Raw genomic sequence first — 144,179 nt, 5'->3', positions numbered from 1 at the left:
TCGACACAATATCCCACTCGGGTATTGTAGAAAAACTTACCAGCTTAAATGTAAACCCATATGTCACAAGATGGGTTGCAAACTGGCTTAAGGACAGAACCCACAGGGTTAGAGTTGCTGGCGCTATGTCAGACTCCAAGCCGGTCACAAGTGGTGTCCCACAGGGCTCAGTCCTTGGCCCCCTATTGTTTGGCATCTACTTTTCAGAAGTACAGGCCAACATGGGAGGACTTTGGCTGACAAAGTTTGCAGACGACTGCAAACTGGGCGCCATAGTGGAAAGTGCATCGGACACGGATATCCTTCAGAAGGGACTCACGGAAACAGATAGCTGGTGCCAGAGCCATGGCCTGAAGTTAAACGCCAAAAATGTATAGTCATACCCTTCGGGAAAAACAAGGTAACCCCAAGCTACCATATAGGTGGCAATCCACTAAGCACAGAAGAGGTTATCAGGGACCTGGGGGCCCAGGTTGACAGTGGCCTTTCTTTTGACACTCACGTTGCTAAAGTGGTTAGAAAGACCTTCTACATTGCCCACCTGATCATGAAGGGATTCACATCCAGATCTAGTGAGGTCATTGTTCCCTGTACTCTTCACTTATCAGACCAATGATCGAGTACAATGCCCCATTCGGGATGTATCTCACCCGACATCTGCAGCAATTGGAGAGACCCCAAAAGTTCCTCACCAAAAGGATAAAGGGACTCCAAAATCTGTCATATGCTGCCAGATTGAAGAAACTCCAGCTCTATTCAGTTGCATACCGTCTGCTCAGAGGTGACATGTGCCTGACATACAAGGCCATGTCCAACCCGGAATTAATGGACATGCTCCACCTCAAAAAATCCAAATCCACCAAAACCACTAGAGCAAGCAACTTAAACCTTAGCACGAATATAAATAGGACGTGCTGGAGGGATAGATTTATCACTCAGAGACTCCCTATGCTGTGGAATAAAATCCCGGTCCATGTGAGGCAGAGCACCTCGCTGGCTCTGTTCAAGAGAAATCTTGACCTGTGGATAGGAGATCGTAGGTTTATCCCGAGAATCATCTCTGTGTCACTGCTGGACACAGGCACAACAAACTAATGGGCACATTATTTTTTCATATAAGGGGTGGCATAAGCCACAAAAATTTGGGCTAGGCTTATAAATGCCTTAGGGCAGATAGCCTAGTATAAACCTATGAACCTATGAACCTGCAAAGTGAAGGATTTAGTGCAGGAAATCGAACAGGTTATATCACAGCATGATGGAACAATGAGCCCCCAAAGTAAGGGGAAACAGGAGGAGCAGGAGACATCTGAAGAAGAAATATGGACATGGCAAGAAAAAGACTTAATATGGCGCAATATTTATGCAAAGGATAAAGCAAAACCAGTCAAGATAAAAAAAGAGCAGCACTGAATATATTTGGAGAAATACTGGCAAAGACATCTGCACATGGAAAACTTTACAATACAAAAAAATAGAACAGAGTAAAAGTAGAAAAGATTACTAATGGAGAAGTTATGGAATACCTGTGAAGTGAACGATTTTGTGTAGAAATAACAGCACAGCAGGATACAGCAATAGATGCCCAAATTAAGGAGAACTCATTGGAGCAGGAAACATCTGATCAGTTGCTATATGAAGATACTTTGGAGCCTTCTGCAGGAAGCCAGTACAAATGTTCAGTTGGAAACTGTGGCAACTCTGACAGTCAATGCTGTGGAGTTATAGTCCTTTGAGTTCCCATATGAAAGAGCAATGGATAACAGGATGAAACTGAAGATAATGTAGCACAAGATGATGCGCTGGAACTTTCTATAGAATGCCTGCACAAAATGGAGAACACAAATGTGCCCTCAGTTTAGAAGAAAATGATCCAAGAGAAGAGTTAGAGTTGGCTAATTTAATAGAGATGGACAGACATATTAAGATCCATGAAAGAAACAGACTACAGAAAGTCAATAAAACCTAAAAAGTTAGAAGCTTGATAAAACAAATGAACGCAGTAATTAGGACTGTCCATAGAGATTCATGTGATATAACAAAAGTAAATAGGATACATTACTGTGCAGCTAAATTAATAACAGAGTCTTACCACAAAAACACAAGGTAAGAAGGGAAAGGAAGGGGAGAAATTGAATGCCATCATGGAAGTATTGTATAGAGAAAACTATAAAGAATTAAGACAAGAAGTGTCACTGTTAAGAGTATAAAAGAGGGAACAGATAAACAAAAAATATTCGGAAAGAGACATGATAAAAGCAATGTGCAGTATCAGAACAAATAAACTAAAAATGTCATCACAGGCAGAAAAAACTTGGAAGGTATGTAGATACAAATAAAAGTAAAGGTACAAAATAACGTATTGATGATCCAAGAGAGTTTTAAAGAGGATTTGGAAACAAGGCAAAAAGAATTGAACCACCACAAAAAAGATACATTTTAGAGAAATATCTGTGAAGATTTAAACATTTGTTGACCAGGAAAGAGCATATTTTCAGCGGAGGCCTGGGGAAAAATGCTCAAGACACGTCTTTGGAATGTGGGAGGAAACCCACACAAATGCAGAGAGGATATGCAGATTCCTCACAGAAGGCACCCCAGCCAAGAATCAAACCGAAGAACCTCTTGTTGTGAGGCAACAACATTAACCTTTACACCACTGTGCTGCCCGAGATCTTGTGGAATATAAAGATGCTAAAAGGACAGAAGTAGTAAAAGAAAGAATGAGAAGTTCAACTGTATAGAATATGAAATGGAATGAAGTACAGGCAGTCTTCGAGTTAGACATCCAACTTGCAGACGACCCACAGATAAGAATGGGCTGCAGCAATGTCGGAAATAACATGAAAAATAAAAAAATTTTAAAGTTGCCCAAATCTAAACCTTAAAATGAAGAATTCTGTTGCACTTTTCTTTCCCCCCATTTTCCCCATTCATGAAACTGCTTACATCTTGTTAGAGCAGTTACTTCCACCTTCACGGAGAACCAGAGATCCGACTGGTTAAGAGATCACTGTGTTGGTGATCTGATTAGTCAGGACTGCTGGCTTGTACAGTACACAGTATTGAAGCAGTTACTGTACTGCACAGTAAAATGGGCAAATAACATTGTGGCTCATTAGGGTCTAGGTGACAGTAGGAGGTCTGGCAGAGATCTGAAAGTTCAGGAAAGAGGGAAAAACATTCGTGGGTGATGCCTGTAGTACAGAAATGTGAAGTGAAGCTTAAAAAGAGGCAAGTTTAACATTTTTAATGAAATGTTCTACTGTACTGTATTGTATTACAGTACAGTAGAACGTTCCATGTACAGGTTTCAACTTGCATACAAATTTGACTTAAGGACAGACAAATAGATCTTGTCCTTAACCAGAGGACTGCCAGTAACGGCTAGAGACTGAAAAAGCTGCTAATTGGAAAACCTCAGGCCCAGATGCAGTACCCAACTTCTGACTAAAAAATATTAACATCTTTATATGAAGATTTAACCATGCGTAAGAACTATTTATATGCACACCCCGAACAGACAGTAGCCTGGTTAACAGGAAAAACAATACTCCTACTTAAGAGCAAACCTACAAGCTATCCTAAAAACTATAGCCCAGTAACTTGCCTTCAGACGACATATAAGCTACACACTGGAATTGATGCCGACAGTTTATAGTCATTTAGAAGAAAACTCAATCAAGGCAACAGAACAAAAGGGTAACAAAAGAAAGTCATATGGAACAAAGAACCATTTATTAGTCATAATTCAGAATTGTAAAAGGGGAAAAAACTAAGTATGGCATGGAAAGACTATAAAAAGAAAAAAGCATCTGACAGTATACCACATTCATGGATAGTGTCTAAAATGTAAGAACTAATAATAAACATAAGAAACATTGCAGTTACCAATAGGAATTTAATGGATAATAAAATATTCATACTGCACCTTTGCGTTAACATTAAGCATTAATTCAGGTAAATTTAGAAACAGGTAGACTTTTTGTTTCTATATTAGGACTAAAGAAGCATGGTACATTTTCAAACAAATGAGTTTGTAATTAAAAGAATTAGCAGGAACTGACACATTGAAGGAATTTCAAGACACAAGATGATTTTGAATGTGAACAACTAACAGAAAATGCATAATTGGAATTGAACAAAAAAACTGAAAAGAGTTAATTGGAGTAAACAATTTCTGCAATCATTAATGCTTAGAAGACAATTATCTAAACAATTAACATTGACAAAACCAATTCCTCTTCTAAGTTGGTCTTGAATGAACAGATATCCAACATACATGGTACAGACCTAAACCCCAAGAAGTTTTGAAATGAAATGTTAGATCCACTTGTGCAGAACTATGACTACAAAAAACAAAAGTGAAAATAGAGAATAGTTAGAACAAGTTATAGGAAGATATGAAAGCAGAATGGAAATCAAAAGTAGTAAGAAAATCGACAACTAGTGTCAGAAAAGAAAAGTAAGGAGATAGAAGGAAAAAAAAAGCAAAATATATTGGTAAATTGGACACTATACGGTTAAAGCAGAAATGGAGAAAGAAGTGATTTAAACAAAAAAGGTTAATTGTGCTGTGTGATAATAATGGAAAAGCTGAATTGAAAGACAAATGTAGATTTAGGATTGGAAATAATTTGGTGTGAAATAACAAAACGCATATGAAAGAATATTCAGATCCATTATGTCAAAATTGAGAGGAAAACCGAAAGACCAAAAAAGAAATGATTATATAATGTCACCCATTACAATGTTAACGAGAGAGAAAACCAGTTGTAGCAGAAAGAGAGAAGTGCATTGATCACTAATTTACAATGACCCTTCTTTCAAGGAACTTAACATTGTAAAAACGACATTGCTTCCTACACATTTCTTTAAAAACTATTTCAAAGCTTCGCTGATTTTTTTCCTGACCAGTTCTTACTCACCAGATCCTTTTTTTCCAACTATTTTGTGTCGTTATTCTTTGCCCTACACTAGTTCTTACTCCAGCTTTCCTTTGTCCCCCTACTTTGATATCATTTATTGAAAGTGCTCTAATGATTACCTTTACAGTCTCTTCTTTAACCTTCCAACTTTAATTACAATTAGAAAGTTCCAAAAAAGAAAGTTTATAAATTCTGCTTATATTTTAATTTCTTAATACCGTGTGATGGCTTTCCAAGGTCTTAAATCTCTTTTTTATTTACTTGTGACCTGTATCTTGCACTTGTTCCTACCTATGACAAGTTTCTTTTTCATTCTATACTTGTCCTTAATCCCACATTGCCTTACCAATCAAGGACCAGTATTCCCCTTTGAAATAAATTACTTGTTCTTTAGACTCCATTGTTCATTATTTAAATCTAAAGTCCCCTGAAATATTACTTTGTTTTGTACTTAACTGCCATCTTATTTGTTGATTAATTTAGCCCTACAAAACCGAAGTTTTATACTTAATAAAACTTATTGTGTCAAAGAGTTGAGCGAAGACAAACGCCAAAGACACTAAACTAACTTAACTAGTTGCCAACCAGACACAGGAGCCCTGCATAACCCATACAGACCATCAAATAGTCAAACTGTATCAATCCAATCCCAAGCCCCTGCAAACGCACAGACCAAATAGGTCCACTGATTGCAACATATCTCATGAACGACGATACTGAAACAGGCAAAAGATTCCATCTATCCAAGCATATCACTTTTACAGAACCCGATATACTGATACAGAACCTAACCAATCCACATAGGACCTCACCTAATCGACTCATCCTAACTACGGACATCCATTAACAAATACCATTAAGAACCAACCACCAAGGGAAACATACTGCCCATACTACGGAATCTGACAGAATCCATGACGACACAAGCACCCGATAAACAACTGGCCCCAAACCATTTAGGAATTCAAATACATCTATGATTCGCAAAACAGTCCCTAAAAATTCCACAAACCTTAATTGTTAGGACTATCCAAGAATCTATAGGATTGCAACTAGTCTAAACCAATCAAACAACCTTAAAAGAAAACAGATGAAGTCTGAAGAGCATCCCTATGAAGTCCATTGAACACCTGGAGAATCAATAACAAGAAAATGCTAAGCTAAAGCAACCAAAGGTTCCATGTAAAACTTTGAACAGCAAACAAATGTGTCAAGTGCCCACAGTAAGAACAGCTTTACGCTGCAAATTAGCCAACCAAACTTTCGTCCCCCATGAAATACATAGCAAATCCTAAACAGATCACATCCAAGGGTCTCCATAAATACTGATATCAAATAAGGAGGGAAATGGCATGCCAGGAGGTATGCCATAATTACTTGAGGGTCAAAATAATTGGGAAAATCTACTACTGCCGGCAGATGCTCACAACCATCGGAGGTAACACTCACAAATGGAACTACTATTGCAGATGCCATGGCACGCCGGAGTAGGTTGACAGCTGTGGTACCAGCAGTACTCATGGGCTAGACCCTCTGATGCTCAAAGGTAAACAGTGTGTGCCAATTAAGAAACTCAATGAGCATAGTACCTTTTGAAAACTCACAGGGTAAACCATATAGCACTAAGAAACCATGTCAGATGATGTATTGATTGGTGCCACAGGGAATATAAAAACATCTAATTCCATTTAGGTTGGATGAGTAAGAATCGCCTTTGCCACATGAAATAATTCATACTGCCAATATAAAGTTGGAACCAAAGCCCTTATAGACCCTTATGAAAATGCCTTGGCGCCTACAAATTCAATGATCCCTAAGCTCAAGGACTTGTAGAACACAGTCCTTATGCTTGCCTTGCACATCTCAATGACCTCAAGCTAAAAGGTATTGTGACAAAAATCCTGTGTGGAAGGTTCAATCCATTGAACAGACCCACCAATAAAGATATTTTATAAATCATGTGGAAGAAATCTATATCCAGTCTGCCTCCTCCAATGAAGAGCACTAACTCAAATACATTACCAAGTAGAAATCTAAATACTATCTCCCCCCATGTAAACAGGAACAGTGCTACTGCACTCTAACAGTAGGTCTACATAATACCCCAAACATAACATACATTTATGCCCAGTTACTTGGTGTTACTAATAACCCCATTAGAACATTTTAATCCCGTTACCCTTGTCCAATCAACAAATAACCCTCACTTCACTTTTAATCTGGGTAACGCTGTAACCTGCAAAATCAACACCTACAGACTTACTTTTCCAGCTAATTTCCTCTTAACTGTTTTCACTCTATATCTCTCAGATTTATAACTTTTTTTCCAGCACCAATCTCCTATACAACTTTATCAAGCAGATTTAAATCAACATTTAACCTATTCAAAACCTAATAAAATTACATTTACACACTTTGTGCAGGCTTACATACTTCAGTGGTACATTTTTAACATAAGCTCATGGCTATAGTAGTTCAGCTTAAATTTGTCATGATAAACTTCAGACTTAATAATCATGGATATGGTTTCAGGTCCAACAATCTAGAAGCACCCCAAATCAGAAGTCTTGTGACAACAAATTCCTACAAGCCCCAGATCGAAAATGTAAGGCAAAATAAAAATGGGCAACTTTGAATATAAATGAAAAGACAGAGTAGTAAAAATGAGAGCACGATAGAATGTGAGAAGTCGGATCTGAAAAAATTAGGCCCAATAAATTGAGAATTCGACTTATTTTATTCAAATCTAACTTAGAGATTCTTCACTTCCCATCCCTTAGAACTGTTGATCTGATTAGTCAGGACTGCTGGCTTGTACAGTACACAGTATTGAAGCAGTTACTGTACTGCACAGTAAAATGGGCAAATAACATTGTGGCTCATTAGGGTCTAGGTGACAGTAGGAGGTCTGGCAGAGATCTGAAAGTTCAGGAAAGAGGGAAAAACATTCGTGGGTGATGCCTGTAGTACAGAAATGTGAAGTGAAGCTTAAAAAGAGGCAAGTTTAACATTTTTAATGAAATGTTCTACTGTACTGTATTGTATTACAGTACAGTAGAACGTTCCATGTACAGGTTTCAACTTGCATACAAATTTGACTTAAGGACAGACAAATAGATCTTGTCCTTAACCAGAGGACTGCCAGTAACGGCTAGAGACTGAAACAACATTAAGAAAAGCTGCTAATTGGAAAACCTCAGGCCCAGATGCAGTACCCAACTTCTGACTAAAAAATATTAACATCTTTATATGAAGATTTAACCATGCGTAAGAACTATTTATATGCACACCCCGAACAGACAGTAGCCTGGTTAACAGGAAAAACAATACTCCTACTTAAGAGCAAACCTACAAGCTATCCTAAAAACTATAGCCCAGTAACTTGCCTTCAGACGACATATAAGCTACACACTGGAATTGATGCCGACAGTTTATAGTCATTTAGAAGAAAACTCAATCAAGGCAACAGAACAAAAGGGTAACAAAAGAAAGTCATATGGAACAAAGAACCATTTATTAGTCATAATTCAGAATTGTAAAAAGGGGAAAAAACTAAGTATGGCATGGAAAGACTATAAAAAGAAAAAAAAGCATCTGACAGTATACCACATTCATGGATAGTGTCTAAAATGTGCAAGATACACCCTACACTAATCAATTACATTACAGTGGCAAACCACTTTGCAGTTAAGCCATGATAAAGGACAATTTATTATTCCAGGGATAAAATTTCAAAGGAGGATATTCCAGGGTGACTTGTCACCGCTGCTGTTTTGTCTTGTCCTTAACTATTAAGTTGTCCACTTAACAGATTAGGTCATGGCTACAATTTGGCTCCCAGAAAACAACAGTGTAAAGACTTTTTGTAGATTTAAAACTGTATAGTTCAGACGAGGAACTGAAAGCACAATTGCATGTGATCACATTTTTTTCAGATGACACAAGAATGCCATTTGGTCTTGATAAATGTGCAAAAGCAACCTTTTTAGCAGGAAAACTGCATCACCAGTTTGGGAAAGGAATGTGATACAAAAGAACCTGAGCAAGAGGGAGTGTATAAAAATTTGGGAATGGATGAAGGATCAACAATAAAACATGAACAAATGCAAATAAAACTTAGGCATTATTTTAGAAGACTAAAATTAATACTGAAAACAGAGTTGACATCTAGGAGCTAAAAACCAATTTGCTCTTCCTGTCCTAACTTACAGTTTTAGAGTGACGTGCTGGACATGAAGACAGGGATGTTTCATTCTCAAACAATTAAAACAGTGTGTACAAAGACCATATATACCCTCTTCTGAGGAGGATATGGGTTTCCTTGAAATTGATTACATGTATAGATCCCCAACTATGGGACTGCATGGATATCTACTGACCTCACAAAACCCAAACATAGTAAAAGTTTTGAAACATGAGGAGAATAAGTCTAAGATGACTTCACTGTTTAGTTTAGCAGAAGCATATTGACATTAAGCAGGAATGGAAATCAAACCAGTAGTAGAGAAAAATCAAGCAGCAACTGAACGTGTCAGAAAACAAAAGTATATAAGGTGAAGGATCAGATGAGAAGGCAAGAAATGTGGAAAATGCATAAATATGATTGCAAGTATAGAAAACTCTTGGAACAACCTCATGTTGATCAGGATTAAATGCAGGAAAAGTTAAGGAGATAAGGAGAGGTGAATTTAAACCAAAAGACAAAAGGTTAATATTGGTGGCTCAAGATAGTGGACTACATACATACTGGTTTACAAAGCCCATTGAACATGTGGGAGAAACAGACAAATGTAGATTTTATAAAACAGAATTGGAAAGAGTTGCACATCTTGTTGCTGGTTGTGATATATTAATGGCAAAAGGACTGCATATTGAAAGACATAATGTGGCAAGACTGTTGCATTGGGGATTGTGCAAACATAATATTGAAGTAGCTGAAAAACACTGAAAACATGAACCACAAAGCATTATAGAAAATGAAGTTTATATCACATGGGATCACCCATTACTAATAGTTCAAAACTTGATGAGAGAAAACCAGATATAGTAGTCCAAGAAAAGAAGACGAAAGGTGCATTGATCACTGAAATTGCTACACCCAGTGATTACAATGTCTTATGTACAGAGAGAGACAGTCATAAAACACCAGGTTTTGTAGGCAGAAACGAGAGCAATGTGCATATTGTCGCTATTCAGCTTAATTTTACATTATGACCACCCTATCCTTACAAAGGGAAACTTCAGACTGAATTATGTATTATAACACTTGACCAGTTGCTTCCCACTACACACAGACCTCCTTCTTTTAACAAAAAACTATTTACAATATGCCTGTCGGCTAGTATTTTCCCTTCTGCCCTGGATCAACCTAGTTATCTTATATCTGCACCCCAGCTATGTGCCTGTTGTTTTTCCCCCACACCTCATCTTTTTTTGATGATCAGTTTACTTGCAGTGTGTGCATCCTTACACTTGCAGTTCCTTGACCTTTCCCACGAGTCTCCTTCCATTTGAAGACTCTTCCCCATAACTTGGTAGTATATACATAATTTATTAGTAACAAAAGTGCTCTCAAATGTAATAGGAATAGCTCTTTAGTACAAGTGCTCTTGCTTTATCCTATACCTTCTACAATCTCTCTTACATTATCACAGGTGTCAGATGCAAGCTTTTCACCAAAAAAAAGAAAAAAGGTTTCATTTAAATTCTGCTTAAATATTTTAAGTTGTACTTAAGTGACCCTTGTGGTGATGCTTAAGGCTACGTTGGTGGCCTCCACCCCTTATGGGGATCTTAAAGTCTCTCTCTCCCTTGTTCATTTCTATCATCTTTCGTGTAACCTAGTTAAATACTTTCCCGCACATTGTTTTCCATATATCCATAATACAAAGAGCACACCAGTATTGCATTTGATTAGACCTCAATTACTATACATTGTCTCCTTTTTCCAGAGCTCCCATCTGATTGGCACCCTTACCACACTCTTAAGGGATCCTGAGTTAATCGTGCTCCGCCTTTGGCAAATAAGAGATTTACTTTGTTTTGTACTTTAGACTGCCATTGCTTCATTTGTTGATTTAAATTATTCTAAAAGGTCCCTAACACTTGAAATTACCTTGACAGTGTTGTTTTATTGTAGCATTACACTTGCAAGCAATCTTATTTCGTGTTACTGCATTAAGAGGTTTGCAGTGCCCTGTACAGACCAAACGCCCAGAAAAAGATTTTATCCATCTTAAAACTAAAACCTGTAACTTAGTGTGGCCAAAACAAAGACACTGTATGGAGACAAGATTAGAGCAGGTAACTGACACATTAAGCAGCACGAGCATCAAATCTTAGTACAATCTAACCTAGTTTAGTACCAATCCCCAGAGCTCACCCAAGGAGACCCCTGCATAACCCAGTCTACAGTATCCCATCCAAATACAGGTCCAAACATGGATATGCAATTTCCATATTTCTCCATAGCCAACCTGACAGATATACTGCACAGACAGGGACAAGAGGTGGAGGATTCTCCATCTGTATTAGCAACAAGCATAACTCTACATTGGTTAAACAGGACGATACCCTGGAATTTATACATGTGCAAATCACCAAAGATAAAGTCCTATACCATATCCTGGCAAGCTATAGGTCACCTTTTGCATCCCTAGAATCCCAGAGCTCATACCTAGACCTACTGGAGACACTCACCATTAAACCAAATACCCCATTCATAGGAGACCAACTACAGCTCTATAGTCTGGGAAACATACACTGCCTCATACTTACAGGTACAATTCCTGGACTTGAACAGAAATACCATTGACCAGACAAGCTCAATGTGCGCACACCCACCAGAGGTTCAAACATACTGGCCCCAATACTCACCAATACGGAAGAGTGCTGCACACCCCATGTGACATCCTCACTGATGTCGGACTACAAAGCAGTCTCCTTCGAAATAAAAAACAACTCTGTAGCCCCAGCAAACCCTGTAATTGTTAGGAACTATTCCAAAGAAAACTACATCATTAAGTGATACTCTGTCAAAACTCAGTGCCCCTCACAACCCAGAGTTCACAACAAACTCTTAAGAATTGTTCAGAGATCTTATACAGCAATGTAAGTGGCTGTATAGAGGCAGTTGCACCTACTAGAAGTAAACATTAAAGAAACCACACTGGCAGAATTCTAACCTTAACAAAAGGGAAAAAAAAACATGACTGAAGTCTGGAAGAGCAAATCCCATAATGATAGTTTCCCCATTTTGTTTAGACAACTTCTAGGAGCAAGTCCAATAAGGCCAATTATGATGTCAAGATAGCCTCACAGGCTAAAAGCAACCACAAGGCCTTCTACAGCCATGTCCAAAACTTTGAAGACAGCACACAACAAAGAACTGGTGGTCAGAGGTGCCACCATCAGTGAGCAGAGTGACATAGCAAATTTACTGGCTGACAAATTCAGCTCAAACTTCAACCACCTCTCTATCCCTGCTTCCTCCCCATGAAATACCAACTAGCATAACTCCCCAACTATTAACAGGGAGCAGGTCATGGCAGTGCCAAGGGAAGGTCATGCCTATTAAACCTGGTGGACTTGAGGTGATCATAAAGATAATGGATGTGGGAAAAACTGTGCATATGCCTACCTGGACCCGGCTAAGATGCTCGATACAATACTCTACTCTGGTAGGGTCAACAAACTCACCAAATTGGGAATAATCCCCTACATAACTTGCCAGATTGCCAGATGGCTCACAGGACCCAGGAAGTCAGGGATGGTGATACCACCTGCACTAAGACTGGTCACCAGCAGGGGTACCTCAGGGTTGTGTGCTGAGACTGTTCCTACTTGGCATCTGCTTCTCGGAGGTAAAGGCTAATGACAGGGTCTTGTGGCTGACCAAGTTCAAAGATAACTGCAAACTGGGAGCTATAGTACACCCCTCCCCTGATGACAAAAATCTTACAAGAGGGTCCAACACAGACAAATGATTAGTGCCAAACTTACAGACAACTTCAATGTCAAGAAATGCATTAGTACCTTTTGGGATTTTGGGAAAACTGCCACCCAGGGTAATTACTCCATCAATAAGACATCCTAAAGAGTTAACCCAGTTGTCAGGGATCTGGGAATGTATGTAGACAGTAATCTGGCCTTTGTCCAACATGTGGCCAAGATAATAAGGAAATCATTCTACATTGCCAAACTTATAAGAGTATGGCACTGAGGTCCAAGGAAGTCAGCCCTTATTAGACCCATCACTGAATATAATGCCCCCTTTGGCAAGTACCTGACCAGATATATGCAACAGTTGGAATCCCCATAAAGGCTCCTTACTAGGACAACCCTTTGTATGAACACATTGTCCTATATGGCTTGCCTTAAAGCAACATCTCTATATGCCATCTCCTTCAAGCTACAGAGAGGTGAGCTATGTCAGACACACAAGGAATCCTCTGATCCAGCTGTGATAGGCCTTTTGCACATCTGCAAAATGAACAGCATCAGAACCGCTAGATCAAAGGATTTAAATTTTGGTTGTGACATAAATATGCCATGTTGGTGAGACAGAAGAGTCTCCATGATCCCCATGTTCTGGAACAGACTCCCCATCCACATGAAAGAGTCCACCTTCTAACCCTATTCAAGAGTAACATTGACCAATGGATAGGAAATCTGAAATTCATCTCAGGTCTGCCCCCTCCATGTCTCTAATAGACAGAGGCAAACAGTAATGCTCAAACTAGCCACCTCTCACACAAGCTCTAGAAACTTCCTAACAAACTAACATACCTCTTCCTAACACCCATGATAAACAGTGACACAGTTGGGCTGGACTGCACTGCTAGGTTTATCAGGGTAATGGTGGTGCTTAGCCTAGTATATACCCACAAAACTATAGTACATACATTTTCCAAATATATGCCCCCAGTTACCTCTTGGTTCCAGATTACAACTCCAACATAATCCCTCACTTTTCAGGAACATTTTGTTAAGTCCACCTGGTGTAGACCGCATTTGTGCCAACACATGCAAGCAAAGATCAAACAACCTACAGAACTGTGCCCACCTCTTCTCCAATTGGCTGGGATAATTTTCTGTCTCAGTTTAACCTTAGCAATTTATCACTGCTATTGACAGTCTCTAACAGAGCTTTATAAGCGTTTTTTTTTTTCCCAGACATTCCAAGTTCTCACCTCTATAACAAACTGTGTTTTCATCTCTAATATCTGCTCAGATTTTTTTTTAGTAATCTTTCTATATTCCAATGTCAAACCTAATACTCCTAATCACCAACTAACCTATAGTGCACGAAGGGACAGAATTACACTAAAAATACAACCCATTTACACACTATTGTAGCAAGAGACTCTACCATAACGTTGCCAGATGTGTTACCATTTGTTACACACCTTTAAGTGCTGCTATGGCCCTGTTATCAGGGTAGCTTTCAAAGCTGGTAAACACTTTTTTGTAACAGTAGATAGAACTTCATGGACTATAGAATAGAACTTCATGGACTATAGAGAATTATCAGGTCTCACTGATCATAATCTTTTAGCAAGTCATTCCTTACTCATTATATCCATTGGATACTGTGGTTCTTTCCAGTAGATCCCAAACACAGATTCCTCACAGAAGGCACCCCAGCCAAGAATCAAACCGAAGAACCTCTTGTTGTGAGGCAACAACATTAACCTTTACACCACTGTGCTGCCCGAGATCTTGTGGAATATAAAGATGCTAAAAGGACAGAAGTAGTAAAAGAAAGAATGAGAAGTTCAACTGTATAGAATATGAAATGGAATGAAGTACAGGCAGTCTTCGAGTTAGACATCCAACTTGCAGACGACCCACAGATAAGAATGGGCTGCAGCAATGTCGGAAATAACATGAAAAATAAAAAAATTTTAAAGTTGCCCAAATCTAAACCTTAAAATGAAGAATTCTGTTGCACTTTTCTTTCCCCCCATTTTCCCCATTCATGAAACTGCTTACATCTTGTTAGAGCAGTTACTTCCACCTTCACGGAGAACCAGAGATCCGACTGGTTAAGAGATCACTGTGTTGGTGATCTGATTAGTCAGGACTGCTGGCTTGTACAGTACACAGTATTGAAGCAGTTACTGTACTGCACAGTAAAATGGGCAAATAACATTGTGGCTCATTAGGGTCTAGGTGACAGTAGGAGGTCTGGCAGAGATCTGAAAGTTCAGGAAAGAGGGAAAAACATTCGTGGGTGATGCCTGTAGTACAGAAATGTGAAGTGAAGCTTAAAAAGAGGCAAGTTTAACATTTTTAATGAAATGTTCTACTGTACTGTATTGTATTACAGTACAGTAGAACGTTCCATGTACAGGTTTCAACTTGCATACAAATTTGACTTAAGGACAGACAAATAGATCTTGTCCTTAACCAGAGGACTGCCAGTAACGGCTAGAGACTGAAACAACATTAAGAAAAGCTGCTAATTGGAAAACCTCAGGCCCAGATGCAGTACCCAACTTCTGACTAAAAAATATTAACATCTTTATATGAAGATTTAACCATGCGTAAGAACTATTTATATGCACACCCCGAACAGACAGTAGCCTGGTTAACAGGAAAAACAATACTCCTACTTAAGAGCAAACCTACAAGCTATCCTAAAAACTATAGCCCAGTAACTTGCCTTCAGACGACATATAAGCTACACACTGGAATTGATGCCGACAGTTTATAGTCATTTAGAAGAAAACTCAATCAAGGCAACAGAACAAAAGGGTAACAAAAGAAAGTCATATGGAACAAAGAACCATTTATTAGTCATAATTCAGAATTGTAAAAAGGGGAAAAAACTAAGTATGGCATGGAAAGACTATAAAAAGAAAAAAAAGCATCTGACAGTATACCACATTCATGGATAGTGTCTAAAATGTGCAAGATACACCCTACACTAATCAATTACATTACAGTGGCAAACCACTTTGCAGTTAAGCCATGATAAAGGACAATTTATTATTCCAGGGATAAAATTTCAAAGGAGGATATTCCAGGGTGACTTGTCACCGCTGCTGTTTTGTCTTGTCCTTAACTATTAAGTTGTCCACTTAACAGATTAGGTCATGGCTACAATTTGGCTCCCAGAAAACAACAGTGTAAAGACTTTTTGTAGATTTAAAACTGTATAGTTCAGACGAGGAACTGAAAGCACAATTGCAAGTGGTCACATTTTTTTCAGATGACACAAGAATGCCATTTGGTCTTGATAAATGTGCAAAAGCAACCTTTTTAGCAGGAAAACTGCATCACCAGTTTGGGAAAGGAATGTGATACAAAAGAACCTGAGCAAGAGGGAGTGTATAAAAATTTGGGAATGGATGAAGGATCAACAATAAAACATGAACAAATGCAAATAAAACTTAGGCATTATTTTAGAAGACTAAAATTAATACTGAAAACAGAGTTGACATCTAGGAGCTAAAAACCAATTTGCTCTTCCTGTCCTAACTTACAGTTTTAGAGTGACGTGCTGGACATGAAGACAGGGATGTTTCATTCTCAAACAATTAAAACAGTGTGTACAAAGACCATATATACCCTCTTCTGAGGAGGATATGGGTTTCCTTGAAATTGATTACATGTATAGATCCCCAACTATGGGACTGCATGGATATCTACTGACCTCACAAAACCCAAACATAGTAAAAGTTTTGAAACATGAGGAGAATAAGTCTAAGATGACTTCACTGTTTAGTTTAGCAGAAGCATATTGACATTAAGCAGGAATGGAAATCAAACCAGTAGTAGAGAAAAATCAAGCAGCAACTGAACGTGTCAGAAAACAAAAGTATATAAGGTGAAGGATCAGATGAGAAGGCAAGAAATGTGGAAAATGCATAAATATGATTGCAAGTATAGAAAACTCTTGGAACAACCTCATGTTGATCAGGATTAAATGCAGGAAAAGTTAAGGAGATAAGGAGAGGTGAATTTAAACCAAAAGACAAAAGGTTAATATTGGTGGCTCAAGATAGTGGACTACATACATACTGGTTTACAAAGCCCATTGAACATGTGGGAGAAACAGACAAATGTAGATTTTATAAAACAGAATTGGAAAGAGTTGCACATCTTGTTGCTGGTTGTGATATATTAATGGCAAAAGGACTGCATATTGAAAGACATAATGTGGCAAGACTGTTGCATTGGGGATTGTGCAAACATAATATTGAAGTAGCTGAAAAACACTGAAAACATGAACCACAAAGCATTATAGAAAATGAAGTTTATATCACATGGGATCACCCATTACTAATAGTTCAAAACTTGATGAGAGAAAACCAGATATAGTAGTCCAAGAAAAGAAGACGAAAGGTGCATTGATCACTGAAATTGCTACACCCAGTGATTACAATGTCTTATGTACAGAGAGAGACAGTCATAAAACACCAGGTTTTGTAGGCAGAAACGAGAGCAATGTGCATATTGTCGCTATTCAGCTTAATTTTACATTATGACCACCCCTATCCTTTCAAAGGGAAACTTCAGACTGAATTATGTATTATAACACTTGACCAGTTGCTTCCCACTACACACAGACCTCCTTCTTTAACAAAAAACTATTTACAATATGCCTGTCGGCTAGTATTTTCCCTTCTGCCCTGGATCAACCTAGTTATCTTATATCTGCACCCCAGCTATGTGCCTGTTGTTTTTCCCCCACACCTCATCTTTTTTTGATGATCAGTTTACTTGCAGTGTGTGCATCCTTACACTTGCAGTTCCTTGACCTTTCCCACGAGTCTCCTTCCATTTGAAGACTCTTCCCCATAACTTGGTAGTATATACATAATTTATTAGTAACAAAAGTGCTCTCAAATGTAATAGGAATAGCTCTTTAGTACAAGTGCTCTTGCTTTATCCTATACCTTCTACAATCTCTCTTACATTATCACAGGTGTCAGATGCAAGCTTTTCACCAAAAAAAAGAAAAAAGGTTTCATTTAAATTCTGCTTAAATATTTTAAGTTGTACTTAAGTGACCCTTGTGGTGATGCTTAAGGCTACGTTGGTGGCCTCCACCCCTTATGGGGATCTTAAAGTCTCTCTCTCCCTTGTTCATTTCTATCATCTTTCGTGTAACCTAGTTAAATACTTTCCCGCACATTGTTTTCCATATATCCATAATACAAAGAGCACACCAGTATTGCATTTGATTAAACCTCAATTACTATACATTGTCTCCTTTTTCCAGAGCTCCCATCTGATTGGCACCCTTACCACACTCTTAAGGGATCCTGAGTTAATCGTGCTCCGCCTTTGGCAAATAAGAGATTTACTTTGTTTTGTACTTTAGACTGCCATTGCTTCATTTGTTGATTTAAATTATTCTAAAAGGTCCCTAACACTTGAAATTACCTTGACAGTGTTGTTTTATTGTAGCATTACACTTGCAAGCAATCTTATTTCGTGTTACTGCATTAAGAGGTTTGCAGTGCCCTGTACAGACCAAACGCCCAGAAAAAGATTTTATCCATCTTAAAACTAAAACCTGTAACTTAGTGTGGCCAAAACAAAGACACTGTATGGAGACAAGATTAGAGCAGGTAACTGACACATTAAGCAGCACGAGCATCAAATCTTAGTACAATCTAACCTAGTTTAGTACCAATCCCCAGAGCTCACCCAAGGAGACCCCTGCATAACCCAGTCTACAGTATCCCATCCAAATACAGGTCCAAACATGGATATGCAATTTCCATATTTCTCCATAGCCAACCTGACAGATATACTGCACAGACAGGGACAAGAGGTGGAGGATTCTCCATCTGTATTAGCAACAAGCATAACTCTACATTGGTTAAACAGGACGATACCCTGGAATTTATACATGTGCAAATCACCAAAGATAAAGTCCTATACCATATCCTGGCAAGCTATAGGTCACCTTTTGCATCCCTAGAATCCCAGAGCTCATACCTAGACCTACTGGAGACACTCACCATTAAACCAAATACCCCATTCATAGGAGACCAACTACAGCTCTATAGTCTGGGAAACATACACTGCCTCATACTTACAGGTACAATTCCTGGACTTGAACAGAAATACCATTGACCAGACAAGCTCAATGTGCGCACACCCACCAGAGGTTCAAACATACTGGCCCCAATACTCACCAATACGGAAGAGTGCTGCACACCCCATGTGACATCCTCACTGATGTCGGACTACAAAGCAGTCTCCTTGAAATAAAAAACAACTCTGTAGCCCCAGCAAACCCTGTAATTGTTAGGAACTATTCCAAAGAAAACTACATCATTAAGTGATACTCTGTCAAAACTCAGTGCCCCTCACAACCCAGAGTTCACAACAAACTCTTAAGAATTGTTCAGAGATCTTATACAGCAATGTAAGTGGCTGTATAGAGGCAGTTGCACCTACTAGAAGTAAACATTAAAGAAACCACACTGGCAGAATTCTAACCTTAACAAAAGGGAAAAAAAAACATGACTGAAGTCTGGAAGAGCAAATCCCATAATGATAGTTTCCCCATTTTGTTTAGACAACTTCTAGGAGCAAGTCCAATAAGGCCAATTATGATGTCAAGATAGCCTCACAGGCTAAAAGCAACCACAAGGCCTTCTACAGCCATGTCCAAAACTTTGAAGACAGCACACAACAAAGAACTGGTGGTCAGAGGTGCCACCATCAGTGAGCAGAGTGACATAGCAAATTTACTGGCTGACAAATTCAGCTCAAACTTCAACCACCTCTCTATCCCTGCTTCCTCCCCATGAAATACCAACTAGCATAACTCCCCCAACTATTAACAGGGAGCAGGTCATGGCAGTGCCAAGGGAAGGTCATGCCTATTAAACCTGGTGGACTTGAGGTGATCATAAAGATAATGGATGTGGGAAAAACTGTGCATATGCCTACCTGGACCCGGCTAAGATGCTCGATACAATACTCTACTCTGGTAGGGTCAACAAACTCACCAAATTGGGAATAATCCCCTACATAACTTGCCAGATGGCTCACAGGACCCAGGAAGTCAGGGATGGTGATACCACCTGCACTAAGACTGGTCACCAGCAGGGGTACCTCAGGGTTGTGTGCTGAGACTGTTCCTACTTGGCATCTGCTTCTCGGAGGTAAAGGCTAATGACAGGGTCTTGTGGCTGACCAAGTTCAAAGATAACTGCAAACTGGGAGCTATAGTACACCCCTCCCCTGATGACAAAAATCTTACAAGAGGGTCCAACACAGACAAATGATTAGTGCCAAACTTACAGACAACTTCAATGTCAAGAAATGCATTAGTACCTTTTGGGATTTTGGGAAAACTGCCACCCAGGGTAATTACTCCATCAATAAGACATCCTAAAGAGTTAACCCAGTTGTCAGGGATCTGGGAATGTATGTAGACAGTAATCTGGCCTTTGTCCAACATGTGGCCAAGATAATAAGGAAATCATTCTACATTGCCAAACTTATAAGAGTATGGCACTGAGGTCCAAGGAAGTCAGCCCTTATTAGACCCATCACTGAATATAATGCCCCCTTTGGCAAGTACCTGACCAGATATATGCAACAGTTGGAATCCCCATAAAGGCTCCTTACTAGGACAACCCTTTGTATGAACACATTGTCCTATATGGCTTGCCTTAAAGCAACATCTCTATATGCCATCTCCTTCAAGCTACAGAGAGGTGAGCTATGTCAGACACACAAGGAATCCTCTGATCCAGCTGTGATAGGCCTTTTGCACATCTGCAAAATGAACAGCATCAGAACCGCTAGATCAAAGGATTTAAATTTTGGTTGTGACATAAATATGCCATGTTGGTGAGACAGAAGAGTCTCCATGATCCCCATGTTCTGGAACAGACTCCCCATCCACATGAAAGAGTCCACCTTCTAACCCTATTCAAGAGTAACATTGACCAATGGATAGGAAATCTGAAATTCATCTCAGGTCTGCCCCCTCCATGTCTCTAATAGACAGAGGCAAACAGTAATGCTCAAACTAGCCACCTCTCACACAAGCTCTAGAAACTTCCTAACAAACTAACATACCTCTTCCTAACACCCATGATAAACAGTGACACAGTTGGGCTGGACTGCACTGCTAGGTTTATCAGGGTAATGGTGGTGCTTAGCCTAGTATATACCCACAAAACTATAGTACATACATTTTCCAAATATATGCCCCAGTTACCTCTTGGTTCCAGATTACAACTCCAACATAATCCCTCACTTTTCAGGAACATTTTGTTAAGTCCACCTGGTGTAGACCGCATTTGTGCCAACACATGCAAGCAAAGATCAAACAACCTACAGAACTGTGCCCACCTCTTCTCCAATTGGCTGGGATAATTTTCTGTCTCAGTTTAACCTTAGCAATTTATCACTGCTATTGACAGTCTCTAACAGAGCTTTATAAGCGTTTTTTTTTTTCCCAGACATTCCAAGTTCTCACCTCTATAACAAACTGTGTTTTCATCTCTAATATCTGCTCAGATTTTTTTTTAGTAATCTTTCTATATTCCAATGTCAAACCTAATACTCCTAATCACCAACTAACCTATAGTGCACGAAGGGACAGAATTACACTAAAAATACAACCCATTTACACACTATTGTAGCAAGAGACTCTACCATAACGTTGCCAGATGTGTTACCATTTGTTACACACCTTTAAGTGCTGCTATGGCCCTGTTATCAGGGTAGCTTTCAAAGCTGGTAAACACTTTTTTGTAACAGTAGATAGAACTTCATGGACTATAGAATAGAACTTCATGGACTATAGAGAATTATCAGGTCTCACTGATCATAATCTTTTTAGCAAGTCATTCCTTACTCATTATATCCATTGGATACTGTGGTTCTTTCCAGTAGATCCCAAACACAGATTCCTCACAGAAGGCACCCCAGCCAAGAATCAAACCGAAGAACCTCTTGTTGTGAGGCAACAACATTAACCTTTACACCACTGTGCTGCCCGAGATCTTGTGGAATATAAAGATGCTAAAAGGACAGAAGTAGTAAAAGAAAGAATGAGAAGTTCAACTGTATAGAATATGAAATGGAATGAAGTACAGGCAGTCTTCGAGTTAGACATCCAACTTGCAGACGACCCACAGATAAGAATGGGCTGCAGCAATGTCGGAAATAACATGAAAAATAAAAAAATTTTAAAGTTGCCCAAATCTAAACCTTAAAATGAAGAATTCTGTTGCACTTTTCTTTCCCCATTTTCCCCATTCATGAAACTGCTTACATCTTGTTAGAGCAGTTACTTCCACCTTCACGGAGAACCAGAGATCCGACTGGTTAAGAGATCACTGTGTTGGTGATCTGATTAGTCAGGACTGCTGGCTTGTACAGTACACAGTATTGAAGCAGTTACTGTACTGCACAGTAAAATGGGCAAATAACATTGTGGCTCATTAGGGTCTAGGTGACAGTAGGAGGTCTGGCAGAGATCTGAAAGTTCAGGAAAGAGGGAAAAACATTCGTGGGTGATGCCTGTAGTACAGAAATGTGAAGTGAAGCTTAAAAAGAGGCAAGTTTAACATTTTAATGAAATGTTCTACTGTACTGTATTGTATTACAGTACAGTAGAACGTTCCATGTACAGGTTTCAACTTGCATACAAATTTGACTTAAGGACAGACAAATAGATCTTGCCCTTAACCAGAGGACTGCCAGTAACGGCTAGAGACTGAAACAACATTAAGAAAAGCTGCTAATTGGAAAACCTCAGGCCCAGATGCAGTACCCAACTTCTGACTAAAAAATATTAACATCTTTATATGAAGATTTAACCATGCGTAAGAACTATTTATATGCACACCCCGAACAGACAGTAGCCTGGTTAACAGGAAAAACAATACTCCTACTTAAGAGCAAACCTACAAGCTATCCTAAAAACTATAGCCCAGTAACTTGCCTTCAGACGACATATAAGCTACACACTGGAATTGATGCCGACAGTTTATAGTCATTTAGAAGAAAACTCAATCAAGGCAACAGAACAAAAGGGTAACAAAAGAAAGTCATATGGAACAAAGAACCATTTATTAGTCATAATTCAGAATTGTAAAAAGGGAAAAAACTAAGTATGGCATGGAAAGACTATAAAAAGAAAAAAAAGCATCTGACAGTATACCACATTCATGGATAGTGTCTAAAATGTGCAAGATACACCCTACACTAATCAATTACATTACAGTGGCAAACCACTTTGCAGTTAAGCCATGATAAAGGACAATTTATTATTCCAGGGATAAAATTTCAAAGGAGGATATTCCAGGGTGACTTGTCACCGCTGCTGTTTTGTCTTGTCCTTAACTATTAAGTTGTCCACTTAACAGATTAGGTCATGGCTACAATTTGGCTCCCAGAAAACAACAGTGTAAAGACTTTTGTAGATTTAAAACTGTATAGTTCAGACGAGGAACTGAAAGCACAATTGCAAGTGGTCACATTTTTTTCAGATGACACAAGAATGCCATTTGGTCTTGATAAATGTGCAAAAGCAACCTTTTAGCAGGAAAACTGCATCACCAGTTTGGGAAAGGAATGTGATACAAAAGAACCTGAGCAAGAGGGAGTGTATAAAAATTTGGGAATGGATGAAGGATCAACAATAAAACATGAACAAATGCAAATAAAACTTAGGCATTATTTTAGAAGACTAAAATTAATACTGAAAACAGAGTTGACATCTAGGAGCTAAAACCAATTTGCTCTTCCTGTCCTAACTTACAGTTTTAGAGTGACGTGCTGGACATGAAGACAGGGATGTTTCATTCTCAAACAATTAAAACAGTGTGTACAAAGACCATATATACCCTCTTCTGAGGAGGATATGGGTTTCCTTGAAATTGATTACATGTATAGATCCCCAACTATGGGACTGCATGGATATCTACTGACCTCACAAAACCCAAACATAGTAAAAGTTTTGAAACATGAGGAGAATAAGTCTAAGATGACTTCACTGTTTAGTTTAGCAGAAGCATATTGACATTAAGCAGGAATGGAAATCAAACCAGTAGTAGAGAAAAATCAAGCAGCAACTGAACGTGTCAGAAAACAAAAGTATATAAGGTGAAGGATCAGATGAGAAGGCAAGAAATGTGGAAAATGCATAAATATGATTGCAAGTATAGAAAACTCTTGGAACAACCTCATGTTGATCAGGATTAAATGCAGGAAAAGTTAAGGAGATAAGGAGAGGTGAATTTAAACCAAAAGACAAAAGGTTAATATTGGTGGCTCAAGATAGTGGACTACATACATACTGGTTTACAAAGCCCATTGAACATGTGGGAGAAACAGACAAATGTAGATTTTATAAAACAGAATTGGAAAGAGTTGCACATCTTGTTGCTGGTTGTGATATATTAATGGCAAAAGGACTGCATATTGAAAGACATAATGTGGCAAGACTGTTGCATTGGGGATTGTGCAAACATAATATTGAAGTAGCTGAAAAACACTGAAAACATGAACCACAAAGCATTATAGAAAATGAAGTTTATATCACATGGGATCACCCATTACTAATAGTTCAAAACTTGATGAGAGAAAACCAGATATAGTAGTCCAAGAAAAGAAGACGAAAGGTGCATTGATCACTGAAATTGCTACACCCAGTGATTACAATGTCTTATGTACAGAGAGAGACAGTCATAAAACACCAGGTTTTGTAGGCAGAAACGAGAGCAATGTGCATATTGTCGCTATTCAGCTTAATTTTACATTATGACCACCCCTATCCTTTCAAAGGGAAACTTCAGACTGAATTATGTATTATAACACTTGACCAGTTGCTTCCCACTACACACAGACCTCCTTCTTTTAACAAAAAACTATTTACAATATGCCTGTCGGCTAGTATTTTCCCTTCTGCCCTGGATCAACCTAGTTATCTTATATCTGCACCCCAGCTATGTGCCTGTTGTTTTTCCCCCACACCTCATCTTTTTTTGATGATCAGTTTACTTGCAGTGTGTGCATCCTTACACTTGCAGTTCCTTGACCTTTCCCACGAGTCTCCTTCCATTTGAAGACTCTTCCCCATAACTTGGTAGTATATACATAATTTATTAGTAACAAAAGTGCTCTCAAATGTAATAGGAATAGCTCTTTAGTACAAGTGCTTTTGCTTTATCCTATACCTTCTACAATCTCTCTTACATTATCACAGGTGTCAGATGCAAGCTTTTCACCAAAAAAGAAAAAGGTTTCATTTAAATTCTGCTTAAATATTTTAAGTTGTACTTAAGTGACCCTTGTGGTGATGCTTAAGGCTCGTTGGTGGCCTCCACCCCTTATGGGGATCTTAAAGTCTCTCTCTCCCTTGTTCATTTCTATCATCTTTCGTGTAACCTAGTTAAATACTTTCCACATTGTTTTCCATATATCCATAATACAAAGAGCACACCAGTATTGCATTTGATTAAACCTCAATTACTATACATTGTCTCCTTTTTCCAGAGCTCCCATCTGATTGGCACCCTTACCACACTCTTAAGGGATCCTGAGTTAATCGTGCTCGCCTTTGGCAAATAAGAGATTTACTTTGTTTTGTACTTTAGACTGCCATTGCTTCATTTGTTGATTTAAATTATTCTAAAAGGTCCCTAACACTTGAAATTACCTTGACAGTGTTGTTTTATTGTAGCATTACACTTGCAAGCAATCTTATTTCGTGTTACTGCATTAAGAGGTTTGCAGTGCCCTGTACAGACCAAACGCCCAGAAAAAGATTTTATCCATCTTAAAACTAAAACCTGTAACTTAGTGTGGCCAAAACAAAGACACTGTATGGAGACAAGATTAGAGCAGGTAACTGACACATTAAGCAGCACGAGCATCAAATCTTAGTACAATCTAACCTAGTTTAGTACCAATCCCAGAGCTCACCCAAGGAGACCCCTGCATAACCCAGTCTACAGTATCCCATCCAAATACAGGTCCAAACATGGATATGCAATTTCCATATTTCTCCATAGCCAACCTGACAGATATACTGCACAGACAGGGACAAGAGGTGGAGGATTCTCCATCTGTATTAGCAACAAGCATAACTCTACATTGGTTAAACAGGACGATACCCTGGAATTTATACATGTGCAAATCACCAAAGATAAAGTCCTATACCATATCCTGGCAAGCTATAGGTCACCTTTTGCATCCCTAGAATCCCAGAGCTCATACCTAGACCTACTGGAGACACTCACCATTAAACCAAATACCCCATTCATAGGAGACCAACTACAGCTCTATAGTCTGGGAAACATACACTGCCTCATACTTACAGGTACAATTCCTGGACTTGAACAGAAATACCATTGACCAGACAAGCTCAATGTGCACCCACCAGAGGTTCAAACATACTGGCCCCAATACTCACCAATACGGAAGAGTGCTGCACACCCCATGTGACATCCTCACTGATGTCGGACTACAAAGCAGTCTCCTTCAAATAAAAACAACTCTGTAGCCCCAGCAAACCCTGTAATTGTTAGGAACTATTCCAAAGAAAACTACATCATTAAGTGATACTCTGTCAAAACTCAGTGCCCCTCACAACCCAGAGTTCACAACAAACTCTTAAGAATTGTTCAGAGATCTTATACAGCAATGTAAGTGGCTGTATAGAGGCAGTTGCACCTACTAGAAGTAAACATTAAAGAAACCACACTGGCAGAATTCTAACCTTAACAAAAGGGAAAAAAACATGACTGAAGTCTGGAAGAGCAAATCCCATAATGATAGTTTCCCATTTTGTTTAGACAACTTCTAGGAGCAAGTCCAATAAGGCCAATTATGATGTCAAGATAGCCTCACAGGCTAAAAGCAACCACAAGGCCTTCTACAGCCATGTCCAAAACTTTGAAGACAGCACACAACAAAGAACTGGTGGTCAGAGGTGCCACCATCAGTGAGCAGAGTGACATAGCAAATTTACTGGCTGACAAATTCAGCTCAAACTTCAACCACCTCTCTATCCCTGCTTCCTCCCCATGAAATACCAACTAGCATAACTCCCCCAACTATTAACAGGGAGCAGGTCATGGCAGTGCCAAGGGAAGGTCATGCCTATTAAACCTGGTGGACTTGAGGTGATCATAAAGATAATGGATGTGGGAAAAACTGTGCATATGCCTACCTGGACCCGGCTAAGATGCTCGATACAATACTCTACTCTGGTAGGGTCAACAAACTCACCAAATTGGGAATAATCCCCTACATAACTTGCCAGATTGCCAGATGGCTCACAGGACCCAGGAAGTCAGGGATGGTGATACCACCTGCACTAAGACTGGTCACCAGCAGGGGTACCTCAGGGTTGTGTGCTGAGACTGTTCCTATTTGGCATCTGCTTCTCGGAGGTAAAGGCTAATGACAGGGTCTTGTGGCTGACCAAGTTCAAAGATAACTGCAAACTGGGAGCTATAGTACACCCCTCCCCTGATGACAAAAATCTTACAAGAGGGTCCAACACAGACAAATGATTAGTGCCAAACTTACAGACAACTTCAATGTCAAGAAATGCATTAGTACCTTTTGGGATTTTGGGAAAACTGCCACCCAGGGTAATTACTCCATCAATAAGACATCCTAAAGAGTTAACCCAGTTGTCAGGGATCTGGGAATGTATGTAGACAGTAATCTGGCCTTTGTCCAACATGTGGCCAAGATAATAAGGAAATCATTCTACATTGCCAAACTTATAAGAGTATGGCACTGAGGTCCAAGGAAGTCAGCCCTTATTAGACCCATCACTGAATATAATGCCCCCTTTGGCAAGTACCTGACCAGATATATGCAACAGTTGGAATCCCCATAAAGGCTCCTTACTAGGACAACCCTTTGTATGAACACATTGTCCTATATGGCTTGCCTTAAAGCAACATCTCTATATGCCATCTCCTTCAAGCTACAGAGAGGTGAGCTATGTCAGACACACAAGGAATCCTCTGATCCAGCTGTGATAGGCCTTTTGCACATCTGCAAAATGAACAGCATCAGAACCGCTAGATCAAAGGATTTAAATTTTGGTTGTGACATAAATATGCCATGTTGGTGAGACAGAAGAGTCTCCATGATCCCCATGTTCTGGAACAGACTCCCCATCCACATGAAAGAGTCCACCTTCTAACCCTATTCAAGAGTAACATTGACCAATGGATAGGAAATCTGAAATTCATCTCAGGTCTGCCCCCTCCATGTCTCTAATAGACAGAGGCAAACAGTAATGCTCAAACTAGCCACCTCTCACACAAGCTCTAGAAACTTCCTAACAAACTAACATACCTCTTCCTAACACCCATGATAAACAGTGACACAGTTGGGCTGGACTGCACTGCTAGGTTTATCAGGGTAATGGTGGTGCTTAGCCTAGTATATACCCACAAAACTATAGTACATACATTTTCCAAATATATGCCCCAGTTACCTCTTGGTTCCAGATTACAACTCCAACATAATCCCTCACTTTTCAGGAACATTTTGTTAAGTCCACCTGGTGTAGACCGCATTTGTGCCAACACATGCAAGCAAAGATCAAACAACCTACAGAACTGTGCCCACCTCTTCTCCAATTGGCTGGGATAATTTTCTGTCTCAGTTTAACCTTAGCAATTTATCACTGCTATTGACAGTCTCTAACAGAGCTTTATAAGCGTTTTTTTTCCCAGACATTCCAAGTTCTCACCTCTATAACAAACTGTGTTTTCATCTCTAATATCTGCTCAGATTTTTTTAGTAATCTTTCTATATTCCAATGTCAAACCTAATACTCCTAATCACCAACTAACCTATAGTGCACGAAGGGACAGAATTACACTAAAAATACAACCCATTTACACACTATTGTAGCAAGAGACTCTACCATAACGTTGCCAGATGTGTTACCATTTTGTTACACACCTTTAAGTGCTGCTATGGCCCTTTAATTCTTCCCCAAAAAACATTTTTAAAGGGAAAATTTAAAAAAAACCTTAAAGAATAAAACTTGCAAAATTTTACATTTCATTTAAATTTTTACCCTTTATCTTTTTTCCCAAATTAAACCCTTTTTCCCAGAGAAAAAAAGTTTTAAAAAAACCCGGGGAAAAAAAAACCCTTTAAAACCCCAAACCTTTTTTTTCCCCCGGAAGTGGTTTAAAAGAAAAAAAAGTTTTAAGAAAAAAGGAATAAAAAAAATTTTGGGGGAAAATTAAACCCCCAAAATCTGCGAAGGGAAAAAAAAGGGGTAAAAAAAAAAAAGAAAAATAAAAAAAAATGAAAATTTTAAAAATTCCCCTTTCCCTTTCCCCCTTTTCCCCCAAAAAATTTTCACTTGGGAAAAAAAAAAAATAGTTAAATTTTTTTAAAAAAAGGGGTTTGGATTTTTTCAATTTCCAATAAAAAACTTTGGCCATTTTATTTGGGAAAAAAAGGGGGGCGAGGGGGGGGAAAAAAATTTTGGGGAGGGAAAAAATGGGGTGATTTAAAAAAAAAATTTAACTTTAAGAATTTTTAATAAATTGTTTTATTTTAAATCATAAGGTTAAGGGAAAAAAAGTTAAAGGGAAAAAAGGGGAAAAAAAAATTTGTAACCCAAGATAAATTTAAAAAAAACCTAAGAAAAAAAATACCCCTTTAAAACTTTTAAAAATTAAAAAAAAAAACCCCCAAAAAATGCCGAACGGAAAAAACCTTTAAAAGGAAAAAAATTTAAAACTTACCCCCAAACCCCACAAAATAACCAAATTTTCCAAAAAAAATTTTTAAAAAACCAAAAGAGGGAAAAAAAACAAAAAAAAAAGGGGAACAAAAAATTTTTAAAAAAAAAATTTTTTGGGGGAAATAAGTTTAAAGGAAAAATAAAAGAAAAAGATTAAAAGAAAAAAATCAGGAACCAAAATTAAAAAATCAAAATAAAAACCCCTAAAACATTTTTAAATGAAAAAAAAAAAATAAAAGGAAAAAATTTTTTGGGGAAAAAAAGGGGTTCCATTTGTTTTTTTCCTTCTTTTTTCCAAAAATTTTAAATTTCCCCCCTTTTCAAAAAATTAAAGGCTTTTTTTAAAAAATTAAAAGGGTTTTTAAAAATTAGGGGTTTTTTGAAATTTTTGGGGTCAAAAAATTTGAAAAGCCCCTTTGGCAAAAAAAAAAGGGAAAATTTTGAAAAAAGAATTTGGGAAAGGAATGAAAAAAGGGGGAAGGGGTAAAAAATTTTAAAAAAAAAAAAATCAAAAATAAAAAATTTTTTAGAAATAAAAAATTAAAAAAAGATTAACAAAAAAAACCAAGTTTTTTAATTGTTTTGATAAAGGTCATAAAAAAAAAAATTTTTAAAAAAATTTTTTTAAAAAAAATTTTTCCCTTGAAGGAAAAATTTCCCCCCTTTTTAATAATTTTTTTTGGGGCCAAAAAAAATTAAAAAAACAAAAAATTTTTAAAAAAAAATTTTTTGAGAAAATTTTTAAAAGGGTTTTTAAAAAAGAAAAAATAAACGAAGGAAAAAAACAAAAAAAAAACAAGAAAAGGGGAAAAGGGAAATAAAAAGAGGGGAAAATGAAAATTTGGGAAATATTGAAAAGGAAAACCCAAAAGTTAAGGAAAAGGGGAAAATTAAAAAAAAGAAAAGGAAAATTTTAAAAAAAAAAAGGGAAATTTTAAAAGAAAAACTTGGAAACCCCCAGGGTTTTTTAAAAAAAGGAAAAGGGAATTTTTTTTAAAAAAGAAAAAGGTTTTTGGAAAAAATGGAAATTTCTTTTGGGGCAAAAATTTGAGAAAAAAATAAAATTTAAAAAAAAAAAGAAAAAATTTTTTTAAAAAAATTTTATAAAAAACCCTTTAAAGAAAAAATGGAAAAAAAAAAGGGATAAAAAAAAAAATCCATAAAAATGAAACAAAGGGAAATAAAAAATTTTTAAAAAAAAACATTTAAAAAACTTTAGCCCCCCATTTTAAAAAAAAAAAATTTTTAAAGAAACCTGTTAAATTAAACAAAAATTTTTTTAAAAAAAAAAATTTTTTTAAAAAAATTTTCTTTTCCTTTCCTTTTTTTTACCCCCCTTTTTTTTTTTCCCCCCAAAAATTTTTTTTTAAACATTTACTTTTTCCCCAACTTTTTTTTCCCCCCAACTTTTTTGGGCCTTTCCCCTTTTTTAAATTTTTTAACAAAAAATTTTTGCCCCCTTTAAAATTTTTTTTATTTTTTTAAAATTTTTTTCTTTTCCATTTCAACCTTTTAAAAAAAAATTTAAAAAAAAAAATTTTTTATTTAAAATTTCAAAATTTTGTTTTTAAGGCCTTTGGTTTTCCCCTTTTCCCTTAAACCTTTTTTAAAAATTCCCCGTTTTAAAAAAAAAAACCCCATTTTTCCCAAATTTTTTTTAAAAAACCTTTTAGAAAACCTTTTTTTTCCCTTAAATTCTTTTAAATTTCCCCTTTATTTTTTTTTTTTTAAAAAAAAAATTTCTTTTTTTATAAATTTTTTTTTTTTAAAATTTTTTATTTTTTTTTTAAAAAAACCTAAAACCCCTTAATTTTTTTTGTTTTTGACAAAAAATTTTAAGTTTATTTCGTGTTTTTTCAAAAAAGGGGTTTTAAAAAAAAAAATTTTTTTTTTTTAAAAAAAAACCCTTAAAAAAAAAGGTTAAAAAAAGGCAAAATTTTACTTAAACCAAAAAATTTCGGCTCCCCAAAAACCAAAACACAAAAAACCAAACCAAAAAGAACATAAAAATTTAAAAAATGAAATTAAAAAAAAAAGCAAAATAAAATTTTCCCCAAACAAAATCCCCGGGAAGAAACCCTAATTTATTTTTAAAAAAAAATTAAAATTTCCCAAAAGAAATTTTTAAAAACCCTGAACAAGGGGAAATTTGACCCTAAACCCAACCAAAACCAAAATTTAAAAAAAAAAACCCAACTGGAAAATACATCAAATCAAAATAAACCTAACTTACGGAAAAACCCCAAAAAGCCCCAGGCCCAACAATGGAAACCCCCCAAAAAAATCCCCCCTTTTGGGGAAATCCCCCCGGAAACATCCCCTGAATAAAAATTCCGAAAAAAAAATTTGGGCCCCCCCAAAAAACCCCCAATTTTAAAATATCCCCAAAACCCAATCAAACCAACCAAAACCCTAAAAATTTTTAACAAACCTTTTTGGGGAAAAAAACAGCAAAATTTAAAGAAACAAAAGAAAAAAATTTAAAGAACCTCAAAAACAAAGGGAAAAAACGATAACCAAAAAATTAAATGTTTTTTTTTTTTAAAAATTTTGGGGGGAAACCCAATTAAAAAAAATAATTAAAAGAACCCCCTAAAAAATTTTAAAACAAAAAAAAATTTGGGGCGAAAAAAAAACCCGGGAAGTAAAATTTTTGCTAAACAAACCTTTAAATTAAAAAACCCCCCCCCTTTCCCCCCAAAAACCCAAAAACCCCCCCCCAAAATTTAACGGGGAAAAAAAGGGGGGGGTTTGGGGTGGGAAAAAGGGGGGGAAAAAAAATAAAAACCCCAAATTTACCCCTCCTCCCCAAAATCCAAAAAATTTAAATTTAACAAAACCCCAAAAGGGAATTCCCAAAAGGGGGTTAATGCCAAAAAAGGAAAAGGGGGGAAACCCGGGTTTGCTGGGGGGGTTTTCCCATTTTCGGGGGCCCAAATTTTTGGGCCCAAATTAAAAAGAAAAGGGCGGCCCCCCCAAAAAAAAAATTTTAAACCCCCAAAAAAAAAGGGGGGAAACCAGTTTTTGAAAAAAGACTTTTTTTGGGAAAAGCCCGGGAAATTTTAAAAAACTAAAAGGAACCCTTAAAAAATCAAAGGGGTTTAACCCAGGGGTTTGAAATTAAAAAAAAAATTTTTTAAATTGAAAAATTAAAAATTTTTTTTGGGAAAAAGGTTAAAAAACCCAAAATTAACCCTTTTGCAACTGTTTAAGGGGCAGTTCCCCTTTTTAAAAATTAAAAATTTCTAAAATTTTAAAGCCCCCTTTTGGGGTTTTAAATTTTAAAAACTTTAACCGGAATCCCCAGAAAAGGCCTTCCCCCCTAAAGGTTTTAAGGAAAAAAATTTTTGCAAAATTTTTTTGGGGAACAAAAATCCTTTTTAAAACCCAAAGCCCCCTTTCCCAAAAAACCCCTCCCCCCAAAAAGCCCTTAAAAATAAAAAAAATTCCCAAAGGTTTTTGTTTAAAAAAAAGGGCCTTTGAAAAAGCCCCCCCCAAATTTGAAACTCCACCCCAAAACCCTTCAAAAACCCTTAAAAAAAATTCCCCAAAACCCTGTTTCGGGGGGGGGCCCCTGTTTAAAACAAAAAAGTTTTTTCCAAAATTCCCCAAAACTTGAATTAAAAAAACCCCAAATATTTTTTTTAAACTTTAAAAACCCCCTTTGGGGCCCCTTTTGGCCATTTGGGGTTTTCCCCAAAAAAAAGTCCCCCCCAAAAATTGAAATTTTTTAAAATTTCCCAAATTTTTTCCGTTTAACCCAAACCTTTTAGGTTTTTTAAAGATTTTTAATTTTTCCCAAACAAATTTTCACCTAAAAACTGTGTTTTTTTTTTCTAATTTTTTTCCTTTTACCAAAAAAAAAACTTATCAAAAACAAAAAAAAAATTTTTTCCCACAAAAAACAAACCCTTAAAAATTTTTGGCTTACAGACAACTTCAATGTCAAGAAATGCATTAGTACCTTTTGGGATTTTGGGAAAACTGCCACCCAGGGTAATTACTCCATCAATAAGACATCCTAAAGAGTTAACCCAGTTGTCAGGGATCTGGGAATGTATGTAGACAGTAATCTGGCCTTTGTCCAACATGTGGCCAAGATAATAAGGAAATCATTCTACATTGCCAAACTTATAAGAGTATGGCACTGAGGTCCAAGGAAGTCAGCCCTTATTAGACCCATCACTGAATATAATGCCCCCTTTGGCAAGTACCTGACCAGATATATGCAACAGTTGGAATCCCCATAAAGGCTCCTTACTAGGACAACCCTTTGTATGAACACATTGTCCTATATGGCTTGCCTTAAAGCAACATCTCTATATGCCATCTCCTTCAAGCTACAGAGAGGTGAGCTATGTCAGACACACAAGGAATCCTCTGATCCAGCTGTGATAGGCCTTTTGCACATCTGCAAAATGAACAGCATCAGAACCGCTAGATCAAAGGATTTAAATTTTGGTTGTGACATAAATATGCCATGTTGGTGAGACAGAAGAGTCTCCATGATCCCCATGTTCTGGAACAGACTCCCCATCCACATGAAAGAGTCCACCTTCTAACCCTATTCAAGAGTAACATTGACCAATGGATAGGAAATCTGAAATTCATCTCAGGTCTGCCCCCTCCATGTCTCTAATAGACAGAGGCAAACAGTAATGCTCAAACTAGCCACCTCTCACACAAGCTCTAGAAACTTCCTAACAAACTAACATACCTCTTCCTAACACCCATGATAAACAGTGACACAGTTGGGCTGGACTGCACTGCTAGGTTTATCAGGGTAATGGTGGTGCTTAGCCTAGTATATACCCACAAAACTATAGTACATACATTTTCCAAATATATGCCCCCAGTTACCTCTTGGTTCCAGATTACAACTCCAACATAATCCCTCACTTTTCAGGAACATTTTGTTAAGTCCACCTGGTGTAGACCGCATTTGTGCCAACACATGCAAGCAAAGATCAAACAACCTACAGAACTGTGCCCACCTCTTCTCCAATTGGCTGGGATAATTTTCTGTCTCAGTTTAACCTTAGCAATTTATCACTGCTATTGACAGTCTCTAACAGAGCTTTATAAGCGTTTTTTTTTCCCAGACATTCCAAGTTCTCACCTCTATAACAAACTGTGTTTTCATCTCTAATATCTGCTCAGATTTTTTTTTAGTAATCTTTCTATATTCCAATGTCAAACCTAATACTCCTAATCACCAACTAACCTATAGTGCACGAAGGGACAGAATTACACTAAAAATACAACCCATTTACACACTATTGTAGCAAGAGACTCTACCATAACGTTGCCAGATGTGTTACCATTTGTTACACACCTTTAAGTGCTGCTATGGCCCTGTTATCAGGGTAGCTTTCAAAGCTGGTAAACACTTTTTTGTAACAGTAGATAGAACTTCATGGACTATAGAATAGAACTTCATGGACTATAGAGAATTATCAGGTCTCACTGATCATAATCTTTTTAGCAAGTCATTCCTTACTCATTATATCCATTGGATACTGTGGTTCTTTCCAGTAGATGCCAAACACCTATGCTTAACGCAACTTTCCCCTCGGCCACTGAACCGGTAGATCTTTCCTGTTTAGCCTTATAGGCATCAGTGTGTAACAAATATAAATTTCTAATCTGGATTGTTTTGAAGTATAATTCTAGGCCTGGCATGACCGATTCTCCTCTCATTGGTGGCAGGGTTACCTCTCACCACCCCCACAAAAAAAAAAAAAGTTAACTAGCTTTTGAGAAGTCCACCTTTGCGAATGGAAAAAAAAACAAAAAAGCAACAAAAAAAAAAAAAAAACAAGATTAACCTGCATACAGGATCAGCTGTACTATAAACATCTTGATTGATCTACATGGAGGAAGAGTAGAAAATACAGGCATCCTTGATTTCAAGTACTGGAGACTCCTGGCATTAATATCTGCCTGCATCTCTCTAGCAGCTTTCTGCATATCCTGTTTAATCCAAACATACACATTCATAAGCCCATAGCTTCACTTTACCTACATGTTGTCAGACTGCAAGCTGTGAATGGGATGGCCTACAGTAATCTGAATACAAGCATTAAAACCAGGGGAACCTCAGTATCAGGTAGTGAGGTGGAGCAGTCAGTTTGGAATAAGATGCAAGATGCTGATAGCATGTCAGCCAGCAGACAGGTAACACCAGATGTCTCTGCTAAGAGACTCTGGTGGTGACAGCTACAAAGGTCCAGAATTGAGAGATATGGGAGAGAAAACTCATCCCAACAGGATGTCCTGGTGTCCTGAAACCCACCCCCCAACACACGCATGCGCACACACATCTTGCTGGAATATTTATTTTTAAACAGAAAATTCAAGAAGGCTTTGGGTGACATGGTGAATTAGAATTAGGCATGTAGGATATTTTTTTTTATTTTTTGCCGTAAACTTCTGTGGTTAGAAAACAGGGAAAAAAACATGTAAATTGGGAAATCAAGTGACAGTAGACAAAGCCTCACTGACTCAAGTTTCTCTAGAGTTCTCTGTCCATAGTGGGAGAAAGCAGAAAGCCCATTAAACTTGGATTAAGAATAACTTGCTACATTAAGGGGGTTGGATACTAACCAACTGAGGCTTTCAAGTAACAATGAAGCTAGAACAAAAACATCTGCATATGAGTTATTGACTAGGCTTGTAATGGTCTGCAGACTAATTGCTTAATACCTCCTTATGAAGATATAAGAAAAAAAAACTCAATTCTTGCGTAACTATACAAGCTCAAAATTACTCTCTCAACTTAAATTTTGCTAAAGAATTTCTCATTTACTGTCATCTTCAGCCTGCTTTTCCCTTAGCTAAAAATGTTGTCCCCCAACATGGAATAAATTTATCCTACTTGCCAACAGATCTCACCATTATCCTAAGTCTAAAATGGCTTCAAGTCAAGTCAACTTGTCTCTTAGGCACCCTTATTCATAAAATAAGAGACTGTGGCAATTACATAACTATGAACTAGATACCACCCATACAAGACCAAGTTTACTCTTAGTTGTTTGTCTTTCAGCTTTTTCCCGGTAAGGGGTCGCCACAGCGGAACTCCGGTCCGCTAATGAGTACCTAGGGAAAAGCATTCACATTAAGCATAGCTCCACAGAAAACAGCTACTGGAAAACATACTTTCTCTTGACTATGCCGGACATTATGGAACAGACTTCCACCCGAATTAAGGGGCCCAGAATCTCTCAGCAAGTCCAAGGTGGCTTTCTCCAAACACATAAGGAAACAGAGTACAGCTCCATTAGGGACAATGGTTAACATCACTATTTGCTATCAAAATGCATACTTCTGCCAGTAAGACAGTAACCATCTTCTTCTTTTCCCGGTTAGGGGTCGCCACAGCGGATCACCTTGTCCGCTCATGATTGGCAGTGGAGTTTTACGGTGTAGAGTTGCCAGCCCAGCACCCAACCTTCCACAGAAGGCACATACACACTCACACCTAGGGCCAATTTAGAGTGTGCAATCCACCTGCAGCATGTCTTTGGGAGGAAACCAGAGGAAACTCGCGCGACCACAGGGAGGACATGCAGACTCCACACAGAAGGCACCCCAGCCAAGGATCAAACCGGAGAACCTCTTGCTGTGAGGTGGCAATGCTAACCACTGCACCACTGTGGCTGCCCTAAGACAGTAACCATGAATTGCTGAATTCTAAAAGCATTCTAATTTCCTGGCTGTTGACTTAGAGGATTAAGAAGCTGTTAACAAGCAGTGTCCTGTGGTCCAGTGCTGCAAAATTTGATTCCCTCAGCTTCCGTTACCTAATTGTGTGACTGAGCAAGTCACTTAACCAGACACCGCTCCTGGGCAGAGTATGAAAAAGGTCCAAGGAGATCAGTGCTTTACCCCAGAAAACACATACAAATCAATAAAAACAACAGCATGCAACCTCCAGCATATCAATCTTTCACTGCTTATCCCAAATGCTGTCTTGCCAGTTTACTGGAATGCTGACAATAAACTGTAAAACTGAAGGGTTTATGTGAATTTTATTTTCTGTGCTATTTATGAGGTTTTATTTTGCTCCTGTACTTTCAGATCATGGCTAAAAAGGGTAATTGGATAAGCCCACCTACCTTGTTAACAAATAAATTCATTCAAAACTCCAGCAAATAAGACAAAAGGCAGGGGGCATTGGACAATTGCACCCACAATTTCCATCTTGCTGTCTACTCCACATAAGATCTGCAATGTTTTAACATTTTGATTACAAATGCTGAAATTACTTACATATTCAAATAGCTCTAGCAAAGGACAGCAACAAAATATTACAATATAATGTAAGGAAAACAAAGAGTAAATAGCTTTTCAAGTGATTTATTCTGTGCCATGTTTCAACATTCAGGCTAGACTGATCACAAATCCCAAGTTAAAACAGGCAGAAAATGCAGTGACAAAATAAGTAAAGAAAATTGTTCTATTCAAATGAGGGAGGCAGTGACAAGAAAGTTTAGCAACTGTTTATATCAGGACGTACCAGGATGCACAGTGGCAAGCACCCCCCCAGGGTGATGTGTTGCATACTAACAATTACTTGAATAAAAGGGAATATCTATTGGGGGGGGGGGTAACATTCCCCAAACAGACTGCAATGCACTTATGACTGAGTAAAGCAGGGGATGCAGGGAATAACAATTGAAAAAAAGTGCCAAACACTTAACAGACAGCTCTATAGGGGTGTCAGTCAAGTCACCACTGCCCACACCTGCACAGTTATACCTTAAGTCCTAATACGGTTACCCCAATGTTTTGCTCTATATGGCCGTTTCTCTGCTACTAACGCCTCAGCAAAAATGTTAATTTTTGCCCTAGTTTAAATGTTAAATATGTTCAGAGAACTGAATTCAGCTATTCAATGCAAGTTTAAGTGACACCAATTAATATCAAATGCAAATAATCAAAATTTTCAAAGTTTTCATAAAAGCTGTGCCCTTATCACACTGAAGTGTTAAGCTGCTTCTGTTTAAAGGCTTTACAACTGTATATTTCATTGCTAAATGTACTGCAGAAGAGGGGACAGCAGTTGCCAGGTTTACAACAAGTATCTAGGTCTCATTTACAATTTATTAAACACTGAGTACCTAAATGATTGCTTACTATTTGGGAGTCATAATGCTGGAGATATGAAGGGGTCCTGAAATGGCTTGGGCAGGGTGCAAAGCTCAGTTACAGTGTTATCAAGTACCCCAACAAAGTTTGTGCATTCCTTTTGTGATTGACAAGTGTTCCTATCCCAACTGATTGCATGTGCAGACAGGAAAGTAAGTAAAATGAAAAAATACTCAGTATACCCCACAGAATTGTGGAAAACTAAAACAAACACTTGTTAGACCTTACTGAACTACAGAAAATGAAAAAAAAAAAATATATATTTTTTTTTTTTCACACAATACTACACGTTTCATTCCTGGAAAAATAATTGCAAGAACCCGTACGGTTTTTGTGAATACTTTTTTTCATAACAATAAAGAAAGAAAAAGGAAAGGGTACTTTGCAAATCAGAACAGTCAGCTTGCTTAAAAAAAATAATCTACATAAACAGAGTTTAAGTAAATAAAGTATACATTTAGGGCAGGATTCAGGAAGCCTCCGTGTAAGAGTTATAACTCTTACACGGAGGCTGCAGTTAAACGGTGTGATGTCAGCATGTCATGCATATGCATAAGGTGCATGAGGCATGCTGAATCACACTGTAAGTCTTACACGGTCCATGTAAGACAGTAGGGGGCGTGTCCGTAGGCTAAGCCCTGCAAGCGGACACGCCCCCGGAAGTCTAGAATGGCAGAAAGTAAACACCCACGAGAGAGGCCATGGAAATGTGAATAAACACACTACACAACACATGCCCCCACAGACCAGCAATGTAAAATGTAAAAAGTGAACAGATGTTATAAAATGTAAAATTAAAACTTTTTTATTTTTTTTAAAACCCCGTAAATGTTTGCTAATGCATGCGCTCGTGTGCGCTGGTGTGCTACTAGCGCAACTGCAGTTAGCAATCAGTGGAAAAGGATATAAGAACTAAATATGCAAAGTAAGCTAAGAAGTAATAGCATAGCAGTAGAGTTTTCGGCTTAAGAGCAGGTAGACAAGGTTCGAGCCCACACAACATCCTTTTTATTTTTGTAAATAAGCACTAAAAAGGCCCCTGACAGTATTGTACAAATGTAAAAGTATTTCCTTTTGTAAAATGGAATGAAATGGATCATATATTTTCAATTAATACAATAATAAAAATATTTAGAAATGTACTGATAGCTAAGCTGCTGTCAAACAAGGTGAGACAGAGTGCCCGTAGCTGAGTAGTGTTTCAAAGGCTGCAAATTGCTTGCCTGTAGCTAAGCACTGGTTTAACAAGCTCAAACTGTGTGCAACTAGCTGTGCTTAGCTTAACATGCGTGTTAACAGCCAATTAAGGTTTAACCCAGCGCACACCGTTTGCGCGGAGGTGCGCGCCGCACCCACAAGCTAACCACTGGGCAACGTTAAGCAAGCTGTATCAAAAGTGCCTTTACACAGACACACCCCTCAGCCTGTCTAGACAGTCATAAAAATTAAAAATCAGTGGTCAGATTCGAACCCAGGATACCATGCACTAGAGTCAAGGTACTAAACCACTAAGCCATGACAGTAGTACTTAGAAATGCAGAAATAGCATATATATATATATATATATATATATATATATATATATATATATATATATATATAGGATGTAATCCAAAATGGAGGATGATAAAGCAGTTTCTGTGAAGTTGATACAATTCCAAAACGGCCAATCATAGAAATGTGCGGGAAAATCGACATATATAAGCCCGAATAGACGGGAATACACAGCATAAACGATTGTAGAATAGACCTGCAGGCAGAATGAGTGGAGTAGGGGAGGGACGGTGCTTTCGAGCACAGCGGTGGGGCGTTGAGGAGTCCAGATACATGGTCTGGCTCCTAGTTCATCATCATGAGGCCCAACTCATGCAGGGCCAGGTCTCATGGGGAGCATACAGGGCGGAGGCATGGGACCAGTTGGCTCATGATCTCACCAGTGCTACTGGGATTCCACGTACCGGTGAGCAGGTCCGTCACCACCATGCGGACCTGAAGCGATGCAAACAAGACCAGTTGACCCAATGGATCCAGGAGGCCCGGGATATGCCCAACGCCCCACTACTGAGTAAGTTACATTTTACTTATGTATGTAAGGAATTCAACTAGCTGATACCATGGAGATGTGTATTCCAATATTACTTGTCTTGTATTACAGCTGCAGGTGTCCGCTCTGCGAATCAGAGGGCACATGACAGCAGGCTGGTGCGGCTGCGCCACCATGCAGGTTAGTAACCCCACCTAGTACTTGTAAATAAATATTATAGTGTAGCACTTAGCAGAACACTGCAGTGTATTCATTAAAAGTAATTGAATGTGCAAGCAACAAGTGAAAGTGTGCAGGTATGGCTGCATCAAGTTCATCAGTATGTAAGTGAAACTGGAAATATAATTGATAGAAATAAATAGTTCTGTAAAACAGATGTCCCACCATTAATTAAATGTAGTATAACCTGCAGTAGTCTCAAGAGTACAGCTTCAGAAGCTGAGTTAATTACATGTGAGATATATCCCTGTTGAAATGCTGAATCATGACAGAAGTGAGGCTGCTGGAAAGTGTTTGAATCACCACAGGTCTAATATGTGAACAAAGCCTAGAAGTACCAACCTGAACTGTGAAATAGCAGGATGTGTGAGAGTGACAGAAAGGGTCATGTATCAATAAATAAAGTAGTAATAACTCCTGAATATATAAGCCTCGGTGTGGTTCTACAGAACTAAATGCATGTGGGAATTAAAATTAACATCCCAAACTGATTTCAGTGTGTCTGAATCTTGAATGTTTAAGCCAAAATCTGTATATGGTGATCACAGTCAACAATTTTCAGATAGAATGAATGATTGTCTGACATACTAAACATCCATAGTTGTCCCCTGCCCTGTCATCAAAATGTAGCAGGATGATGTATCTGATCAAATTCAAAATAACTAGGATAGTGATGTATCTGTAACAGGTCTAGCATGACAGTCAATTAAAAATCATTTGAAAACTATCACCCACAAGTTAATTGTGTTTCTATTACAAATGTATATCAATGTATAATTTATGAATGTGTCAACATTTTCATTCTCCACCCCACCCTATAATTGAAAATTAAAAAACTAACTAAATATTGGTATGTGAAAATTTCATTAACCATGGACATTTGTCCTGTTGTTTCAAAAATATATGCATGTCCGTTGTTGCATGTGCCCTGTTCATAACTGCAAACCTGATGGCATGTTGCCATTAATCAACCCTGTATGTTGTTTGATTGTGTATTTCTGTTCAAATAATGCATGTGATATTGATATGCCTGTTGTTCAATGGTGTTAATATCTGGGTGTTTGTTTAATGGGAATACCAATGCATGCTGTTACAACTAATTTGAATGGAATAATATGCTACTAACCCAAACTAACATAACATACTCACAAACCTAGAATGCTTGGGAAGGCGGGTCCCAGCGGACCCACCTCTCCCACCTCATCTGGCGATTGCACCTGGCACTAATGCCCAGGCCGGACCCTCCTCCAGTGGCCCTGTGACACCTTCGGGTGGAAGCGCTGCAGGGGATGGGGCCTGTCCCCCCTCTGCAAGCGTGGCCGGAGGAGCCCGTCCACTCACCCTCCAAGGTGTCCGGTCTGTGGTGCGAAGGGAGATTCAAGACTCTGTTCTTGGGCCCCTACGCCAGCTTGAGGCCCGGGTGGCACAGCTTACGGGCATGCCCGTTGTCCCACCTGCACAGCCCCCAGCACAGCCCCGTCTTGGGCTGTGAAGGAACAGTGGCAACTGCCTATGGGTGGGGATATCAGTTTCACTGTTGCCATCTGTGGGCTCATGTGCCCTGGATATCCCAACCTCTGTCCCCGTCAATTGTGTAACCCCCCCACATGTGTCATACACCGCCCCTGTATGCGTCTTGTCTGTCTTGTCTGTTAACCTACCCAACCTACCTCCCCAGCTATACCGACTACCTTCACCTGACATACCACTCTCACCTGAAAAAAAAAAAAAAGGGCACTCTGTACCCACAAAAAAATTACGCCCCATACATAACTGTCCATGTTGCACACATGTCCGCTGGACATTGAAACTGTTAATTACAATTGGCTGTACAACAGGTATTAATGTTGTCCTGACACCTCTCTCAGGGGTGGAAGGTTTCAAATGTCACACCAAATTACATACAAATGCACAGCTGTTGCTGAGAAAGACATGGGCAGCTATGGGCCTCACCTAATCCCTCCTGCAAATCCCAAGCTTGTTTCCCTACTGTCTTACTCTCTTTGTGACCCCTTTTTCACCACTTTCCTGTCACCCCTTTTTCTTTTCTTTCAAAGAAAATAGCGCGGGTGTGCGCATGTGCTAGCGGAGCTCACCGCCAGTGTGCATGCGTGAGCTCCGCGCAAACGAGCGCAGACCTGGTTTTAAGTGCTTAAAAGTGCCTTTGGCACGTTTGATTGACAGGTCCTGTACTCATTTCGAAAGAAAAATAAATTCCCACTGCCAGTCTTGAACCCAGGACCTTGGTAACACTAGTCTATATGACCTACCACTAAGCCATGACTCTCATACAAGAACATAGTGCTAAAATAAATATAACATGTAATAGTAGGAATGAATATAAGGATGTGTACTACCCAAAGCATGTCAGGTAGATTTTTAATGTCCGAATTACTGGATTCCCATACTAGTTTAGTGTTAACAGAAACAGCCCTGCTAATTGTTAGCTTGTACATAATAATGTAAGGTAATGTACATATATGAAAGTATGTATATGGACACACACACACACATATATATATATATATATATATATATATATATATATATATATATATATATATATTAATACATATGAAATATAGTTGTCGGTGTCAGTATTCATACACACTCACTACAGGAAACAGTGAAGATAAATGCAGCAACCAGAATCTACAACACAGCCTGACTCCTGTGAGACTTACTAACCCTTTTAACTGCTTAAAGGTGCCTTCAGCACTTTGATTGACAGGCCCTGTACTCAATTTGAAAGCAAAATAAAAGCATACTATTAGGCCCTACCACAAGACCATTGTAACACTAGTCTGTATGACCTACCACTAAGCCATGACTCTCATACAGGCATATAGTGCTAAAATAAGTATAACATGTAATAGTAGGAATGAAGATAAAGGCAATATAGCATGTGTACTACCCAAAGCATGTCAGGTAGACTTTTACTGTCCTAATTACTGGATTCCCATACTAGTTTAGTGTTAACAGAAACAGCCCTGCTAATTGTTAGCTTGTACTTAATAATGTAAGCTAATGTACATATATGAAAGTATGTATATGTGCACACACACACACAGATATATATATATATATATATATATATATATATATATATATGTTAATACAGATGGAAATATAGTTGTAGGTGTCAGTATGCATACACACTCACTACAGGGAACAGGTGAGAGAAATGCAGCAACCTGAATTTACAACACAGCATGAATCATGAGAGACTTACTAACCTTCACACTCACAGAACACTGTCGACAGCATGCCAGCATGGTCCACGCCCTTACAATCTGAAAGGGCAATGCCTATCTCACATACCCTTTTATAGCACTGTCCTGAAATCACAGTGAGCCATGCAATCAGTACACAACTGGCTGCATGCAATTAGCAAATGCTGCCTTACAATTGGTGCAGAGGCCATCACATGGACTTATGCAGATACCTACAAAAGCATCCAGTACTAACACTCCACACATGCAATACATTCATTGCACCAAACCGATGGAGAGCGAGAGAGAGAGAGAGAGAGAGAGAGAAAGAAAGAAAGAAAGAAAGAAAGAAAGAAAGAAAGAAAGGCAGTGATAAAAAAAACTGCATCATCACAGCAACAAAACCAGCAGCAGCAGCAGCAAACAGCAATTAGCACCAGTGACACAGCAACAGCTGACACAAACACAGGTAATGCAAAGTAGCAGGTTAATACTGGGTTTACTGTGAAACCTCCAAATGTATCATAGTTCACTATCTATAGGTATGTCCATGAGATAGGTTGTGTGTACATAGTCCTGATATATATACATATGTAATATTGCTGTACATGTCTTCCATACTTAAAACTTCCATAGCTTAGAACACAAGGCCAGTTATCAGTAGTGATTCACAGAAGTGCTGAGAAGCTGTGTATTATGTGAAATTAGCGTACCAGTGAAATAACAAGCTAACAAATAACAAGCATATAAACAAAGCTAGATTCAGGAGGCTTGGATGTAGTGTATGCTACAGCAAACAAGGTGTACCAATGTCAGTAAGATACAGTTCAAATATGCAGGCACTATAAACCTTAAACCAGAAGTTCCCAGCTATGAATGGCAGAGTACAGCCTATTCTCACACAAGAGTGCAGACCACAAACTTTGTTAATGTTAAATAACTGGCCTGAAGCCCAACTGCTTATACCAGAACTAATACACTTGGACACTGGGCTCTCAATCAGCAGTTCCCAACTTAGAAGGATGAAAGCTACCTGTCCTGCCACCACAGTGCTTGCCACAAACCTTCCTAATGTAAAACAACTGGTCTGAAGGCCAAGTGCTTAATCCAAAAGACTTAGAATGATAGCTACACTTTAATCAAGTTACAACCAAGCAGTAATAACTACAATTTAATACTTTATGTATAGAATGTGTACCATATATTGCTGACATACTCTGCTGATATCCTGTTTGTGTACTTTTCCAGGGAGATATGGCTCCAAAAAGGAACCCTGCATACTCTGCTGCAGAGGACGAAGTGATCCACCAGAGCCTGGTGCGTGACTATGACATCCTGTTTTCACGCACCACCCAGAATCAGCAGGAGAGGTCTGCACTGTGGCAAAACCTTGTCAGCAAGATAAATGATGTTGGCATGCATGATAGGACATATGAGCAGGTGAGACATCACTGCAGCGATTTGATTAGAAATGTCCGCCAGCGTGCTGCAGATATCCGCAGGCAACAGGTTGCCACAGGTGGGGGGTGGCCACACATCCCCCCTCACCAGACAGGAGGGGCTACTGCTAAGTGTCGTGGATCCAGCCCCAGAACAACAACAGCATCAGACTTGCATCATGATGGAGGTTGGATCCACACAGCAGCAAGACACTGAGCATGCAGGTAAGATGCCATATGTACATATGACTGTTTTGTACACTGTCACTTCATGCATGCATAAGGTGTGCACGTGGTATGTATCTGTCATCATGATATGTAATTGTGCATGTGTGATACTGGCATTATGAGCAGCTGATGTGTATAAGGGAACTGGTGTACTACTGTACTGAATCATATGCAAAAACAATGGCACACTTGTGCCCACTGACATTACTTTCTTCATATTTACAGGTCCCTCCCATCTAGCAATGAGGCAGGCCATACATGCTGGTGAGTGTGTTTATCATTACCTGAAAAACTATTTATAATACTAGTAAGAGTAGTGTAACTCAGTAGTATACATGCTGGTGAGTGTGTTTAATAATACCTGCAATACTCAAGTTAATACTAGTAAGAGTAGTGTAACTCAGTACTGATGTGTGTGTGTACTGTGGGGTGTGCATGTGTGCAAATGTGCCTGTGCCCATGTGTGCATGTGTGTGTGTGTCCATGAGTGCATGTGTCCATTTCTGAATGTGTGCATTTGTATTGAAGTGCATCACCGTAAAATATGTCTTGAGAGTGTAATCTGTGTTCCTTGTTTTCCTCCCGTAGGTTCTGGTGCTGCTCTGGTGACCTGCAGCAGGGAACCTGAATCTTGTGCCCCAGGTACTGATGATGAGAAAATGTCCATAATGGTGCAGGAAGGTGTGTCTGGGTCCGCCATTGGTCAGCCAATTGACAGTACACAGCTGTCAACCCCTTGAATGCACACAGTCATCCTGCCGTTACATCCTTTGTCACCATTGTCCCTAGGTGATGGACAGTATGCATTGGGCATAGATCAGGGTAATGTGGTACCTGTGGTACATGCATCCCCACAAAGCAGCCATGAGCAGGGTCCTCCAATGGTACCACGCAGACAGTCGCCCATGGGTTCTCGTGGGGGCATCCGTGGCCGTACTGCCTCTGGCCGACATGCCCAAGGAGGTATATCAACCTCCACTATGTTTCGGACTGTTATGCAGGCACAGGCGCATATGGAAAGGTACACCAGACAGGGTCTGAGGGAGCTGACAGCATGTCGCACAGCCATGACAGATGGCATGCGTGACATTGCGAATGCTATTCGTAATTTCACAGATGTCGTTGACAGACATTGTGGGGACATACAACAGCTGCTCCACAACCAGATGTCCATGGGCCAGGGCGATGGTGTGCGTTTGTGGCGTTGACGTGGCCGTATGCCGGCAACAGCACCAGCTGGCAGTCGCCGCAGACAACAACAGGCCCACTCATGCACCTCAAGTGTCAGCAGCAACCCCAGCAATGCTGGGTTAGTGCTGTCATCAGGACGCCCCAGGAGACCACGTGCACGTGGCTCTGGACAGACAACACACACCCGCTTCCGATGACAGTACCCAGTCTGGGTTAGTACCGGATACGGTCCGTAGCACCCCTGCCAGGCACAGGTACCGGGTCCGTGCCCACAGACACTGATCTGGATGCCCTGACAGGTGCAGTCTGTGGCTGTCCACAAAACCCTGTACATGGCAGCCATTATGTGGGACTGTGTGCGTGCTTACACACATGCAGAAATTTAACACCTAGGGCAAACACATACACACACACACACTGCACCAACACTGGTCCACCCTGTACTGCTGCCCCTCACAAACACACATACACACACATGTCAATTGGTGGTACCAGTGGCTGGCTTGGGCATACCTAACCCACACCCTGTGCATATTATGACACTGTGCCACCTCCTGCATACTACAACATCAGTGCAGGAAAAGGTAAACACGTTGCTGATGCACAGTGTGACTACATAGATGTGTATAAGTAGTAACATGTTGGTAACTATTCACTGTTCCACTATGATTGTGTGTATATCCCAGCATTCCTGCTGCAGTAACTGTATGAATGTCCTGAATTGTTATCTGCACCCATACTACTTACCAAAGTGTACCAACTGTACACCATCACATGCTACCATTGACTATGGGAATGTGCATCATGTGCTGTATTGTAGATTCAGCTATATGTATCTGTTCTGTCACACATGCATTTACACACACCCTGCTACCCCCACACATGCACACGCTCACCTGCCATTTCCATTATTTATTACCCTACATGAGTAGCTGTCGACACATGACAGGTACACATTTGAAAAGTGCACTATTTGGATTACTACCGATTTCCTCTTCTCTACCTGTACTCACAGGGTGCAGGCAACCTCATTAGTTTAAAAGTGTAATGTGCATCAGGTACTGTGGTTCCCTGATTGCCACATCCAACATGTTTTCCATACAGAAATGCACACACAGAAACATCCCACATCCACACACTTGCCACATTCAGGATTCAAAACACTATCTAGGTATGTTCTGGTACATGTGCATGTTACAGTAGCATGTAGCACTATACTGAGTACTGGCAGTTGTCTGTTGTCATGTTGTTTGTATAGGGTGCTGTCAACATCACTGTTTGTTAAGGGAAATATGCACCCTGCAGTGCGTAGCCCCATTTGGCAAAAGCCACATCCCACCCCCAGCATTGTGCACACACACTAACCCCACTCACACTAAAACACATGCTTTCCATTTGCAATATTCAAACCCCTACCTAACTGTGTTATGACACTAGAGACAGACACATTAGCAGAGTGCGCTATTTGCATTAGTGGGAGAAATCCTTTCTAATGCTGTACTTAGAGGGTGCTGACATCATCTGTGTTTAGGAAGAGGGATGTGCACCCTGTAGTGTGTTCTTCCAGTTGGCAAAAGGCACTTTTCCCTCACAGCATTATGCACACACACAAACCCCACTCACACTAACTCACATACATTCCCTTTGCAGGATTCAAACCCCTACCTAACCATGTTATGACACTAGAGACAGACGCATTAGCAGACCGCGCTATACGAATTACTGGGGAGCTTTAATTCAGGTAATATAGTTATAGAGTGCTGACATCATCAGTGTTTCAAAAGGGGAATCTGCATCCTGTAGTGTACTTTCACAGTTGCTAATAGGGGCATTTCCCGCACACACATAGATGTGTTTGAGGTTTGCATATGTGGGGGATCCAGTACTCCAGTGTGATTAGTATATGGTTCGATTGCAACAATGAGGGATATACTTCAAGTGGTGAGCATTTTGTACTCATGTTTGTGATGATCAGGTCTAGTATATTTTCCCTCTTGTGGGAATGTTGACTACTTGTTCCATAGCTAAAGAGTTTCTGAACTATGGGAACCCTAGAGCTTGGGTATTGTGGCTTGAGTAATGTTCACAGTCTATGTTTGGGTAGTTGAAGTCACCCAGTATGATGGTGTTTGCAGAGAAATCTATACTCTCCTGTGTCTTCATGAAGGCTGTGTGGGATTCCTGAATTTGAGAGGGTGATGTAAGAGCTCCTCTGTGTCTCTTTTCATGTGGTCCAGGGAGGTACATCTCAGGTTGTTCACACCAGCATGGACAATGACTGCCTCATACTTGTACTTGCTGTGGAGTGACCTGAGTGCTTGTGTTATGTGGCACATTCTATCACCCGACAGGTAGCTAAATGTGACCCTCACCTTGCTCAGTCTGGAGAGTGGGCCGTCAGTGTGTCTGACTATGGCATCACCTATTATAGGTGTGTCACACGGTTTACTATTGAAATTGCGAACGGCACTTGGGCGACAGTCGGATAGTCGAACGTATAAGGTCGTAAACAAGGATGTCGAAGACAAAATAATCAATCTAGGAACGGTTTTAACATGGGTCGAGGTAGGTGTTCAGTTTTATTCCCTACTACAAACATCTTCCCTACCTCGACCCATGTTAAAACCATTCCTAGATTGATTATTATGTCTTCGACATCCGTGTTTACGACCTTATCCGTTCGACTATCTGACTGTCGCCCAAGTGCCGTTCGCAATTTCAATAGTAAACCGTGTCACACGTTGTGTTTGGCCTTATGGGCTGTGCCTGTTAAGAACACTGACTTTGTGAGGTCTGTGTTGCTTGTGATATGTGTTCATGTGGGATGCAGCGTGTCTGGCCATGTCATTTCTGTCCGTGGTCTGGTAAGTATCACCTTTGGTGACATAGGTATTCATATGTCAGCTGGTGAGCATTTGCAGTGTTACCTACTGAAAGTGGTACAGCTTGTTTGTTGTACAATGGACTACATGCAGCCCTGCTTACAGTAGCTATGTTTGCATGCATGTTTCCTTGCAGTTACCCTGGAATACTGATCCGACCTGCCATGCAGGGTTACACAGCTTCTGTGGACTCCTAGTGACATCTGCATAGCTTACTATATGTATGTTCATGTCTCACTTGACAGAATGTCACTGTTTCTCCTGTTCACATGTACGTTGCCTGTGACACTTTGCATATGACTTACCTGGCATCTGTCCACGTGAGCAGTCATATATGCCACTGCAGGACTCTAAACCTGATTATGCACACACTCAAAACATTCCTCAGCATGGAGAACATCGCTATCTGTGCAGTAACAGATACCGGATTCAGGGCTACCAACAGCACCCCAGCACTACCAAGTTATACCTCATACCATGCTTTTCAGGCCCAAAACTTGCACAAAACCACAAAAGGAGGGGGTGTATTGATATTCATCCAAGATACCCACACCTCCAGGTTTTTTGGCAAAGCACCAAACATCTGAGACTATCCATATGCAAGTAACAATGGGTAAAACTGCCTTCCAGGTTATAGCCTGCTACAGACCACCCTCACAAACACAAGAACCGCACTTGGCCTTCCTGAAAACAGTTGGAAATATGTAGGTCTGTCCATACACCATTATATTGGGTAAGTTAAACTACCCAAACATAGACTGGGAGCATGACTGTAGCTCCAACACCCTAGCCCAAAGATTACTAGAATTTATATACCAAAATGCTATGGAACAACTTGTTACCACTCAAACAAGAGGGGAAAACATACTGAACCTGATCATCACCAACATGGGGACTCTATGCTCCAGACTAGAAGTGTATCCCTCACTGGTAAGATCAGACCATAAACTAATCTCACTGGATATTCACATCCCAAGGCCACCCCCTGCACAGAAGAATACAGTCAACAACTCATGTAAAGCAAGTTCACACGCCTCATAAATGATGTGGAAACTTTCAAAGCCCCCAGGCCTGTTGAAAATATGGACCAGACTGCAGATACCTGTATAAAGGCATTCTATGGACACCTTCAGGAATGCATGGATCATGCAATCCCAAATAAAAGCAAGACCCAATCCTCCAAAGGCAGATGTCCTGTGTGGTGGACACCAGCCATAAACAAACTATACAATAGAAGGATGAAGCTACTAAATGATACAACAAACTCCCAAAATGTGAAGTCATCACTGGTGAGTATTAGACGAAAACTACAGGCACTCATAAGATTGTCTAAGGCCATCTTTGAGAGAAAATTCCACAAGACACTGAGGATAATCACAAGGCTTTCTTTAGTTATGTTAGGAACCTGGGTGGTAATTCCCAGATATGCTCAGAGGTAGTCCAAAATGTCAAAAGAAATACCAAACACACAGACATTGCCATCATCCTAGTGGACAGATTCACTGCTAACTTCTCCCCCCTCCACACCAAAAGGGCAAATATTTCTCCGAGCAGAGTGCTGCCCCCCCCTGACATTTCAGATGCTCAGGTAAGAGCTGCCCTCTCCAAAGCAATAAACACTGCATCAATGGGACCAGACAGTGTTCCAGGCTGTGTCCTACATGAACTCCAAGAAGAGCTACACCCAGACATAACACTACTGTTCAATCCCAGCCTTACTACACGATATGTGGCCAAAGAGTGGCGTACAGCAACAGTGGTCCCTCTACATTTAGGTGGTGCCTTAACGGATCCTGGACAGTATCGCCCCATAAGTCTGAATATCTTGGTCTGCAAAGCTATGGCAAGGATCATCATGAACCTCATAAATATGGATATTGGGGACCTACAGACACTGCATCATACACAGTTTGGCTTTGTTAATGGCAGATCCTGCCTCTCAAACCTGTTTGATTTCTTAGAAACAGTCACCAAGGCCACTGTCAAGGGGAAGGTGGTCTACACAGCCTACCTGGACCTTGCATAAGCCTTTGATACAATACCCCACTTGTGCATTCTAGGGAAGCTCACCAGTGTACATATTAACCCCATGTCACTACATATATTGCACAGTGGCTCAAGGGCAGAACACACATGGCTAGAATTGCTGGAGCCATGTCAGCCTCAAAACCAGTTACAAGTGGTGTCCCACAAGGCTCAGCCCTGGGATCTGTCTTGTTCAGTATATATTTATCAGAGGTACAGGCCAACATGGAAGGACTGTGGCTGAGCAAGCCGCAGATGACTGCAAACTGGATGCCATAATCAACTCTCCAGCCAACACACGCATCCTCCAAAAGGGCCTCTTAGAAACAGACGACTTGTGCCACAGCCATGGCCTCAAGCTGAATGCCAAAAGGTGTATAGTCATCCCCTTTGGCAAAAACAAAGTGACCACAAAGTACCACATATGTGTTAATCCATTAAGTACAGAAGAAGGAATTATGGACCTTGGGGTACACAAGTTGATAGCATTCTCTCATTTGACAACCACATGGCCAAAGTGGTTAGAAAAACATTTTATATAGGCCACCTCATCATGAAGGGATTCACATGTAGATCAGGGGAGGACATTGTGCCTCTTTACTCATCCCTCATCATGCCCATAATTGACTACAATGCCCCTGTTGGCATGCACCTTACCAGACACCTGCAGCAACTGGAAAGACCACAAAAGTACCTCAACAAGAGGATCAAATGGCTCAAACAGATGCCACATACAGACTGGTTAAAGAAACAGCAGCTCTACTCAGTGGCATACTGCCTCTTCATAGGCAATCTGTGCCTGACATATAAAGCCATGTCAAACCCTGACTTAATGGTCATGCTGCACCTCAGAATATCCAAATCCCATCAAGCTACAAGTTGGAAAGACTTGAACCTCAGGAGTGATATACATAGGACATGCTGGAGGGACACATTCATAACTCAGAGGCTCCCTTCACTCTAGAATATTATCCCAATACAGGTTAGGCAGAGTCACTCAGTGACTGTCTTCAAGAGGAATATTAATGACTGGATGGGACATTGTAGGTTTACCCTGGGTATCTCTTATGTGTCACTGTTAGACAGAGGCACAGTATACTAACCTTGGAAAAGGGCATAGCAAGATAGATTTACAATGCATGGTGAAAGCCACACACATTCTGGCTAGGTTTATAAATGCCCTAGGGCAGATAGCCTAGTATGAACCTATGTATCTTGTTCACCATTGGCCCTATGTGCTGTTAATCACCAATGCAATCTCAATACTATGGTAACATGTGCAAAGGTCAGTTGTCAGTCACCTCTATGGTACAGTTTTGGAATATGTGAGTCATGTAGTAATGTCACAGCTGCCACATGTACACAGTCAACCCTATCCCCTACCCATGGATGTACAACACATGTATGAGATGGAAACACATAGCCAAACTGTGGACTAAGCACTCTGAACCCAGTACTGGCATAACCTGTCAGGTGGCATGAAATACTACAGTGACTGCAATACCAGTCTGATGTAGACCTACACTGACAGCAATACAAGCACGGGAACACACCGGGCCATTCGTGGAGCCTAAGAATGGCATCCTGCCTGAGTGGCAGACACCTCTACAGCTGGCACACAGGCATACGTTAGGCCTGAACACAGCACGCATAACACATAGCACACAAATCCTGTGTGCCAAACAAGCACAGTCTGTACAGCTATACAACACTCCTGCTGCAGTTGTGTTGGGTACTTTTATTGTCCGGTACAGTAAGGTCATGCTCACCAGGCTGGACAAGGTGAAGGTCACAGTGATATGCTCATGGGGCACTATGGTCCACCACATAACACAAGCATACAGGTCAGTCAGATGCATGGACACATATGACTCAGTCATTGTCCATGCCACTACAGCTGACGTGTGATGTCCCTCACTGGAATACATGATAGGGAACATGGAAGGGCTCACTGAGCAAGTGGCACAGGCTGGTAGAACCCTGACCTTGGTTGGCATCATACCCTCACCAGGAATGCTGACATATTACTGAATGCTAATGAATTACTGTAGCTACAACACCCTAGCTGAAAGGTTCTTAGCATGCAGTCACTGCATTGCTATGGAACAACTTCTTACCACTCCCACAACAGGTGAAAACACGCAGCACCTGTTCATCAACAACATGTAGACTATATGCCCCAGACCAGGTGTGTATCCCTCACTGCTAGGTTGATAGCATCTACATCTCACACTGTATATACACATCCCACATGCAGCACCTGCACAGAAGACCACAGTCATAATGTTACCCCGTGCAAATACCATGTATTCACATGTGGCAGGCATCACACATGGTAACTATTGAAGGTCACAGGTACATATGTGTATTTGGCACACACACACATACATCATGTGTGCATTGCCATAACTGGTTTAATCGATGTCATGCATTATTGTGAGAAACAACACGCACACATGAGCATTCTGTGTGAGCAAAACACACGTGACATGTCTGGAATCAAAAGCCATAAATAATTGTGCTATTGTTTACAAAGGGGTATGTGCATCCTGTAGTGTGTTTTCCCAGTTGCCAAAAGGGATATTCCTTTCATACAAACTTACAAACACACTAAACCCCCTTCACACTTGCCGGATTCAAACCCCTACCGAACTATGTTATGACACTAGAGACGGATGCATTAGCAGAGCACGCTATTTGCATTACTGGGAGATTTCCTTTCTCCTGATATACTTATAGGGTGCTGACATCATCAGTGTTTAGAAAGGGGAATGGGCATCCTGTGGTGTGTTTTCACAGTTGCCAAAAGGGGTGTTCCTTTCATACACACTTATACACCCCCCTTCACACACACTTGCTGGATTCAAACCCCTACCTAACTATGTTATGACACTAGAGACGGACGCATTAGCAGAGCACGCTATTCGCATTACTGGGAGATTTCTTTTCTCCTGATATACTTATAGGGTGCTGACATCATCAGTGTTTAGAAAGGAGAATGGGCATCCTGTGGTATGTTTTCACAGTTGCCAAAAGGGATGTTCCTTTCACACACACACTAACCCCCCTTCAAACACACTTGCCAGATTCAAACCCCTACCTAACTATGTTATGACACTAGAGACAGATGCATTAGCAGAGCGCGCTGTTCGCATTACTGGGAGATTTCCTTTCTCCTGATATACTTATAGGGTGCTGACATCATCAGTGTTTAGAAAGGGGAATGGGCATCCTGTGGTGTGTTTTCACAGTTGCCAAAAGGGATATTCCTTTCATATACACTTACACTAACCCCCCTTCACACACACTTGCTGGATTCAAACCCCTACCTAACTATGTTATGACACTAGAAACGGACGCATTAGCAGAGCGCACTATTCGTATTACTGGGAGATTTCCTTTCTCCTGATATACTTATAGGGTGCTGACATCATCAGTGTTTAGAAAGGGGAATGGGCATCCTGTGGTGTGTTTTCACAGTTGCCAAAAGGGATGTTCCTTTCATACACACACACACACACTAACCCCCCTTGACACACACTTGCCACTTGCTAGATTCAACCCCCTACCTAACTATGTTATGACACTAGAGACGGACGCATTAGAGGAGCACGCTATTCACATTACTGGGAGCTTTCCTTTCTCCTGATATACTTATAGGGTGCTGACATCATCAGTGTTTAGAAAGGGGAATGAGCATCCTGTGGTGTGTTTTCCCAGTTGCTAAAAGGAACATTTCCCTCACACAGACTTGCACACAGACCAACCACAATCACCCACACACACACACTCTGGATAAGCTGTCATTCCCTAGGGCAAACAGCCTAGTGTTGACCTCTACACCCATATGTTTAACTGTCAGATGCACATTATTTGGTGCTGATAGCAGTGTTTGCAGGACTTTATTGCCATAACATTTCCTGTTTGTATGAACAACTTGTGTATCTGTGGGAGATGTTTGCATATGGGGGAAATCCACTATATCATGTATGTCTCTGTAGTCATTTAAGTGTGAGCACTGGTCAGATTGCTATAATGTTGTTGGTTACTGGAATAACACGTACATATACCAGATATATGTGGCAAAATGCTAAACTGATATTTGGACTAAGTGTGTGAGCATGCCCAGTTCAGCCTTCCCATGGCATGTTGTGAGCATGCCCAGTGTGAGCTTTCCATATGTTGAACTCTGCAGCCCATCACATTTGTGGATGAGTGTGAACTTCAACAAATATCTCCTGTTTATGGTTGTGTGTTCTGTGTCATGTTGTGTAGCTACTGTCCAAATGCTTTTTGTGTGAACACAACAGGGATTATACTGTGGTACTGTATAGTGTAGTGGTTCAGTACTTTCACTGTGGTGGACAGTATCCTGGGCTTTAGTCCTATCACTGCTTTACATTTCCATAGTGAGCACAACAGCCTGGTTAGGGTCCAGTTGTGCACATCTGACCATGTTGCATTATGTTCAGATATTAACTACTTACAACAGCCTCGTCCAACATCAGTAGTGTATTCCACAACATAGGTGTACATTGGCAAACACTACCGATGTGCCCTAGGCCATTTCTAATGCTAGTCAGAGAGTGTGTTTGTCCTTCAACACATTGTAAGTGTAGTTTGCCATGACATATGTCATGTTTAGTATACTGTGCCTCTGTCTACCCGTGACATAACAGTGATACCCAGGGTAAACCTACCATCTCCCATCCACTCATTAAGATTCCTGTTGAGGAGAATCAACGAGTGACTCTATGGATAACCTGTACTGGTAGTTTACTCATGTGTGGGGGTGGCTTCTGTGTTATGGATAATGCAGTACAGCTTGTCCTATGTATGTCGGTGATGGGATTCAGGTCCCTCATGTGCATAGCTCACTGCCATTCAGATTGTACAAGGTGCAGCATGTTCATTGATTCCAGCTTGGACATGGCTTTCTACATCAGGCACAGCTTGCGTCTGGGTGGCCAGCATGGCAGTGTGTGGAGTTGCACTCTGTTTAATCAGGCAACACATTACATCTGTTCAAGCTCTTTGATACTCCTGGTGAGGTACTGTTGTGGACTTTACAGTTGATGGAGGTGTCTGCTGAGGTACACCCCACAGGGGCTGTTGTAGTCAATTGTAACGCTGATGAAGGATAATTGCAGAACCACAATGACCTCCCCTTATCTAGATGTCATAACCTTCATGATTAGGTTGGTATATGGATTGTTTCTGTTAACACTACAGCCACATGTTTGTCCAATGCAGGATATCTATCACCTTGTGTACCCAGGTCTGTCATTAAATGTTAAGTGTGTAATGGGTTAACACCTATGTGGTAATTGGTGGTCACTTACTGTATATCCACAGAGGTTGACTATACAGTTTTCTCCATTTAACTTGCTGACATGGCTATGGCACCAGTTGTCTGTTTCTATGTGGCCCTTTTGTGGGATGCTTGTGTCAGCTGGAGTGTCAGACATGTTGGGCAGTTTGTAGTCCTCTGCAAACATGTTCAGGCACAGTCCTTACATGTTGGCCTGTACCTATGGGGCATATATACCAGACGGGGAAGGTCCCAGGACCAAGCTTTGTGGGATACCTGTTATATGTGGTTTGTAGTCTGACATGGCTGCAGCATGTCTGACCATGTCAGTTCTGTCGTTGGTCTGGTTTGCAACCCCTCTAGTGACATAGGGGTGTATATATAAGCTGGCAAGCATATCTATATTGAACACGTAGGGTATTGTATGGAAGGCTTTGCAAGGTCCAGCTACGCTGTGTGGACCACATTGCCCTCACCAGTGACCTCAATTACTGTTTCAACTGAGTCACACATGTTTAGGGGCAGGGTCTGCACTTAATAAACCCACACTGGGTAGGGTCGGGTGTCAATAGATCCCCAATATCTTTATGTCTGCGGTACATGCTGATCCTTTCCATAGCTGTGCAGACCAAGCTTCTCAGGATTCTGTGGTGGTTGTTTTTAGTATCCATTCAGGCGACACCTTTCTTGAGAACAACCACTGTTGTTATACACTGCTCTTTAGGTACATATCCTGTGGTAAGGCTGACATAATGTCAGGGAGGCAGCAGTCTGCTGGGAAAGATATTTTGCATTATTGGGGGGGGGGGGGTTTGCACTGCACCTGTCAGGATGTATGTTGGCAATACGTGTGTGTTTGGTATGTTGTTTGTAATATCTGTGTGATCCAGAGCATATCTGGGAATTCACAACACGCTTCCTACCATCAGTTGCAGCAGCCTTGGGATTATCCTTAGTGTCCTGTACAATTTGTATCATAATAGGTTTATAGGTTCATAATAGGCTATCCACCCTAGGGCATTTGTAAGCCTAGCCACAGTGTGTGTGGCTTTTGCCACCCCTTGCTATGTGAATATTATGGCCATTTATGATTTACTTAGCTGTGCCTCTGTCTGGACATGACACAGTAAAGACCCCCAGTGTACATCTACAATTATCCATCCATTTTGCCAACTTCCTGTTGAAGAGTGTCAGTGAGGGGCTCTGCCTAACATGTAGTGGTATTCTGTTCCAGGGTGTGGAGAGCCTCAGGGTTAGGTATCTGTCCCTCCAGCACATCCTATTTCATTATGTGTTGAGGTTGACATCTCTGACTCACACAGCTCCGATGGCTTTGAGTTTTCTGGGGTGGAGCATGTCCATTACTTCTGTGTTGGACATGGACTTGTACAACAGACATACAATGCCTCTGTGTAGGCTGTATGTGACTGCATTCAGCTGTGGTGTCTACAGCCAGGCAGCATATGACATATATTTGAGACCCTTTTTAACTCTTGGTGAGGTACCTTTGAGGTCTTTCTAACTGCTGCAGGTGCCAGGTAATGTACATCCCAAATGAGGCATTGTACTACATTATGGGTCTGATAAGGGAACAGTATAGGGGCACAATGACCTTTGTTGGCGTAGATGTGACTCCTTTCATGATACAGTGTCCAATATAGACAGTCTTCCTAGCCAGATTGGCAATGTGACTGTCACATAACAGGTTACTGTCCACTTGTGTCACTAGGTCCCTGATTACTCCTTCCATACATAATGGTTTACTACCTATGTGGTAATTTGTGTGTACCTTGTTTTGTATTTGGTGGTACATTCATACTGTCCACTGTCTTCAGGACAGCGGGGTGGGGTTCCTGTGTGTGAGAGTGTGGTCTGTAGCATGCTACAGACTGTACAGCAGTCTTGCCTATGGTTAGTTGCACATGGGTGGACTGCAATGACGTAAGCATGGTCAGTTAACTGGACGTATAGGTGTCTGTGCTGAATATGGATACTCACCCTCCTTTTATGTTTTGTTCCAGGTTTTGTGGCCATAACACATGATATGTGGTATTACCTGGTAGTGCTGGTGTGCTGTCACGAGGCTTGCAGCAGGTTTCTATCACTGGACAGACATCGATGTTCTCCATACTGGGGAGGGCCTCAGGAGCATGCATATTGAGGTTTACACGTCTGGCATTGATCAGCATTACCCTTCTGTTTCTTTCCAGTTTTGTTTTCTATGGTGGTGGGTTAGTCTTTTCGGCCTTGCCTACAAAAGGATCTCTGTAAGTTGCAACAGCCTTAGGCAATATCCAGACGCCCATAAGTAACAGGTGCAAGCCATCCCTGGAACAGCAGCATGTCTCACTATGGAGTCACCTATTACAACTGTATCAGGCATGTTGTTTCTCCTTCTGTCCTGTGATTGTTTGGCACACCAGCTTTGTGTACTATGTGTTACATGTGCTATGTCTGGAGATTGTTTTATTGGGTGTCTGCTTTGGAGGCTTGTGTTGGTGTTGTGTGTTTGTAATTAGGGCCTCTGGGAATGTTTTTGTGTTTATGTGTTTGGTTTACAGTCGTTGTAGGTCTATGTGGGACTGGGTTTGTGGTGTATGTGGTTACCTTCTCCTCCTGACTAGTTTTGACAGTACTGATTTGGGGGTGCTCAGGCTCGGTTTGGCTACCTGGTTGCGTCTATCACATATATTTGTATTTATTGGGGTGAGTTGTTGTTGTGTGTGTACTTGGGACAGGTGTCACATTGCCTCTGGATTCACAGATTCTACTTGTTTTGCCTGGCCTTAGTGGATTGTATGTGTGGACACATTTTATTGCCATACTAGTGATCACTGATTACTTCACTTTTATGTTTGATCTATCATGTGGTAGCTTCCTCATTCTCTTCAATGGTTTAGTAATTGCTGGAGTCCAGCATGCCAGATGCCTGGGTGTATGGCATTGTGTCTTGTTGTTATTTGTGATTGCAGACTCCAAGCACTCTTGGCTGTGTTCATGGAATGCCTGTATAACATGTTCTGCAGTGTGTCCCATATTCTGGACTTGCACAGGGCCTTTCATGGATTCCACATTGGTTTGTAGGGGTGCAAGCTATGCTTTATACATGTGTTTCACTGTGGTATTCTGGCCAGGGACTGGGGTCGGGATGTGTAACTACAGTGTGATTACTCTATGGTCTGGTCTTACCAGTGAGGGATACACTTCTCATCTTGACATCCAGTACACATATTTCTGATTATCACATCCAGTATGCTTACCCCTCTTGTGGAAGTGTTACATTTTGCATGTCCATTTTGTTTGATGGATTCTGGGAAATTTTCTACAAATGTGTCGGTGCTAGTATAATACAAAGAGTATAGTGACAAACTTCTCAAAAGCTGACTTCACACTTTTTCAGACTGAGATGGTATCCTTTAAGCCCACTGGGCCAGTGGAAACCACAACACACAATGGTGACTCCTTCACAAACGCTTTCTACGGACATCTCCAAGAAAGCATGGACCATGCAATCACAAATAAAACCAAGACCCTCTCCAGCAAGGGAAAGTGGCCTGTCTGGTGGACCCCAGCCATAAACGAACTGTATCACAAAAGAAGGATACTAATGCAAAACAGAGCTAAATCTCCTAAAGGGAAGGCAGCTGTGATCAGCACTAGTAAAAAGCTACATTCTCTCATAAAGACATCCAAGGTCAACTTTGAGACAAAAATCACCAAAGATAATAAAGATAACCACAATGCCTTCTTCAGTTATGTCAGAAACCTGGGTGGGAACCCTCAGATATGCTCAGAGTTGGTACACAACAACATAAATTTCAGTGACCCGACAGATATTGGCAACATTCTGGCAGACAGGTTCAGTGCAATTTTCTCCCTCCCTCACCCCCAAAAGACGATAGTTAATCACAACTGAATGTAATCTCACTGTCATCCATGTGAGAGCCGCACTTAGCAAAGACAAAAACACAGCATCAATGGGACCTGATGGTATCTCCAGTTGCGTGCTATGTAAACACCAAGAGGAGCTAAACCCGTATATATAAAATGATATTTAACCTTAGCCTTGCTACAGGATATGTACCTGAACACTGGCATACAGCAACAGTGGTCCCACTCCACAAAGGAGATGCCTCCACAGACCCTGGGAACTACCACCACACAAGCTTAACCAGCCTTGTCTGCAAAGCTATGGAAAGAGTCATTATGGAGCTCTTAAACAAAGACATTGGTGACCTACAGACTCTTGATCCCACCCAGTTCAGCTTTGTAAAGGGCTGATCCTGCCTTTTGAACCTAGTTGACTATTTTGAAACTGTCAGTAGGGCCATTGATGAGGGCTAAGCGGTCCACACAGCCTACCTGCACTTGGCTAAGGCCTTTGACACAATACCCCACTCAGGCATCATAGACAAGCTCAACAGCTGAAATATAATTCCATATGTCACAGGATAGGTTGCAAAATGGCTAAAAAACAGAACCCATAAAGTCGACATTGCAGGTGCCTTGTCAGATTCAAAGCCAGTCACAAGTGGTGTCCCACAGGGATCTGTCCTGGGACCCCTCTTATTTGGCATTTACTTTTCAGATGTGAAAGCAAACTAGGAGGGTTGTGGCTGACGCAGTTTGCAGATGACTGCAACCTAGGCACCATAGTGAATACATCAGCCGGCACACACATCCTACAGAATGCCCTCACAAAAACAGATAGCTGGTGCCGGAATCATGGCCTGAAACTGAATGCAACTGATGTGTAGTCATCCCCTTTGGGAGGAACAAAGTACCCACAAATTAACACATAGACAGCAACCCACTGAGCACAGAAAAAAAAAATCAGACACCTGGGGACCCATGTAGATAGTGACCTCTCGTTTGACACCCATGTTGCCAAAGTGGTTAGAAAGACTTTCTATCTTGCCCACCTTATCATGAAGGGTTTTCCATCCAGATCAAAGGAGGTCATTGTACCCCTATACTTCTCCCTTATCAGGCCCATGATTGAATACAAAGCCCCATTTGGTATGTACCTCACCCAGCACTTGCAACAGCTGGAGAGACCCCAAAAGTACCTTACCAAGAGGATCAAGGGTCTACAACACGTCATATGCTTCCAGACTAAAGAAAATCCAGCTCTATTCAGTAGCATACCGCCTACTTACAGGTGACCTATGCCTGACATACAAGACCATGTCCAATCAGGATTTGGTGGACATGTTCTACTGCAAGCAATCCAAATCCACCAGAACCATGAGAGCTAAAGATTTGAATCTCAGCACATACATGTATAGGACATGCTGGAGGAACAGATTCATAACTCAGAGGCTTCTCACACTCTAGCACAGAATCCCAGTTCATGTTAGACAGAGTTCCTCACTGACTCTCTTCAAGAGAAATCTGGACAAGTGGATGTGAGATCGTAGGTTTACCCCAGGGGTCCTCCCTGCATCACTACTAGACAGAGACACAGTCAATTAATTTGATTAAGTAAAGGGGTCATAATGTGTCACTACTAAGTCAGAGGCACAATATTCGGAATCTATTCTGTACACTTACCACTATAAGGGGTGGCAATAGCCACATCACTATGGCTAGGCTTATAAATGCACTAGGGCAGATAGCCTAGTAGTAAACTATGAAACTATGGTGTGTGTGTAGGTATTTTCAGTCAAGCAATATAATGTGGTTTGGGGGGCTTGATATCTTCATGCATTCCAACATAGGCCTGGTGCAGTTCCTGCTATTAGGACAGTGGTCTGTAGCAAGCTATATAGTGGTAGGCAGTTTTAGCCATTGGTATTTGACCATGGCTAATCCATGCTGCTTCTTGTTGTGGTACCAACATGGGGGTGTGGTTATCCATGACATTTATTGCTAATCACCCTAGTTTTGTAGCTTGTTCCATGTTTTGCAGCTGTACATCACTGTATGAGGTGTGACCTGGTAGTGTTAGGGTGCTGATGTGGGCTTTGACCCAGTTTTCTATTACAGCACTGATATCTACATTCTCTATACTGTGTGCGTTTACACTGCACGCATCTTGCTGTTTATACTTCTGGCATTGGGTAGCATTACATCTAGGTTCCTATCCCTTGTAGTACCTATGAAGGTGGGTTTGTGTTTTTGTGGTTCATGATTGGTGAGGGTGGATGTTAGTCAGGGTCCTCAGGTGTGCATATGGTACATGGTGTTACATTACTTAACACATGGCATTCATGCCTCAGGTGGTGCTGCAGAGCTGCCTCTGTCGGATGCACATACTACGCTCCCTGTACATGTTTGGAAGCAGGTTGTGTCATGTTAGGCATCCCTGTTACTATACAAGTGAGTCAGAGGGGGTATCAGTCCCAGTGCTCCTACTGAGCCAGTGTATGTGCTATGCGTTGCCTCTTTGCCAAGGCCAGGGCATACTGGGCACGCCTCCTTCTGCCTACTGGGGCAAGGTCAGGTTGTTCCTCCTCCGTGTCACCCTCTGCCTGTGGTGGCCTTGACAATGGTGGGGGTATGTTTGGCCCAGCCCTATGCTGGTCCTGCTGCAGCTGTTTCCGCAGGATCATATTATGTAGCATAGCACATATCATGATCATTTGGGTACATGTAGTTGATGTGTACTGCAAGGCTCCACCAGATATGTCCAGACACTGGAACCGTGACTTGAGCAGCCCAAACACACGCTCTATGACATTACATGTTTGTGCGTGTGCCTCATTATGGCGTTCCTGTTCAGGTGTGTGTGCATTTCTGATGGGTGTCATCAGCCACGGCTCAAGTGCATAACCTACATCCCCCACTAGGTGTCCGTGTGGGAAGTCCCCACTGGCAAATGATTGGTACAGCTGCGTCAGATGCCAGATGTGGGAATCGTGGTAGCTCCCAGGGCAGCCAGCACACACATTCATTATTATGCCCTGGGCATCACACACGACCTGGCAGTTGATGGAGGGAAATCCCTTGCGGTTAATATAGGCTCTACCCCGCTCACCGGCTGGTGCTTTAATGCGTATGTGCGTGCAGTCTATTGCACCCAGTACCTCAGGGTATCCCGCTATTTGGTGGAAGAGACGTATATTGCTGGCCACAACCTCACGGGCATTAGGGAAATATACATGATCACTGACATGGCATCCAGGAACTGGTGCAGTACCCTGGAGGCTGATGCCTGTGATATCCCCATCATATCACCAGTTGGTCTCTGGAAGGTACCTGTTGCTAGTATTCTTAGGCCAACACATACCTTGGTTTCCACTGGGATGGGTTCCCCTCTGCTGGTTCTGTGTGTGTGAGACGCGGCCTGCACAGCTCAACAATTTGCTGCAGAAGGTCTCTGTCCACTCTGTAGCGCTCTACTATCTCCAGCTCATGTAACCCATGGTAGGTGACCCTGGGCCTGTATACTTTTCTCCTTCTCCTCACTCTGGGTTGTCTGTCAGCATCTGCATTGTCACCACCCTCAGCAATTCGCCTATGCCTGATTATAACAGCTATGGCAGTTCCTAGCATTTCTGCTCTGAGTTCAGCTTTTTCAGTTTTCAATTCTGATAGCTTACTCCTTTCTTGCAGTATCTCTCGAGAGAAACACCCTGCACTGCTGTTTGCAGTGTTTTAAGTTCTGGGTTGGGCTTCTAGTCTGCCTGTGTAATTGCCTGCTTCTAACTGTTATCACCAATTAACTCCAGCAGTATTCTCTGACAGCTTCCTTGTAATCTGGTTGTTTCCTTTTTCCTCTCCGTTTCCTCAGGGGGGAGCAATGTGCACACCACCATAAGCACGCTCACAGTGACTTAAACGCGCGCACACATACTTACACGGTTTGGACTTGGCTGATTCATGGTAAAACGCGTGCACACAGCCTTATACATCAGGCAACAGGCTTCCTGATGTTTACATTGCCTTACACACGTGCACGCCCGCGCAAACCATTTTAAACGGTTTGCGACACGCTCCCACATGGTGAACCTGCTTTACACACGCGCATGCACGTATATCAAGAAAGTTTGAGTGTAGGGATAGTGTACACCCTCTATTTCTGGACTTTCCTAGTGTTCTGTTGGGACACACCTCTCTCCCTGATGTCTGTCTGTCATGTTACACTGCTCTCCAATGTGATACATTTACTTCTATCATCCCCCCCCCCGTGATGTCACCTACCTCTTACTCTATTCCTCCCCCTTCTGTAACTCTTACACTACTCGAAAAGTGCTCATTAGCTATGTGGCAGTGTGATTCAGTATTGTAACCCTCATTTACATAGGATTGCCTAGTAATGTTTAGTTACATCACTTACACTGAGCTTCCCCCCCTTGGCAACCACTACACGGTGGCCATATTGTTTTTGGTCTGCTAGTCCCTGCATTGTCATTCCATGTACTACATAAAACCCACAATTGTGGGCTTATAAGCTTCGGTTTTCACTTTTAGGCAGCACACCCTGTCTGCACGGGTGTGCGCTGCAGTTAAACATCAAAATCCCCCGAAAAAAAAAATGTTATTTTAAATAATTTTGCATCACTTTTTAATGCCAATGGCCACATATTTGGCCATTGGCATGCTAGATGACACATATGCAACCTTTATTTGGAGCTGACATAGCTCCATTGTAAATTTTGCAGAAATGTACTCGGTTGTCAGCTGAGTACATTTCTGCAGCTAAAACATCCGTTACACGGACTGGTTTGGGCTTCCTGGATCGCTCAAATACCTCATTTGCATATCTTTGAGCTGCAAATGAGGTATTGAGCATTTCCACGCCCAGTCCATGTAAGAGACGTTTTAGCTAGTCTCTTCCATGGAGGTTTGGGCTGTTCCTGGATCGGGAGGCTTACACTACTCAAACTCCATGTAAGCCTTTGTGAATCCTGCCCTTAGTCATTCTCCACAGTTATGCAAAGTTTAATAAGCAAATAAAACCTACATCGATTTATTCAGTTCTATAGTTCTGTAGGGCTTATTACCTAGTGTAGCATCATACTTTTCAGCTGTCCAGATTTTTGCCTCATATTTTACTCAGCTTTCCTCAAATCTGTGGTTTTCTGACAAATCACTGAAGACTGAAATTGCTAAATAATGACAGACATTCAAGTTTGTCTTCATACACTTCAGAAAATGTTATTACAATGAAAGGCTTTGCGTTACCTTTCTACATTTGAGCATAGGGTTGCCACCTTTTAAAATGCCCAAAATGGGATATCTTTTGTAGAAACGTGATTTTGAAGGACAGACATACCCACGGCCAGTGCAAAGGACAGAACCATTTTTGTCCAAATAAAAGCTTATTCTTGCAGCATTGGAGTTGCTTATGCTATTTCATATAATATGTAGTTGTTTCAGCTACAAAATAACTGCTTTATGCAACTATTAAAGAAAACTTATTAAATATTTTGTCTTAAAATCTCAGGACATTGGCCATTTTTAGATTTTTTTCACAGGACAAAACTGCCCAGAGGGGAACAGGTGGTAACCCTATTTCAGCACTATATTTAAAAATGTTCCCTATTTTTGAGTTACTGCCCCCCCCCCCAATATTTTTTACTCTGCCCAGAATTTGCTCTGTTAAAATGGATGTTTAACATTACTGTGTAAGCAAGCGATGTGTGGGCTTTGCTACTGCAATGGGGGGGGGGGGGGGGGGGGGGGTTACTCGATTACACTATAACCCAAAAACTCATCCTACACTACATTTAAGAGAAAAAAAAAAGGAGACTAAAGCACCAACCCATGGCAGCACATCTGTGAGGACTACAACCTACAGCACATTTTACAACAAACTTAAAAAAATAAGGTGTTAGGTTAAAGTCCACAATTTTCAATAAAAATTAAGTGGCCCTGTTATGAGGAAGACCTCTCAACTGTTAAGGTTGTTGCCGTTTTCTGGCAAATCATTGAGGATTGAAGTCCTGAAATGACAGACATTTAGGTTTCAGACTTCATACACTTCTGAAAATACAAAATGCATAGGCTCATAGAAGGTTAGTAGGCCAATGGTCCTAGGATCTTTGCAGACCAAGCCGTGTAAAACCAGAGTACCCTTATTAACCCTGCGATTCTATCAGTACTACTGTCCCTGAGGAGCAAGCCTTGTTATTCTAACCACCTTCTAAGTATATAAAAGCCATATTTAAAATGTGTCCCTATTTTTGGGCCATACGATATTTGTGCTGAGAGGTTAAGCGCGAGGAGAAAGGTGTACATACGCTTCAGAACCCATACAAACTTTTGGAGCGCTGCCAAGCCACCTGCTGTATGGGTTTTGGCTCACTGGGGGAAAACTCCGCGCCAACACAAGGAGGCGATAACGGAGAACGCCGAACGCAGCTGCTACCTAGAATGGTACAGCATAATGCTTTTACCAATTGCAACAAGCTGAATCTCATCACAAGTGAAAGAAAGGAATACCAAACCTCAATAGCGATGCTAAGCAATCTTTCACAGGAAACGCTAATACAAACAATTCTAAGGTTGTCTATTTCTACGGAGCTACCTTATGTTTGACCTACCTGAAGTTTGGTAAATCACTAAAATTACAGTCAATGTCATATCAGAACTTCCTACTTCAGAAAATATGTTGACCTCAAAGTCTGTTGTTTTAGCCTCTGCGACTCTACCCACGTGCAAGGCCAATGTCTGACGTTTATGAAATATATTGGACAGACATGTGTTTGTATATAAAACACCAATAAATTTATTCTGCACTTCGCGAAACGACAAAACATCGGAAGTTAACACATCCACGAAAAGGAGAACAAACCCAGAGTACGCCTTTAATACATATTTAGGACAGCATAACAATTTGATTAGGAAAGTACGTTAGCTCATTCCCACGCTTCAAAGGGCACGTTACACAAAAGACAACCAGCGTTGACTTACACATTAACAAACGAACATTATTTTAATACTACTACCCAGTAAATCACTAGTTAAAAACATCCCTCAGTGAGAAAAACGTTAAAACGCGCGCGGAAAGCACTTGCTCAAACAAGCAACCAATCCGAACAAGCGCACACTATAGACTTTAAACCAGCTAGGCAATTCTTACATCGCGCCTCCAACTTTATTGGTCAACCATTTCACCAGTACTTGAGCAAGACACAGTACACCAACCTCCTGCCTCTTTAACAAATATATCCAGCCTCATCTACGCAACATTGCGTAAATATTTACTCCGCCTTTCTTTCATTCATTTGCAGTACTATTGGATGAAAACATACTCATTCATTTGGTTCACTGGTTGGAAATAGTGACATCTGCCCAGGCGCGAAATGTAACGCGGGAAACATTTGTAAGATTGAGAAAGAGTTACAGTATAGCTTGATCAGTTTAAGTAGCTGTCATTGTGGAAGACATAAATTGTTTTCTCATGGTTTAAGTCTTATACATTTAACTGTAATGTTTGAAATTAGCCATTGATTTTATAGCTATTTTGCGTGTGTGGTTTTTAAAAAAAAGTCAGGTTATTCGGGTTGTGTATTTTACAGTAAACTGGTCTCGGAGTGGGTAGTTATAAACTAGGCTCTATCCTTTGCTGTCATAGTAAAGGAGTTCGCAGCGGATTGCCACATAGTTCTCACTGTTTCTTCATAAGTCTAATTTGAGTTATTGTTTTGCTTCTTGTACGGGTGTGACTGTTAACTTGGATTACGTATTGGACTACGCAGCAAAGGATGGCTGAATCTCAGCAACCGCAGATGATATTTTGTGACGATTCTCCAAAAAGAGTACTTGTGTCAGTAATCAAGACTACCCCCATCAAGCCTAAGCGGATGGAGTCTATGATTCCTACCAGTCCTGGATTCAGCGATTTTATGGTTTATCCTTGGAGATGGGGTGAAAACGCTCATAATGTAACTTTAAGTCCAGGACCTGGGAGTGGGGCAGCTTCTCCCACAGCTAACAGTAGAAGCAGTGGGGTGGAGATGCCTTGTAGTCCAGATTCTGCACTGAAGGTAAGTGAAGCCGCCGCTGTAGTCTTACGGCTTGTGGTGTTTGTTATGATTAAACACGTGTTTAAAGGTTGGCAGGCTGTTGTAGCTGCCTATAGTTTTAAAGCGCTGCAGCAGTTAGTATAAAGGAATGGCTTATATTTTTACGTATGTCTGGGTAAACGGTGTGTATAATTTTACCCGCCCTTGGGTTTAAATCACTAGTGAGGCGGGTATATTTTTTTCATCTACTACCGCGTCATCTCCGCCTCTATTCAATTTGTCAAGGAAAGAGTTTAAAAAGCAAAGTTGCTTCCGGGCAGCAGCTGGTATGTGTAACGTCAGATATATGCGCGCCCAAACCTGACAGCTGTCGAGTCACGTGATATGGGTGTTGGTAGTTGCCCGTTAATAGGGACATGTGTTTAATTGAATGTAATGAAGTAGAGTTGGCAATATAGTTGCTTTTCTTATTAGTTATTAATTTGGTTTTATCTTGCCATGATGGCACTGTGTATTTTTTTTTTTAATTCACGCCACTTTACATCGCATTGTTGTTTTATGTTCTGGAATATGTCCTTTAAGGGGCTCAGAAATTCAAGAATGTAATTTGTATGGTCTTTAAGAAAAAATAGCTTTATTTGTAGATGATATTTTGTACTTGACTAACCAGAAAAGGATGTATCAGGGTTGAGCGGAGACGGGGTTTTTTTTATACAAAATGAATGGATACAATTTTATAGTTATAAGCTATGTACACACATGAATTGGTCTAGCAGTACCCATATATATTTATATATATATATATATATATATATATATATATATATATATATATATATATATATATATGGGGCATGATAAAATTAAGTATCTGGGAGTGTGGATTAAAAAGGCTTCGGATATGGCAGCTAAGGGTATGTGGCAAGAGATTAAACAAAAGGTAATACAAAACAATTGGGAAACTGTGAAGATTTTACCCGTGGATATGGTGAGCAAGATATAAGCAAAAATGTTTTAGTCCTTTAGTTTTATACACAGGTCAGGTATATTTTTATCAGCCAGAGGAAACGTCGACAGTAATAAAGAATTGAAGAATTTTATCTTGGAGAGGAAGAGGGCAAGTGCCAAGCGGGATAAGTTGATTTTTCCAGCAGAACAAAGAGGTTCAGAATTGTACATGACACAAGCAGAAAGCTATAATTTAAAATGGAAAGGGATGGTGATGCATCAAAGTAGTTAAAGAAATAAGGAAAATGGGATTTTGGATACAGATCCTTAAGAAGAACAATAAACAGTAATGCAGAATATTATAGTCATAAAGTAGCAGAAAATACACTGAACTAAGCAAACATGGGAATGGAGAAATGAGATTCTGCTGATAGGGATGGCTGCAATTAGTTTCATAGTATAGTACTAGGCTATCTGCCCTGGGGAATTTGTAAGCCTAGCCATTAGGAGTGAAGGGAATAGACAGAGTGCAGGAATTTACTGGAGGAGTTTGGCAAAATGGTAAAGGGAAGAAATAATTAGAGAAGGAAAATTAATATAATGGAAAGAAACAAGAAGACATTTGGATTGCAGGTTAGCAATTGTCTTCCCTCTCAGGGATTGATATCAAAGTATAAACAAAGCAAATGGGATGGGGTGATCCTAAAAATGAAATACTGCACTGGCTGAGTTTTTATATGAATGTCGTAAAGAAGCTGCTGTTGAAAATGGATAATTTAGTATGGTATATAAAATATTGCACAATAACTATATGGAACAATCAGAAAAATCGAGAAGGGAGATTCGGTTAGATATGCACTTCACAATGAAACAATGGGAGGACATATGTATGGCTCCTTAGACAGACTTCAAAGAATTGTTCCTCGGGTAGATGGCAAATCTTGAATGTGTGGGGTGTGTAAACGAATGCAACAAAAAATTTTTTGGTTAGCTGGGATACATGATATAAATTGCCTAAACATAGTAAGGTATTAAGTTTAATTCTAGTGGCTGCAAAAAAACAATATTAGAAAACAGAAATCAAAATCTAAACCAGCTATACTTGAAATAGTGAATATTGTAACAGAGTTTAGAACGGGGGGCTGGGATCTTTAGAAAAGGGTAGGAGTAGATTGCATATAAAAAAATGAAATTGTGGAAACAATATGTGGGAAACTTTTGACATAGGAATGAGTTTTAAGAGAAGGCATGAATTTATGTAATGTATAAGATATGAGACTTATAATATTTGTAAATATGAACTTGAATATATAGGTTGATACCAGGCTTATAATATTTGTAAATATGAACTTGATTATATAGGTTGATACCAGGCTATCTGCCCTAGGGCATTTATAAGCCTAGCCAGAGTGTGTTTGGCTTTTGCCACCCTTTAGATTGGTTGACTGTGGCTCTGTATAGTAGGTCACAGAAAATGGCCTTTTTAAGGTTCGTTCACTGTGCCTCTGTCTAGCAGGGACACAGAAGAGATCCCAGGGGTAAACTTACGATCTCCCATCCACTCGTCAAGATTTCTCTTGAAGAGGGTCGGTGAGGGGCTCTGCCTAACATGGATTGGGGTTTTGTTCCAGAGTGAGTGGAGTCTCTGGGATATGAATCTGTCCCACCAGCATGTCCTATTTATTTCTGTGCTGAGGTTTAAGTCCCTGGAGTGTGTAGCTCTAAGGGATTTGGATTTCCTGAGGTGGAGCCTCTCCATTAATTCTGGGTTGGACATGGCTTTATACGTCAGGCATAGATTGCCTCTGAGTAGGCGGTAAGCAACTGAGTAGAGCTGGAGTTTCTTTAGCCGAACTGCATAGGGCACCTGTTTGGGTCCCTTGATCCTGTTGATGAGGTACTTTTGGGGTCTCTCCAGTTGCTGCAGGTGTCTGGCAAGGTACATCCCAAATAGGGCATTGTATTCAATTATGGGCGTGATGAGTAGAGGGGCACAATGACCTCTCTTGATCTAGATGTGAACCCTTTCGTGATAAGGTGGGCTATATAGAAGGTCTTTCTAACAACTTTGGCAACGTGATTGTCAGAGGAGAGAAATCTACTTGGGTCCCCAAATCCCTAATTACTCCTTCTGTAGTTAATGGATTACCACATATGTGGTAATTTGTGGACACTTTGTTTTTCCCAAAGGGGATGACTATGCACTTTATGGCATTTAGCTTTAGGCCATGGCTCTGGCACCAGTTATCCATCTCTGTGAGACCCTTTTGAAGGATGTTTGTGTCAACCGGAGAGTCGATTATGGCACCTAGTTTGCAGTCATCTGCGAACTTGGTCAGCCATAGTCCTCCCGTGTTAGCCTGTACCTCAGAGAAGTATATACCGAACAAGAGAGGTCCCAGGACTGAACCTTGTGGGGCGCCACTTGTAACTGATTTAGTCTGACATGGCACCTGTAATTCTGACCATGTGGGTTCTATCCCTGAGCCAGTTTGCAACCCATGTTGTGACATAGGGGTTGATATTTAAGCTGGTGAACTTATTTATGATGCCCGAGTGGGGTATTGTGTCAAAGGCTTTTGCGAGGTCCAGGTAGGCTATGTGGACTACATTCCCTTCATCTATGGCCTTGGTAACTGTTTCAAAGTAGTCGACCAGGTTCAAGAGGCAAGATCTGCCCTTAACAAAGCCGAATTGGGTAGGATCCAGTGTCTGGAGGTTCCCAATGTCTTTGTTTATGAGTTCCTTGATGATACGCTCCATAGCTTTGCAGACCAGGCTAGTCAGGCTTATAGGGTGATAGTTTCCGGGGTCCGTTGTGGCACCACCTTTGTGGAGTGGAACATTCCTTGGGTACATATCCTGTAGTAAGACTGAGATTAAACAGTGACTTTATGTGAGGGTTCAGTTCTTCTTGGAGCTCGTGTAAGACTCAGCCTGGGACACCGTCCGGTCCCATTGATGCTGTGTTTTTTGCTTTGGAGAGGGCAGCTGTCACCTGTGCATTTGTGATGTCAGGGAGGCTACATTCTATTGGGATAGTAGACATTTGCTCTTTTGGGGGGGGGGAGGTTTGCACTGAACTTGTCTGCCAAGATGTTGGCAATGTCTGTGGGATCAGTGTATTTTTTGTCATTTTGCACTAACTCGGAGCATATCTGGGAGTTGCCATCCAGATTCCTGACATAACTAAAGAAAGCCTTGTGATTATCTTCAGTGTCTTGTGCAATTTTTCTTTCGAAGCTGGCCTTAGATGATTTTATGAGGGATCGTAGTTTCTTGCTAGTACTGATCAGAGATGCCTTTCCTTTTTGGGATTTTGCTCCATCATGTAGTAGCTTCCTCCTCCTGTTGTATAGCTTATTTATGGTCGGGGTCCACCAGACAGGTCTCCTGCCTTTGGAGGAGTGAGTCTTGGTTTTATTTTGGATAGCACGATCCATGCATTCCTGTAGGTGTCCATAGAATGCGTTTGTAAATGATTCTGCGTTTTGGGCAGTATTTTCCACTGGCCTGGGGGCTTTGAAGGATTCCACCTCGGTTTTGAGAAGTGTGAAATTTTGCTTTTGAGAAATTCTTCACCATGGTTTCCTTGGCTGGGGGTGGGGACGGGATATGGATGTCCAGTGAGATAAATTTATGGTCTGATCTTACCAATGAGGGGCATACATCTGGTGTGGAACAGAGTCCCAATGTTGGTGATGACCAGGTCCAATATGTTTTCCCCTCTTGTGGGAGTGGTGACCAGTTGTTCCATAGCATTTAAGTTTATAAATTCTAGGAACCATTGGGCAAGGGTGTTGTGGCTTGAGTAGTTTTCCCAGTCAGTGTTTGGGTAGTTGAAGTCACCCAATATTATTGTGTTTGAGAGACCTTCATATTCTCTAATGTTCTCAGGAAAGCCGAGTGGGGTTCCTGAGTTTGGGAGGGTGGTCTGTAGCAGGCTACAAACTGAAAGGCAGTTTTGCCCACTGTTAGTTGCACATGGATGGTCTTGCTTTGGAGTGACCTGAGTGCTTGTGTTATGTGGTGGATCTTGGCACCCGACAGGCAGCTTACAGTGACCTTCTCCTTGTTCAGTCTGGTGAGTGGGACGTCAGTGTGTCTGACAAGTGTCACCTATTACAAGTGTATTAGGTGTGTTGTTTGGCCTTAAGGGCTGTGACACTGACTTTGTGAACTATGTAATACGTGGGTATTGTGGGGTAGCTATTGCTTGGATGTCTGCTTTGGAGGTCTCTGCTGCTTTGGCAGATTTTTATTTAGAGCCTCCGAGTATGTTTTTGTGTGTTTGTGTTTGGTTTGATGATGCAATAGGTCTATGTGAGACTGGATTTGTGGTGTGTGTGGTTACCTTCTCCTGACTGTGCCAGTACTGAGTTGAGAGAGCTCAGCCTCCAGTTTGGCTATATAGTTGCATCTCTCACATATATTTGAGCTTGTTGGGAGGAGGAGAGGGTGGTCTGTGTACATAAGGCAGTTGTAACATTGCCTCAAGATTCCCAGATTCACCAGCTGGACTGGAGAGTAAACCCGAAACTGACTTTTGGACATGCCAGAATAGTATAAGGGACTGCTTTTTGACTGATCAGAAAGGACCAATAGGGAGCCAAGTACTTATAAGGAGTATAAGAGGGTGTAGTACTTTAGTTTATTAGTGTTTACTTATAAGATTACTTATAAGAGCAAGTGCATGGCTTTAGAATGAAATTAGAGTGCTTACTTTGAGATTTAGAACAGTTCTAAGGGAAAAAGTGAAGAGCAGACTTTGTGGAGCGGGAATAGTTTAAACCTGTTTAAGAAGCGCTGTGCAAAATCGCGCATATGCGGGTTTTAAAGCAGGGAAACTGAAAGAGATAGGAATTGACCCAAAATGGCCAATAAGCTACTAGTTTCTGGGCTGAGACCACTCCTCCAGGGACAGATAGGCTGCTCAAAGCTTCCCACTCTCACTGGTGAACAGAGAAGCTTCCTCCTATCCAAGTAAGGATATGGGAAACACAGGAACCTATACCACAGTCCGGAATTCAGCAAGCCTAAAATCTGGACTAATCTAGTTCAGCAAAGGCGTGAAAAGAGAATTTTTTTTGTTTTTTTTCAGGAAACAGCAGAAAAATACACTCAGAAAACATTGTACATTAAACAGGCTAGCACACTTTAGTGTGTAGCCTACAACAGTTGTACAATATAAAAACGACTTATAATGATATATAACAAGTGCAAAACTGTAAAAAGCAGGAAGGCAAAACTTTTTCAAGCACAGATCAGTTAGAAACTCTCTTTTTAGGTGGGAAAAGGCAGTTGGAGCAAAAAACAGAGGAAAAAATACTTAAATCTGGAAAAGTCTCTCTTGGGTCTCTCTGTTGCCTGTATCACTCTGCAGGACACTACGAGGAGCTGTGCGGAGTTTAATTACTGTTGTATCAGTGTAAGTTTGCCTATGTTGCACGTGGTAATTCAGTGAAGGTGTTTAAAAAAAAAAACAGTACAGTAGTGCTTGTAAATAATTTTGGCATATGTGTATATATTTTTTAATGAATTACTTATTGAAGTTGTACATTTAAGATATTTACATAATGTGTGCTTTTATTTATTTTTGTGGTGTTCTCCCCTACTAAAAGTGGTTCTGTAATACATCCTGTATTGTGATTTAGCCCTCGCGGTATAATTAAAATAAACTAAAACTGATAATTGTTTGAGTAGTTCACAAATTATAGTTGTTTGTTCCTTGGTGTGGACATTTCTGGAATACATCGGCCAAACTTATGGTCTGACTATTTCATGGCTTGTTGTTTTTATTTATTTTGTTAAATACCTTTTGTTAAGTGGCCAGAAAGATTGGTTCACATAATCTTTAATTGGTCTCAAGCCAGTTTGTGAATGCAGTTTACAGTGTTACAGATTAGTATGGTAATTTTCAAAGCCAGTGCTATGGGAAAAGGTAGAGCAAGTAGGTCTGTGAAATTTTATGGTAATGTCTGCCTTTACAAAACAGCAGAACAGTTTACAAGCTGTATTTAAATGATAGCATAGTATAGACAGTATTATCTGTCCTACCTAACTACAGTAAATCTACATAGTCCAAACTTGGATATGTAGATAATATCCATATCTATATGCATGTTATGTAATAACACTATTCCAGACTTAATTTTTCTCTGCAGATCATAATCGCCAATCCCCTTTTCCTATTTTTTAGTTGGTGTTGGGGTGTCATGTTAACTGTCTCAATCTGTCTCGATTGAATGCCACATGTCTGCTTTCTTCGACACTTAAGTGACACTCATGCCTGAGTATCGCAGATCTTCTCTCACAACCCACCCACTTCTTTGCTGGGAGCCCTCATTTTCTCTTTCCTCCTTCCTGTCTGTTCTCAGTCTTCTTCACCAGATTGTCTTCTGCTTTTCTGCACATACCCGATCCACCGTAATCTGTTCTTTGATCTTTTCTGCAAATGGAACTACTTTGGCTTCTGCTCTTATGCCATAATTTCTTTGCCTGTCCCACAGTGTCACCCTACTACCCTTCTCAGACACTTCATTTCCATCACCTTTGGCTTTCTCATCTGCTCGGCATTTACTGTTCAAGTTTCTGGACCATACAGTAGTACTGGTTGCACCACTGTTTTGTGTACCTTACTTTTCAGCTTGTTAACATTCTTCTGTCATATACTACATCTGACACTCTATGCCAGTTGGCTGCAGCCCCTCTGATTCTAGCTTTGACTTCATTTCAGACTTGAGACTACAACCAACTCAAGCAGATGGGACTTTGGCTTAACATCTCATCTGAAGGATGACGCACTCAAGGAGTGCAGCAACCTCCCTTTATGCTGCACTGCAAGTGTCTAATCAATCTGCCTGGTGTGAGAATATGCATACATTTCCAGATTTTCGATCCCCTTTGGTAGAGTTGGATGGGTTAACTTTTGTCCTAGGTCATGACAGTCTAGCTGTATCCAGTTTTGCCAAGGCTCTTCATTTTGTACAGAAGGACAATTTCAGTAGAGCAAGTGTCATGTCTGCAGCTTTTTTTTTTCCCTTTCTTTTCTTCTTGACATCCTTGGATGATATCTGTCTGGCTGCTACTTGGTCTTCCATTATCCTTGCAAAGTTATATGAAATGGATGATGTATCAAGGTCTAAGCCTTCATATGGGGCCACTGCCGGATGCTTTCCTGTTGCACAGGATGGCCTTTCTCTTGACAGGAAGTTGTGTACATTTCAATCTTGTATCATTTGTATCCTTTTCTAAAAATCCCACTTCCTGTTTTTATCTTTATGATATCATTTATTACTTGAAATATGGTTGGATTATACTTTGATTACCATTTTTAGTAATTGCTTTTTTTTTTGGCAAGAATTAAATTTAATAAGGCTTTACTATGTCTAAGTAATTCAGGTTCAGTATCTCAGCTCGTACAAATCTTTTCCTTAATTACACCCATTTGCTCACCCAGTATTTCTGACGAGTACTATGTGGGGAAATTTTAGTGTCTGCCATCTAGTTACCCCCCCCAAAAAAAAAATTTCCCAGTTATCTCTTTCTTCCCTATCGTACCTCCAGCATTTGCCATCTACTGGAGGAGAAATTCCTTGGAGTCTGCCAAAAATACCTATGCAAACGCTTCCAAGTAAATATCTTGCATCTTTTAGACTATGTTGCATTATTTGGGCGCCATACATATTTCCTCCCAGTGTTTCTTTGAGAGTTGCTTATCCAGTCTCAATTTCCAGTCTTTTCTGATTTGATTATATGATATTGTGCATCATTTTATCTGCCTAGCAGCCTCTCTTCTATATTAAACTAAAAACTCCACTATTCCATGGTTCATTTTAGGATTTCCCAATCCCTTTCTCTTTGTCAGGGATTGATGATCAGTTAGCCAGGGAAAGCAGTTTCTAGCCTGTAGTCCAAATATTTTCTTGGCCTCTTCCCCTTTCTGTTACCCCCCCCCCCCCTAACTGTTCCCAATACTTTTGGTTCCTTTGCCAGTTTCCTCCAGTAAATTCCAGCCCCCCTCTGGCCTCGCTGTAACCCTAATTGTAGTCATCCCGATCAACAGAATCTGTTTTCTAGTGTTGGCTTTAGTTCATAGAATACTTTCTGCATATTTTGTATGACTCCTGCTGCTAAGGATCTGCATCAAAAATCGCTCTCCTTATTTCTTGAATTACCTGCTTCATCGTCATCCCTTTCCACTTTGAATTGTAACTTTCTGTTCATATTATGTATTAGTCCAATGACCCGTTTTCCCATTTTGCACATGGGATCGGGGTGTCACTTCTGCAGTGATGATCATCTTGAGCCAAGATTTACAATGCTGGGTGGCTAGAATGTCCCTTCAAATTGGGCAGTCCACCTTGTTCTAGTGGAAGTATCAACTTATCCCACTTGACTGTTGCTGTCTTCCCCCTCCCAGATAAAATCCTTCAACCATATTAATTGCCATCCACGACCTCTACTCTGATTGGGAAAAAAATGCGTGACCTGTGCATAAAACTTCTTCTTGTTCTTGTTCTTCTTCTTGTTCTTCTTGTTCTTCTTTTGCCACAGCGGATCACCTTGTCCGCACATTGAATGGCAGTGGAGTTTTACGGTGTCGAGTTGCCAGCCCGGCGCCCAACCTTCCACAGAAGGCACACTCACACACACCTAGGGCCAATTTAGAGTGTCCAATCCACCTGCAGCATGTCTTTGCGATGTCTGAGGAAACCCACGCGACCACAGGGAGGACATGCAGACTCCGCACAGAAGGCACCCCAGCCGAGGATCGAACCGGAGAACCTCTTGCTGTGAGGCAGCAATGCTAACCACTGCACCACCGTGGCCGCCCTGTGACCTGTGTATAAAACTAAAGGGACTAAAACATTTTTATTGCTTGTATCATGTTTTCCATATCCATAAACAAGAACTTCCAGTTTCTCAGTTGAGTCCCTTATTCCTTAGTCGGTTCTCAATATAACACAAAGGGGGAAGGGGACATCCCTGCCCAGTTCCTCTGAGGCACAACTTATCATAGAGGAACCCTCCCACTTAAATTTTTTTTAATCAAGACCTACCAACGACAGTGGCATTTCCTTACAATCTGCTTCCCTCTGGATCATTGTTCGATTAATGCTGTCAAATGTATGCCTTTGTTCCACAAAACTACATTAATCCGTATCGATCAACTTTGGCAACACCTTTGCCATTCATTTAGCCATTATAGACGTAAGCACTTTATAATCCTGGTTTAAAATTGAAGTGGGCCTATATGAAGCTGAATCTGATTGGACTTCATCATCTTTGGTATTGTAGCCGCCACAGCTTTTTTCCAGGATGTAGGTGCTTCCCTTCCTTTTAAAATACTATTTAACAAAGACCTCCAGATCTTGATCACTTTCTTCCCTCCTAGTTTCCAAATTCCACTGGAATACCTTCTAATCCTGGAGACTTTCCTGGAGATTGGTTATATATCACCATATCTCCTCTCATCCTATTTTAAATGTTGATTGTGGGGCCTCATCTACCTCTAACCTTGGTGCATGTAAGTCTTCCATAAATATTTCCATTTGTGCTTTTTGTTTATATCCACATTTCTCTATTTTATACAAATTTTCATAAAAAATCTGAAATATCGCTAGAATCTCTAAAGGATCTCTAGTTATCTTTCTTGTTATAGGCACTCCTTAAGTTTGGAAACAACCCTTTTCTAAGACCCTTGTGCTAAAAGTTTTTGTTCTCTGGAGTTCTCAACAATCTTTCTAAAGTCGTACATATTATCCAGGTATTCCCTCTTTTCTTTAACACTTTGCAGTCGCACCTTTTATTTATTTATTTTTCCTTTGTTCGGTGATACTCCCTTTATTCTGCAGGACTTTAATCTTTGTCAGTGCCCGTCTAAGTGATTCTTTTATTTCTACCTTGTTTTTCAACTCGACTTTAATTTTGTCCCACTCACTTGTTATAACCTCTGAATAATTTTCTTTCTTAATCATTCCAGAATACATTTCCAGTACCCAATAATTAAATTCCTCTCTTTTTAACAGACTGGTGGGGAGGTGCCAGTGTCTCATTTTTATTTCATTGCCCTTAATTTTTCTCTCTTCTATTATTGGCACATTATCTGATTGGATGTGTGTCATAGCTCACAATTAAATGTCCATGTTCCTGCAAAATTTCTGTCTAGACTAGCCCAGCTATCGTACCTTGGGGAATAATATATAAATTCTGCCAGAGTTCCAAATCAAATTCCAGTTCCTGCCTATAAGTAATATTCCCTGCTGAAAGCTGATTATTTATCTCAAAATTTTAAGCTCCTTAATACCAGGTTTAGGTAGAATATAAATAGCCAGCATAATCCTCCCTCCCTTTCCAGTAGCCCCTTATCACAAATCTACCATTATCTTTTCCTCCCTCTTCTATCAATATTGGAGCTCTAAAGTACCCCTCTTTTCCTTTGTTCCTGATATTCTGCTGAATATCCATTCTTTATCAAATTCACATGCTCCTTTCTTTCCAAATGTGTCTCCTGCAGCATTGCTATTTGCACTCTGCATTTCTTTATATAATTCAGCATTCTTTCCTTTGTTTTCTATACACACAAGACCATTCACATTCCAAGATCAACATGGAAAGTGTCACCATTATGATAAAGGGTTATTATAGTTTTCACCTATTATCTGACGGCATTTGTAGACCTCTATTTCTAGCTTTTGTGATGCATGTACCCACTAATGTTTAGCAGGCTGATCTTTTATTCAGTTGTTTCTTGTCCTCTCCATTTGAACCTAACCACATTTTGTCTTAATAAAAACCCTCAAAAACATAACCTATTAACTTGGTACTAACATCTCCGAACAATGAAGTTTAACTATCCTAATAAAAACAGTTGCCCCAGATGGGCAGTTGCGCACGTACAGGCCATAAGATTCATGTTGTCGACTGTGCTCTTGCATAATTACACAAATTGCTGTCTGTTTTATCTTTTTCTCCTTCCCAGATGTGAAAAACTTGCTTGCTTTTGGAAAAGATTGACTTGTAGCGTCAAAGAAACCAGTGCTCTGACTTTTTATAGCCCTATAATCAGCTTGTCTCCTTAGAACTTAAAGAAAAATTTAGCCCTCACCTGCAGGCTTCTGAAGTCATACTGATCAATTATTGCTAAAGGAAAACTTTCATTGCATTCACTGTTCTCTTATTTACTTCTTTCCACTCTAAGCTTGTTACTAGATTAAGCCAAATGGCCTTAATTAAGGCATTCAGGTATGCAGAAGTAAGAAAGAGCATATTGGATCTATATGTTATGATTTGTGTACTTTTACACCCCAATCACCCACCTCAATAAAGACTTCTGTTTGCTATCTTTATTACATTCTATGATATCTGGAGATGCTTTACTAAATGACACACGCTTTTCATTATCTAAATTGCATAGAAATACTAATAAGAACAAATTGTTTTTCCTTCCTTAGCCTTCATAATATTAATGTAGTCTGTTCTTTCCACTTTCTGTGGTGCAGCAGAAAAACTTGGGTTTTCATTCTATGCTCTTTCCTCTAATTCTACCTTTTATGTTTGCAGTTATATCAGGTCCTCCTGAATATCTGTTTAAAGATTCTTCCATTTTCTAGCACTTTGAGTTGAATGTACTTCAACATTCAGCTCTGAGCACATTTGACTCTGTTTTTCCACTAGAATACTGGAAGCCCAGTCTTGCTCTGAAAGGTGGAGCTTGAGCCTATATTTGCTGAATAGTTGCTAATCAGTGTTTTCTGTTCACCTTTTCTAGTGTGTTTTTTTTTTTTTTTTTTTTTTTTTTTTTTTTTCTTCTTCAGGCTTTCTTAGTTTCTACTTTGCTGGCATCCTGGCCAGTAACTGAATTTTCTTAAGTGGCAGAGTTCTTCGTCCTTGTATCCCAGTTTCTTTTTTCACACTGGGATGGCCGAAGTTAAGATGTTGATCAGTGTGCAGTCATCCTTGGAAGTCCATGATTTTTGCTTTCTTGATGTACAGCTCTTCAAAGTGAATTTGTAGTCTTCACTGCACTTCATTAATTGAACATCTGCCCGAAGGCATTTATAAGCCTAGCCAGAATATGTTGGCTTTCGCCACCCCCTTAGATTAGTTCCCTGTGCCTCTGTCCAGCAGAGCCACTGAAGTGATCCCCGGGGTAAACTTCGTTTCCCATCCACTCGTCAAGGTTTCTCTTGAGTGTTAGTGAGGAACTCTGTCTAATGTAGATTGGAATCTTGTTCCAGAGCATGGGAAGTCTCCGTGACAGGAATCTATCCCTCCAGCACGTCCTATTTATTGTTGTGGTGAGGTTTAGATCCCTAGAGAGTGTGGCCAGAGGGGATAAGCTTTTCTTTAGGTGGAGCATGTCGATCAGTTCCGGGTTGGGCATGGCCTTGTATGTCAGGCAGAGTCACCTCTGAGTAGGTGGTATGCAACCAAGTACAGCTGGAGTTTTTTTCAGTCGAGCTGCATAGGGCATCTGTTTGAGGCCAGTGATCCTCTTGGTGAGGTACTTCTGTGGTTTTTCCAGCTGTTGCAGGTCTTGTAAGATGCATCCCAAATGGGGCGTTTTACTCTGTGATGGGTCTGATTAGTGATGAGTAGAGGGGCACAATGACCTCTCCTTGATCTGGATTGAACCCTTTTGTGATCAGGTGTGCCACGTAGAAGGATTTTGTAACCCCTTTGGCAATGTGATTATCAAAGGAGAGTTTACTATCTACTTGGATCCCCAGATCCTTTATTACATCTTCCGTATTTAGGGGACTACCGCCTATGTGGTAGTTTGTGGGTATTTTGTTTTTTCCAAAGGGGAGGATTATGCACTTTTTGGCATTTAGCTTGAGGCAGTGATTTTGACACCAGGTGTCCGTCTCAGTGAGACCCTTTTGGAGGATTTTATTACGTCTTCCGTATTTAGGGGACTACCACCTATGTGGTAGTTTGTGGGTATTTTGTTTTTTCCAAAGTGAAGGACTATGCACTTTTTGGCATTTAGCTTGAGGCAGTGATTTTTGACACCAGGTGTCTGTCTCAGTGAGACCCTTTTGGAGGATGTCTGTGTCAGCCAGAGACTCAATTATAGCCCCTATTCTGCAGTCCTCTGCGAACTTGGTCAGCCATAGTCCACCTGCGCCTCTGAGAAGTATATGCCGAATAGGAGGGATCCTAGGACTGAGCCCTGGGGAACACCACTTGTAACCGGTTTAGAGTCAGACCTAGCTCCCGCAACTCTTACCATGTGGGCTCTGTCTGTGAGCCGGTTGGCTACCCATCTTGTGACGTAGGGGTTTATGTTCAGGCTGGTGAGCTTGTCTGTAATACCAGAATGGGGAATGGTGTCAAAGGCCTTTGCGAGGTCTAAGTAGGCTGTGTACCACCTTTCCCTCGTCTGTAGCCTTGGTAACTGTCTCAAAGAAGTCCACCGGGTTTAGGAGGCACGATCTGCCCTTAAAGCCGAACTGGGTAGAGTCCAGTGTTTGGAGGTTCCCAATGTCTCTGTTAATGAGTTCCATAATGATGTGCTCCATAGCCTTGCAGACCAAGCTAGTCAGGGTTGTAGGGCGATAGTTCCTGGGGTCTGTTGTGGTTCCACCTTTGTGGAGCGGAATAACCGTTGCTGTGCACCATTATATGGGTACATAACCTGTGGAGAGGTTGAGTTTGAACAGTGTGTTTAGGTGAGGGGTTAGTTCATCTTTGAGCTTGTGTAGGACGTGGCCTGGGACTCCGTCCTGTCCCATTGATGCTGTGTTTTTGGCTTTGGAGAGGGCTGTTTTAACCTGAGTGATTTCAGGAGCTCTACATTCTTCTGGTATGGTTATGGACCCTTTTGGGGGTGAGAGGGGGGTGAAGTTTGCGCTGAACCTGTCTGCCAGGATGTTGGCAATATCGGTCGGTTCAGTGTATTTTGTACCATTCTGCACCAACTCCGAGCAGATCTGAGCATTGCCATTTAGATTATTGACATAGCTAAAGAATGCCTTGTGGTTATCTTTGGAGTCCTTGGCAATTTTTCTTTCGAAACTCGCACTGGATTTTATGAGGGATCGTAGTTTCTTGCTGATTTTGATCAGGGATATCTTCCCTTCTTGGGATTTTACTCTCTTCTGTACTAGTTTCCTCCTTCTGTTGTATAGCTTGTTTATGGCAGGAGTCCACCAGACTGGTCTCCTTTTCCTGGAGGAGTGAATCTTGGTTTTGCTTGGGTTAGCACAGTCCATGCATTCTTGTAGGTGCCCATAGAATGCATTAGTAAAGGATTTTGCAGCTTGGACAATGTTATCCTTTAGCATGGGGACTTTTAAACTTTCCACCTTTGTCTTAAGTAACGTGAAGTTTGCTTTTGAAAAGTTTTTCGCAGTGGTTTACTTGTCTGCGGGTGGGGGCAGAATGTGGATATCCAAAGTGATTTGTTTATGGTCAGATCTAACCAGTGAGGGGTTGACGTCTGGTGTGCACCACCAGTCGCCCATGGTGGTGATGACCAGGTCTAATATGTTGTCACCTCTGGGAGTGCTGACCAGTTGATTCAGGGCGTTTTGAGTGTATAAATTCTAGGAAATGTTGGGCAAGGGAGTTAGTATTTGAATAGTTCTCCCAATTAATGTTTGGGTAATTGAAATCACCCAATATTAGGGTGTTTGGTAGGACCTTTATATTTCCCAGTGTTTCCAGAAATGCGGAATGGGGGTCCTGGGACATGGTGGGTGATCTGTAGCAAGCTACAATTTGAATTGCACTTTTGCCCGTTGTTAGTCGCACGTGGATGATCTCTGAAGCATCGTGCTGTGCCACTAACCTGGAGGTGTTGGTATCCTTGATGAATATGGATACGCCCCTGCCTTTTGTATTTCGGTCCGAGTTCTGTGTCAGAAATGTATGGTATGAGTTGTAGCCTGGTAGTGCTGGAGTGCTCTCTGGAGCCTTAAACCAGTTTTCTGTTACTGCACATATATCTATCTTCTCCATACTGAGGAGTGCCTCGAGTGCGTGCATTTTGAGGTTTAGACTTCTGGCATTGAGTAGCATTACCCTCAGTTTTTTGTTACTTGTGCTATTTATGGCAGTGGGTTTCTTTTGAGCCTTGCCTAAAAAGGCACTATGGGGGTGGCAAGAGCCTTGGCCAGTATTCAAAAGCCTAAGGGTGACAGGTGCAAGCAGTCACTAGCGAAGCAGTGTGTCTTGTCGAGCATGTCATCCCAGGCGGACAGACACTGGATCCCCTTTGAATGACACTAGAAACTTAGCCAGTTGTTGAAATTGATAATTTTTTCTTTATACTGTGGTATCATTCTTGGTGAGGGCAGGATGCTGCCGGGTCATAACGATCTGGGCTACAAGATCAGAGAACTCTTCTATGTCTCTTTTCGTGTAGTCCACGGAGGTACTGCTCAGGTCATTCACACCAACATGGACAATGACAGAGTTGTATTTGTACTTGTTCTGGAGTGACCTGAGTGCTTGTGTTATGTGGCGGATCCTGGCACCCGACAGGCAGCTAACAGTAACCTTCTCCTTATTCAGCCTAGTGAGTGGGGCGTAAGTGTGCCTGACTATAGAGTCCCCTATTACTAGTATGTTGGGTATGTTATTTTGCCTTAAGGGCTGTGATTGCATGGCACATTGGTTTTGTGAAGTATGTGTTTCATGATTTCTGTTGGGGGGTGGAGGTTGCTTGGTTGTCTGCTTTGGAGGTCTCTGTTGCTTTTGCAGATTTAGAGCCTCAGAGTATGTTTTTGTGTATTTGTCTGTTTTTTGCCGGTGCTAGTTTAATGGGTCTATGTGAGACTGGTGGTGTGATGCAAGCATTTCCCTTCTCCTCTTGACTGTCTGATCCAGCCTTTGGTTGAGAGAGCTTATCCTCCAGTTTGGCTGTATAATTGCATCTCTCACATGTATTAATGTTTGGTGGTAGGAGGAGAGGGTTGTCTGTGTACATGAGGCAGTTGTAACATTGCCTCAAAACGCCCAGATTCACCAGTTGGACTGGAGCGTATGCCTGAAACTGCCCTTTGGACATGCCTGGATATGTACAGTGAACTGTTTTACTGAATGGCTTGTAAGGTTGAATAGAGAGCCTCCTCCTTCTGTACAGTATAGGAGGGTCTAGTGCTAGGGTTTATAAGTGCTTGCTATGAGTTTTGAGCAAGTGCTGGTCTGAGAAATTAATGGCTTGAGTGCTTAAGTTGAAAGTTTGTCTAGTTCCAAGGGAAAAACTGAAGAGGAGACTTTGTGGAGCCAGGAATAGTTATATCCTAGCTAACCGGCGCTGCCTGGCGTGCATAACTGGGCAAATGCGGTATTTATAGCTGGGAAATTAGCCCAAAATGGCCAATAAACTACTAATTTCTGGGCTGAAACAACTCCTCCAGGGACAGATAGTCTGCTCAAAGCTCCCCTCTCTCACAGGTGAGCAGAGAAACTTCCTTCTTTCCAGGTAAGGTATGGACAAACAGATTTGTAACACAGCCCTGAATTCAGCACTTAACCTGAAAACAACAATTTTTTTTTGTCAGAAAATAAAGCAGAAACGATCAAAAAAACTCTTTAAATGCACAGAAAAGGATACTTGTAATATATCTCAGATCAGAGTTGTAGTCAATGCCACTAGTAATAAAGTAGGAAGAAACACAAATACAGTAAAAGCAAACTTTTTATATATATATAAAACGATAGAAGACGAACAACTGATTTAAACAAGTTACCCAATTAACCAGAAAAAGCTCAAAACTGAGCCCAGAGTATAAGTCAGTCTGTGTAGTCCCGCATTACTTTTAAGCAACCGGAGCAAGATCTAATCTTGCCAAGGTCTAGAGATCATGAGTAAGTGAAGTACTGCTTAACTACTGCTGTCTGTTCCTGAGCTTAAAGGGGTGCAGGAGGTTTGCCTCCCACAAAAATATTTCTTTTCAGTGATTTTAGATATTTTTGAATGATTATTTAATGTAGACCCTAGTGTGTGTGAATGTTGTTGTGCCTTTCGGCTTTTCCCGGTTAGGGGTCGACACAGCGGAACTCTGGTCCACTAAATGTAGTATATACTATACTATATATACATACATAGTATATAATATACTATAAATATACTATAGTATATAGTGTGTATATGTGTGTGTGTATATATATATATATATATATATATATATATATATATATATATATATATATATATATATATATATATATATATATATATATATATATTATTATCCAAGTGTGTGTATAGACTTGGACACACCGTATTGGCAAGCATATCAGTTGATTTGATACCTTATTAGTATAACTTCAGTTAATAGATTGACTGATAACAGAAACTATTGATAGACCCTGCCCATCTTTTTGTCTTGATTATAACACACATGAATTGTTGAAATTAACTTTGAGACAACTATCAAACATATGCTGTGTCACATATATTTTTGTGGGAGCTGTCAAAATTGGTTCAATATAATAGCGCGACTTGTATTTTGGCTAGTTATGAGAGTTTGTGAGTATGTTGCTGGTTAAGTTTTAAATCATAGTTGTAAAGCTTGAAATCAACTCCACTAGTTTCATGGTTTGGAATTTGATGACTTAGAATACACTTCAGCATTACCATTATCACTTTTTAACATCAGACAAGTGCAGAAATCTGTGGGACTGAAAGTGCAACTTTGGTATGTTTAGTACAATGTTGCATATATAAGGGTGCTATAGGGAAAAAGCCATGTAAAATATTTTACATAGGTTTCCGTTCAGTATCTAACCTTCAGTTTTTTTTTTATTTGCTTCTTCTGTTTTTCTGCAACCCTGCCTGATTTGACCATTGCATTCCTTGCTCCCCAACCCCCCCACTTTTATCTGAGGAGGAGTGATGCGGGTTCCAAGCAGAATCCAACTCCATCTCCTAGAAGAGAGCAACTTTGTGGTCTACAACCCCTAAGACTTGGTATTTTCCTCTTTAAGGGGGGTGACATGATGGCAGAGGGGTGTGGGATGGCCAACATCTTACATGTTGCTAGGGGTGGAATTTTGAGATATTGGTAAGTAAAACTGTATCTCAGCAGAGTGACAGACATTAGATTGCCTTAGACATGTCATCCAGGTTGAAGTAGCCACTAAAGCATGCCCCACTTCAACTCCACCTAGTTCACTAACCCATTGATCTACTTTGGGTCTCTGGGTTGCAGTCAGAACTTCATCCCATTACGCCATCTCTATATTAAATAGCAAAATTTTAGCAAAATGGAGAGCAACTCCAGTGTCTTTACTTTGTCGCCTTTTTTAATGTAGTTTTTTTTGTTGGTAAATTGCAAAGAAAAAACAAAGTGAGTCTGGGGATTAGTTTATTCTGATCTGTTTGTTTTTAGACCCTGGAAGCATGAACTTGTTAAATTTATACTCCTTGCAGGATAGCATAAGGCGTGGACGTCCAAGAGCAGAAATGGTTCGAGATCTGATACACGAAGGAGAGCATTCCTCTAGTCGGATCCGTTGTAACATCTGCAGTCGTGTGTTTCCAAGAGAAAAGTCTCTTCAGGCACACAAAAGAACACACACTGGTAAGAGCTTTATCACGTTTTAGGTACAAACGTGTGTAAATTTTCTTGCCTCTCTTCCTTTTTTTCCTCCTCACTGACCATAAGCCTATTTCTTCACTTATCTGTTCATTCATTAACCCAACCTTAATGGTTAACTGCCACTGTGAATGCAAGAGTGAGCCAACAGTGGACATTCATCCAGGTAGTAGGGTGTTTGTGTGTGCTAACCTCCACTGACTGTTTCCTGCTGAAGTGAGGCATGTAATGCTGGGCTTAGAGATTCAGAAATGCTTATCCATTTAACTGTGGAAAGCTACTTTGTAGGCCTAAAGCACCTAGTCCTTTCCTGGAACTAACTGTTGCTACTCAACTTGCACTTCCTTAAGTGGTGTTAGTAAAACAACCCAGATCAACCCCCCCTTTGGCCTGTTTTATTGCAATAGGGGCATCATTCATGTGAGTTGTGGAGCTGGCATGCATGTACTGGTAATTCAGATTAACAAAATGTCGCTGTGGTTATAAAAATATGTGACGTCAGAGAACATTGGTTGGAGGAATAGTCAGGACTGAGTCAGTTTTGAGACCATTCAGAGCACACCACTTTCTAGGCTACTGACTTCCTCCATAGCTTGTATCTTTAATGTGCTGCTGCTGTTTTAGAATGCTGCGTCTCTTTTCCTTCTAGGAGAGTGTGGACGTTTTGCCCAAGGCTGCCTCTAAATTTTGAGATTTAAAATAAGAAGCTTGGCTTGATAGTTTTGTGATTGTTTTTATTAAATACTCTGTTTTCATTTGTTCTTGTCAGGCATTTTTTTTTTTTTTTTTGTCATTTTATTCTGTTGTCTTGCTTTGTATTTGGCCTTTTGACCTAAAAATAACTTGTAATTAGGTGTAATTGTGCTGTAAAAGTGTCAGCTTGCACATCCAAAATCATGGTGAGTGTTTCACTTAATTATACACTGCTGAAAGGTGGATTTGTGTTGAGTTGGAGATGCGAGTGGTTGATACCTGCACACTCGCGTTTACCAGTATGAGGCATAATGAACTTTTTAAACTTTTCCTTATTTCAGGTGAAAGACCTTACCTTTGTGACTATCCAGATTGCGGCAAAGCCTTTGTACAAAGTGGTCAGCTGAAGACGCACCAGAGGCTACACACAGGAGAGAAGCCTTTTGCTTGTTCTGAAAGTGGTAAGTTGATATGAATTGGAACTGTAAATATGATTTTTGATTGCTATGATTGTTAGTCTTGTTCCTTACCAATGAACTCTTGGCTGCCAAATTGGGTTTTCTGCTAGTCCATTCTCGGCACTCTCCTTTACTATGTCCCTCCTGAAAGTGTAGATTAGGCTTGTCATAAAGGTTATTGCTGCTAAAAAATTTATAACAACTGGCACATAGTTGCAGAAGGATGGCTGTCCCCTAGCTTGAACTTGAAAAGTTTGATGCCCTTGAGGGTGGAGTAATGCAATCCCTTAATTTTACATGGATGTCTGTAAAACAGTACTCTATCTCCTGTCTCCTTTTGTATACAGAAGCAGATAACTGATCCCGGTTTGCTGGTTTCCCATTTTGACTATGCTTAGAAAATGTACCTTTATTAGTACTGATGTGTGCTGTGTATGTATGTGTTCAACATGGTTGTAATCGGGTAATTAAAATAAAAACTGAAGAGCTGCCCAAAGAAAAATCGATGTAATCACAACAAAAAAATGCAATGTTTTCTGCTGCTTTTTGCTTTTGCTCACTGTTGGATGGTGACAGTTGTGGTTCCATTTTTGTTTAGTATGGATAAGGATGCAAACTAATTAAATTAAAAAGTGCCTGTGCGCCTGTGTGTGTGTGTGTGCGCGCGCCTGTGTGTGTGTGCGCGCGCCTGTGTGTGTGCGCGCGCGCCTGTGTGTGTGTGCGCGCCTGTGTGTGTGTGCGCGCCTGTGTGTGTGTGCGCGCCTGTGTGTGTGTGCGCGCCTGTGTGTGTGTGTGCGCGCCTGTGTGTGTGTGTGTGTGTGTGTGTGTGTGCGCGCCTGTGTGTGTGTGTGTGCGCGCCTGTGTGTGTGTGTGTGTGCGCGCCTGTGTGTGTGTGTGCGCGCCTGTGTGTGTGTGTGTGTGTGTGTGTGTGTGTGCGCGCCTGTGTGTGTGTGTGTGTGCGCGCCTGTGTGTGTGTGTGTGTGTGCGCGCCTGTGTGTGTGTGTGTGCGCCTGTGTGTGTGTGTGTGTGCGCCTGTGTGTGTGTGTGTGTGCCTGTGTGTGTGTGTGTGTGCGCGCCTGTGTGTGTGTGCGCCTGTGTGTGCGTGTGCCTGTGTGTTTGCCTGTGTGTGCGTGTGCGCCTGTGTGTTTGCGCCTATGTCTGTGTGTGTGCGCGCCTGTGTGTGTGTGCCTGTGTGCCTGTGCCTGTGTGTGTGTGCCTGTGTGCGTGTGTGTGTGCGCCTGTGTGTGTGCGCCTGTGCGTGTGCGCCTGTGTGTGTGTGCCTGCCTGTGTGTGTGCCTGTGCGCCTGTGCGCCTGTGCGTGTGTGTGCGCCTGTGTGTGTGTGCCTGCCTGTGTGTGTGCGCCTGTGTGTGTGTGCCTGCCTGCGTGTGTGCCTGTCTGTGTGTGCGCCCGTGTGCCTGTCTGTGTGTCTGTCTGCGTGTGTGTGCCTGTCTGCGTGTGTGTGCCTGTCTGCGTGTGTGTGCCTGTCTGCGCGTGTGTGCCTGTGTGCCTGTCGGTGTGTGTGCCTGTCGGTGTGTGTGCCTGTCGGTGTGTGTCATGTGGAGAATGTACTGTCTTCAAGCTGTCTACCTTGGGAGGGAGGAAACCTGTCTTAAGCTTGAGCCCTCTTCACTTCCAGAGACTTTGACAACATCCCTGTCTCAGTTTTGACACCCCCCCCCCTTTAAACCATCCATATTAAGAAAGAAGCTGTCCCATTTTGAGTAAGAGGCTGCTGACCTTTCAAAAAATGTCTTTTAGACATCTCTTTCCCTGATGGTTTCTCTATGTGGGAGAGGTGTACCTGTTTAAGACACAGTGGTATCTCATCACTGGCTTCTGAGCCGCAGTTGAAGTGAAGACCCCTAGATGTCATTATGCAAGAGAGAGAGCTAGACCACACCTAATCTGGAGCAGGACCCCCCCCCCGTGTCCTGAGATGTAAGTGAATGGAGAGGGCTAGAGGCAAATGGGTACTGGACATCCATTGTAATGGTTCAGGCCAGTTAGAGAGACTAAGACAAGTTCATGGAGACAGAGCAAAGCATTCAAAGCTAAGGTTTTTCTGATGACCCCTTTTTGGACCCACTAAATATGATGCCCTCTGAGGCTTCATCTCTTAGGCAGGTCTTTTTTTCTCTGTCTCTCTTTCTCCCACCTCATTTAGACATCCACTTTTTTGCTTCCATTTTAGATGATGGCTCGACTCCAGTCATGCAGGCCTGTCTTCATAGCTCCTATTGGCTTGAACTGTAACAGTGGGTATCTAGTACCCTTTGTTTTACCTGTAGTGCTCTCCATTCACTTCCATCTCAAGACATTAGGATTGGGGGTCCTGCTTTACCACCATACTATCTGATGAAATTGTATGGTGATATAGTAAAAAGGTGAGAGTAAAAGGATGATTATTTGGAGTCCTTTTAAACGCACACAATGCTAGGAACCCCTAAAGTCCCACTGCCTTAGTGGTTTTCAGTGGTACTGACCTCATGCATGAAGGACTGAAGCACAGAGGACTTTATGCATGTCCAAGCCACTAGTGGTTGCAAGGTGGTTGAAGGGTGAGAGCTGTCAGGATGATGGTGCACAGGCTGTTTCGGAAAGGTGGGGGGCATGGGAGTGTGCAGGGGAAATGTAGAAAGGTGTTGCCACAGGCAGCCAGTGTAAGCTGTACAGAATTAGTGCAGTGTGGGATTAATGTGATTTACTTGGAGCTTGTGCTACTTTAAAAGTACAAGTGATCAATCTGTGTTTTAGGTAGCCCTGGTTAAAGGAAACTGTAGAAGTTAATGTGAAAGGAGCTTGTATTCTACTAGATGATGGACGAGTCAAAAGCAGAATGATTGGTTTAGGGTCCGGTCCACAACTTTAATTTCTGCTTTAGACTTGAGATGAAATCTAAGTTATCTGATCCTAATGCCAAGAAATCTAGAATTATATGGACCTTTGGTGAATCCTTTATATGTTGGAATGAGTTCATCTGCCAGCAAAAGCCGAGCTTAGTCGCAACAAAGTAAGCACCAGGTGTGCATTCTTTGGAAGAAACTGATTTCTGTGTGGTAGGACAGGCTTGCCTCCACGGCCTTTTAGTCATCCAGAGAAGCATAATTTAGGTCAGATGCCCAGATCTGCTACAGCAGACATTGTTTAGCATGAGAACTTGCCGTCTTAAAGCACTCTGTTTTATAAAGAGTATAATGCTAATTGATTCAATGCCTTTCCTCCAAGTTGGCAGGATTGTCACCACTTGCCCTTTCATTCCACAAAAGGGACGTACGAGGCAGTTAAGGCCAGGATAGAAGACTTGGGACTCCTGTAGATTGATAAGCTAATTTGTCACTTGCCCTATCCTCTGAAAGGTAGAATGGGCTGAGTAATTCTGGGGTGACATTTAAATTCTGTACTGAGACAACTAAGGATTAGAATGCTGTATTAAGGGGAAAAACTGGCTCCATTGCCAAAGGTTATGAATAGAGAGACATACCCTTAACATGAGTTTCCAGCTTTACATTTCAAAGTTGGTAACCAGAACAGTCCAAAATCCGTTAATGGACCATTTCGTAGAGATAGACCCATTTTGCTCAACTTGTTAATCCAGTACTTGACAAGAGCATAGTACAACCATATGTTCGTGTTGTTCACTGCTGCAGTAGCTTTGGCTATTTGGGTTTATACCCTGCATAGGCCAGCTTCCAAAAATTCATAGCGCCTTCCAAGTACTCAAACTGTCAGCTCGAGCTTCTTTCTAACGCAGCCATATGGCATACTGTTACTACAGCTAGGGTTAAACAATCCAGATTTATTCCTCTACAGTCTGCTCTTATTTTACACTAATTAAAGAATAGACAAATACATACTAAAAAGAAAACTATAATCCTATGACATGGCTAGCAAAACAATGGAAGATCCTAACTAAAAAGATCACTAGGTTAAAGGCCCTTGGCTATCAAGACAGGCTTGAAGCAGTTTTCATATAGCCAGTTTCTCTTGGGTCTAGAATTCCATGCTGTTAAGGACCCAACCCCCTAGATCTCATACACTTCTACAAAACAAGTGGCGTCACAAATGCTTGAACTAGAGATTTGAATCTCCATTAAGAAATAAGGCGTGCTGGCAGAGCAGCTTTATTATGCAACACTTCCCCGTATTTGCTGTAATCTTCCATCACATATAAAATAGTGTTAGCCTTTATTACTTTTCAAACTTTGATTATTGGATGGATGCCCCTAAATTCTTCCTGGGCCTGACTTCATCTCCTTTTTGTAGGAAATGAAATGCCTTAAGAGGGTGATATTGGCAAGATGATTATTGTCCGTGGAATAATCTGCCTTGTAAACCATGTGAATCTATAAATTGCAATGTAGGCCACAGGCCTCTCTTTCGAGTGAACAGCACATAAATCTCCAAGATATGTTGGCTGTCTGAGACTAGGGACTCTGTAGACAACACAGCGATTTAATGTTTTATTTCAGGAAATTGGAGAGGTATCCAGTTTCTGTCCCCTCTGCAGTTTTAAGCCTAAAAATTAAGACCAAAATGGTGGATATTATGATGAGCACAGTACCAGTGTTAGAACCTTACCATAAGTGTAGATACTATATTCATTGTTGCAGTCAAAGTACCTTCTCTTCACACCCTTGTTCTCCTGGTTCTTTGCTTTCTGAGCACCTTGTGGTAGGATGACTCTAGGTTTCTATCTGCACCTTTTGTTTTCTCTTCCTACCAGACCCCCCTCCCCTTTATCTAACTGTATTGCCTGGTCAAGGAGATTTAGGAACTCTAGGGTGGACCTGGGGCTCGGGGAACTTGCTGCCTAAGTCACTAGTGCTTTGGTCCTGTGGTCTTCAACCTCGCCTTGGCCTGGGCAAGAAATATAATGAAGATGGCATTTGCCAACACTTATCTTACCACTAATGTCTTTGTTCAGTGGTGGGGCTAGTTAGTAAAAGCCTGGGGGGGGTAGAGTAGTTAGTAAAAGCCTGGGGGGGTAGAGTAGTTAGTAAAAGCCTGGGGGGGGTAGAGTTCTAGAAGTCTAACCTGTCTGGGACTCCTAATAACTTGATTGATTTAAATTGGGACTGCAACAGTGAATATTCTCCAACATCGACCATTATGGTAAGACCAATACAACTGCACTTTTTGAAAAATAAGTCTCTAGAGGAGCCTTATCTGTGCTGTTGCAAGGCAGCTTTTAGTACAGTATCATCCACAGAGGTTTCTTTTGATTTTCAGTTGGGCACCACTTTTCATGTAGGCTGTTGCCATGTGGTCTATCCTTTGCACCCCATTTGTTTACAGAGGTGTTGTCTATTGTGGTAGAAGCCTTGCAATAGGACCACCATGCATTCCCCTGCCTGCGTAACTGGTTGTTGAAGGGTTTCTGGTAGCATCTGGGTTGGACATTTCTGTGATTATGTTCCTGAGACAGATTTGTATTTGCTTTGTCTGTAGTTCATGTAGCTAAACTTATTGCAAGTTATGATGTCTGATATTGCTGTACCTTTGTGGAGAGCCCACTTTTGCTTCTACTGTGGGTTAGGGAAAGTGTACCCAATGGCAAGAGGGCTGCACATTAGTTTTACTAGTACTACAGGTAGTCCTTCCATTTAAAGGCTACTGGAAAAAAGTCTCTCGATCAGATGGGCAGTCTTTGGATAAGTATATAAACAGATGGGTTAGTGTTCCTTTGCTGATGTGGGGGGTTTGGGAGTGCTTGAAGGTGCAAAGTTTCACGTCTATTTGTAAGGGAGGTGTGGTCTTTCACACGGTGTGGGTGTCCCGGAGGACTAACCAACCATTGGTGTCTGAATTTTCTTTAATCTGCTCATTCATCTTTACTGGTACAGAAACCCAAAGGAGAAAGTCTTTTTCATTAGAACGTGCGTAATTGCCTCAGGTTCTAGCCGATAGTGGAAGGTGCATGTGCTTAGGAGGACTGTGTAGTTGGAGTGCTCATCCCAGTGAGAGTGAAATGCTTTTTTGTTGACTAACCCAAATAATGTCCTGCCTTATCACTGCTTAAGTATACCTTATATGTGGGATATCTGCTGAGGATAGCCTAATGTAGCCTAATGTCCGGCCACCATACTGAAACCTTTACATCATCAGAGTGACTTACACCAGCCGTTTGCTGCCTGTGCAGGCATAGGGTGTCAAGGTGATATACGAATACTCAATCCCCAGAACTACTTGACTGCCATTCCAAATGTCACGTTTGAACTTTTCTCCAACACTTTTGCTGTGCTAGTTTTTCTGAGACCTTTACAGACGAGTGCCTCGTTGGTGTTCTTTCTCTTACCTTTCTTTGTTTGTTTTGTATTGAGTTCATGTCATCCAGGAAAGGGAAATATCAGTGTGGGAGGCAGATTCTCCAGTCAAGATCAACATGAAAAGAGCCTTTTATGTTTGTGCTACGCACAACCATACTCTTGTCAAGCCTTCTTTCCCAAAACTCTTCACAGCCTTCTGTCCTTGTCCATCTATCTAGAGAACAAACAACCTTAAGCTTTTGACTCAAGGTGCCATATCATAATCTGTGCAACTCTAGATTCAGGCAATTCTTAAAGAAATTTAAAATTTCTCGCTCATTTCTTCTGCTGTCCAGCTTCCACTGGATGTGTGTCTCAAGACAGATGAAAACTGTGAGGACCGGTTGTGTATTCCAGTTCCCTGTACCTGACCCAGTCAGAGGCCAGCATGAACCTGCTTCTTTCATGTCCTCCAAGGCTGTGCATACATCTGCCTTAGAGGTTTAGGGGGAACCCTGTATGATTTCTGAGGGGCCTAGGGGAATTTCCCTAGATTTTTATTTTGGTAAGAGATGCCTAGTACTCTTCAAGAATCTAGGCAACGCTCTGAACCTCCTAGATAAATCAAGACTGACATTCCTTTGAAAAAAGAAACAAAACTAAGCCTGTCCCTTTTAATTGCTAATTTCCATAAAGGAATAGCAGGATGACCCATGGATTGTTTAATTCATTTCTGGCCTTTAAAAAAAAAAAAAAAAAAAAAAACTTGGAGCTTATCTGTTTCTGCTACTACTTTGTCAACCACTCCCTCCAAAAGGCTTAGAGATGCTGCTTCCTTTAATAAGGAGTTGGATTCTGGGGGTGAATCCTTGGCTTATTCTGACATTCCTTCTCTCTTGGGCTATAGGTCAGAGGAAGAGGATTCCTTAACCCTAATTCTCCCTGGAGTTATTCCTTTGATGTGGTGTGTGTGTGTGTGTGTGTGTGTGTGTGTGTGTGTGTGTGTGTGTGTGTGTGTGTGTGTGTGTGTGTGTGATGGAGCACTTCAAGTGAGATTGTTCCCAAGCCTCTGCGACTCTGTAGAGGTGTTATGAGCTACTACAGATGGAATCTCCCACCTCTTCAGCTGATGTTCTTATGACTGCAACAGTGAATACACTCTAACATCTACATTTATGGCAAGTGTACACAAATGTACTTTCTGGTGCCTGCTGCTTTTCTGAATACCTTTTTACAGCTGCTTGTTTTGGCTCCTGACTCAGTCTCCTGCTCCCAAGAAGCCAGACTGCTTTTATAAGGTACTGGAGGCACTCTAGTACCTCTACAAGTATCCATCTTCAGACCCTGATGTAATATCTGTTTCTACAGACACACTTTCTAAACTTCTGTCCTCCTTCAAACTTCTGATAGGGATGGACAAGCTATGGAGAAAGTGGGGGAGGAGGGGTGTATACCTCTACTACAGTGGCCTTGTCCCAGCTTGGCGGTAGTCTTGTTGGGCATGCCTGATTCGTACAGTAAGACTGCTGCTGTTTCTTTGCTCGGCTCTATTTCTCAAGTGATTCGCCACTCTTATTAACTGTAGTTGTGATGCAGCTGCTAATGGTTCTCTCATGGAGAGAGATTCCTCGTTATATTTACAATCCTTTGCTGATGATAGTAAGGCTAAATTTTAGATTCTTCCTTGGATAACCAGAATCTTTTGGCACTGCTGCTGCAGCAGCACTGTTTAAAAACTTCACAAGGCAAAGTGAAATCTATGCAAGACATTAAACATATTTGTTTTCTTCTATCCCCAAATTTCAGAGGAACTATTCCCTCCAAATCTGCTCTGTGCAAAGGAGCCTCACTGAACCCCTAGAAGCAAGGTTTCCAATTAAGTTTTCTGATATGCCCACTCATACTTCTAAAGGCTAAAAGCCTTCCTTCCCCATTAAATCTGCTTATTTCTGACATTATCTCCCTTTCCCCTTGGCCAGATTCCCATTACCAAGGACTCTTGGGTGCTTTCCATTATTCAGCATGGTTATTTTATGGTATAGAAGTCCCTTCCTCCTTTCTCAGGCCTTCCTCAGTCTCCTGCAGACAGACTCTCATTTTTCCAGTCATCCTGCAAGATCTGTTGGATCAAGGGACTCTTCAGTCTGTCTCAGTCTTCCAGCAGGGAACAGGGTTCTCTTCCAGGATGATGTTCTTCATGCTTCACTGTTGCAGTCATTACATTTGGGTTATCTGCATGCAGGTAGCCCTCCGGATCTACACTTTACTATGCTCTTCTTGCAAAGCCTGGGCTTTACTGTCAATCTCAAGAAGTCTGTTCTGGCTTTTCTTCCTCCTCAGCATTCTGTCCTGGACTGCTTATTTGCAGTCTCTGCTTCCTCTTAGTTCTTCCTGTCAGGGAATTTCTCTGAGCCCTAGGATTCACAGCATCCACCATTCCAGTGATAGCCTTTGCCAAACTTCACATGAGAAAGTTCCAGTGGTATCTCAGGACTGTTTGGCTCCAACATTGCCAGTCTCTCTGTCACCCTGTCTCAGACTTTTTTCTCTCTCTTTCTCTCCTCTCTTCTCACTCGCACACACACTGCCTTTTCAGGCTCCTACTTAGCTCTTCACAAACTCCTCCAATCAAGGATGGGAAGCCTCTTCCAGCAATCAAAGTTCAGGGGCTCTGACCCTTCCATCAGATGTCAGACTCCTCAACATCAAAGGGATGAGGACCTTGATTGCTCTACAGGCCTTTTGTTCTGGGTAACAGGCCTTCTAAAGGTTTTTACAGACCATACCACAGTCCTGTGCTACATCAAGCAAGTCTTATCTTTCCAGACTATCTTTTCAGGGCTAGGACTTTGCTGTCTGTCATATCACTCTTCAGGTGGTCTACATTCCCTGAGAGCATAACCTCATGGCAGACTGAGCTGGTCCATGACACAGCCTCATGGGTGCATTACAGGGCAGTGTTTCTGGACATTTGTTCATCATCAGTAGAGAGTACTCCTCAAGTGGATCTTTTTGCCTCCCTTCTGAAAAGACCACTATCTCTATTCTGTTCCAGAGGTACAAGTCCTCGGTCTTGGAAAGTGAACACCATGTCCTTTTCTTGGAAGGGGATGTGCCTGTATGCCTTTCTTTCTCTTTGTGTTTCCTGCACAAGATTAGACTCTCCTAGAATCTTTTGGCGACTCTCCTTTTGACCAGACAGCACTGGTTCCCCTTTCTCTTTCACCTGGCCAGGGGCACTCCTCATAAGTTACCTCACTGTGTGGAGATTTTCAGATATCACAAGAAGGGTCTCATTCACCCTTACTTCTCCACGATTCGGCTTATACTTTGGGTGATGGGGTTTTGATACAAAACCCTGAGCACTTACTCAAAAAGTTGTAAGCCAGGAAACCTACAACCAAGCATATTGTGTAGCTTGTGGTAATATGGGCAAGTGCCAGCATAGCCAACTGGAGTTTTGTAAAGAATGTCCCTTGAATATCAAACTGATTTTATACAAGATGCTTGTGTTACAAATGTATTAGAACTGTTATGTTATTTGTATATCAAACTGATTTTTGTGGTGAAAATGTATTTGTGAGCTTTGCTTGTGTTTGAAATGTATCAACAGTGCACCCTGCTGAAATTGAGAAATGGGTAAGAGTTTGGTATAATGGTTAAGGTATTTACCTTACAGACACAAGATGCAGGGTTTGATTCTTACATGGGGTAATTGGGTAGGCTGAAAATGGCCCACAAGGGCAGTTAGCCTAGTACTAATCTATGAACCGTATATACAGGTATTATTGTAGCTGAATTAAACGTATATGTTTTAATAGAGGATAGTGGCACAGCAGAGGTTCCATTTAAGAAAAATAAGAGAAATGTAAATGAGCTGTTAAGCCATTAAAAGGTACCCCACAGTGCTGAATAGGACTGGAGTCGCTGGGGAAGAGCCTTTGCCCATTAGCTCATTGAAAAGAGGGGGGAAGCCCCAGGCACTGTCATAAACATTTGAGTGTGTATTGTGGCCATCTGTATTAACTTCCTGTCTCAGCTTTAAAGGGGAATACTGGGAGAACCTAGAGTCAGGTGACTAAATTAAGTCATTCTGCTAGCCCTCTTGGAAAGTTATATTTTAGATATTACAAAGAGAAATCTCGGGAGTATTTAGTGTTCTGTTTGGGAAGCCTGACTAGAAAGACCCTCGCCCACCACCACATCTTGCCTTGTGGTCGTAAGTAACTTAACTAGGGAACAGTAATTCTCTTAGATTCAGTCAGGAGTGTATAGTGAAGCTTGGTTTAAATTTTTCTTTTTGTCTGAGTCTGTCCATTAGTGGTGTTTTCAATATTTCCTGTGATCTGAACTCTATGGTTTACTGTGAATTTATATTCAGCATTTGTATGTATTTCTGTTGTTAAATATATTTAAAATTGTTATTGTGGCTGATCCCTGTAGAAAGTACTTTACCTTTGAGGGTGCTTATATTTATTTGGTGACACTGGGCCACTCCAGGGCCTAGCCATCTTGGTGAACTATTGCCATTTGTATTAGTATTAATATTACACGGTGTAAATGGGATACCCTTTTAAGAGCCTTAAAGTAACTGCTTGGAGGCAGCATTTGTATGTATTTCTGTTAAATATATTTAAAATTGTTATTGTGGCTGATCCCTGTAGAAAGTACTTTACCTTTGAGGGTGCTTATATTTATTTGGTGACACTGGGCCACTCCAAGGCCTAGCCATCTTGGTGAACTATTGCCATTTGTATTAGTATTAATATTACACGGTGTAAATGGGATACCCTTTTAAGAGCCTTAAAGTAACTACCATATAGTCTGGGCAAAATTGGTGGAGCAGGTAATTTATGCCAGCCTTTCCAGTGTGTGTGAAAATTAAGTCTGAGTGTGTATTTGTCAGCTACTTGGGGCAGGGACACAAAGCACTGGCTTTACAGAGGGGGTGCTGGAGGACTTTGCTTGGACACTGTGCTGAGGACCTACCCTCCAGCTGTACCAGTGGGGATTCTTACTGGGGACTTGGAAAGGAGATGGATATAGGCATTCAGACCCTGGGCTGAGTGTGTTCCTTGTGTGCTCCTTAAGGGAAATTGCCTTAATGCAGAGAGGTCTGCATCTGGAAATAGTGTATCCATTTGTATTCCAAGTGCATGCCCTTCTCAGGTGTCAGTGGTGAGAATTCAGGCTCCTTTATTACTGGCCCAGCATGGAGATGACACATATTGGTGGCCATCACATATTGGTAGCAGTGGTGGGCAGCAAATAGCTAAATGAAGGAGACTTTCTGTTTGGGGTCTCAAGCATAACTAGGATCCCTTTTCAGTGGGGAGGCCTTTTGATTCTTTCCTATTGATTGATGCTAGCTTGGCTTCTTTCTAAACTCATTTGTCAGCAATTTCTGCCCGTTTTGTCTTTGATCCCCTCCTTTTGCCTCTTCTTTTGAAGTCAAGCAGTTTGTGTCTTATCAGGCCTCCAAGGTGGCCTGTACCTCCCTCCTTCTTGGGACTTTAGAAAAATTCACCCGGACTCCTTTTGTGCCTGCTTCCTATTTCTGTCTTCAACACTGTGCCTGGAAGACTGTTTTGTTACTGGCTGTCACTTCAGCCAATAGTTTCTGAACTCCAGGCTCTTATGGCAGTTCCTCCCTTTTCATAGGAAAAAGGTGCGTCTGTGCGTCTGTGTACTAATCCTTCATTTTTGCCCAAAGTGGTTAATGATTTATCCCGAAATTGTGTTTTTTTTTTTTTATTATTCTGTTTCGGCAGTCTGCTAGTAAGAAGGTTTTTCAGACATTAGATTTGCATAGACAGCTCAGATATTTGGACAAAACAAATGCCTTCAGAACATTTGAACAGCTTTTTGTTTCTTTTAGTTCTGGAACATTGGGTTTGGCTGTTTTCTAAGCAAACCACATCCTCTTGGATTTCTAAGGCCATTTCCTATTGCTGTTCTTTTCATGGTAAGCAGCTGTCTGCTTCATTTCAAGTTCATTACATTAGGGCAGTTGCCTCTTCTGGATATTTTTTTCAAGGATCTGGGTACAAGACCCATTCTAGAAGCTATCACTTGGACTTCTGTTAACATCCAGTTTAGGTTTACTAAAAGTATTTCCAGAGCCAGGGAGGGGTTTGCTATAATTTTGACATGGTTTTGATGAAGGTTCTTGCCTTCCTCCTCTTGTTACTTATAGTAACTTTTGTAATCCCCCCCCCACATTTTAAGGAATACTGCAACAGTGATAAGTAAGGACATAAAATCTTACCATAACAGTGGGTGTCCTACTGTGGTATTCCATCCCTTCCTCCTTGCCCCCTTTTCTCTTTTTTTTTTTTTTTTTTTTTCTTTTTCTTGAGTACACTGTTCCAGCTGGGGAGGGGGGCTTTTTTGCCCTTTTCCCCTTTCTCCTGTTTCCTGGATGTACATAATTTTTTTTTTTTCCTGGGTTTCTCTAGTCCTCTTGGGGCACTTCAGTTCTGGGGATTGAGCATTGCTAAGTCACCTTTATGTCCTATGCTCTCATGTGGAGATGTGTCTGACTAGTGTCGCTCTGATGTAAAGGCTTTGGTGTGGTTAGGCTTTCCTCAACAAGATATCCCACATATAAGGAATACTGGAAATAGTAAAAAGTAGGACCTGTATTGTTATGGTAAGATTTTGCACAACTGTACTTTGTCCAGACAAATGAAATACATTACATTTTTGTCACCAGGAGGCTTTTAGGAGGTGCGTCTCCTATCGGTGCTTGCTTCAGTGATGTATTCCATGCTGGCCATTGTGCTTTAGACCACTTGATGGTTGCTTCTTAACTACCAGCTGTTATTACCTCAGATATTTCCAGGAGTTGTGCCTGTTTGGGCAGCAGCTCAGTGTTTGAGCTTTGCTCATAAAGTAGCTCCACCCTGCTGGTCTTTTTTGCTACTCTGCATTCTTCCCTACAATTGCCTAGTGCAGAAGGCCTTAAATCTGATAGAGGAGAATATTTATTCCTTAAATCAATCTGTGTAGGCCTTTAGCAGTGGGTACTGATCACCTTTCCTGTTGTTTGGATGGTCTCTTCTAATGGATGGAGTTTCCAGCAAGTCTGGTAACTATATATTTGTGTAGTCTTGTGTGTGATTTCTTTTTTTTTTTTTTTTTCTTTCTTTCTTTCAACTTGTGCTTGCTAAATAGTTTAAGGACCAAGTTGAGTAGAGTAAAAGCTAGACTTGCTTAAAACTGAACGGTGTGCATTCTACTGACATGAAGGCCTCAGTCCATTGGAACTAGAAAAGGCAGTTATTAGCTGAGGGTTGCAGAAAAGGGAATTCCACACGTATTAAGTCACTGCAGTGTCCGCTCCTTTGGCATAGAGAGAGAGGGACAGAACCCTGATTGTGACACAGGCATCTAGAATTTCTTTAGCCTGTTGGGCAACTTTTTGAGCAGATGTGGGGAAGAGGAATAATGATTATCCATTTTCTGCCCATCTCTTTGGGATGGGGGGGGGTGCGGCAGCTGTTTCACTAGATCCAGTGGTGGAACTGGGGTTGAGATGAGGGATGGTAGTAGATGCATGGGTGGGTAAATGAGGAATGTGCCACCATGTAGGTGGGGGGATCCTTTGTGGTGGCACTATACACCTACTTAGTTGACACCAGCCCAGCACATCAGAGGATGTTTGGTCCTGAGAACCCCTGGGTGCCATTATAACTGTCCTCCGTTTATCTGCACCTCTCCTGCATTTGTGGGGTATTTTATAGCCTGGTGGCTGGCTGGTCTTTCTGCCCAGAGGGATAGGAAATTTCTGTAGTCTAACCTGGCCCCAGCTCAGCTGCATTCATCTCTGGGAGGGAAGGAAATATGGGGGAAGCTGGGGTTCAAATCCAATGATTGGCAAATCACTAAATCAGCCAACCAACTAAATGATGCTGATTGCCTTGCAGATTCGCTAATATAGTGAATACATACATGTTGCTTCTTGGAGGGATGTGGTTAAGTGGGAGAGCAAAAGATGGCCTAGCGTTAGGTTCAGTAGCCTAAGAAAAATCTGAGGCAGAATTCAGTGATTATTATTAATAATAAATAATATCACTATTGTAGTACACTGTCCTTGTTCCACATTCTTAGAGTTTTTCATGTTCTCTTCCTTTTTCACCATACTAGAATGTTCGAGCAGGTTTACGCATGCAAATCGCCACTGTCAAAAGCATCCATATGCAAGGCTGAGACGTGTAGAACCCACAGGTGGACAATGCAAATTGCAAATGGTCAACAATAAAGATGTTGCAGAGTGGTTAGAAAGGTAAGTCTGGATAACTTCAGTTCCCGTACTGGTTCTCATTTGTCTAGTTTGAAATGCTACATATACCTTGCACATGTTTGCTGGAGCAGTAACATTTGTGCGCATCATCTTCAGATATGGTCTTCACTACTACTGACTTTTACAGTCCTTCGTTTGGGTGTGCATGTTGAGGAGGGCTTGCTAGTTTAGCTTCAGAACTTTATTAATGGAAAATTTCATTTTATTTAAATTTTATGTTTTTCAAAATTTAAATTGCATTGTAATAGTTCCATTACACAGTGAAAGAAAAGTGTTTTTTTTTCCCTTTTTTTTTTTTTTATGTATTTTAAATTAATTTTAAGTCTGTATCTGGTTTAGGTAAGGTCTTGGTCTATATTAGTAATTCCAGTTCATAGTTTCATTGCATTTTGCTGCTTAACCAGTCTTGCTTTTGGTATTAAACCCTAGTTTCATTAAGTACCGAGTATGTGTCGGGCTAGTTCAGGACTTGCCTTTGCAATGAGGCATGTCAGGTAGGAGCTAAGGGTCTAATTGTTTTTTCCTTCTCACCCACCCTGTTGCAGCTGTGTTTTGTAAACCCAGTGTATCTGTAGTTGCCTGCCCTTTATGATAATTTGACAAACTAACCCCCCCCCCGCCCCCATTTATTGACTGACAGTAAGCACTGAAGTATCGTTTTGCAAAGTCTCTCGCCTTAAACTACTCCACAAGCTAAAAGACCTTTGGTAAAATTGGTTAATATTGACTGTAGAGATACTGCTTGCACTGATTTTAGTATCAAATTAGTGAGTTTCCCCCAGAGGAATTCCTGTCAGTATCATGGACCAGCACTTCACCACAACTTCTGTAGCCAGCCTGATTGAGATGAGTATCGTAAGACAGTGTAAGAATTGTTTAATGTCTGATGATCCTAAGTTATTCAAACAGCATAACTGTGTGTGACATATGTACATATATAATTTACTTGAAGGGGAAAAGTCTTACAGTAAACTTGGACACCCAAATCGTCAGTACACCACCTCTCCAAGGCCATCACAATGCACGCAATCCATCCATACGCAATCCATCCATATGGTGGGGTTCTAAAGATAAACTTGTCTAATCTTCAAAGAACGCCAAAACACAATGCTGGCACAAAACACGCTTGGCAAATTTAAGTCATGTGCAAGACTGTGGAAAGCAGAAGAGGAGGATAAGCATATAGGAACATACCTTTCCAAGAAAAGGACATGGTACCCACTTTCCAAGTTAGAGGACTTTGGACTCGAGAACAGAATTGAGGAAGTTGCCTGCCCAAACCAGAGGAAAAAAGATCCACTTAAGGAATACCCTAGCTCTGTACCAAGTCCAGAAATACCTCTGTGAAGCATCCATTTGTGAGATTTTGTCCAGGACCTGCTCAGAGAGTCTACCACAAGGTTGTGTTCTGAAGGGATGTAGACTGCCTAAGGGCTATCTGATGGTGGGTAGCAAAGTCCCAGGTCTGTAGGGCTAATCTGCAAAGAAAAGTCTTTGTGCCCCCGTTTGTTGATGTATGGCATGACTGTGATGTTGTCTCTAAAGACCTTTTAGTGAATCTGGAGACCAAAAAAGAATAGAAGGCCTCTAGGAACGAATGAGTGCCCTCATCTTTTATGTTTGATGTGATCTGACTGCTGATGAAGTGGCCAGTGACCCTGAACCTTCATGGGTGGGAGCCACTTCCAACAATCTGATCAGAAGCATCTGTGAACAGCTCTTAAATAGGGCTAGGAGTCTGAAAAGCAGACCTAGATTGAGGGAAATCTGCCAAATCCACCAGTGAAAGGTAGCATTGAAGCTTCTTCATATGCAGCTTAGCAAGGGGAAGTATGTGAATGTAGATGTCGTGAACCCCAAGGCTCTGAGAAATTCCCTCGCAGGGATGAGAGAAAGGGGAAGCACAGACTGTGGAAGTAGGTTATCGAAGAAACAGAACTTTGAAAGAGAGAGGAGTGGCCAGCATTGAGGTGGTTTGGATTCCGCAGCCCAGAAAAATGTGGTTTTGAAAATGAGTCTGAACGGACTTCTTGATTGATGGTGAATCCCAGACTGCGCAGAAAAGCAGATTCTAAAGCAGCCTGGACTGGGAGGGAGCCTGAAGAAGCAGGTTGCCCCAATATGGGAATATCTGGATTTCCAGAAGCCTGCAAAAGGCTATGACAAGGGGTCATACACTTGGTGAATACCCTTGGGACTGTAAGGTTGAAGCAGAGAACAGAAAATAAATGGAAGAAGCAGAAACTTAACTTCATGGCGAGAGGGTGAGTAAGAAATATAAAGATAGGCATCCTTCAGGTCTAAGGAGACCAGAAATGCTTATGGAAGCAAGGGAGGAAAGAAGAAATCTGTAGAAAGATGTTGAGAAAGAGGTCTATGATGGGTCTTCATGACCTTTCCTTTCTGGGAACCAGAAACATCCTGAGTAAAACCCTATTCAGGGATTCTGGAATGGGTTGGATGTTTTTTTGATCCAATATATCCTGCAGGACCACAGAAAGGTGAGTAAGTTGGTTCATAGTCTGGAGAAGTTAGATAGTTCATGGTCTGGATAAGGTTGAGAGACTTGGGGGGGGGGGGTCCCATACCGTAAAATAGCCATGATGAATAACAGCAAATACTCAAGAGTTTGAAGTAATCTGTTGTCAGGCTGGGTAATTTGACCAAATGGAGCAGGGGAAATGTTAGATGGAGGCAGATTTGTCTTAAAAAAGAGGCTTTTGAGTCTTGGAAGTCTGGGTGGGTTTATGCTTTGGAACCCTTTTCCCTTTAGGAGGCTGACAAAGTTCCCTATAAACAAAAGCAGACTTCTGATAGTTTCTCTGAAATTTTGGGATGGGAGAAGCAAAAATTTGTTTAAGGGCCTGTGTAACTGTACAGTCTTGGTCAGGAGCAGTACAAGAAAGATTTTGGTTGTCCAAAGGAGCATCTAGCCATAATATTATCGGGTAAAATCTGGAGGCAAAAGGCATTCAGACAGACATTCAACCATGGTGATCGGACTAGCATTAAATAAGTTCCGAGTATTGAGCATGCATACATCCACAGTTATGCCCTATGCCTGATGGATAACTCTGGAAGGATGCAGAGGCTTTGGTATACTGGCCGGTCATTTAGCTATTCTTGGCAGGAGATCCCACATGCGATGAATACTGCAACAGTGAAAAGGATATCTGATGTTATGGTAATATCTTTCACGATTGTACTTTATGTTCGTAATCTCAAAAGCACAATGCAGCAATGTGCTGAGCTGATTGAGAGTGATGTTGCATACATTGAGGCTGAAGGTACAGCGAACCTACTGTCTAATAAATTTTGGCTCCAACTTTACCCCTCTCTCACTTTCATTTGTCCTTCAAGCTATACCTGAAACTGGCTCGCCTACAGCTATTACACAAGACAAAGTACTAAAACCTGCTATCAAAAGCTTAAAATACTGCGGTGATGAGTCCTGACAGTATCCCTGTGTTTATCTTAAATAGCATGAAGCACAATATAGCCACACCCCTACAACACTGTTCAATCTTCACCTCCATACAGGTTTTGTAACAAGTGACTGGAGGTCATCTAGAGTCATTCCCCTGCATAAGGGAGGGCCTTCCACAGACCCAGGCAATTTATATAGACCAGTCTGACCATCCTCATGCAAGGTCATGGGAAAACCTCTGGAACTAATCAAACACCTGTTTCAGTTTGAATTCACCAAGGGCAGTTCAAGCTTAATCGACCTAATGAATTTTTTGGAAAAGGTCACCAAAGTAGTGGAGGAAGGCCAAACTGCACACCACATACTTCAATCTGGCCAAAGCTTTTGACACCATTCCCCACTCAGGCATGGTAGAAAAGCTAATTTAGCTGTGCATAAACCCTTATGTCACTTGCTGGGTTGCCACCGGCTCACAGGATGCAAGTAATTAAAATAGGGGAAGTTGCCTTCACAAAGGGACCAGTCACCAGTGGAGTCTGAGACCTGTCCAGTTTAGCATCTATTTATGAAGTAAAAGCCAATACCAACGGGCTCTGGCTGACTAGGTTTGTAGATGGTTGCAAGCTAGGAGCATTCATTGAATCTCCAGATGACTTGGCCATCTTGCGGGAAGGTTCATCTTAAATAACTGGCGCCAAAATCATGGACTGAAACTAAATGCCAAAAAATGCATTAGTGTATCCTCTACCCCAGGGAACTACCACATTGGCAAAATGCCCCTAAGAGTTGACCCAGTTGTTCAGGATTTGGGAACCTGCATGGACTGTGGCTTAACTTTTGGCCAACATGTGTGCATTATAGTAGGAAAGTCCTTCTGTATTGCACAACTTAGAAACAAAGGGATTTTCTCTAGATCTAGGGATGTTATCCCCCTTTTACTCAGCCCTCATTAGGCCAGTCATATAAGGTTTAAACATGTCCTACATGATCCAACTCAAAACCATGTTGCTATACTCTGTATCCTACAGACTTCTAAGAGGTGACTTGTGTCTGGCATACAAGACATCCTTCAGCCTATTAACTCATGAATTTACTTCAGCAACCATTTGAAATGTAGGGACCTGCTAGAGTGAATCCGGAAATACAGAGATTGGCCAAAAGATTTGACTTTCTAAGTCAATATATACAGTTTCTCTGAATATTCCCCCTTCTCCAAGGTATGGCAGTCAGCGAGTTGGTATATACAAGTTTGAAGTCTTTCTCCTGTGTGGGTTTTTTTTTTGGTTTGTTGGCACTCAGCATTTTTTGAGTGCTGACATTTCCAATCAGGGAGCCATTTACTGCATATCAGCAAGTCAAATGGCATCAGAAGTGCTCTGTTTAGGGATCTAAACTTCAACATCAACAAAACAGTTTGGAGAGACAGGTGCATCTCCTAGAGATACTGCTGCTCTGGAACAGGCTCCTTATTCACACAAAACCAAAGTTGATCCCTGTCCATATTCAAGCACAATTTAAAATCTATGGATAAGAAACAGAAAATTTACCCCAGGGTTGAATCCTGTATCCCATGAATGAGTCCCCTCAGATTCTGTTGTATGATCCCATTTATTCTCATTAGGGGTAATATAAAATTATCAACAATGGGATGGGTAAGGCCAATCTGTGACTAAATAGAGTAGGTCATTTTGAGCACAAAAAGGAAAACTGGCTAGGCTTAAAATGGCCCGCAAAGGCAGCTAGATTAGTACCTACCTATGAACTTGTACTATTTTTTCCCCTGCTAGCCACACACAAGTTGTGTTGGAGGGGAAGTCCAAATTACTTTGTCAAACTTCTCTGTGTGCTTTGGTGGAAAAGCTGAAGCCTGGATATTGCACCATTGATTAACTCTCTTGTTAATATTTTTTTAAATACTTATTTTTGCTACATACATAACTGTCCATTCTGCAACTCTTGGCACATCAGAGATTTTGTAGTCTCGCCCTCTCTCCTTTGGTTAGGGGCTCCAATAGATTTTTGTTGCCTAGATATTGTGGTACTAGCCTGAAATTCTTCTTAGCTTTCTACAATCTTTAGTTCTAATAATCTAGAGATATTGCTAGTTTTAGATTTTTTTGTTTTTTAGTCCAGTAATGTGACCTTATTGATGCATAGTACACTTCACAGCTTCTGTAATGCTGGGCATAAGCAGAATGTTTGAGGTATGAGTCAGATCTGATTTTGTTCAAGTTTCTTTTCTTTTCAGTTTTGTTGATGATGAGGTTAAGAAGAGTAGTTTAAGCTGCTCTATTTGAGAGTGGGATCATATCCTAACCTTGTAGTTTGATGTTATATGATCCTGTCTCGCCTACATTCTGTACTGATGGGCTCGGAGCCGATCCCTCCGCTCAGACTCGGTACGCTATGCTATAGAGCGAAGCCTCTTATTGGCTGAGCTATTTTCTATCCCAGGATGCACCACCACTAATCCCCCAGATCTCATTTGCCGCTTACAAGCTAAGACGTGGTCTCAACTTGGCTGAGCTAAGTACTGTTTTCTTTCTAAAGTTTCCTGTCAGGAAATCTCTTATTATTACCCAAAAAGCTGTTTTAACAGCTATTTTTGTCGTACGAGTGTGTTTTGGTACTTTTTGTTGTGAAAAATTGTGTGTTTGATTAAGGGAAAGGTTTCCCGTTTAAGTTAGAGGGGCCTTCCCCTATTATTCAGCTAGTATCTTAATTTTTTTCAAGAAGGTCAAGTACCCGTTTAAGTTAGAGGGTCTTGGCCCTCCTTTTCAGTATTTTGTTCTTGTCTGATATTACATTGTATTGTGTCTTAAAAAAAAAAAAAAAAAAAAAAAAAGTTGTTGGTTAAAATTTTTTGTATTGTGGTAAAATCTTCATATAGATAGTGCTACTTTTACTAGTTTTAGTCTTTTGATAATACATTATGTCGAAAGAACATAGACCCTCCTGGTTCAAAAAGTGCACGAGGTGCGGTTATAAAATGTCTATAACCGATGACCACTCCTCGTGCGTATATTGTTTAGGCGCCAAGCACCTACAGGAGTCCTGTAGCGTGTGTCACGCCTTTTCATCTAGAGTCCTCCAAGAGTGGAAGAATAAATTTAATATTGAAAGGGCTGATTAAACCCTCCTTCGAGGAGGCCTTATCTTCCTCTTCCTCTCCTACCAAAAAGAAGAAAAAAGCGTCGGCTCCGACCAGTCCGTCGAACCGACTGCTAAGAAACCTAGGCAGGCTTCTCCATCGGCTCCACGGACTTCGGAGCCGAGGGTGGAACGGTCTGCCTCTGCCTCCAGTCTCGACTCCTCTGGTTTCGGAGCCGAGGACTGGGGCGTCGAGAGGCGGGTCACCTTCATCGGCTCCACTGATTTTTGGAGCCGATGAGGGTTGCCGGCTCAGACTCTCTTCCCCTTCGGCGCCGAAGCCCTCCTCGGCACCGAGGGAAATTGTTTTGGGATCTCCCTCGGAACCGATATTGGTCGAGTCCATTCGGAGCCGGTCCCCCAGTCCTTTGGAGCCGATGGAGAAGTCGGTTCGGACCCGATCGGTTTCATCTAGATCCTCCAAGATGTCTGATTTGGACATCGACAGGGTGCTCCTAAGACTTTTCCAGTCTCCTGTGTTCCAAAAGTTAGTTTCGGCTCCAGCCCATTCGGCTTCGGAGCCGATGGTCCACCCTGTAGTTATGGTTCCTCCTCCCAACAGCCTCGGCACCGTTGGAGCCGGTGCTGGTGGAGCCGATGGAGGTTTTCGGGTCGGGCCCGACCCTTACTCCAACTCCGGCTCTCGAGTCGGAGTTCAGTACGTGGACCTCCTCTGTCGGCCCTGGGGGGGACGCTTCGGGACTGATGTTTTCGGTCCCAAGCCTTCCTCTCGGTGCGTCGGCTGCGGGGGTACAGTCTACTGTTGTGGCTACGGAGGTGGGACCTTCCCAGGATTCTGGTGGTCCGGCCTTCAGGGCCATGAGGAGTGCTTTAGCCAAATCCTCTTTGGCTACCTCCACGGTCTCTCCAGCACCTTCCCTGCATACGAAGACTGGGTCTTTGGCAGTCCCCCTGTCCTTAGACAGCGGAGCCCCGGGGCCTGAGGTCACTCCCACTGGGGGTTCCCCCCCCTCCTGGAGGTCCCTCTGAAGCTTCTTCGGAGGAACCTCCAAGGAAAAGATCGTGCAAGAGGAAGCACGTTGACTCCCCCGATAAGTCTCTCACGTCAGACACTGATCTTGATGATGCCGAGGGGTCCCCTAAGTCGTCCTCAGATGATGTCTCCTTTGCAGACATCCTGGAAGCCCTCAAACAACGAGGCGGCTGGCAATCCAAACCCCCTTCTGCTGACGAGTCGGTGTTCCTTAAGGCCTTCGGGGCTCAGCCCTCCACCTCCTGGGTGTCTCCGCCCTTCGAGCTTCTAGATTTGATCTGTCGAAGGGTGTGGGAACACCCAGACTCTGGAACCGGTGCCTGCTCGCCCAAACAAGTTCCTGTCAGCACCCCCAGAAAAGGAGTTTTTGACGAAAGGTGTGGCTGTAGATGCCTTGGTGGTAGCATCTGCTACCCAGCAAAATGTAGCAGAGGCTTCGATGTCCGTCCTTCCTCCTAATAAGGAGTCTAGGAGCATGGATCGGTACGGTAAGCGCACCCTAAGTTCAGCGGCCTTTACTTTAAGGTCCCTGAACTATCTAACGCACTTCACCAGGTTTCAGAGGGATCTGATCAAGGAGCTTTCAGATACCCTCTTGGGTAACCTACCTGAGCAGCTGGCCCAGACGGTTGGCTCTCAGTTGGCTACGCTGTCATCCATATCAAACTCGTCCATGAGGCTCATTTCTTATGCGGCGAAGGGCGAGTAGAGCGGCGGTACAGGTATTGCTCACGGAGGCAAGCCTGGCTCCGCCTGTGTCATTTTATGGAAGCCTTCAAGTCTTCCTTTGCCGACGCCTTTGATGGGTCCTCTTTGTTTGGACCCAAGGTAAAGGACACATTGACCCGCTGCGAGCAAGAAGGTAAGACTTTGACTGCCGTAGGGGCACGATTTTCCACTCCCTTTCGGCCTTACCCCAAGGCTAAAAGAGGAGGGAAAATGTGGTTCCGTAGATCTCAAGTCTTATCCCTCACAGCAGGACGATCCCCCTTCTAGAGGCAGAGGAGGGGGAAATTCTTCTGGAAGACGCCGTCCCAGAGGCGGCAGAGGCCCCCGCAACACTGGAGACCGCAAATCCTTTCGTGGCTCTTCAGCCTTTCACAGTCCCTGAGGGATTGCCCGACTGTGCAGCTCCGGAGCCAGTAGGGGGTCGTTTTTCGAGGCACCTAAAAGCCTGGGAAGGTATCACTCAGGACCGATGGGTGCTTCGAATTATCGCCGGAGGTTACGCCATCCCCTTTTCTCACTCCCCACCTCAGTCCAAAAAAATCCCGGACCTGCCACCCAGTCAACGGGAAATTGCAGCCCTTGAAGTTTCAAAGCTGCTTCAAAAAGGAGTCATCCAACCGGTCCCCGCAGACCAGATCGGATTAGGGACTTACTCAAGATTCTTTTTGGTGCCAAAAAAGACCAGGGACTTAAGGCCCATTTTGGATCTCCGCATTCTAAATCGTTCAGTCAAAAAGTCCAAGTTCCGAATGGTCACCCTACAATCCATTCTCCCACTGCTGGAGAAAGGTGTTTGGATGTGCTGCATAGATCTCAAGGACGCTTATTACCATATCATGGTACATCAAGCGTCCAGGAGACATCTGCGCTTCAGCCTAGGAGACGGTCGTTTTCAGTTCCGCGCGCTGCCCTTTGGTCTCTCCACAGCCCCCAGGGTGTTCACCAAATGTTTGGCGGTCGTGACTGCTCACCTGAGAAGTCTAGGATTCCAGGTGTTTCCGTATCTAGACGACTGGCTCCTAACTGCCACCTCCAACCATCTACTATTGCGGAGCCTACAGGCCACAATATCACTGGGCACTTCCCTTGGAATCACCTTCAATTGGCCAAAGTCTGTGTTGCTGCCATCTCAACGCATAAGATTCATCGGAGTAGAGATAGACTCAAACCGAATGCGGGTCTATCTACCTACAGAAAGGATACAAACCATACAGGTTCAAGTTCGAGCCTTACTTCCCAGATCCAAAGCCCCAGCCAGAATGGTCCTGCAGCTATTGGGATCTATGTCCGCCACGGTTCTTCTAGTTCCCCTAGCAAGGTTGCACATGAGAATTCTCCAGTGGCTTCTTTCAACACAGTGGTCCTTTCAGGATCTCCCTCTCCGTCACCTCATATGGATCACGGAAACCTGCAAACGGGACCTTCGTTGGCTGGTGCCCTCCAACCTGGATCAGGGACGACCCTTTGTTCCACCTCCTCCTGTGGCCACTTTGACTACAGACGCCTCCCAGATGGGGTGGGGGGGGGGCTTTCCCTGGGCAGGTCAGTCCAAGGCAAATGGCATTCGGAAGAGTCCCTACTTCATATCAACATCTTAGAAATGAGGGCGGTGTTTCTGTCCCTACAAGCCCTTCACGATTACCTCCCTCAGGGCGTAATTTCCGTTCACTCCGACAACATGTCAGTAGTCTGGTACCTGAACAAGCAGGGAGGGACCAGATCCTACCCCCTTTGCAGAGAGGCCATGAGAGTTTGGGAATGGGCAGTGTCGGCCAAACGATTTCTAGTGGCGACTCGTATCTCTGGCAAGGCCAATGTGATAGCCGACAGACTGAGCAGAACTATCCTCTCTCCACACGAGTGGTCTCTGAACATTACGGTTGCAAATCAGATTTTCAGCAAATGGGGAATTCCTTGTTGCGACCTCTTCGCAACCCTGCTGAATGCGAAGTGCAAAAAGTTCTTCTCCCTCACTCCGGCTCCGTGGGAGAGCCCTATGGACGCACTAGCCCATCCGTGGCCCACCGGCTTGCTATATGCTTTTCCCCCAGTTCCTCTCCTTCCTAGAGTGATCCAAAAGGCGTCTCACTTGGGGAGCAAAATGATCTTAGTTGCTCCTTACTGGCCTCGTCAGGTATGGTTCTCTCAGGCCAAATCCATCCTTTGTCCCTAAGGTTTGTTCCAGTTTTTGCCTACAACAGTCATTAGAACTTCAGTTTTCTTTCCAAAGTACTCAAACAAAGCGGAGTACATATTCCACACATTAGATGTCCACAGGCAATTGCGTTTTTATTTAGATAGGACCAAACAAACAAGGAAAACGGATAAATTGTTTGTATCCTTTTCGGATAATAAATTGGGCAAAGCCGCCACAAAGGTCACTATTGCCAAATGGATCAGGGACTGTATTACTCAAGCTTATTCCTCTTCTAATAAAGAGCTTACAACCTCTGTCAAAGCTCATTCTACAAGAGCTATGGCTACTTCAATAGCATTCCATTCTAAGCTTGCCATTAGTGACATTTTGTGCTGCGGCTACGTGGTCTTCCCCGCACACTTTCATTTCTCACTACAAATTGGATGTGGCATCTCGGGGGCGAGCTTCATTTGGTTCCACAGTGCTCAGGAGTGTTTTCCAGTGAGCCACCCAGGATTTAGGTGCTAGGGACGCTGTCCCATCAGTACAGAATGTAGGCGAGATAGGATCACATAACATCTTTTAGTTATGTACTTACCATAACTTTAGATGTTTGGGATCCATCTCTCCTACATTCCCAATAACCCACCCTCCTTCCCAATTCCTTGTAGATCAGAAGGTCCGAATCCTGTTTCATCTTGAAACATCTGGCAATGTTATATAAACAAGTTATGTATTTGTGCATGAATGCGGACAAACAAGATCTGGGGGATTAGTGGTGGTGCATCCTGGGATAGAAAATAGCTCCGCCAATAAGAGGCTACGCTCTATAGCATAGCGTGCCGAATCGGAGCCGAGGGATCGGCTCCGAGCCCATCAGTACAGAATGTAGGCGAGATGGATCCCAAACATCTAAAGTTATGGTAAGTACATAACTAAAAGTTTCCAGTGCTGCTGTTGAACTTCTATTATGCTTGGGTGGCTTGCCTCTGTTATAAGCCTGTCTTGGCATTTAGACCAGTGGATAAACTTCCATCATTTCAAGCTTTCTAAAGGCAGTCATTCTTCACTTATTAGTACTGCATCAGTGTTCTATGTCTGCTTTCATCCACCTTCCATTGTTTCCTTGAGGTTATGTCCTCTGTGACCATACTTCCTGTCACTTTAGAATGCTTTTTCCACCTTTTTATAGCCCTCATTGCAAAAGTGAATGTCATTTGAAAACATCTCTGTTTATGGTATTTTATGAATGTAAAAGATTAAGGTCTCCATTTTGTTCCTTTTAACCAGTAGCAGGCAATCATTTATTGTAATTTGCAGTCTCTGAAAACTGTTTTCAGAATGTCTTGTGGCTCCGATCTGAGTGCTGTTAATAAATATTGTGACAGCAGTTCATTTACTTGTATGTTGCACATAACTGCCTAAGAGCAACTGTTCTGGCAGTTGGCTCAGCGTTAAGTCTTTGAGCTGTTGTCCATGCAGTTCAGGAATGTTTACCCTGTTGTCTACTTTTTTGACCTTGAGCAAAACACTTTTCAGGGGCGAACAGAAAGTTATTGTGTGGCTGTACTGTACATTTGGTATATAGTCAGGAAAGCTAGCATTTAGTTGGCTGTGATTTTGACCCACTGATGCAACAGTTGCAAGAGATCTTCATTGTACAGGTTCTCCTAAAATTTTGTGCTGTGGCTACAAGCAAGGTGAAAATAATTGCATATATGTTAGTGATATTTTCTGAGGACCTGGTCTCTCATAAAATATAATGTAGAATTGCCCAGCAGGTAATTAGATGTTAAGCACAAGTCCTGTGTGCAAAATATAATTCCGTATAGCCAGTGACCCACTGGTAGTGGGTGTGGAGTTGTATCCACTGCAGGCAGAGTTTTGAAGCCACGCTGGCAAGTTTAGGTAGGCATATAGACCAAGGTGTACATACATGTCATTCCAATATTGGAAGACCATACTCCATTACTGTTTGGAACTTTTCCAACTCTTCCTTATCTATTTAGATACATTAATCTTCCTTTATATGCTGTTCTTTAGGTGTTTGAGGAATGTGCTTGGTGGAATCAAGTGGCCTAAGCAGACGTCCTTCCTGTTGGGGATAAAGGTAGTTTGGTTCTGCTGTGACACTACCATTTCCATTAGTGCTTGTAATGCTGCACCAAAATGGGGAGTGGAGTCTGAGTATTTGGTCTGTCAAGTGGTGCTTTTCTATATAGCTGGGAATCTGTATGTGAAAGCATACATTGTAGCACCAGGACAGTTGGTTATTGCATGTCTCTTTTGGACTATGACCATGGGATCTGCTTAGCTGAGGGAGATGTTGGAAGAACCCCCCCCCAGCTCATCCTTAACCCTTTTTGCCTTCTTGATCTTGCTTGTAACAGGAATAACACTGAGTTTAAGAACATTCCTTTTAGGTTAAACTGGTTGGTTGACAAGAGGTACAAATACCCAGAAAAGACCAGTTTAAACAACTCACAAAATATTGGCACAGTTGGGGTTGCTGAGGTGCACGTTGATGTAACAATATATAAATTATAGAACCTTTTCAGTTTTCAGCAGTGTGCACCATTGCATCTCTATTCCCATTCCTTCTGTTGGCAGTGTTTACATTTGGCTCCTGCTTTATATACACTACTGCAGTTGCTTTTGTGCTTATAGGAACTGCGAACTTGTTGATTCATTGGTGTTTGTCATTCAATGAGCTGTGCAGTTGACCAGATGCTCATCTGTCTGTACCCTGTCTGTGGTAGGCATGAACAATTCAAGTTTATTAAGGTGAGATCTTGTGGCAATCTTTCAAGCAGTCCTAGCACTAGCTGATGTTGGGCAATTGAAACATGTTGTTTATCTTGACCCTTGTTAAGGCATTAAACATCATTCCCTGTAAGGGAAATGATTAACAAGTTAAATCCATTTAATGCAAGTCCATATGAATTCCGTGGATAAAACAATTGTTAAACATGAAACAATGCGGTGGGAGTTGCCTGTCTGTGTATCTGTCCCAGTGAATGTTGCACAGGACTCTACTGGTGATTATTTCATCTGTTCTCTAATGTAAAGTGGGAGATGGGTTATAGATGACTAAAATACTGATAACGGCACTAAACTGAGCTGCAGAAAGGAAACTAAAGTTTTCGAAGACTTTCTACAAAAAAAGGTACTTGGCTGCAGTAGTTGTGATATCATTTTTGTCTGCAGTTGTAGTTTCATGAAACTTTGCAAAAAGGACATCCATTATAATTCTAGAATAAATTGTCAAGTCACAAGTAGTGCACTAAATTCAGAGATGGTGGTAGTTAACAGTGTAGTCTTTGACTGCACTGTATCTGCCAGGATTAGAACACAGTCTATAGCCCATACATCTATCTGTCTTTGTATAGTAGTAGTAGTGTTCTGGTTTCCATAATCAGAGCTTCTGGCCTTTCAGAGGACCCAGTACTTTAGCCACACCTAGAAATTCTTACCCAACAATCTAGCTAATAATAATGCCATGCACATATTCCGTTGCACCTCTCTGTTAACCTAATGGCATTTAACATTATCATTGCTACTAAGTAAATCTGAAATGTAACTCTGTGGGATAGCATATCTAGGATGTCTTTAAAAAAATCTGCGATATTTGACATTTCCTGTTTTGTATTGCATTGTATTGTTTGCCATCTTGTAATATATTAACTGGTGAGTTTTTCTCCCCAAGCCTCCACTGAAAAGGGGTCAGTCGTAGCCCACCTGGACTTATCCCAGTAAACAATTGTTAATAAATAAAATAGTAATGGGCACGTCTGATTATTCCAGGCAGTTCATTGTAACACTTTTTATACTACACTGATTTGAACTATTATTTATTTCAGTTGCCTGTTTTAGGCTAAGAAAACCCACCTGGAATCATATCTTTCAACCTCTAAGCATTAAAATCATAGTCCCTGTTGTTTTTTTTTTTTTTTTTTAAACATAAGGTCAGAAAGAGAAGCAGTTCTTCAACATAAATGTTAATGAGAACTTAAGACTCCATAGAATTGGTGATGAGTCTTTGTAGAGGATTAACTTAACAATGTGCATTTTAATGTCTAAACCAGTGAAGAAAATCAGTCAGTCTAGGAGTAGTAAAATTAAATACAACTGCAACACTCATTGGGAAGGGTTGGTGTAATGGTTAAAGTCTTGCCTCACGGATACAAGGTACATCTGAATTCTGGTTGTTACTAAGCTTATAGTAGTCTGTGAACTGCTAGCTTAGTACTTGCCCATTAACCTCCCAGATGCAAGGTACAGGGTTTGATTCTGACCTCTGGTTCTTAATAGGCTTGTAGTAGTCTGTGAACTGATAGCTTAGTATTTACCTATAAACCTGTATGCAAATCATAGCAGTTGAAATGTATACCTGGAACCGCTGTTTGCTTTCTTTCTCGTAGATTACTTAAAGGTGACCTCTATTTACTCTACAAGCTTATTATGTTTTCTCCAGCTCTATTAGAAAGTGTATGCTTAAAAATATCCTTCTGGTATTTACCAGATAAGGAAAGTTATTGCCAAGAATAACTAATACAAAAAAAATTCTCCTTGTACAACATCTTTCAAGATTAAGGAATCCACTTTCCCTCAGAATCCGAAGCTGGTTATTTATCCTCAAGAAATCTCTGTAGGTATATGCAAAGTGGAAAATATTTACAAGGAGTTATTGCAATCAAACTTGAAGGGAGATGGGGAAACTATAGCTTAAACCCATAAATCTGTCTTACGGCTTTGTTTTGTTAAAACTGATTTCTTCTGAATTCACCTTCCTGACCTTCATTGTCAGTAGGGTCTGCAGTTAGAATTGCATGATTGGTAAATTGAAACTTCTCCTGTATATAGTTGCCTTTTGTTGTTGCCCAACATTGCCACATACTGCTCCATTGTGTTTGGTAGCCATTGAAATGCAGATTTAAGGGTGACCTCAGACTGTCCAGTTGGTACCCATGACTGTTAACATAGGCCCGGTATGGTATGATAGAGGACTGGTCCATCTTCCTTTGCCTGTAGGACCAGAGACAGGCATGTCTCTTTCAGCTTGAGATCTAAAACTTTCTCTGGCTATTAGACTTATGGGAAAAGGAGGAGCTAAGACAAAAAAGGATTCACCTACAAATCTCTTGCATGAGATTTTCATATCTGTTAATGGACACTACTTTGTTTTAAGATTTTTTTTCCTTGTCATTTGACTCAGCCTCATGGACTGGAATGCCTTCTGCATGTAGTCAAACAGGTCAGTACATTAGATTCCTGTGCTCGAACCTACTGTAGTTTTCTCCTTCCCTCCCCTATTTTCCTTCTTGGCAGAATTTTCTTTCCTAGTTCTGTTTTTTCTTAGCCTACATTGTAAAATCACAAGCCCGCAGCCATTGTAGTGATTTTGTTTTTGGATGTGCAATTAACTCTCCTGCTTTCTAAAAGCCTTCAGTAGTCTACCTCTCAAAAGTAGCATCTTGGTGTACATATGTGGTATAATTATCTTGCTCATTACCTGCCAATTCCTGTGATTGTGTACATCTTTAATATGCCTTTGTGTGACTGCTTTTTAGCAAACCATTTTGTTGTATTTTCCCATCAGTTTGGCTGCTCATTTGGTTGGTGATAGCAGACCTGTTTCACCTGAGGTCAGGCATGGCTTTATTCCCTCTGTCTCCTTTTTCCTAAATACTTTGTTTTCAATCTCTGGATCTCTCTCTCTTTTGAGTCAAGGGAGGATGTTTGCTTTATTTTTTACAGCTACAGTGTCAGGCTTAGCATTCCTTCCTTTGTCTCCTTTAATTTTGTTTTTTTTTTTTAACCAGGTGCCAGTGTTTGCTTATTTTTGTGCGCTGGTATTGAGGTAGCTTTTTTAATCTGTAGTTTAGTTTACAGTCTTAAACATCATGAATTTTTCAGTTTGCCTTTCCAGGCAGCCTCATTAGTCCGATTTGTATTCTTCTGATGTCTTTCACCTGACTCTTCTGACACTGAAGCATAGAGTCTTAGGATTAAGTGCTGAGGTGATTTTTTTTTTTTTTCCCTGCAGTTTGTACCACACCCAGTTTAGCAGAAAAAATAAAAATGATGGCTCCAGGAAAATCTGGTTTTCCAAAATGAAAATCTGACTGCTACTTTTGCTGTAACAAAGTTAGTTCTGCACACATTCTTTATTCTGCATCGCCATTTCCCATGCTACTTACCTAGATGCCCCACAGGTTTTAAAAATGATCTTCTCTTGCCTATTTTGGTCAGCTTTGAGGGTTGTGATTAGATTGGTACCAATGACTAGTTTGTGGTCTGCCTTTTCTCCTTCCAAGGTTGATAGCCATATGGATAATGTAAGAAGATTTATATAACTCTTATGCATTCTAAGCCATGGTATTGCGCTTTTGTCTGGGGCACTCATGTCTAGCACTTTGTCCTCTTGGTGGTTGTCTTTGCCCCAGATGCTGACCCGGATGCCACACTTTGTACCAGTACTGGCCTGCCATATCTGGATCAAATCCTGTGTTGATTGAGTTATGTTGCTGCAAAGACTTTTTCATGCCACAATAAGTGGATTGTGACTGTCCGATGGTTTGTTAGTTTGGTGGGAATTTCTTTCTCATTCACATTTCTTATTGGTATGAAAAAGAGCAGCCATATGGAATGAGTGCATGGTGCCTTAGTTTTCATGCAGCAACTGGGAATTGTGATCTTCAATGGCTGTAAGTTAGCCTGTCTGCCCAGATAATGTTCTTCTTGTGACACATACAGGTTTATCTTTATCTTTATCTGTGATAATTATTTCCCCTTTTCCAGAATTTTAAGGATTCAAGTCCCATCTGACCTTGTCTCTTAGACTAGTATGTTTACTACCACCCCTTTTCATCCAGCAGAGAAAATGGGGACTTTTTGTTGAGGTCACCTCTTGGATTTTATCTGATATTATGGCTTTTTCAAGAGGGTGTTTGGTAGTGGCTATGGTCTTCTCTGTCCTGCTCCTACTGACTTAGGCTGCTGTTCATAAGTTTCTTCTATTGCTTTTTACTAAATATTATGCAGCTTTTGGGGGGGTGCTGCTTCCCCAAATGTCTTATGCCATGGAGTATTCTCAAAGCTGGCTCTGTCCACATGGTTGGTTGGCTTACTGCTTTGAGGACTAGAGATGCCTTTCAGGACAGCGGAACAAATTCAGCCCCCTTCTTTGTATTATATCCAGCCTGTAGTCTTACAAAGGTTATGAACTGAAGATCAAGTGGCTGCTTCTAAATGTCCTGGCACTAAAGCCTTTCTGGAAGGTGTTGGTGTCTACAGCACACTCACTGAATGCTGTTGCCCTTTTCTTGCAGGTCCTTCTATGGCTGATGTGCCAAAAGTTAATGCTCTGTCCTAGCCCCTTGGAAATGTATTTTTCATTGGCATTCCTCATTGTTGTGTGTGGGTGTATGTGTATAGTAGATATATAAGCCTTCAGGAGAATATTGTATTCCATGGCCTATTTTTGAGCCTGTAGAGATGGTGTGTGCTCTCCCTTATTTATGCACCGTTTACCTTTTTTGACTTGTTGCATGTAGGATCCCAGGCATTTAGACTGTCTTGAAGATTTTGAGAGCCTGAATGACTGCCATCGGCTCCTTTGTTTATGGAGTTGTCTCTCTTGGACTCCAGGTGCCCTGCACTTTGAAGTGCAAGTTATGTGGACCCTGGGACTTCCAAGATAACTTAAGTAGCACAGTAATTTAGAGCTAAGTGAAAAACGGGAAACTGTTAAAGCCAGTAAAATGTCTACATGTCTGAGGAATGTGGTTATTGGCTAGCAGATGCACTGCCTGGATGTCGGCAAAAAAAAGGCAGGGGGAAAGTCGACCAGAAAAGAAGAAAAAATTGTGGCTGGGAAGAACCTCATGGCTGATCAGCAAGAAGCAGACTTATTTGCAGCTTTGATGCAGGAGATGTTTTTCAGTAAACTTAAGTAAAAAAATAAACCAGATGCACTAAGAAGTTCAAAGGGTGACTTTGGGCAAAATGCTTGGGATAAATAACAAGTATTAAATAACCAGCATAACAATCTAAGTCTGAAGATGTCAAAAACAGACATGGAGAGAATGACATATTGTGGTATTAAGAAGATTATTATTTCTTAAGAGGATTTGTTAACTGAGGGGGCATATTAAATATTTGCTCCAAAGCTGTTCTCCAGAAAGCAGCTGAGCTCACCCATATTGGTTAAAATGCATTTGTACCAGCAAAAGGAGATGTCTGACTAAATATGGCAAAAAGAAAAAGTGGTTGAAATCTGACTACTGTGGAAAATGGTTACTTGCTCTTCCCCATACAAAAGGAGTAAGTTTTCAGTCCATCTGTTAAGAGTTGTTGAGAGGTTGATGTGAAATATACTGTTGTATCCAGATGTTTTGTGAATATTTTTCTGGCTGAGCCAAAAATGTATATGAGGATATCTGGTGTTGGAGAAGATTAAAGAATTCCACTCAGCAAGGTGAGGGGGACTCTGTGTTTCTCGACCCTATGCAAGTAAAATGTATTTAAGAGACTGCCAATGGAACCATTCTCCTAGTTCCAAAAGAAAATGCTTGAGTGGCAGAGAGAGAGCACCTACCAGGAGAGTTGGGCAAAGCTCCGATTCAAACCAGTTGTCAGTACTTTGAGAAGATGAGGAACAGGATGAAGATTATTGCTCTCAACTGTCCAGAATTTTACTTCATATTTTTGGTCTGCTCCTCCTAAAATGTTGTTTTTCTGGCAGTTCACTGGGATGATCTGTGGACTGAAGTCACTAAATAATGACATTGAAGTTTCAGGTTTCTCATCCTTCTGAAAAAATACATGCTAACAGAAATCCTGTTATAACAACTTTCTAAGTTTATAAGAACAATCTTTAAAAAAAAATTCCCTATTTTTGGGCCCTTGTCCCCTATTATGTTAGGCTTTGTCCAGATTTTTTTGTGCTAAGAGGTTGAGGAATATGAAGAAGACAGATATCCAGTTGACTTTAGTGAAAGGTATGAGAATTTTAAAAGTATTAATCCCACTAAAAACTGGTGTGAGAGCTGAAATGGCAGTTTTGTTCCATTTAGGAGAGATTGTGATATGAACTTGAAATACTATGCTTGGTAAGTAGTGGGAGAAATGTACAGCATAAAGTCCCACTGTGTGCTGTATTTCCAGCTAGGGCAGTTGGCATGTAGGAATCCAACTTTCTGGTTGACCATGAAGGAACTAGATCGAAGAGTGTACAGCTGTAAAAACAATTTTTCATTTTTTAAATGTGTTGGTATATTATGAAGTATAATGGTATATAGTGACTGTTATACAGATGTACTGTAAGTAAGGGTGTGGGAGCTGATTTTTGTGGAAGGTGCAAGTTGGCTTTATTAGTACTAGTAAGGCAAGAAAGTGCATTACTAAAAGTAAGGTATAAAAGCAGAAAAACTGAGAACGTATACTTCAACCTATTCACTATGCATTGCAAAGTGTTAGCTGACTTGAGTCTTTCTTAGCTTTGCAAAAATAGCTTATTTATAGTATAGCACAAGCAGAAAAGTTGGATAGTAATAGGGCAAAGTTAAACCATGTTGCTTTCTGTAGCTGCCTGGAGGCTGCATTATGAATGTGTAAGAATTAATTGTGTAAACAGCTGAATTTTGATTAAGCAAAGGGATAGTATTTCTTTCATGCCCTAAAATTAAATATGGAAGCAAAATGTGAAGAATGTAAGATAAATGGTCCATTTACAGTGTATTGTGAAGGCACCGACTGGATTTTCTACAAGCAAATGCCTTTATTATAGGGGAAGCAGACTGCAGGTGCAGGACTGGTCTAATGGAAATTAACAGATGCACTGTGCACTTGCGAACAAGGAAGATTGAGATATTCAGTTTGTGAGCACATCTTTGGTGGATCTCCTAGATTGTTAGCATTTAAAAGGGGGAATGAAATGTAGATAACCATTATTAGATTACTGTTGTTGCAGGAATATAAAATTAAATAGGATGTATTCTACCAAGGATATCTGATGTCCGGGCCAATATATAAACCTTTGGGCACCTTCCTTGCAAAACCATACATCTGTTAACACGCTAGGACAAATGAGTGCCAAAATTCAAAACTTTTTTTATGGTGAAGCATTTGGTCAGTTATCTTGTCTCTGTCGCATCTACAGCATTGGCGGTTGGCTTGCGGCTAGGCTTTGTGGGAAGATGAGTGCTTCATTTGAGACATTCTTTTCTTTTTTTCAGTGCAGTTGAATAATTCTTATGCCTGCAGGTACTGTACAAAGGCTCTCACATGGCCTGTGTTTTCTGCCTTGGTGAAAGTCACGATGTACAGCATCGTGGTGATTATTTAATCCAAAATCTATTCATAGAAGGCTGAGTAGCCTTCGATTCCTTTAGGCAACCATGGACAAAGTCCTTGCTTGGGGGTCTGGTTACTGTTTTGTCTTAGTCCGACTTGCCTTTTCAGTTAAAGAAGAAAATAATTTTCTAGAGAGAATTTAGAAAGGGCACAGGTTAGTCTTTAGTCTGGGACTGATGTAATTGCTGTGGTAGTCTGAGCCCTTGAAGTATCTGTCAGAGCTCCCTGACTCCACCAGTAATGTTGTGCTGGAAGCCACTGAGGGTCAGGAGTCCACAATGTCCAGTCGGACCAAATGTTACATGTCAACTGAAAAGGGAGAACCTCTTAATTCTGGCTGAAAGAGAGAATAGAATGCCTTGGGTTTTGGTATCAGTAGAGGTGTCTGACTTGCTTGTGTAGGTCCGGATGTCCAATTCCTCCAAAACGATTTTGTTTGAAACACCCAAGAAAGTCTCCAAACCCCTTCTCCCTCTTCAACCAGTTTGAAGGGGTTACAAGATGAGTGGCTCAGTTTTGCCAAGGGTCTCACTAGGGATTTGTAGCCTTCTACCCCAGTACTTTCTAATTACAAGAGAGAACGGTCCCTCTCATCTTCTGAAGAGCTATTTTCTGGTTCAGAGGAAGACTGTTTAAACTGCACCTCACTACTCTTAATTCCATCTTGGTCTGAGGAGAGCATATCTTCTGACTCTGCCATTTTGAAAAGTTGTATGGCCAATGGTTTTATTAAAAGTTTGTGTAATAGGTTTGGGTTTAGTTTTATGGGGGTTTGGTTCAAAATCACATTATAGTAATAGGAGGACATAGTTTTAATATGGTTACAAAAGTAAGTAGAAAGGAAACTGCTAGATATTTTTTTCGGGGCAGTAGTTGTCATTCACCCCTACTTCATTTAATGCTTTACTAGAGAGAGAACCCTCCCAAACCCAGGAACCCCACTCTGCCTTCCTGAGAACACTGGAAAATATGAAGGTCTCTCCAAACACCATTATATTGGGCGACTTCAACTACGCAAACATAGACTGGGAGCATTACTCTAGCTCCAACACCCTAGCCCAAAGGTTCCTAGAATTTATAAACTCAAATGCTATGGAACAACTTGTTACCACTCCCACAAGAGGGGAAAACGTACTGGACCTGATCGTCACCAACATGGGGACTCTATGCTCCTTAGATCAGACCATAAACTAATCTCACTGGATATTCACATCCCGACTCCACCCCCTGCCCTGAAAACCACAGTGAAAAACTTCTCTAAAGCAAATTTCACACTCCTCAAAACCGAGGTGGAATCCTTCCAAGCCCCCGGGCCTGTGGAAAATATGGCCCAGACCGCAGAATCCTTTATAAACGCATTCTATGAACACCTTCAGGAATGCATGGATCATGCAATCCCAAATAAAACCAAGACCCAATCCTCCAAAGGCAGACGTGCTGTCTGGTGGACCCCAGCCATAAACTAACTATACAATAGGAGGAGGAAGCTACTACATGACGGAGCAAAATCCCAAAAAGGGAAGGCATCTCTGATCAGTATTAGCAAAAAACTATGGGCACTCATAAAATAGTCTAAGGCCAGCTTCGAGAGAAAAATTGCACAGGACACACTAAGGATAATCGGTTTTCTTTAGTTATGTTAGGAACCCAGGATGCTCAGAATTAGTCCAAAATGACAAAAAAATACACTGAACCCGCAGACATTGCCAACATCCTAGCTGACAGGTTCAGCGCAAACCCCCCCCCCCCCCCAAAAGGGCAAATATTTATCCCAGCAGTGTGCTGCCCCCCTGACATCTCAGATGCTCAGGTAAGAGCTGCCCTCTCCAAAGCAAAAAACACAGCATCAATGGGACCAGATGATGTCCCGGGCTGCATCCTACATGAACTCCAAGAAGAGCTAAACCCAAACATAAAACTACTGTTCAATCTCCGCCTTATTACAGGATATGTACCCAAAGAGTGGCGTACAGCAACAGTGGTGCCTCAACGGATCCTGGAAACTATCATTTTATTACTAAATTATATTAAATTTTATTACTAAAATAAGTATCACTTATTACTAAACTAGTAAGCCTGACTAGCGTGGTCTGCAAAGCTATGGAAAGAATCATCATGGACCTCATAAATAAAGATATTGGGGACCTACAGACACTGGATCCTACCCAGTTCGGCTTTAAGGGCAGATCATGCCTCTTAAACCTGGTTGATTTCTTTGAAATGGTCACCAAGGCCATTGACGAGGGGAAGGTGGTCCACACAGCCTACCTGGACCTTGCAAAAGCCTTCGATACAATACCCCACTCTGGCATTATAGATAAGCTCACCAGCTTAAATATAAACCTCTATGTCACTAGATGGGTTGCAAACTGGCTCAAGGACAGAATCCACATGGTTAGAATTGCTGGAGCCATGTCGGACTCCAAACCAGTTACAAGTGGCGTCCCACAAGGCTCAGTCCTGGGTCCTCTCTTGTTTGGTATACATTTCTCGGAGGTACAGGCCAACACTGAAGGACTGTGGCTGACTAAGTTCGCAGATGACTGCAAACTGGGCACCATTATCGACTCTCCAGCCGACACAAGCATCCTCCAAAAGGGCCTCCTAGAAACAGACAACTGGTGCCAGAGCCATGACCTCAAGCTAAACGCCAAAAAGTGTATAGTCATCCCCTTTGGCAAAAACAAAGTGCCCACAAATTACCACATGGGTGGTAATCCATTAAGTACAGAAGAAGTAATTGGGGACCCAAGTTGATATCAATCTCTCATTTGACAACCACGTGGCCAAAGTGGTTAGAAAAACATTTTATATAGCCCACCTAATCATGAAGGGATTCACATCTAGATCAGGCGAGGTCATCGTGCCTCTTTACTCATCCCTCATCAGGCCCATAATTGAGTACAGTGCCCCTTTCGGGATGTACCTTACCAGACACCTGCAGCAACTGGAAAGACCCCAAAAGTACCTCACCAAGAGGATCATAGGGCTCAAACAGATGCCATATGCTGCCCGGTTAAAGAAACTCCAGCTCTACTCAGTGGCATACCGCCTGCTCAGAGGTGATCTGTGCCTGACTTATAAAGCCATGTCCAATCCGGAATTAATGGACATGCTGCACCTCAGAAAATCCAAATCCCATCGAGCTACGCGCTCGAGAGACTTTAACCTCAGCACTGAAATAAATAGGACATGCTGGAGGGACAGATTCATAACCCAGAGGCTCCCTTCACTATGGAATAAAATCCCAGTCCGGGTTGGGCAGTGTCTCTCTCATTGACTTGAGTGGATGGGAGATCGTAGGTTTACCCCGGGTATCACACTGTTAGACAGAGGCACAGTATACTAACCTCGAAAAAGGGCATAGCAAAATTAATTTAAAATGGGTGGCGACAGCCAAACGCACTCTGGCTAGGCTTATAAATGCCCTATGAACCTGTGAACCTAAGAATTGTGAGTTTGTGTAGTGAATGCTGAATGTTTTTGCGGGAAGGTATTTCTACACTGTTTCTAAAGAGAGGTTGTGATCGTGGTACAAGTTTCTAGTCGGCAAAAAAATAAATAAAAAATCTGAAGCTACACCTTCATGATAATAGGAATGAGTATAGGAATAGTAATGATTTATATTTTGTGACAGAATATAGTGTATTTTTATTACAAAATATTTGGCTTATTATTACATATTGCATACTTTCATCAATCATAATTGGTTTAGAAAATATCTTTACAAATTCATTTTGTTAGACCTTTGAGCATATTCCATCCTAGGTTGTATTTCAAGAAGGTACTTTTCCTTGTGGATCATCCAGTGTGTGTTACAAATTTAATGGCTACATTTTGTGTTGTAAATAGAGTAAAACGTATAAAAGATTAATCCAGAAATAACACTATCCATTTGACATGTATATTTGTGTCCATGTAATTTGAAATATATTGGAAAAACTGTTCAAAGCTTGTAGGAATGAGTTGGAGAAATAAAGAATAAAAAAAAAAAAGTCCTATAGCCACGCATTTTGCTGGTTTTTATTCTAGTAAGAATGAAGGTTTGTGTAACAGATTTTGTCCAAGTTAAGTTTCATGATAAATATCCGGAAATTTTAATGCTGAATGTAGATATTTTTAAGGGAGTGATTATGCAAGTTTAAATTTGTTTTTTGGTTGGAGAGTGTGTGTGACTTGCAACATAAAGAACTCTCCTGAAGGCTTGTATCGAGGGACCAGAGGATTAATAGTTTCTTGTGGATCGGTACACATTTTTTTTTTCTAGCCTACCTAGGCACCTCTTTTCTGAGTGTGTGCAACAGATATTAAAGGAGGTTAAAAAACATGCTACTAGAGAATCATGTTTAGCCAAACGGAAGAGATTTTTTAGTTAGTGCTGTAGTAGAGAACAGGAACCAGTCCAGCGATGGCCTTTGAGGATATCCAGTACCCATATGACTGTTTGTTTTTATGACTCATTGTTCTGTAGTTATGTTGCTTTGCTTCTAGTAGGACTGCTGGCTGCCTATCCTGAGTGGTTTAGGGAGGAGGGTTCTGGTACAGTCATGTTATGAAGATCTTGCACAACTGTACTTTCTGCAAATCAGTCAAGGCAGGTCTCTCCCCATCACACAGAGGAGCATTCTATCCCAGAGCAAATCTGCTTCCCTTAGCATTTTCCAAGGACAGTATATGGATCTGGAGTGGGGTTCTATTTACAGAAACATGGGAAGATCCTGAGCCCTGTAAAATGTCGTGAGTCTCTTGGGATCAGAGGATTGGGAATCTAGCTCCAAGAATGCTTTTCAAACATCAAAAGGGCTTCCTGGATTCAAGAATCATGGCCTTTGGGAACCAAACACCCTGAGACTGAGTCCTTCTGAGATTGCCAGTTGAAAGTTTTTCTCATGGCTGAGTGTCCCTAAATGACATGTCCACAGATGGGGAATAGGAGATCGTTTTTCTCTTTATCTGTGTCAAAAGCTAGAGAAGAGAGCTGTGGCCTGTAGCCCAGTTCCGCCTTCTCCTCCGAATAGGAGTCATGGCTTGTCATTGGGTTTTCCCTTCCTTCTCTGTTTGGAAGTGTGTTTTTTTTTTTTTTTTTTTTTTTTTTGTAACAATCAACCGTAGCAATGATAAAGAATGAAAAGGGTGCTCAATTGGGTACTCTTGAGGCATTTTTAGTTGTAGGCCTGTCCCATCTCTGGACAGTGACAGACTTTCATGTAGGGAAGTCTTCTGTGGCAAGAAAGAATTAAATATGGTGTGGACTATATCAATGTGGCCATATGGGGAGGTTCTTGCTTCTGGGCATCAGGCCAAACGGACTCTACCAACAGGAAAAATCCCTAGAATTGTAGCAGGGACCCACAAAAAACAGTTGATTGCTGTTCATTAGCAGAAGGCTGGGAATGTTGTAAGTGTGTTTTCTTTGCCTTTTGATTTGCAAAACTGTTACAGGTTCATTGTTAGGAATTTTGGTGGAGTTTTTCTTCATTGTCTGTGAGAGATGCCATTTATATTTACCCAGCGATATTTCCTTAATCTTTTCAGCAGCAGTTTGACATGCCCATTTATTTCTGGGTCAGACTTAATGATTCATTGAAACGATTTTCCTACAAGTAAAGCATTTTGCAAAGATATGATAGGATTATTTGTAATGTTTCCCCTTTCCAGTCTGTTTTTCTCACATTGCTGCTTTTTTTTTCTTTACTGTACTCTGTGGTTGTGCTGTGGCAGACTTGCAGAAATTCTCAAAAAAAAAAAAATCCATTAATTTCTAACCTGAGGGACCTTTTAGTTACGCTCTGCTCTCACTGGCTTCCACTGCTAGAAAACTGTTAAAGGATTGCTGCTTGCATATCTCTCCCAGGGGACAGGTAGTGTGCCATAGTGTGAATCCAACATCTTTTGTCCAGTAAACACTGTTTCATCCAGCTTTTTGATGACTTAGTCTCATGCCTTGGGGACTGCGCTTCATTTAACGTGTCTCTTGCTTCATTTTTATTTTGTTGATTTGCTTCTGTAGCTTCGGTCCTTATTTGCACTATACTAACCATGTGTTTGCAAGAGTCCTATTTTCTCTTTCCACTTCTGTGCGCACATTGTTCTGTTCAAAGGTATGTTTCTCACTGTGAAGAGGCGATTGTGGCACTTGCTTACATGTACTATACAACAGCAGGCATCAACTGTAGCAGGCATAAACTGTTGAGAATTCAATGTATGAAATCTGGAGGTGAATGCCAAAAGATAGTGAAGGAGTTGCAAATGAAACTCCATTTAATGCCTTGTTTATCGTGGTGAAGAAAACTCCAGATACATGGACTGGTTACACAGATGATGTCTCTCTCATAAGAATACCTCTTAACTGCATTTCTGTATTGTCTGGGTCGTGGGCATTTTTTTTTTTCCTTTCTTTTCCTGGAATAAGACTTCTACCTCCCAACCCCCCCACTCCCTCCACCATTTCGATATGTATATGCTTGTTGAAGTTATAGTAACTTCCTTTTTGACTTGTCTGGTAAGGCATAGCCAACGTCCAACATTTGTTAACCGGGTAATGACTGCTCTATGTTGGACCCTTTTCAGCCATTCCCTGGTCTACAAGGACAAATTCAAACAATGAACTCTTAGTTTAGTAAATAAACTCCCATGTTTTTGGGAGGTGGGAACTGGGAGACCAGAAGTCATTTTACACACATGGGGACTAGTGGTTAAGATTGAATTCCCTGACTGTGGAGCTCTGGGGTAGAGATCTTGCCACCTAAGCCAGTGTGCTGCTTCCTAATTTTAGTTGGGTCTCCGACAGCATATTAACTGTATTGTGAGGGACAGCGGTGGTCATCTTTTTATTGTGTACCATTAGTCTGTGTAGTGACTCAATAACATTGTGTGAGAGAAATAAAAACAGTAACCTTCTTCACTTATAAATCCAGTTGTCTTTGCAGACAGTTTTTTTTTTAATCCAGGACAGCACCCTGTGAGCTCTGTAGTGTGTATTTTTATGTAAAATGGTGGAGTAGGTTTTACAAATGGTTCTGTAAGAGAATGTTATGTGAAGCAACAAGTCAAGTGTTCCACCTGCTTACCTCTTTGTTTCTCCATAGGTACTGGCAAACCAGAGAACAGAGAACCACAAATGTAAAAGGGAAAACAGTGCAGAAGACTGATCAAGAACAGCAGGATCCAATGGAGTACATGCAGTCTGATGATGATGATGATGAGAAGACTAATTCAGGGCACACTGCAGCACGCCATTGCATTCAGGAGCAGCGTGAGCGCCTTCGCGTGGCTTTGGCCCTAATTGAGTTGGCCAACCCTGCGGAATCACAGCTTTCAGTAGTCTCTCTCAAAAACTGAACATGCACATGTGTTAACAGCCTGGCAGTACTTGATTTCAAGTACTGTTTGGCACAAGCTAAGCACCTTACTTGCTTCTAATAGGCTGCTATTACGTAGAAATATGTATACATATATATATCGTGTATATATATGAAGAATGTTCCTTGCCTCATTTAGTGGGTAAGAAAGATTTGCACTTTGGTAAAAGATTGTTGTAAAGTTTTAAGTGTTTTGTATATATGGACTACACACTGAAGGGTAAACGGAAGGGTAAAAGACCCATAAACTTTGTATGCTCATGACATGTGACAATTTTAGGGAAGGCACTTGTAAAGTTGAGAAGCTTTATTTATTCTAGAAATAATCTCATGTTTTCTGTATACATTGTCCAGTTTTTAATACGTTTGCAGCTCTGTTTGTTACTTATTTATGGACTGTTTTGTATGGTGGGGTTTCAAACACGGTGAAAGAAACTATACTACATTTTGAGAAAACATTGGTTATGAAATTACTAAAAAATTTTCCTCCACACTGTACGTGGCAGTCATATAGTTTCTCATTCCCTCCAGTACAGCTCTTTGAGTGTACCTTTAACTCCCCAGTGGGCGTGGTTTGAGCCTTAAAAAATGAAATTATCACCTTACAGTTCTAACAAATACTCATTGACTGAGGTCAAATATCAATTCAGTTGTGTTTGCCATCATGTATGCTTCAAGATAAAATATTCTGATACCTTGTATGTAGCGTGGTTTTGGAATTATTAATGCAAATATGAGTAAGCAATATTTGATCCCTAGAGGTACAGTAAGTTGGAGGTAACTGCATAAACACCTGGAGGCGCACTCTGCTGTTAAGAAGTCTTGTCAAAATGAGGCTTGCAGGCACTGGTTCTGATGTAGCACACTTAAAACATTTTTTTTTTTTTTTTTAATTGTACGTTAAGAATGTTTGTTATACAATATTCCTCTGTTCCGAAGTAATCACCATATTTCATGTTAGCTTTGCTTGCACTTTTCCCACTGAATCATTTGATTTAATAATCAGCACCCTAGCCACAAACACACCTACATAGATTTCAAACTGGTACATTGACAGTGCTATGAATGGGCAGTCTGAGCCATGCCTTCTGAACAAGAAAAGCATTCTTGTATAATTTTCAGAAAAATCCCGACATAGGAAAGCCTTACCCATTCCCCAGTTTGGGAGGGAGTTTTGCTAACTTCACCTTCACTCATGTTTGAGACCTCACTTGTCAAGATTGTGTGGCCCTTTAAAAATTGATGCTGGCACTTCAGTACAAATAAAAGTGTAACTTAACTTCAGACAGCAGTTTTTGTTCTAGCATATAAGCAAATGAGTAAGTTTTATCAGAACTTGGCACTTGGATTCTAACCTTGGCTGATTCTGGTTCTTGCCTCTTTAAATATTGAGCACTTGGGCATGCAGTGTCAAGACCACTATGTGGTATTTCTTCCCTCCTCTACAGGCCCTGCAGTGAGAGTTGGCACTTCTGTTTTTATTGTGAAAGTTTTTTTTTAATTGGGTGGCATTGACATGTAGTAATCTATTTTACATTTCTGATTGCAACACTAAATATTTAATGTTTTGCTTGTATAGAGCATTCTAGCTAGAAACCTTGTTAGCAGGCTTACAGTGCACTTGCATAAAGCATCATTATTGCTATAATGTGGCATAATATGACAGTTTTCTTTCTAAAATTAGCAAGATGCTTTTTGATTTAGGGTTTCTGTGTTAGATTGTATATTTCGCACAAAAAGAGAGCACTTAATTTGTAGTAGAAAATCCTGCAGGCAGATTACATAGTATGTTAAGTATAATGTTATCTTGGGTAGAACAAAAAAGGTGAAGATTGCCACCTTTTATTAAACAAGCCAGTTGGAGGCAGCACCCTATTTAATGCATCCTCTAAAGTGGAATTTGTGAAAGCAGTTATTTTTTGTGGAGTAGTCTCTGGGGCAAATTGGCATCTTTAAATGACACCTTTTAAGAATGGCATGTGCCTATTGAAAGTTGAAAATGATTATGTACATCACTGTCTGCATGGCACAGAGCCATAATGTAGGAACCCACATCAAAAAAGTGGCTAAATGTGAGTAATGGGTTTTATGAGTTAATTTGGGGTTGTATGAGCCTATGTCTTAGATAGTAGATGCACCATAAAGTATTTATTGTACAGGGAGCAGAGATTTTTCTCTCCTTTTAGTAAGCAAAGGGTGCTGGTGAAGGTTTGCTATATGATACATCAACCCACCTTTTTGTGCTTGCATTTATTTTCATTAGAAGTACAATAAAGGAAGACTGGCATTTTTTCATTTTACTGGAAGATCTGTTTTGAAAGGCTAATTCATTCTCAGCTTTGTATTTTTGCTAAGACTATATTGTAAGGGTATCCTTGCATGACTAAATTTCATTACTGTTTGGTAATAGAGCCAGCATGCATTTAGGAGATTTTTGTAGTTTTCTCAGCAGACTAACTTCACTAAGCTCCAGCTGTCTTTCACAGATTTCTGCGAAAGACCACATTAGCACAACTTGTTAATTCTCTGTAGCCTTCAGCTGAAATTTTATTAAAATTTATATACGATTAATAATGGTTTATGTTCTTTGGCTTTATTCCACAGTTGCCTTGTTGCTGTAAATATTTTTAATTCTGTGCTTACCACACAGTATGAATGAGGACTGTTTAATATTTTTTACTCTTGTAGGTGCAGTTTGTTGCTGGATTGTTTGTTGTAGTTCCAGAGATGTAAACTGAAGATGGTTCTGAAATTTGCACTGCCTGAGTTCTTTGCCCTTTCTACTTGATTTATCATGCTGCCATCGCAGCTAACTTGAAACAGTGAAAGGGGGTACAGTGTATAATGGATGTAGCCTTGCTACATTATTTCCTTCTGTCCTAATTTCATTTGTACTGATGACTCCCCTTTTTTCTGTTTTAGGAACATTGTGGGTTGGGTACCTAGCTGTTGCATAATGAGGTGCGGTATAATTCCCTGGCTGGTAGGAAAGGTTAAGAGAATTTTGGCTGTGAAGGCACAAATGTTGAATGGAGGAAAATACCATTGATTTACTGAAAAACCTGATTTTCTTTAGTTTTTAGTTCTTTAGTGCATGAATCAAGAATAAGTATTCATCTGCTTTCCAATTTTTTCAGAGGGCACTCTAGATCAGATGCATAGCTGCCTAGTCATTGTTAAATATTTCCATAAATCTGACGGCCATTATTTTTTCATGACATAACCAGCAAAATACCCTGCCATGGAAGCAGGCAGGTTACTATAACATTTATGTACTCATTTTATCATAGTGCTAATCATTACTATGTTAAGACGTGATAATGCAATAATACTGCATTCTGTTTCCAGCAGTAATGACCGTGTTGCTGGATATTAAAGTATTTTTTTGTAACATTTATAAGCAATTGTTCCATCTGCTATGATATTTCAAGGAGGTGGTGTGTTACATTATTTTAAGTGTAATTTGATCCCAGTAAATGACTGAATGGTGTACCCCATGTTAGAAAAAGTATTAATGAGTGTGTCTGCTTTTAATATTTACAGTTGCTGTCTTACTTAATGGAGCTTTGTGTAAAAGGGAAGCAGAATATTGCTACTTAATTCACTAAACAGAGATTTGCAAAGGAAACAAGGCAGTTTAGCCAATTTCTTTTGATATAGAGGGGAAAAAGGTGATTACAGCCCATTAAATTTCTGTTTAATTACATTTATGGTGTTGGTGTTTAAGCACAGCTACCATTTTGTCATCTCATTGCAGATGTTTTGGGAGTGTATGATTTGGTTTGAATGCAGCTAGCAGTGTAATTAAATTGCCTTAAGCTTCTTTGGGGAAAAGTAATAGCTTTCACAAGTTTTGTGTTACCTGTTTAAATGCAGTTTTGAATGGGATTGTTCTGGAAATATGAAGTATGTAATGTTTAATATTAAGTGCTTCAAATAAAACCTGCATATAAATGCTTTTCTTTTTCCTTTTTTGGATATGTTTCAGTTTAAATATTTATAGGTAAAACTGCATAAGAAATTTTCTGTCATAATTTTTATTAGAACGTTAACATCTTTAAAAAAAAATGTTCTGACAAGTTGCATTCAGTGAAGTACTGTTACGACCCAATGAATCTCGACTGCATCACAGTAATTACAAATTCGGAATTTTTTTATGTGTAAGCAAGCTTTTTGTTTGCAGACAGGTTATTCTATTGTTTTCAGGAATCTTTCCCTGTTGAACATAGAACTCAGTTGCTGTTGACTGCATAGCTAAAAAGTGGTATGGTCAGTGCAGACTTCTTTGTGTAGAAAAATTAAATAGGTGATTGGGTTGGCTCCATGGCACAGAAAGATGGTGCTCTGACTGGACCCACCAAAATGGGTTTGATTTAGTTGTGCTGCTGGAGGAGTCAGCAGGGGGAAGTAGTACAAATGAACAGCAAGTACCATTTTGGCAGGGTCCCACTGCAGGATTCCTTCCTGAAGGTGAGCATGGTACTACAGTTTGAGACACTCTGGGAGCATGAACTTGCCATTGAGCAAGTATGTGTGCACTTGTGTGGAAGTACACCAGATTTAGTCCAAAAGAATTACATTTGTGCCTTGCTTTCCAGCCATTGCTGTGAGTGTGCTGGCTCTGTAAGAAAAATCTTATCCTTACCAGAGAAATCCACAACACCCAGGTTTCTTACCATTTCTTGGTGTACTAGGATGCTGAGGGTTGGGAGGGAGAAATGGGCTGATTAGAATGTAGGGGCTTGAAGGTGACAAAAATAGAGAAGGGGCCAAGATGAGTAAGTGCTGCTCCCCATATGCTTTGGTGAGTGGAATACTATAACCCTCTATGATAACTACAGATATTGGTATTTCTAGTTGTGTTGCTCCAGGGTTTTTAGGTGTTGATACTAGAAATGTTGGATGCCTGTTGATACGTCAGAGGTTGGAATGTACACAAAAGGTTTCTTTATCTGGGTGAACTTTCAGAACAGAACGCTGCCATTTGGTTTCTTATCTGCAGTGAAGGTTTTCCAGCAGTACTGCATTCTGATCTTTCCTTACTTGGACTTTTGGCCACCGATTGCCCCAACTATCCCTGGGCTTTGGCTTGGTTGTATTCACTTGATGCCATAATCTGAAGGACCAAGTCCTCCTGACTCCAGTGGAGCACATTTCCTTTATGCCAATGCTTTAGGATGTAGTCTAGAGCTGCTGCTTCCTCCCTTTGGAGGAAGACCCAGAAACTGAAATAGAGCTGCACCATAGAATTAGTTCAGACTCACTTTTATGTATTTTAAGCCTTGTAGCAGTGACTGTATGTATGGTTTCCACATGCAGGGATTGCACTGCAGTTATTGGCCATTGGCTGCAATCTTCATTTTCATTACATTTCTTTATTTATTTTTCTTTGTCTTCTCTCTCTCTCTGTCTCTCTGTCTCTCTGTCTCTCTGTGTGTGTCTCTCTCTCTCTGTGTGTCTCTGTCTCTCTGTGTGTCTCTGTCTCTCTGTGTGTCTCTGTCTCTCTGTGTGTCTCTGTCTCTCTGTGTCTCTGTCTCTCTCTCTGTCTCTCTGTCTCTCTCTCTCTCTCTGTCTCTCTCTCTCTCTCTCTCTCTCTCTCTCTCTGTCTCTCTCTCTCTCTCTCTCTCTGTCTCTCTCTCTCTCTCCTTCTTTGAATGGTGGGTGTTAACTTAACCTGGAGATGGTCTTTCCCTTTCTGCTTTCTTGCAAGGTGCAATTCCAAATTAAGTGGGTTTATCTGATGAGTGGGGGTCCCTCTTTGAGCCTTGCATGATTAAAGGTTACCACAGATGGTCATTGTAGGGATCACTGCCACAGTAAATCTGTGTACATGAGATTCTTCCTTAGGCAGATGTCTGTCCATTTGGCCTGACTTGCATAGATATGAATATTGCCACAGTGGAGCTAGTATTATCCCTATGTTGAGTACTACAGTATACTACTCTGTAAGAAAGAAAGAACTGCCTTGACCATTTGCAGCAAGAAATGGTTGATTTTAAAGTCTGTTGGTTCTTGGCTCTTAACAATTTCAGGTGTTGGTCCTAATTCACTATTGTAGTACTAACTTTCTGGATTCCTGCCTGCAGAGGCCCCACTGCCAGCTTGAAATACCAGAGCTTTCAGTCCCCCTTCAGCACTGGTGGACTTTCTCCCTTACTGGCCTAAAGGCATTGCCAGCATCCCTCAGTACCACTAATCATTGTCATAAGATCATCTTGAATTTAGCTATAATTATTCTGTGAAGTTGGCTTAAAGCTAGAGTTAGTACGCAGATAAGTACCCTATTGTGGAATTTTCTTTTCGTATTACTGTGTTTAGAATTCATTGTGTTTGTAGATGTTAATGCAATTACTGACTTGTCTTTAAATGTAGGAAGCAAATACAACGCAGGGACATCCACAACTTTTTGCTTGGGTCTCGAGAGTGATATGCCCAGGTGTTTCCAGTATGCATTTTTTTTTTTTTTTTCCCCCAACCTGTAGATCATCAAATGCAGGGTTCAATTCCTTGATCAGTACTTTCCCAAAAATCCTACATATGGTCTGGGTCTGTCATAGTTTGCTATTTCTTTCTCAGACTAACCCAGGGACAAAAAGTACCCAAAGGAGAATAGTTTGGGAGGTCAACAACATTGCTTTGTCATCAGATAGTACCCCCTCTAAGCTTAGGGCTATTAGTGTCGATGAGTTTTTGCAGACATCCATACCCCGGTGCCTTGTTTAGCTGAGGTGTCTGGCATGATCTCTCTTGGAAGCTGCTGTGTCTTTGGTCCCAAGTACATCTTCACAAGCTGTTATTCCCAAGGCCCTTTCACAGCCTTTGGTGACATTGCTCGAATTATTCTTTGTGACCGGGAGGATACTATCCCCATGATGATCATGCAGGACAAAGTTGAAGACTACATCAAGGTCTCTGGTGTTCTACCTATGGCCCAAGCAATGATTCAAGACACTGAAGCCCAAAGGTCACCCGTCCATTTGTCACAGCTACTCCTGACTGGGTTTTAACCCTTCTACCTTCCAGGTCACTGCTCAGGATCTTTTCATAGTTTAGTACTAGGCTATCTGCCCTGGGGCATTTGCAAGCCTAGCCCTAGAGATGTGGCTTTTGCCACCCCATGTAGTGGTACTAAGGTGTATAGAATAAATTTAGAATACTGTGCCTGTGTCTAGTAGTGACACATTGAAGACCCCCTTACTTATTAAAATTAGTTTACTGTGCCTCTGTCAAGTAGCGACACAGGGGTGACCCCCGGGGTAAACCTACGATCTCCCATCCCACTCGTCAAGATTTCTCTTGAAGAGAGTCGGTGAGGAGCTCTGCCTAACATGAACTGGGATTCTGTTCCAGAGTATGGGAAGCCTCTGAGTTATGAATCTGTTCCTCCAGCATGTTCTATTCATGTTTGTACTGAGGTTTAAATCTTTGGCTCTCGTGGTTCTTATGGATTTGGATTTTTTGAGGTGGAGCATGTCCATCAATTCGTGGTTGGATATGGCCTTGTACGTCAGGCACAGATCACCTCTGAGCAGGAGGTATGCTACTGAATAGAGCTTGAGTTTCTTTAGCCTGGTAGCATATGACATATATGTTTGAGACCCTTGATCCTCTTGGTGAGGTACTTCTGGGGTCTCTCCAGCTGTTGTAAGTGCCGGGTGAGGTACATACCAAATGGGGCATTGTACTCAATCGTGGGCCTGATAAGGGAGGAGTACAGGGGCACTATGACCTCCTTTGATCTGGATGTGAACCCCTTCATGATGAGGTGGGCAAGGTAGAAAGTCTTTCTAACCACTTTGGCAACGTGGGTGTCAAATGAGAGGTCACTATCAACTTGGGTCCCCAGGTCTCTGATTACTTTTTCCGTACTCTGTGGGTTACTGTCTGTGTGATAATTTGTGGGTACTTTGTTTTTCCCAAAGGAGATGACTATACATTTCTTGGCATTCAGTTTAAGGCCATGATTCCGGCACCAGTTGTCCGTTTCGGTGAGGCCTTTCTGTAGGATGTATGTGTCAGCTGGTGTATCGATTATGGCGCCTAGTTTGCAGTCATTTGCGAACTTTGTCAGCCACAACCCTCCCATGTTTGCTTTCACATCTGAGAAGTAAATGCCGAACAAGAGGGGTCCCAGGACAGAGCCCTGTGGGACACCACTTGTAACTGGCTTTGAGTCTGACATGGCTCCCGCAATTTTGACTTTATGGGTTCTGTTCTTTAGCCAGTTTGCAACCCATCTTGTGACATATGGATTTACATTTAATCTGTTTAGCTTATCTTTGATCCCTGAGTGGGGTATTGTGTCGAAGGCTTTAGCCAAGTTCAGGTAGGCTGTATGGACTGCCTTGCCCTCATCAATGGCTCTAGTGACTGTTTCGAAAAAGTCAACCAGGTTCAGAAGGCAGGATCTGCCCTTTACAAAGCCGAACTGGGTGGGATCAAGTGTCTGTAGGTCCCCAATGTCATTTGAGTTCCATAATAATTCTTTCCGTAGCTTTGCAGACCAGGCTGGTTAAGCTTATGGGGCGGTAGTTCCCAGGGTCTGTAGTGGAGCCTCCCTTGTGGAGTGGGACCACTGTTGCTGTACGCCAGTGTTCAGGTACATATCCTGTAGTAAGGCTAAGGTTAAATAACATTTTTATATGCGGGTTTAGCTCCTCTTGGAGTTCACGTATCACGCAGCCAGGGATACCATCAGGTCCCATATATGCTGTGTTTTTTGCTTTGCTGAGGGCGGTTCTCAACTGGACAGCAGAGATGACAGGGAGGTTACATTCAGCTGGGATGAGTTTTTCTTCTTTTAGAGGTGGAGGAGAGAAATTTGCACTGAACCTGTCTGCCAGAATGTTGGCAATATCTGTGGGTTCAGTAAATTTGTACATTTTTTGTCGTGTACTAACTCTGAGCATATCTGAGGGTTTCCGCCCAGGTTTCTAACATAACTGAAGAATGCCTTGTGGTTATCTTTAGTGTCCTTGGCGATTTTTCTCTCAGTTGGCCTTGGATGTTTTTATGAGAGAACGTAGCTTTCTACTAGTGCTGATCAGAGATGCCTTCCCTTTATGGGATTTTGATCTGTCTTGCAGTAGCTTCCTTCTTTTGTTATACAATTTGTTTATGGCTGGGGTCCACCAGACCGGATGCTTTCCTTTGGTGGAGAGGGTCTTGGTTTTATTTGGGATTGCATGATCCATGCATTCTTGGAGATGTCGATAGAAAGCATTTGTGTAGGATTCAGCATTGTGGGATGTGGTTTCCATTGTCCCTGTGGGCTTAAATGATACCATCTCAGTCTTGAGAAGTGTAAAGTCGGCTTTTGAGAAGTTTCTCACTGTAGTCTTTTGTGCTGGGGGTGGAGATGGTAAATGTATATCCAGGGTGATTAGTTTGTGGTCAGATCTCACCAGTGAGGGGAATACTTCCGGTGTGGAGCATTTTGTCCCCATGTTTGTGATGATCAGGTCTAGTATATTATCCCCCCTTGTGGGGAGAGGTGACTAGCTGTTCCATTGCATTTGAGTTTATGAATTCCAGGAACCTTTGGGCTAGGGTGTTAGGGCTATGTTAGGGTAGTTGAAGTCTCCCAGTATGATGGTATTTGGTGAGACATTCATATATTCCAATGTCTTCAGGAAGGCTGAGTGGGGTTCTTGAGATTGGGAGGGTGGTCTGTAACATGCAACCAGTTGTATAGCAGTTTTGCCTACGGTTAGCTGCACCTGGATGGTCTCCGATGCTTCATGAGTTGCCACTAACCTGGAGGTGTAGATATCCTTGATCAATATGGACACTCCCCCTCCCTTTGTGGTTCGGCCTGGATTTTGGGGCCGAAAAGCATGATACGAGGTAAAGCCTGGTAGCGCTGGGGTGCTCTCAGGAGCCTTGAACCAGGTCTCGGTTACAGAGCAGACATCGATGTTCTCCATACTGAGTAGTGCTTCGAGAGCCTGCATCTTGAGATTTAGACTTCTGGCGTTGAGCAGCATTACCCTTGATTTTTTTTCCATTTTTGTTTTCTAAGGAGGTGGGTTCGTCTTTTGAGCCTTGCCTAAAAAAGGCACTATGGGGGTGGCAAGAGCCTTAGCTAATATCCGGAAGCCCAGTGGTGACAGGTGCAAGCCGTCCCATGCGAAGTAGCGTGGCTTGTCCAGCATGTCATCCCAAGCAGACAGACATTGGATCCCCCTAGAATGACACCAGTAATTGAGCCAATTATTAAAGCTGATCATCTTGTCTTTGTATTGTGGCATCATTCTTGGTGAGGGCAAGATGCTCAGGGTCAGGGTCATACCAGTCTGGACTACATAATCAGAGAGCTCCTTTATGTCTCTTTTCATGTAGTCCAAGGAGGTACGTCTCAGGTCATTCACGCCGGCATGGACAATGACTAGTCATATTTGTACATGCTTTTGAGTGACCTGAGTGCGTGTGTTATATGGCGGATCCTAGCCCCCGATGGGCAGCTTACTGTTACCCTCTCCTTGCTCAGCCTGGTAAGTGGGACATCAGTGTGTCTGACTATAGAGTCACCTATCACTAGTGTATCGGGCAGTGTTTGGCCTTAAGGGCTGTGATTTATTGACGCACCGATTTATTGAAGTATGTGTTATGTTTTGAGGTGGTGGATTTTTGGGTGTCTGCTTTGGGAGCCTCTGTTGTTTTGGTAAGTTTTTTTAATAGAGCCTCCGAGTATGTTTTTGTGTTATTTTGCAGTTGGGGTAGGTCTATGTGTGACTGGGTTTGTGTGTGTGGTTACCTTCTCCTCCTGTCTGGTCTTGCCAGTCCTGAGTTGAGAGAGTTCAGCCTCCAGTTTGGCTATATAGTTGCATCTCTCACATGTATTTGTGTTTGTTGGGAGGAGGAGAGGGTTGTCTGTGTACATGAGACAATTATAGCATTGTCTCAAGATTCCCAGATTAACCAGCTGAACAGGAGAAGATGCTAGCAATTTACCACTCACCATGCTAGAATATTATAAGAGAGTGCTGTGCCTTTAAGGGAAGTGGTTGGGGTGGTAGGTGGATGTAGTGCTACTTAAGTTTGAGAGTGCTTACTTAGAGAAGCTTTGAGAACAAGTGCTATGCTTATAATATAACGAGTTGACTGGTTATTCTAAGAGTAGAGTTTTCTAAGGGAAAATTTGAAGAGCAGACTTGGCGGAGCCAGAAAAAATTTAACCCTGTTTAACCGGCGCTGCGCTATGCGCACAATCGTGCAAAGCCGCGCAAATGCGGATTTTAAACAGGGAACTTCAAAAGAGCTAGAAATGGTCCAAAACAACCAGTTACTACAGCTCTTGTGCTGAGGTCACTCCTTCAGGAACAGATAGGCTGCTCAAGGCTCTCCACTCCCACTGGTGAGCAAAGAAACTTCCTTCTATCCAAGTAAGGTAATGGACAACACAGGAACTACACCACAGCCCAGAATACAGCAAAGCCTGTAAACTGGTCTAAACTAGTCGAGGAGAGGCGGGAAAACAAGGATTATTTTTTTATTTTTTTTTTTGTTTTTAGATAGAAAACGCACAGAAATACAGACGGCAGT

At 41.3% G+C, this 144,179-nt stretch overlaps 1 protein-coding gene across 1 annotated transcript; it reads left to right on the top strand.

Moving 5' to 3' along the window:
• Window positions 1-68,637: 68,637 nt before the first annotated feature.
• Window positions 68,638-136,594, top strand: ZNF367 (zinc finger protein 367). Its single transcript, XM_044059703.1, has 5 exons — window positions 68,638-69,295; window positions 88,614-88,764; window positions 89,814-89,933; window positions 104,325-104,463; window positions 132,363-136,594. The coding sequence occupies exons 1-5, from the start codon at window positions 69,014-69,016 to the stop codon at window positions 132,613-132,615; spliced, it is 945 nt and encodes a 314-aa protein (XP_043915638.1). The 5' UTR covers window positions 68,638-69,013; the 3' UTR covers window positions 132,616-136,594.
• The last annotated feature ends 7,585 nt before the right edge of the window (window positions 136,595-144,179 follow it).

The sequence above is a fragment of the Protopterus annectens genome, chromosome 17.part0 (genome assembly GCF_019279795.1).
Source record: "Protopterus annectens isolate FY-2018-M chromosome 17.part0, PAN1.0, whole genome shotgun sequence".
Lineage (NCBI taxonomy): Eukaryota > Metazoa > Chordata > Ceratodontiformes > Protopteridae > Protopterus > Protopterus annectens.
This window is presented reverse-complemented; position numbering and strand designations above follow the sequence as displayed.

Excerpts from the sequence above, each read along its gene's own strand:
- ZNF367 (XM_044059703.1), top strand. The coding sequence starts at position 69,014 with ATGGCTGAATCTCAGCAACCGCAGATGATATTTTGTGACGATTCTCCA. Across the intron at positions 88,765-89,813 it reads ACACAAAAGAACACACACTG|GTGAAAGACCTTACCTTTGT; the intron begins GTAAGAGCTTTA and ends TCCTTATTTCAG. Across the intron at positions 89,934-104,324 it reads TTTTGCTTGTTCTGAAAGTG|AATGTTCGAGCAGGTTTACG; the intron begins GTAAGTTGATAT and ends TCACCATACTAG.